This window comes from Chroicocephalus ridibundus, chromosome 8 (assembly GCF_963924245.1).
Source record: "Chroicocephalus ridibundus chromosome 8, bChrRid1.1, whole genome shotgun sequence".
In the NCBI taxonomy this organism is placed as follows: Eukaryota; Metazoa; Chordata; class Aves; order Charadriiformes; family Laridae; genus Chroicocephalus; species Chroicocephalus ridibundus.
The window spans coordinates 56,368,127-56,510,646 of NC_086291.1; the positions used below are offsets into that span (position 1 = coordinate 56,368,127).

The 142,520-nt window shown below is 48.8% G+C and overlaps 2 protein-coding genes and 1 long non-coding RNA gene across 5 annotated transcripts; 1 reads left to right on the forward strand and 2 right to left on the reverse strand.

Annotated features, from left to right (window-relative positions):
- Positions 1 to 10,853: 10,853 nt before the first annotated feature.
- Positions 10,854 to 24,032, reverse strand: FOXL3 (forkhead box L3). 2 transcript variants are annotated; one of them, XM_063343934.1, is made up of 4 exons: positions 23,868 to 24,032; positions 14,803 to 14,931; positions 13,923 to 13,989; positions 10,854 to 13,570 (listed from the first exon to the last, which is right to left on the reverse strand). In XM_063343934.1, exons 2-4 carry the CDS (start codon positions 14,907 to 14,909, stop codon positions 13,091 to 13,093), a joined length of 654 nt encoding a protein of 217 aa, XP_063200004.1. In that variant the 5' UTR covers positions 14,910 to 14,931; positions 23,868 to 24,032; the 3' UTR covers positions 10,854 to 13,090. The 2 variants fall into 2 exon arrangements, with proteins under 2 accessions (XP_063200004.1, XP_063200003.1); XM_063343933.1 differs by having other exon boundaries at positions 13,923 to 14,091.
- Positions 21,977 to 26,505, forward strand: LOC134519567 (uncharacterized). Its single transcript, XR_010072256.1, has 3 exons — positions 21,977 to 22,159; positions 22,346 to 22,470; positions 26,090 to 26,505. It is a non-coding gene; the product is annotated as an uncharacterized LOC134519567 (long non-coding RNA).
- A 17,806-nt stretch (positions 26,506 to 44,311) lies between these two features.
- FAM20C (FAM20C golgi associated secretory pathway kinase) lies at positions 44,312 to 105,878 on the reverse strand. 2 transcript variants are annotated; one of them, XM_063343167.1, is made up of 11 exons: positions 105,263 to 105,878; positions 104,254 to 104,917; positions 102,178 to 102,350; positions 93,014 to 93,092; positions 59,099 to 59,191; positions 57,271 to 57,386; positions 48,738 to 48,918; positions 48,025 to 48,134; positions 46,379 to 46,460; positions 46,230 to 46,289; positions 44,312 to 45,453 (listed from the first exon to the last, which is right to left on the reverse strand). In XM_063343167.1, the coding sequence occupies exons 2-11, from the start codon at positions 104,772 to 104,774 to the stop codon at positions 45,201 to 45,203; spliced, it is 1,668 nt and encodes a 555-aa protein (XP_063199237.1). In that variant the 5' UTR covers positions 104,775 to 104,917; positions 105,263 to 105,878; the 3' UTR covers positions 44,312 to 45,200. The 2 variants fall into 2 exon arrangements, with proteins under 2 accessions (XP_063199237.1, XP_063199236.1); XM_063343166.1 differs by having other exon boundaries at positions 104,254 to 105,878.
- Positions 105,879 to 142,520: the final 36,642 nt, after the last annotated feature.

Consider the following 142,520-nt stretch of genomic DNA (forward strand, 5'->3'; position numbering starts at 1 on the left):
AAATACCCACTTGCCTTTGCCAAGCTCCCAAGAGTCCCGTTACAGTGGAATGAAGAACTTTTGGGGCATTTTTAAATTGACCGAGTCTTGTGTCCTTATACATCTTAATCTCACTAGAAGCATTCTAGATGCCTGTTTGGATTGATGCCCTTCAGGAATTCGGGGGAAAGCATTCACGCTGTTGGCTCTGCTCAATTAAGCAGAAGAAAATGATTGTGATCTTCTACCTGACTGCCTTTAAAATATTACTCCCACGGACTTTGTGCAGCGATTATCCTATTAAACTGTATCATTTGTGATTCTCTCTAAGAAAGACATGTGATGTAAAGATTGAGCCATGGACTCCGCAGTGTTTGGAAGCTTTGGCAGCTCCAGCACCCTGCCCACCCAGGTGACAGCCAGGGAAAAAGCCCGGTGGCTTCCATTTCTGGCTAACAGTGACCTGGGAGTGATGCTCCTGTTCTTGAGGACTTTCTTCTGCAGTTTCCTTGGGTCTATGCAGCTCAAAAGGTTGGTGGTGTTTGTTTATACTCTGAGGCCTGCTGACCTGATTCTCCTCTGCACCGAGTGAAGAATTCCCTGGCCTCACATTTCTTTCATGAAAAGTAGTGGAAAGAAACGTTTCCATGAGCCACCGTAATGATCTTTGCCTTGCTGTTTTGGCGTCAGTTACTGCGTTCCATTCTGATCTAATTTGTGGCATTTCCCCCTCATATTTGTTGTTTTATATTACATATTTAAATATGAGGTATCCATAATATAGAAAATATGTTGTATACTTCTGAGCACATCTATACAAAGGCTAATTCTTAGGCTGTAATTTGAAAAACATGAATCAAAACCAAAAATTAAAAGGAACGACTGCCTTACGCGTATTTAAGGCAATGGCATACTTTCAGGAAACACAACAGCATATTCATTTTCATACCAAGTCAAACGTACCCTGGAAGAAGATCTGGGTATTAATATTCACTTATTTTAAAATCGGTGATGTGTCGTAACTTAAACAGAATGAAGTAATCAATCTTCATATGGTTATATAAATAAAACAAACTACTTAATTTGTTTTAAGTTACAAAGACCAGGACTCCTAACGGGAATTGAGTGCATTTGTGAATTTATGTAACAAACATATCACTACCAACACCAAATTACATCTCAATCAATGTTAAAAGGCATCTGACATTTCCCTTTGATTTATGGATTAACCTTTACAGTTAATACAGTCTAGCATTTATTGTTTTCATCAGTTCGGGGTTTGGTAGCAACCCCAGAGCTCATTGCAGGGAACTGACTAAATTAATAGCTTTTCCCACCATGATCAAACAACTAATGAAAAAGGTCTATTTGGCACAGCTGGTGGATGCTAATATTTAAACAAACAAAACAAACCTTTATGAAGGACAAATGAGTCTTGGGTCCTGATTCTGCTCAGTAAAGTTATTTATCTTGGGAAACCAAGGTGCACCTATTGACTGGGTTAAACCTGGCTAAAATGTAATGTATTAAAAGCAAAGTGACGTGAAAGCAATCCCAAAGGGGCAGCCAGAGGAATACATTTTATTTCAGGATCAGTTTGCAGGCAAAAAATAGCAAGTTTGCATACCTCGTTGTCCGAGATGTCCTCTCTTTGGCATGGAAAAGATTGGGAAAAAAATATTACAGGTAGTTTTGCCAAGTTCTGCTCCCATTAATACCATTCAGATGCTGAGGGATTATGTATTAGAATGACAAAGCATTAAGCAATTATCTGCATCACTTTGTGGAAATAATTCAAATACAAAAGAGCTTTCTTGAAGAAAGCATCACACTGCCTTAAAATAACCCAGCCAGTCCTTCAAGTTACCCTGACTGAGGACTAATTATTTTAACAAGAAAAACATTATGCGACTTACACTGATTTTACTGATGAAAAGTCAGTTAATCGGGGACTTCTCGTTTCAAGCATCATTTTACACGCATTTAATCAACATGAAATTCCCATTAACTTTTGTATTGCAAGCAAAAAGGGATTAGCACCTGGTTGGGTATAACACAGTCTGGCTCCACACAAGCCATGGAGAAGGTATGACAGGCTTGTCCAAGGGCCAGGTACGCTCCTCTTCCAGTTCGTCGTGAGCAAAGATAGACTGAGCTTAAGAGCTTTGAGAAAACTGACAGATTTGGTTACATTCGTACAACTCTTCTGATTTTCTCTTCTATTTGTCCTAAACACCTCATGGCAGTGGTGAAATTTCCACTCTGTCCCATCAGGAGGAAGGAAAAGTTCACCAAGAAAAGTCACTCTCATCGTATTTTGGTGTGTCTGCTTCCTCGCTCTCTTAATTATTCAGTTTTCTTAAGGTTCACGGAAGGTTTCCAAGCCTTAAAAGTCAGGGTTCGTTATAGCTAAGCTTTCGTTTGAATTCCAAACACCTGGGCACTGCGAAGAGACAGAAAGTCCTACGCTGCATCTTCGTTACAGCTCCTAGTGGCCCCAACAGATGCTACGGTACGCCTTCAGCAGCGCTCGCATGCGGAGGATTGCTGTAATTACGCTTCAGTTTTATCTGGTTTACTCACGCTCACAGCTAGTTTTTGCCGCGGCTTAGTCATACAGGCAATGCCCCAGGGGCTTCTGAAGGACAGAGGAGGGCAGAGCTCGTGAGTAAAAGCTCTTTTCTCACAACTCACACAGGCAAGTAAAAAAAAAAAACAACCAACAACAAAACAAAAAAAAAACCCCACCAGTCAACTTTCCCACTTCTGCTGAACTTTCCTTCTGAAAAGGTTGGCCTGTCGAGAAGCCACGATCCGTGACAATCCACTTTTTCTCAGCCTCTGCGTAACGGATGGCCATGGATCATTACTTCAGGATGGCACCCAGGCTGGGTTGGTAGCAAATGCAAGTGACGAGCTTGTTTTGCCCTGGGAAATTTCTCTGAAGGAAAAAATCAAAACTCTCTTCTTGTCAAGCCTGTATAATTGGGATATTGGATACTCCCCCCTCTTATTCACAGGGCTGGGAATATCGCAAGAGCTAGGCTGGATTCGCCAGGAGGTTTTGCATCCAGGTAGCATCCACTGTGGCAAACTAGTTTTAAGGTCCTGCAGGGACTCCTTGGGTTTGAACAAACGCCCTGGGAGTAGAGCGACCCTTTGGAGAGCGTGGTTCAATAGCCCGTTGCAATACCGTTGTCGCCAGCGCTAGAGACTCCTCTTGAAATTACCGAAATTGTGTGCTCATTTTTACTGCACGAGTTTGTTTTGGGCACCTTTTTGGAAACAACCGGGTGTAAAATGCTTCCACTTGCTCTACTGGCACGAGGTTTGCTAATGCCGCTGGCAGGGTGAGTTAACAGGCGGCGCAAGTTGGAAAGTTCCTTTCATTCAGCTGGAGACATGGGCAGGCGTTACCTCATCACGAAAACGAGGGGCAAGAAGGTTATTTTTAAAAAAGTAACATCACTTCCAAGCCTTGTGACCAGATCCCAGTTATCTTTGTATTTTTTTTATGTTTCCTAAAACTCCCGCTCCTGGAGTCAAGTGAAAGTGGGAGAGCTGGTAGTTTTTACACAATTATGCATAACTCAGTCCTCTGCAAAACTCATCTGTGGCTACTGGCCAGTCCCAGGGTGGAGGACATGTCCAAGCCCTAGAGAAGATTAAAGCGGAGCCAGGAAAGGTGACAGCAAATGAAGAGAATGTAGGTGGTCAACAACATAAGTTTGCTGATATTGCATATTCCTAACAAAATGCTTTCCAAAGGTGAACTCCCTCCGCTGCCTTGCAAACGGGGATGTGGAGGCACAGAGACATAAAATGACTCGGCCCAAGGCATTGCCCACATTGGAGACAAAATAGACCCAAATCTCCAGAGCCAGAAGGTTTTCTTCTTAGGCTATTCCAGAGAAAAGGCTGAAACACGGAATCAAACAAAAATGTTTTCTTGGCTGTGGTTTAAAAAAGAAATATATAATTTCCTGCTATCTCGCACGAGTGCATTATAATCAGCGTATGGTTAAATCTAATACAGGAGTCCATGTGCCACCACCAGCAATGCTCCTTTTGTAATTGCCTCCAGCTATTGCTACTAGTAGTTCAGATTGCAATTTCCTTGTACCGTATGTCAATATTACTGGATCACAAGCGAGGGAACAGGAAGCCTGATAATCAATTTCGGTAGCTCTGCACTCATTTAGCTTGTGAGTTCGGCAGTTGGAAAAATTTTAAACTTCAGTTCCAGTAATTGCAACCCGGAATTAAGAGAGAGATATCCATTTCATATGTGCTGTACACGTGCCCACGTGCCTGTAGAGCCCAGTACACAGAAAACTCACTGGCTAATGGGAATTTTACTTACAGGAATAAATTGCAGTTGGGTTTGCAGCTCTCCAAATTCAGTTTATGCTGTTGTCTTGGTGTAAGTGATTCAGATTCAGCCAGGCTTGGGAGTAAAGAAAAAAGTTCCTACACATTAAGGTATATTCATTTCTTCTCTCTGCAACGAATGTCTGGTGTAGGGTAGTAAGCTACAGCTTTACGATGCTGTAGCACAGACCTGCCGTGGTTATTCATTTTGCGTTACAAAACATCCGCTAACCGGAGAACGGAGCCTCCTCTCAACTAAACATCTGCCAAACAAGGAGTGTTTCAGGTGAGGGCACTTCATCACTGAACCTCCTCTGCCAGTCACTGGCAGCGGACACGCTGGTGGCACCCACACGAGCTCCGCCGCCTGTCCCCACCACGGGAGGGGACGGGGCATGGATACACAGCACGTGGGCAGAAAACATCCCAGGAGGAGGAGATCCTACACTGCTTTCAACCATGCCACATGTGCTACCAGTTTTTCCCCGAGGAACTCAGACACAGGCACAAATCAGGTGGTGGTCTCCGGAGAGGAGGCGGTCTGCTCCTCACGTGTCTTCCCCAGCAGCCCCGTGTCCCTTCTGCTGTCACCTGATGGGGAGGGACATGGGAGAGAGCAGGCTGCTGGGAGCGGGGATTGCCTAGGAGCGGCTCATCTGGCTTGTCCCTCCATCCACCCCTGGGAGACAAGTCAGGTGAGACGGGGCTAAGGGATGGTCTTTGGGGTATACATGTCCTGGGTGGCAAAGATCATCCCAGGTGTCTTTATAAAACAGCACAGGAGACCATGGCTGTGGAAAATATGCGTTTCCCATCCCAGATATGAAGTTCCCTTAAAGGCAAGGGGGACCTTTTCTAGAAAATGGCGCCACCTCTGCCATGTCAAGTAAGCGTGCATCGGCAGAGGACAGAGATACTCTGCTATCAGTCCTTCCTTCGTGTAGCTGAGGTTGGAAATCCCCGAGCGACCAGCTGCCGCGGGGGCTCCTCGCCCTCCCGCCGTGGCCAGCCCTGATTCCAGCTCTTCCCCAGATGCTCCCCCAAGCGCAGGCAAGGACCAGCCCCGAGGAACCACTGGAAGAAGGACCGAATCGGGCCCCTCTCTCTTCACCTGACCCTCCCGTCCCGGCCTGGCGCGGGACCAGGCTGCAACTGCCTTTGGGTCGGTTCTTCTCTGGTTGACCAGAAATGTGTCTTCTCTTCTCCCACCTCGGCAAACCTGTCCAGGAGCGCGTGCCTGGCGGGGTGCTCTCCGTCCGGCCCGGGCTCGTCTCCGTTTCACACATCGGGAAGCAGAAAGAGCCCAGCTTCCTCTTGACTTCAGGACCGGCACCTAAACCGGATTAAAGTGTTGCTGCTTGAATTTTAAAATGTTGTTTTCCATGACATGATTATGTGACCTACCTTTGTTTATTATAAATCTAATACCACAAGTTACAGTTCAATGAATTCACATTTTATTTGAAATTTTTGTCTGAAGTAGCCTAAAGCTCTTCCAGAAACAATTGCACAAAACCATATGAGAGCTGCTAATTTATAATCTGCAGCATCACAGCACAACTAGCTTTTCATTTGGTTAAAAGGAAATGGTTACTTAGAACAACAAAGCAAACCATGTGTCCAGAGTTTATATTAAATGCCCTTGGTATTTATTAGGGATACACAATGTATCATCTTGAAAATATTTATTTTCCTGTAATTTCAACAACAGCAAAACAAAATAGAAAGTAATTCAGTGTCATCCCTTTGCCAAACTGTAGCAGATCTCGGGACGGTTTCCTGTTGAAAGAAAATGTGAGATCCCAAGTCCGGGTATTAGCTCAGCGTAACTCATTTATTTGAGTGTGTACACCAGCCCCAGAAGAGAGGTGCTCTCAAAGAACACACAAACATCTTTGCACCAGGAATCTCACCCCGGATGCCAACATCTGGTTCTGCTGCGTTTGCTGTGTTCAGCCCTTGGGCTTTGGGGAACTTCTTCCCTATTTGGACACGTTTCCCATTGAATCCAGGAAGTATTTTGTCTGGCTGAAAGACAGAGCCAAAGAAACCTGTGGAAACAAGCTGCTATTTTGTCTCAAGAAGACACCAAATAACTGCTAGAAGGTATTTAATTTTCTCTGCGGTCCACATGGCCTTTAATCTGATTAATCTCTGGTCCTGGCAACAGAAGGTGAAGTTTTGGTCCCTTGAACCCAATGGCAAAGCTCCCATTCATTTCAAGAGAGTCAGGATTCAACCCATGGAGCCGGTCCCAGATGCTCCAACGCAGAACAATGTTATGGGCTGATTCGTACTGAAATGCCTCCCAGGGCTTGGTAATTGCTCATAGAGCCCTCAGCCTCGGAAAAGGATTAATCACAAAACGCAGCTCATTGCACCTGTTATTTTCCACATTCCATCCACTTTTATGGAAAGAGCTGGTTCTTTTCCCCACCCTCAGAGAAGCCATGCTGGAAGGAGAGGATGGCAGCCGGGGAGGCTGGCTGCAGTCAATATTAGCACAGCGTAACGCCTCCGGGCAAAGAGGGGAAGACGGGGAGCAATTTTGACGTAGGAATAAATATATGTGGCATGAAACCTCAAAAAGGATTTTCAGCTAGAGCAGATCTTGCTTGGGACAGATGGCTAATGGTCAGCGGAGCCTTTGGGCTCTAGAGGGAAGTTGATTCTATCCGAAATTTTTCCCGGACAAAAGAAAACGTGGCAGTGTTTCACCATTAGCAGCTATGGAAACTGCAGCTTCTGGGGGACAGTCAGAATCGTGCGCATGGGGCTGTAAGGCCGAGTGCTAGTGCTAGCAAAAGGTTTTAATGACCCAGGGAAAGAGTAGCATTGTTGTAGCTCTGCAAATTTCAGGATGTCTAATTTTTTTAACTAGAGCCACTGATATCAGTATGAAAGTTGAACAAACTTGCAAGCCTATTAAGTCTTCATCATGTCTTCAACAAAGACCTAATAGGGAGCCGCTTTTGTGCAGAACAATTATTTTTTGGAGCCGTAGCAACAAGAAAGCTGCGCTGAGCTGCGCCATCCAGGCTGACGAGTCAAAGAGCATTTTGGTACCTTATCTCCAACCTGCCCAGAGCAAGACAGGACAGTATGTGCCCAAGGTAAACGCTGATGATGGAGAACGACAGCTCAATCTTGAAGTGCAAAACTTTTTTCTGAAATACTCCAGCTGAACGACAACCCCCAAAAGATGAAAGGTTGTTCCCGTTGCTGCACGCTGCCGACCCCTGCTGTGAAGTGACAATGAACACACAGGGAAAGGCTCGTGACAAAAAGAGAGTTGGTGGGGCTCACTGCAACTTCTACTTTTCTTCTCTGATGGTACTCTGCAAGTGCTTATTTTCAGTTTCATAGTTATGGTGAGAAACATGGTGTGTTTTGATTCCTAATTTAGCCTGTTTATCCTGAGGGATTCCAGGATCTTCATTTGAAAGATAAATTCAAACCTTGTTTTTCCTTTGCAGCGCACATTCCATAACAAAAACATTGCATGCCATACTTCGTTACAGGGCTTGGAAGACCTTCATGACCATAAATTTAGGAACTTGTGGAACACAATGGACTTCAGGATGGAAACAAGCCAGTTGGCCTATCTGGTCAGGTCCATCCCTTCTGTTTGAATTAACAGCTGGATTTCACAGTGGGAGAAATCCGGCAGTTCTTTCTCAGGCAAAATTCTCACAGTTGGATTTGCCTCCAACCGTTGTAGCTAGGGTGGGAGGGAGCACAACTTACTTTGTTATTTTATGTTAGCTCTCTGGGTAAAAAAATTCCAGTGCAAGTTCCATAGGACTTGGACCTACCCTGGTCTTTAATTTCATGACCCTAAGTGCCATAAGAAAGACACTCCCAGTAAAACAGAGACAGAGGGTATGTACTAGGTTCTTTGTGCATTGCAGTGCATATGGTACCCACGTTCTGGAGAAAGCAATTAGAAGTTGGATGCCGAGGCAAAATGGAAAGGCGGGACCTTTTGTTGCTGTGAGAATGCTACCTAGGAGATGAGTTGCTGGCACCGTTTGGCAGACTGTGTGAGTAGAGGCGTTGGGTATAATACGTGGAGTTCAGTTTCACACGTGCTATTTCAATTCCAAAAGCAATTGTACCAAAGTTAATGGATTTGCAAGGATTTACACCCCCACAGCTGGGAGGAGAACACGCCCCGGAGGAGCCCGAGAGGGGAGAGGCCAGATGGAATGAGCAGCGCAGGATTTCCACCTCTTGGGTTTGGGATCTGAAGTGCTGATCACGGACAGGGATTTGTGTTAATGCTGCCAGAGGCGAAGATTAAGGACCTGATTGCTTAGGGGCATGTGGGCTAGGTTCCCACTTCCTACCGAGCTTGAGTGTGGTGGGACGCTGGGGAGATGTCGCCCTCGATGTATGCTACAGAGACTTGATACACAGCCCCAGGGGCCCAAGGACCCATTCACAGAGTCCCAACCAGCTCTCTACTACTAGAAGACGTGTAGCAGAGCTTTTTCCCCAAGGTTTGTCCCTCCGACCCCCTTCTCCTCCCGCTGTGTCCCCTCTATCAGTAGAGAGTGGAGAAGACACATAAGATTTGGACTGGAACAGGCAATTGCTACCCAAAAGGAAAACCCCCTGTGACCAGAAAATGGTGCAAAAATCTCGATTTTGCTTCAAGGGAGCATGCAGATTGCTCTGCAAGGCAGCAGGACCAACCTGCCGTGTGGTTGAGGAAGGTTCTGGCAGCCCAAGCAAAAAGATGGAGCACAAGAAAGCAAAGGGGTGGGCAGAGTCAGCTCCCCAGTGTGGGTTGACCTCCAAATGCTCCTTGAACGCAGCTTCTGTTTAGATGGGTAGTTAATGGGTCTCAAGTAATAAGATCTATCTGATTGGCAGAAAAACAGGGGAACTTGGCTTTACTGACAAAGAAAAGGTTTGTTTTCGTCTATCCTGATTCGCATTAACGCTCCCATAATGAGGAGGGGGTTCTGCTGAGGGAGGGTTCCCGTGGTGAGGTCAGCCACTGGCCTGCATCGGGTGTTATCAGAGGCAGAGCACCGTCTTGCTGTGCAAAACCCACTCCTGCGACACCAATGGCAAAACCCGAAGAAATTAAATCATTAGACGTAAAATCGCTGCAGAATAACCTGGCGTAGCTCCATCCAAATCTTTGCTTTATCACGGGAAGCCTTCCTTTAAAAGGATAAACAAACAAAGCACCCCAGGGTCCCTCGGTGAGGCCGGGTCTAGCTTCTCCCCAGAAAGAAACCTTTCATCTTTCCTTTGCAAAAGTATTTATGGCTCTAACAGGAGAGGACAAAAGGCTCGCTGTCCCCTGGCCGCTGGACGGGCCGCGTCAGGCCCCCGAGGACGCAACTCTTTTGGGGTTGGGAAACCCATGGCTGGTTCTGGGTGTCACCTCGCAGTCAGGAAGACCCTCGAGGTGAGGAATTGAGCCAAACACCAGTACCTTTTCTGGCTTCGGGTGCTGTGCACAGCCCGGTGTGGCGCCGGTGGGCGCAGAGCCCTGCCCTGCCTTCAGCTCAGCCTTCCACCCGGGACCAAACCAGCCACGTCGGGAGAACACTCACCTGCTTCACCACAGGGCAGAGAGGGTGCTCCTGTGAGATTCTCCTTTTTGCTTTCCTTACGGCTCTATGTGAGCGGCTGACAGGCTGTGATGGAGCTGAAGAAATAGCTCCTGACTCAAAGTGCAGGGATAAAAGGAAAAAAACACAGACTTTTTCCCCCCTTCCCTGAGAAAAGGTAATTTACGTAAATTTATCCACGACCAGCATACGGCAATAGCTCACAACTTTGTTAATGGAAACCTGGTGATCCATAACACTTGTGTGGGAGACATTTGCTCGGGGGTAATACAATATTAATGTTAATATCAATGATCGATCAGAGGATTTGCAAGAAAGGCATAAAGTATTTAATTATAATTACATTGGGAATGGCTTTGTAATGGCTACGACATTTGAATAAGGTCACGTCTAGCCCTCACCCCTGTTATGTTGTTCTATATTAAATGCCATTCACTTTAAGTGCTGGAAACCTTTCTGGAGTCGTCAGAATATAATATACTGGGTAAATTGAAATATGTCCCTTCATTTTTTGAAATATGATTGATATCCTTTGCAAAACAAATGTTAACACCTATTTGTACACAAATTTCTTTGATTATATGGTAGGAAAGCTCAAGTATGACAGTCTCTCCCAGCAGGCACTTTACTGTGAGCAAAGGACATGGCTATTTGTGAATATTAATTCCTCTCACTGAAAATGGTTTGGGATCTCTGCTGTAAATCCACCTGGGTGTATTTCTGCCTTTCCTAATACATTAATCCTATATCGCTTAGTAGCCATAACTGTATCTCCGCTGGTCTCGGCAGCCCGCCGTGGTCACCCGGGTAAGGGGTTCCTTAGGAGGAACTTTTGCTGTCACTGAGTTACCTTTTTGCTAACAGCATTAACGAAGAACACACAGTAAGAATCATATTCGCACATTTCACGGCAAAATATATATATATTTCAAATATACTGCAGATGGGGACAATAGCTATCAGCCTAACAGCAGCATTGCCATGTTTAAAACAATCACGAAAAGAATCCGCGTATAAAGCATGAATATATAAATGCAGGCAGGACGCTGGAGGGGCACACATCCCAACCCACCAGGGAGCGCATGCACACATCGAAGGACTAAATGAGGACATGCCCTTCCCACATCTATGTACTACCATAAATACTAAAGGAGCAAATTCTCGTCCCTCTTCAAATGAGAATCCCTCTGCCCAGTGACCCCAGAGGTTTTTCTGACGTCAATGTAAACAGCAGATGAATCAGGTCTAAAGAGCCAAATTTTGCTTTCAGATTGTCGCCCAGAGTAACCACGGATTCACAGAAAGCTCCCGTCTGACGGCAGAATCCGGTCACAAGAAATCATACCTTCAAAGTTTGGAAGACATGCAGCCATGTAACTGAGGGGATTTTCCATTTTTGTCTTTTCTGAAGAAGAAGCGCCGAGTTTTGCATGCTGTGGAAATGCCCGAAGATAGCAAGTTTTATAGTTTTCCAAAAAATGAGCATTTATTACCAATCAGTGTGAAATACCACTGATGGTAAATTTTAAGCATATGGCAGGAGTTTCAGCATCGTGACAACATACATCATGCAGTTTTACAACATATAAGTGCAGTGATATTGCTCCCTTTCTCAATAACATTATATAAGAATATATAGTATAAATGTACAGTATATATTAGACACAACGTAAAATAACTTAGTGAAATGTCAAAGCTTCTGCATAAAAATTCAAGTCATGCCTGAGCAATACCTCTAGCACAATTTTGCTTAGTCTTATCTCGTATACCTTCATTTACCTTTAGTTCATGTTGCAAAGATAATTTTATCTCTCTGTATATAATTGCTTAAAACCACCAGGATCCTTGTCTGTCTTCCTTTCATCCGCACGAGGCGAAGATTGTAGCTGCCAAGCCGAACCCAAGGCTTTGCGGAGTCTTTTCTAATGCTGCCGTTAGGTGCTGGGAAGCAATTCATCCTGAACGAGTTGTGTAAAAGCAAGTTCTTAAATGCTGGTTACAGTTCATCATTGTCCGTCAGGTTCCGTTCTGGAATACCACGGAAATGGTGACGAAATGAAAAGGCTTTCTACAGAAACGGGGCTCATGGTGTAACATCGCTGCCTGGAAATGATAAACCTCAGCAGCTTTGCTGCAATCGTATCAAGTATCACTTTGGTAAGTGCTTGCAAGAAGGATCAGTAAAGATCTATTGAACAGGAACATACAACTTGTCTCAAAGCCGGGAGCTGGAATTTTAGCTTTGGCCAACACTGGATCCAGCTTCCTGCAAAGCCCGGTCTGCCCTCACGCTTGCTGAACGAAACACGTTCAGGGGCTTCCCTGCAGCATCTCAGGGAGCTTTACGGTAGCACAAGGGGAGAAGTTGGGGGTGTTTGTGTAAAGCCAAGGCAGGAGAAGCCCTACGCCTCTGTCACGTTTCCCACCCAAGTCTCCCCGAGTTCAGCAGCCCTGCAATTAGCTTTCTTGGCGTTATTTTGAGTACGGCTTCACTTCAACAGTTTAAACAACTCTGCCCCGAATAGCAACAAAAATATACTTTAAACACTTATTAACAACTATGTTTTCTAATTAATGATGAATTAAAGCTGCAAAACTGTTTGAAATATGATGTTAAAATAAAAAATAAGGGAAGACAGTGATTTTCTGTGATTCCTTTTAAGAAAACAAAGCCCCCCCCCCCCCTTACATTCTCAGCCAGTGTAAATCGACAGAATTACACTGCTTTAGATCAGCTTAAGTTCTGACCTATATACTTCAGCGGAATTAATCCTAATTTCCACCAGTGAAAGTGGAATCAAATTCACTTTGTCTTTAACAAAGCAAGGGGTGATAAGTAAGTCTCTTTTCTGTCGGATTCTGCTTGAGAGAGGAAATTTCTTGTGGTGTTAAACGATGTCCACGACAGTTCAGCAAACAGAGCTAGAATTTCATGAAGTTCAGCGTAGTGAAAACCGATATTGGTAACTGTTATTTACGCTTCAATCTTGGCACAGTTCTTTGGGTACCGGCAGGGAACGAGCCGGAGAGTGGGTAACCCCTTCCGGGGGCTGCGTGGGGAGGAAGGGGGGAGGCAGGCGGCTGGTGTCGGTGGCGTGAGGCTGCTGAACACGCTGCGACTCGGGCTTCGGCACCACCACCAAATACCATCACATTGTCCAGAACTGGAGATTAATTTGCTGAGCCTCCAGTAGGTGATATTTATTTTCTTGCACATTATACTGAGATCTCAGGACAGGCAAAGGGTCGGGGGCTGAAAGGATGTAATCGATGCTGAATTTGATTTCGGAATCCGATTTTGCTAAGGAGGAATTGCTCAGGCTCTGCCTGGGGGTCACGCTGCTCGGAGCAAACCCACGAGGCTCCAGTAGTCTCGGGCCCGACTCGATTCTTTCGTGTTTACTTTCAGAAGAGGAAATGTTCAAAGCAGAGTCCACAGAAGGCAGATCGGGGGATGAAGGACTTTTCCCTCTGCTTGGTCTCTGCTCCTTATGTTCCCTTTTCACGTTCCTCCTCCTCCGCCTTCGCCTGTAATTCCCATTTTCAAAGAGATCCAGCATGGATTCGCATCCCGTCGCAAAGCTCCAGTAGTTTCCTTTCCCCTTCTCATTCCCTTCTGTTCTGGGAACCTGCATTTATTTAAAGGCAGTTCAGTATTTGTATGTGTTACAGATGCTGCTGCTTCACATCTGCATTCATTTACATTCAGGAATGGTGTAAACACATATGACAAGACTTTTAAGCCTATTCTCTTTCATTATACGAATAGGATGTAAACTCCATCCTCTTCGATTTGCTATCTATTAGCACGCATCACACAAGGAGACACTCTTTATCTCTGTAATTGACAACTCAGAGAGATTTTAAGTGATTCCCAGCTCAGCTGTTTGTTTCCCTTCTTTCCTGGTGATGACATTATTCCTGCATACATTTTTTTAGCCATGCACAGTCTGTATGTAAATATACAGTTACTGATCTTACCTTTACAAAACAACTGTTAAGCGATAAGTTATGTCGGATGGAGTTCTGCCAGGCTCTTTGATTTGATCTGTAGTAAGGAAATTTCTTCATTATAAAGTCATAAATGCCAGAGAGGGTGACTTTATTTGAAGGACTTTGCTGGATGGCCATTGCAATTAAGGCAATGTAGCTGAAAAAAGGAAAACTTGCTGTTACACCGCCGCTTTACTCACATACTCGGTTTTTAGGACCACATGGGTACACGTGTGCCTGTACCCTGCTTCCGAAAGTTCTGCCGGTGGATCTGTGCCCTGACCCGAGACGTCCCAGGGACAACCCCGAGCCCCGGGGCCCCTCGGGGGCATTAGGTCCAGGCAAAGGAGCCCCGACCCGGCTGCTTGTCCCGGCAGAGGGCTTAGATCCAGGGTTACAGAACCGTCACCCACCTCTCGAACCCCACCAGGAAAGTTTCCCTGAGCTGGAAGGCTGCAGTGAGACAGACCAGGGTCAGAGGCGCTGTCACTGTCACTGCCTGCTCGTGGAGAGGACCTTAGTTGCCCCTGAGAACACCTACACCGCACGTCTCCCACCACCCCGGGACCGTCTGCATCCCCTTCGCCCATCGGCACGCTGCACATTTAATTCCACGTCTCCCGGGGCTCCTGGAGGTCGGAGGAGACCATCTGAGACCTGGTGGCTCAACAGCACGCCAGAGTTGCTGTGACCCCGCACGGGAGGGAACAAATCCCAAACTCTTCAAACGATCGGGGGGGGGGGGACCTGCCCGCCGCGGTGGGCACACCTGGGAGAGGTGCCCCGCTCCCCGAGAGCTGTCATCCCGCCAGCCCAGAGCTCTGCCGCCTCCCCAGGGATGGGGGGACTTGGAAAAACTTCATCTTACCTGTACGCCGGTCTGGTGAATTTTTTCTCTTCGTCAGAACTACAGGTAGGATAATCGTCCCCATCGTAATTGAAGCAGTTATAGGGGTACTGCGTGTTGTCAAACATCGTCCTGCTCCTTGCTCAGCTCCTGTGGAGTGAGAGAGAGATGGAGTGATGTTCCTCAGCGCTTGGACTCCCTCCTCCCTTCTTCCCTCCCCTCTGTCTGTCTCGATCCTCTCTGCCCCCTCCTCACGCTCCCTCTCCTCCCCGCACACCCTCGCCGTGATGGGGTGGGGACTGGTTTTGCAATTCTCGCATCCCAGACAGCCCGTCTGTTAGGATATTATTTTTTCTTTGGGGGGGGAGGGGGGTGTTGGTGGTGTTATTGTTGTTATTCCTCTTGGCTCGGACGGGGTGGGGGAGCCGGGGACGGAGGGAGGAGGAGAACTGGGGGTGAAGCCGTGGAGCGGGGTGTGCGCCGCCGGTAGCCGCGCTGCCTCGCTGGGTGGTCCGGGCTGGAGAGGGGCCAACGCTTCCCCCGCCACATCCACAACGTGACAAAAGCAAACAGCGTGATGTTAATAAATCATGCGGCAAGGTCTCTGCTTGGAAATTAAACTTCGAGAACAGAGCGCGGCTCCCCCCAGCCCCCGAGTCCTCCCCCTTCTTATTTTTCTCTCCCCAGCGAAGCCGGGTGGCTTTCTTATTTATTTATTTTTAGAAACCCGACGTACAATAAACAGACGTTCCAGGCAGTAATGCACGCTTGTCCTGATCTGCAATCTATAATACGGTATAATAGACATAAATTATATTTCCATGACTAAAGGAAAATGTGTACGTTCAAAGAAAGTAGAACAGAGGGATATGAGGGACTACTGTCAAGCAGGAAAGTAAAAGGAAAATAGCTGTAGGCAGGAGAGCTGCCTGTGTGGGCTTTGATCTGAAGGATGAATTAGACTAATAGCCCTGTGTGTTGGCATCCAATACTGTAACAATTTAATAGTTTTTCAATGCTTTGGAGTGTTTTCCAACAAGTGATGCAAACCAAAGGCATCGCGCGCCATTTCAGGGGGGACTAAAAAGGTGTATGCCACATGATAATTAAATTATTTGAAGACAGCTCTGTCCTGGGAGCTAGCCCCAGGAGGAAACGGGTATTGGAGAAGAGAAAGCAAATTGGTGTGCAGGGAGATACCTGCACGGAAACACAAAAGCAGAACCACTAGCAGCGCAACTTCTGTTTTCTACAGCATCTTTCATACAAAGCGTGTCCCCAAACCCCTTTTGGAGTTAAAGGATACAATTAGGGGAAAATTCCTCCGAGTGATAAAGAGCCCTTTAAAGTGACGCTTAAGTGGCTCCTAGAGTTTTGACAAAGATGGACATTTGGAAGCTTTTTCGGTGGAATATAGCAATACATTATAGCAGGGAGCAGGGGGAAATACGTGGCACAAAACAAAAAATAGATACAAGAGGTGTTTTCTTGGGAATATGGAGCCAGAGCAGACACCCAAAATAAAACATCGTCTCCGCTCTAAAATCCATCAGTAGGCACGTGCGTGAGGCACCCACGGCAGAGGAGGTCTTAACGGGAAGGGTCGGCTACTGCTGCCTACGGCGTTACCAGGGCTTTAGTATTGAGGGAGACAGAGCAGGATCCGTGGCGGAGAGCGAAATAGATAATGCCTGATCTTCACTCACGCTCTGTCCAGCTGCACCGAGGAAGTTAAAAGTAAAGACAAAGCTGGGCCACAGACTTGGGAAGATTTTTCCCTCGCTAAAACCCACGATCCTTGAGACACGAGTAAAGGTCCACTTTGATTTTTAGCCGCGGTTCCTCTCTTTGGAGGTGTTTTACCTCACTGAAATTGCGGTAATTCAAAGAGTCTTCCTTCTGATTTATAACAATTTTTAAAAAGCAGAAGTGGGTTAGTGGACTCAGACTTTACACAATCTGTTCGTGCCTTTTTTACGGTTCTTCATACTCTATGAAAATTGCCTTGCTAAGGAAGGCAGACAATAGACTTTGACCAAAATCTTTACATATTTACTGACAGTATATAATAGGTAAAGTTTTCTGTAACGGGAATTAGAGCAGATGATTGTAGCGGCATAGTTTTGGCAAGGTGATTTCCCTCAGTTCCTGTATTTTCCTGCAGCGGGGAGTGCAATCAGCTCGCCCGTGTCCAGCACGTGTGTTCGGGCTGGTGGCCAGCTCTGCTCTCTGTGCTCGTGGCCGCTCTCTTCCGCGCCCGTTTCCGTGGAAAGCGACACTTAGATTCAATTCCCGCCTCAGCGGCTGGTTTGTGAGACTAAACCCAGCAAGAGGAGGTGGGTCATGACAACCAGCGCGGCTGTCCTTGAGCAAAACCTCAGGGGCGAGCGGGACCATGGGTGGGAGCAGGGGCGGCTTGGCATGACGCATAGGAAACGCCTGCCACTGCCACTTGTGTCACACGTAATCTGTGCATAAATATTATTATTTCCTGATAGCCAGCAGTGGGCTGGAGGATTTAGTTTCCGGCTCTGTAAATATCACTAAAATAAATATCACCTGCTAGAAATTCATACAGACCATAAGGAGAACGCAGGCCAGTTTTGAGTCCTACAGGATCAGAAACAAATGATATATTGTCTCTCGTAAACTCGCTTCTGAAATCCAGATATGCAAAACTAGCAGGTATTTTTTAAAGCCTGCACACTGATATTTTATCCCCAAGTGAATGTTTATGGTCCAATTATAATCCTTGAAAATAATATTCATAAAGCAAAGCTAACATGCTCTTACACGTACCGTGGTGGAGCCAGCAGGTGCCACGCTTACGGTGGCAAAACATGGTGTACAATAGCTTTTTCCCAGCATCTGTGCAGCCGTTATAGTTTAACTAGAGTAACTATAACTCATCCCTGTCATTACCATAAAAGCATAATTTTGCCAGGCTAGTGTTTTCTTACGTTGTATATTTTCAGAACACAGAGTTGTAAACCATTTCATTTGAGATTGTAAATAGGCCATAAAAATGCTGTGAAAGATTTGCCTACTTTTTTAACATTGATATTAAAAAGTTATTTGCAATTTTTGTAATTATGACACAGATTATGAAAATTGTGCATGAAATTCAGACCAGCCATAAATCCAGACAGGGCTGAGTGACTCATTGTTACAGTTCCTCAGAACAATGGCGGGTACCTCGGTGTGTGGGACTGCACGCTGACGTCCCCGTCCTCTCACTGGTGTTTCCCAGCAGCACGGCTTCTCCTGCTCTCCCACTGACTTGGGAGCCAGAGCTGGTTGCAGTTTAGGACTTTATCCCAAAACTTTTACATTTATCATAGAACAGTTTGGGTTGTAGGGGACCTTGTAAAGATCATGCAGTCCAAATTCTGTCCCTTGCCCTGGGCAGGGACACCTCCCACCAGCCCAGGTCGCTTAATGCCTCATCCAACCTGGCCTTGAACACCTCCAGGGATGGGGCAGCCACAGTTTCACAGCAACGTGTTCCAGTGTCGCGCTACCCTCATCATAAAGAACTTCTTCCTTGTATTCAATCTAAACCTGCCCTCCTTCAGTCTGAATCAGCGGAAACAAGCGGTGACCTTCAGCAGGCTTTGGGTCACTCAACAGTAGTCTATACCGCCAGTAAACGACTTTATTTTTAGTACAAGATCTGTAGCTTTGGCAAACAAAGAAGAAGGTGGGGAAATCAAGGTGGTGGCAATCACTCTCCCAGTTGCTCTGGTATGAGAGAAGGAGAAGGAGAGTTCCCCAGACCTGGCTGGGTGCTTGGCTGCGATGGCACCTGATACCCGTATAAGAGACCTTCTGACATTCGACTCAGGGACCCTCATTTCTATGAAAGCGATGAGTCTTGCTACACTCTCCACCTCCATTTCATCCGAAATTGCTCTCTGCTTCACCCATGGCCACCCGTTGAATTGCTTTCCCTTCCGCTTTTCTTATGTGTTCATACATAGAACTTCACAGAAATACAATTTGCACCACAATTTGTGGTTTTCTGCTGCAGCTTAGTGAGAATTGTTTATAGTTCCTAGCAAGGGGGTTGTTTGGAGAGGCATTCCTCATCTGCATGCCTTCTAGCTGCAGTAGTGTAGAACTCATGCATAAAACACAGAACGGGTTTGTACCGAAACAGGAACGTGAATAAGAAACCTTCAATAACAATTCATCACATTAGAGGTGGTAATAAGAGAGCAACTACAGAAACTAGCTCAGATATATTATCCCTGCCCTAGCAAGATACGGAGATTCACAAGGCATATGTGAAAATCCATGTCTAGAGATGCTCGGTGTGTTTTGGTAGTGATAAATGGGAAAAGAAAGGTTTTCAGGGTGAAAAGCCATTTCTCCTACCTCCTCCTGGGACATGACTATCGGCCAAAAAAATGGTTTTGTCAGAAATTCCAGGCGGCCAAGCTGAGGGCTTTCCACACTCCTGTGAAGCCCTAGGGCCGTTTGAGGGTTGACTGTGAGTAATATCACACGACTCAGCACTACGATATATTATTTCTCCTTTGCTCCCATGGGGTCGTGGCTTCAAAGACAGTGGAGGGAGAACACGGGCAGGTCTCTAGCTTTTAGACATTTATTAAGCAAAATTCTTGGTTTTTTTTTTTTACTCATTTTTCTACTTAAAACTAAAAATGCTGGAAAGACAATTAAAAAGCTTTGCAAAGAATTAAAAAAAAAATAAATCAGTTTAGGTTGGACAAAAAGGATTTCCAAAATTTTGCACTCTGTCCTTGGTTTGCCCAGCACCTTTCTGCAGGCGGGACGCCGGCAGGTAAAAAGCCACATCCCAGTTTCTCTGTTTGGCACAGATGCATGGGGCGGAGGTTCAGAGTTTGCCTGCTCGTGATTCGGTATTTTTCTCCTTCTCAGTGGCACAAAATTAAATCCTCCTCTTTGACTTCGCGAACAGATGGGATGAAACACAGCAGGGATGCACAAGGTTGCACAGGAGACCTGGCCTTTGTGTTGGTGGGATTGTTCCTCCCCCAGCTGTGAAAGTGTCCGGAATCACTGATCCGCGAGGCTTTTGGAGACAAGTAGGAAGAGCCAGAGGGTTTGAAGAGGGGATAAATCGAGACGTGATGTCTGTTCTTTGCCACATAGTGGCACCCCTTGGACCAGCACAACAACCGTGCCTTGACTCAGTCCACACTTGTTTACCAAAATCGGCCATTATCCTGGCACAGCTGCCGTACCTCATCCATCTTTGGTCATTTCTCATTTCAGCTATGTACAAAATCATTTGGCTATAGGCCTCACTTCATACATTGTTTGAATTCTGCACCAGACACAGCTAATAGCTCAGGCCAGGAAACTTGTTCCAGATGTTAATTAACTCCCTCTGCATTAACTGGAATCACACAATTAAGGCCTGATTATTTATAAAACCATTTTGTCGAGAGAATTAAGAGAATGAACACAAACATCCTGGCTCACACTTTCACACAAATGCCCATGTGCTGTTAAATTGTGGAAACTGGCAGGAGTTGTCCCACACATTTATTTTCAGCCATCATAATTATTCCAGAGGAGAAAGGACAACAGTCAGCCAGGCGTGGAGGAGCAGCGCCGAAGGAGAGAAGCGAACTCCCAGCTGAGCTAAGGTCTACCATTGTGGCACCAACAGGCCTCAGAGACGCCTATCAAATATCCCACAGGCAACGTGGCTCTCCTACCGCCGTAAATCCAAACGACGGAGCGGCCTCATTTTACCCAGTCCCAAACTGCAGTATTTAGGAGTTTGGTAGCTACGCGGGGGCTGGAGGACCTGGCTGGTGTCTGTGGTGCTGTGTCTGCTCTCTAACCACACGTGTCTCGGTTTAAGGGACTTTTGGGGGGGGTCACACAAGCACTCGACAGATGCACGGCCCAGCAAATCCAAACCTGTCTCTCCCGTCTGCCTCGCACACAGCTCACAGTCAGCGAGTCGAGGACTTTTTACTATCTGATATGGCAAAATGGACAATTGCAAGGCAAGCAAATACAACGTGCAAGCAAGCTTTGCCCGGGCTGACCCCACACAAGTGGTCCCGTAAGGGCAAAGGGGATCACCCCATGGCGATGCAGGTCACTGGCTCCTTGGTGGACGAGGGGGTGGGCTCCGAGCTGCAGGAGCACACGCACAGCTTGTCTATGCCAACGGCGTCTCCAGCCACCAGCGACGGTCACCGTTAGAAGCCGTGACACCTCCAGGGACTGCGTGAATGCAGGACCCACAGCGGTGGGCGCAGGCAGGCTGAGCAGCTGAGGGCTCGCTCTGTGGTACGAAGATTGGTGCACCCTGAGCACCACAAATCCTGCGCCTCGGGGGAGCGGAGGGATAGGGAGAGGCAGCACTGTTATGTTTTGCTGATTTTATTTTCATTTGAAAGTAATAATTCATTCCAGTTCACTTACTCATAACTCACCCACGCAGAAGTTTTCTGGGAGCTGCATGAACAATCTCAAAACAGCGCGGATCAAACGGGCAGGACAACTGGGAACTGGGCTCTAAGTGAAGTGAGGAAGAGGATGGTAGGCAGGGACCCCCTGCTCCTCCCCAACCGAGCTGCAGGATTGGTCTCTGCAGGTCCTCCATCTACTGCTTTCCTTTCTGATTTCTCCATAAGGTGCAACTTGTGGCTGCGTTAACCTCCTAGGATATTCCAGCTTTCCGCAACACCCACCTTTAAAACAGGATCGCGCTTTGTAAGACGTTTCCTGCCTCTTAGTTACCAAATGGTAATAATATTTCGCCATTACCAGTATGATTTCGTTTTCCCACAACGCCCCGCTCCTAACTCATAGATCTGACTTGATGTATTTCTCCCAGTAAGCGAGTTCTATTGTCGAGGCTTTTTGTCATTCTGAAAAAAAATGTCATATTTTGATAACGCCGGTTAAACTACTTGACTTCATTCCAGGATAAACGCTTGATGGTTAATGTGTCAGGGACATCTGATGACATTTTCCTCAATGCCAGACGTAAGCCTTCTTCTCTTCCTCTGAATTAGAATAATCATTCACAGCTCATCATTTATCATCCTTCAAGTATTTGGCTATCTATCACATGAAAGCAACTCAGCAGAGGAGGGTCAGCTAACGTCGTATTTTGAGATTTCTGAGCAAACTCCCTTCTTGCTTTTCCATCCTTTTCATCTCGGGAGAGGCTTCCCGACGCACGCAGCAGAGTCTGAAGGGGAATTAGCTTTGATCTCTGCCACCTGAAGCGCAGGCTCACCATTAGCAGTTTCAGGTGGACGTGTCTGTAGTGTAATGCAGGTCCCCGGTTCCGCTGTCTTTAGGAAGGCTGGGAGCTTCGCTGCGTCTCTGTTTGTGGAGCCCTGTTTTCTGTTTGAACTGGGTAAGTGTGATAAAGAGAACCTATATAAAAATATAAACCAGCTTTTTCTCTGCTTCCTCCCATTAAGTTTTGACCTCGGATTATTTTCTTCACCAGCGTTGCTGTTTGAAATGTCTTTGGGGTGTCTTTTAAAGTGTCTAAAGCCAAATTGTAGTGCTAAAAGTTTCTCTCTTTCCTCATGCTCAGCGTGTAGCTGCTCTCCTTCAGACAGCGGAATTTAGCACAGTGAAACCTTTCGGAAACTGAGGATTTTAATGGAAGTTCAGCTTCTTCCCGCTTGTCTGGTGCACGGTGCTTTCAGATTGATATAGGTGAGTTTTCAGTAAGCTGCATATTTTGATTAAGGGTTAAGATTTCTGTATTTGAGAGCCGAAGCCCGTGTATTTACCGTCTAAGCTATTTCTGCAGCAGCCCGTCAGGCTGTGTGCGGGCACAGGGGTGGTTCCTTACAGGCGCACCTCGGTTGATGAGTATTCGTGAGAGCAGTTTATTTTTCTTTAGTATATTCCTTATTTACTGAGTTGTTCGTTAATTCCTATGAATAATTCTCAGGACTTTAGAATTTAGAAATATGGGTCCTAATTCTTGAGCTCTGGGTAAACACTTTTGGGGAAATAAGAGAAGATGACTTACACGTACGTAACGGCTGGTGTGAATTTCTAGGCAAACAGCAATCTATGAAACTCGAAGGATTGAGGGACTCTGGTTTTGGCCGTGTGCTCAAAAGCTAACAAATAGGATCTCGGATGTCACAGGGGAGCAAAGTCAGCGCTTTTACCATGCAAAAGATATTCCTAAATCCGACTGTCTATGTGCCCATCTGCTCCGACAGTGGTGAACAGTCCCCAAAGTGCACACAGCACAACCCCTCTCCTCGGAGCCGCAGCCCAGCCGCGCGGTGAAAATGGTGTTATATGGGGTATTTTGCGGCGTGAAGCTTCGCGGGGAGCAGGGCTGGGCTGGTGCCCGCACCCCCGTCCCCAGCCAGGACTGCAAGGCCACCCCAGCAGCCAACCTCCTCCTCGTGAAACGGAGCCACCAGCAAAGGGCCCGGGTCAGTCGGCAGCTGCTGGGGTGACGGGAGGAGGAGGAGGAGTGTGGGTGGTGACAAAGGCAGTGATGTGACCCCGGAAACAACAAGGGATGCATCTATATTTAACTGCGGATCCTGCTGTTAACGACAGTCTCGAGTAGGAGCCTCAGTGTTACCATCTGTAGACTGGCCCGTGGAGGGGCGGTCAGTGGGTGGAGGTGAGACGCAGGGATCATTTCAACTCTTCTTCCTTTATAGCTGCCTTGGAGTCTTGGCAAATTGGGGTATTTTTGCTTTTTGTTCCTTCAATATCCAAAAAAAGATAAGCGCAATCACAAAAAGGAATTTTAAATTCTCTGAGACTACCACGGCGTGTGCTGACCCTCCAAATCACGTACTGCTACTGCCCTACACACAGCATCGATCTGAAAGGAAGCGACAATACGAGGCAGTCCTGGGTATTTTGCTTCATGTCCCCAGCGTTAACCCAGCCGAGCAACACCCGGCACGTGCCAGAATGAGCCGCAGAAGCAGCCCCGGGTGCGAGCCGCCTTTTCCAGCGCGGTGTGCGACTGCAGGACAGCAGGCACAGCGCTTTACTGGCTTAGCCGGGCCCGGTGGCTCCTGCTCGGGTTTATTCAGCATAATTGGGAAAGGCTTGGAGCAGCCTCTTACCTGCCATCGCGCCCTGCGCTGCCGAAGGCGATTCGTACTGCAGATGCAGCCTACGAACAGAAACAACCTCTCAAATGGCTGAGGTGTGGAGAGATGCGTCGGTATTGACAAAGGACGTTGGGGTGGAAGTAGGATTTCTAGGAAGCAGGATGCGAAGCAGCCGAATTATCCCTTAAAATAAGCAGGGAATCCTGTTCTGGCACAGGCTGCGGAGATGTCTGCTGGCAGCCGAGGAAACTGGAGCATGGGAGTTTTGTGGGTCATACAATGTGCTTTGGAATTATTCTGCAGTAACTGAGCTTGGGCAGAGAACACTTCTTTCCGTTCGTTTTATTTAATAAGTTAAAATCGGACACCGGGATGAGAGGATCATGGAAGGGCTGTCTGAACCATGAACTCTTATTTGCATTTTGAAGCAGAACGCAATAGAAATCTTGGATCCAAATATCTCTAAATTTGGAGCATGCAGAATTCATCTCAGCCTTTTTGTGGTTAAGGGTCTCTGCATCCCTTGCTAGCTTTTGTGGGGAAAACTTCTAAAAAAAGGCATCGCAGCGATTTATGTTTGTTTGATACGGGGTTGAACAGCATCAAGTAGAGAGCCAGAGATGTATTTAGATCCATTCCCCTGGAATATGGGTGGGGATGGACATGTTCTTGATTAAAACTTGGAGTTTAGGAGATTGTTTCCCAAGGTTATTTTTGGTTGCTGGAGTCTGGGTCTGGAGCTTGTCGCCTGGCTCCAACCCCGATGCATTCGTATCTGATTTGGGCAATTTAGAGCTTAATCTTTATTTGGAAGTCAAGGAGAGCAACCATTCACAGATTTCAAGGGATGTCCCCAGTTTTCCTTAGGACAGGGTAAAACTGAGCAATCCCAGTCCTACAAATGCATCCGTCTCGCAGCTCGTCGATGTATTTTGTGACCAGATGAGGGGTGGGTAGGGAAACCTCTGAGTGTCCTTGGGGCGTCTAAGGGAAGGACAACACCTTCGCGTAAGAGTACCCCTCTGAAAAGCCTTCTCATCCCGTCACCTGGCGCTGGCGTCGGCTCTCCCGTGCAAAGGTGCTCGATGGCATGAGCTGTGCCGTGACGGGAGAAGTGATGGGGGGGAAACGGTGACATGTTGGAACAGGAACGAGGGCTCACGGGGACGGATCCGGCAGCTTCACAAGAAGCAGCTCCTGCTGGCCTCCATCTGCAACGGGAAAGGCAATCCACAGGTCCTGCAGAAGGCGAGATGTGACATTTATGAAGGATTAGCCGTTCAAGGGTTATTTCACATGAAATCATTGTAAGACCTGTGTTACACGAGGTTATCAACAGCAATTTGACTTCAAGTTGTGCTATCAAAGTGCATTCAGAAACTGGCAGTGTTGCGATGCGGGAGCAGGTTGTCACCACGGTAATGTCCCCTGAACGGGTTTGGCTGTATCCCAGCCCACGGCATCGGGATGCTGCCGGTGGAGCACCGGGATCTGGCAGGACACGGGGACCTGGCGGGGAAGCACCGCTGCGGCAGTGCCACTGCCCTCTGCCTCCCTGCCAGCTCTGTCACCCGCGCTTGTCGGGGGGACCCCAACAGCCTCATCCAAGTGTGAGTAAGGGGAGAGCACCGGGCATGGCGGGGAGAGCAGGAGTGGGGGCTCCCGCGCCGTATATTCCTTCAGGGTCAGCTGCTGTTCACTGCTCGGGGTCAAACCCCCCTTAATCCCTTGGAGGGAAAGACCCCCGACGCTGCCTGCTTGGTTTCATTACGCCCTAAACCATTAGAGAGACCATTTCCAAGCACAGCTGCCTCAAAAACTTCACGGTCCATATTCACGCCTTTTCTCCCCCGGAGAGCCAAGCGGCAAGGACTTTTTGTGCAAAACACATTTAAAGACTTAACTCGGCTTCTGTGCTGCGCTCCCCGGGGAGAGGAGGAGGGTCAAGGTCCTGCAAAGGTGAGCGTGATGCTAAAAGTCATTAAACTGCAAAATGGGGGCGGCCCTCACTGTTCTGGCCCTGTAGGTTGTACATTTTCTTCCTACTTGCCCAACCTCTTGCCGTTGGGCTGGTCGCATTAGAAATAACGCGGAGACGTTGTCTATGTGCAGGTATTTGTACATCAGCCAGTTTCTTGCCTCAGTCTCTAGGCTTATTTCAAACAATTTTGTAGTAGTCCAGGATTTTTACTTCATTAATTTCATTAATGATTTATTTATTATCCGATGGGAAGGCTGAGCCTGGACTCATCTCTTGCCAGATGCCTGAGACATCACGTGGACCTGCGCTTTGGAGGCAGAAATCGGTGGCTCTGCCAAGCTCCTCCGCTCCCTGAGTCATCCCCTGCCACTGGCAGCAGCGTCCCAGTGCTCCCCCAGCTGCGCAGCACCCGACGGCCATCGGCTGGTAACGCAACAAGTCAATAAGAGAATTATTTTCCCACTCTCCCACTAGATGCCCGCCTTTCTAGCAAAGTGGTCCACAGACTGGGAATGGATTTTTTCCTCTTTGAAAGATAAACATTCTCCAGCTGTCACGGTGTTTAAGAGCGGGGTTTGCTTCATGGCTGACCAGCGCTAGCTAAGATTTCATGAATCACTACGTACCCTGGCAAAAACATTCACCCTCCTCTGAACAGTGCATCGATTAATACAGTAGTATGTGCTAATAACCTAATGAGAAACTGATTAATGGTTTGATCAGTCAGTTGTCACAAAGCAAGCCAGGAAATATTTGCCCGGCTGAATAAGAGGTCGCTCTCAAGCTTAATGTCAATTTAGTAAGAGCCCACGTGCAACCGCTGGCTCCAGGTGGTGGTCTGCCCGGCTACAGCCCTGCGTGATGGCAGTCGGCTTTCATGCAGAGAGGGGGAGGATATGCGTTTAAAAAAAAAAAAAAAAAAAATAAATATGTAAGCAGAAGAAATGAGAGAGGTCTGCATACATCGTACCGTGGAAAGGCTGATTGCCGCTGACCCCGATAACAACGGCTCGAAGGAAGAGCCTGGTGCCAAGGGGTGGGAAGCGTCGACCTCTCGGGTTACGGCTCTGGAAGGCTTCCCCCCCCCCCGGGACACGCAGCCCCTCGCTTTGGGCACCTCCACAGCAGTTCGCCCAGAGCCAGGGAAATCTTGCCCACAGCGCGGGTTCCTGCGGAGCCCCCGGCCGCGGCGAGGGGGCGGGGGGGAGGCGGGAGCGTTTCCCGCGGGGCGGGAGCAGAACGGCCTCGGCCGCGCCGTGCCCCGGGCTGGGAGCTGGCGATGCCGCCGCCGCCCTCTAGATGGCGCGCTCTGATAACGCATTGGAGCGCGGGCCGGAATTCGCTGCCATCGGGGTTTCTCCCTTTTTCTGGGCAGAGATTTTTTCCTTAACGGCGTTTCCAGGGGGGCAGGTTGCCACCGGCGGGGAGCTGGAGCAGCGCGCTGCTGGCACGTCCCTCCGGTGTTGGGAGGAGAGCCGGATCCAATACGGTACATGCACATTTCCTAAAACCCGGTGCACCCTACCGTATTGTACCTTGAGCTATTTATTTGCACATTAAGTTTCTAACTAAACCATTCTATTTGATTTTTAATTTTTTATTTTTTTTTTTAACCCAGGCGTCTGTGTCAGGGAATGCACAGCGCTTTCGGGGTCGGGCCGGGGAATATCGCGGAGCTGAGGAGGAGACCTCGTTGGATGGTTGTGGGTATTTAGAGCTCAGAACCCCAGGTTGATGACTAAAAATTTTTAGCAAACAAAACCAGCCACGTATACGCCGTGCTGCAAAGGAGATATTTCACAAAGAGGATCGCTGTCAAGTGGAACCGATTCAAAAAAGAAAAAAAAGGAGGAAAGAAAATGGGAGTAAAAACCTGCCAATTCTTAAAATGTGAAAACTCCACTTGAGGCAGAAGGCAGCAATCTGAGGTGAAAGCCCACTTTTGAGTCACTGATGAAACAAATGCTCCATCCAGAATGAAAAAAGCAGCACACCCCACCTGAGGAGGAGTGTGTGTGGGAATGGGCAGCAGCCGACACAAACTGGGGCTCATTTGGTCCAGAAAATGACTGTGAGGGGGAGATATAGATCCAAAAATCCCAAACAGGAAGGAAAATAAAAAAGATGTTTGGTTTTAAGCAAAAACATATCCTAGCAACATCACAGGCCTACTCTTAGGTGGAGACACTGAAGCTGACACAGCCATGGGAAAGGGAGAGGTATCCAACAGATCCCTTCTGGATTTGGGAAGCTCTCTTCTCACATGAGCTTGGCTGGCACCTCCTGGTCCACCACCTGGGACGATGTTAGGCATCATCTGCTAATGAAAAAATCAGACTTAATTATTCTCGCCACTAAGCATCCCAGAAGAATCGGCCAAGGAAGTCTCCTGCCCGTGAGAATTCATTTTTGGGCAGCTTGAATGTGGTAAAATCCAGGACTAGAAGGATGGTACTGCTACATCGGCGTTTGGATGGGGCCAGACATTCCCGCTGGTGGGACGTCACAGGGACCAAGAGGTGGATAGTGAATCCTATGAAGGTAAAATGCATGGACATGACTATAATTAAAGCTAAACAAATAGAAAACGGATTTTCTAGATAAGGTCTAAGTTATAAAGTTGATATTTGCCTAGATGTGGTCTGATTGCTGGACCGGAGAGTAGGTAGGTGGGAGAAGGTTGTTTTGGTTCTGCTCAAGCACCCGTGGTGCCAGTGACGGCTGTTCAGGTGTTGGAGGGTTTGGGAGTGCTGATGGGAGCTCAGAAGAGACTGGCGCTGCCGAAGGGAAAGAGCTTAGCTGAAGGGAAGGCTGCAAGGGAACGCGACTGCAGGATATATATAATATGGTGAAAAAGGGCAGAGCAAAGTGAGACGCTCAGACTGGAGAGAAGGCGCCCACGCTAAGTGGAGGGCGTCAGGAGAAGCTGGCAAGTGAAGCACGTCGCACTTCCTCGTGGCTTCAAATCACCTGTAGCTGCCTTTCAGGTAACTGCTTCGGTCAGACAATTCCTGGGCTCAGGCCGGGGATACTGGCGAAACGCTGACGTACGGAAGATCAGGTTGAGATCAGGTCTAAGGTTCCCTTCTGGCCTTTAACTCCGAAGTAATGAGAATTGTCTCTGGACAAGCGCCGGCAGAGCCAGTGCGTGAGAGGGAAGGACAAGCCGGGGGTTCTCTTCTCCCCCTTTCTCCACCTCACTTAAATTCAGTGGCGTCTTATCTCAAACTTGGTAGGTCTCTTACTCTGCAGAAGAAAATAAGAATGTTTGCAAAGCAGAGCCCTGAGACATTTTTTAGGCCACTCAGCACCCGTGAGTATTTGAGGACCTCCAGCGCTGGCACCGACCCAGCCACCGCCTGGGTCCACGCAGCTGTGTTGGCACAACCTCGCCCTGGGCTCCGAACCGCACCGAAAGGATCCTTCCCACACATTGCAGCAGCTCACCCTGTCCTCCGAGGGAACGCGTGTCCCCCAGCACCCCTCCAACAGGTCACCGTGCCACCGCTGGGCATGGGGACGTCAAACCTGCGGCGGTGCCCGGCTCTGGGGAGCTGGAGAGACGCCTGTGGACATCCCTTAGTGGGGCTGGGCACGGCCACACCAGCGCCCACCCTGCCCCGCAAAGCGTCACGATAAGAGCTCTGGTGCTGGAAATCCGTCTGTGTGAATTTTTGTGCTGTTGGTTTTTGGGTTTTGGTTTTTTTTTAATTTATTTTTTAATCTTTACATTTCCTTCCCGGTGTATAATGGCTACTTACAGTGAATTCCTCCTCTCCTGCCCTTTGACGTGGCCTTGCTCAGCCCTGCTGGCCTCTCCTCCGGGCTGCAGGGGAGACGGCACGACCGGAGCAGCTGGGAGCTCCTCGGAGCGGGGAGCGCGGTGGTGACGATACGGCTGGTCTTCGCGATAGACTGTAAGCTCCAGTCCAGTGGGTTTTTTAAAGCATTATCAGAAGTGAAAGGCTACACTTAAAAATGTATAAGCAGGGACTTTCAGCACTGCATGCCTTCATTCATAATTCACCAGTGCTCATTTCTAAAGAAGATTTGATATTTTTACAAGGTAAATGTACTTTAAAACCTTTCTTTACTTTGCAGTGAATGCGCGATTAAGTGAACTTACTGAAAAGGAGGAGAGGGGAGCAAGGTTTGGAATAGGTCGCCCAGACAGCCATGAATTGAGTGTAATTTTCTTCTAATTCAGCTGTGATTGGGAAATGTTGTTGCATTCCTGTTCGTAGCACAGCCGTGGGTTTGGTGCTGGTAGAGTGACTTTTCTGAAAAGACCTCCAGATTCGTGGCTGGTGACTAGTCATATCTGCGTCTTTATGCCCGAAGCCAAGGAGCTGCCTGGTGGCCGGGATGTCATTCTCATCTCTCCCTGATGTGCCAGGGACCCACATGGCTGAAACCAGTTCAGCAGACTGGTCTGGCCTGAAAGTCACCCCAGGGTGTCCTAACACCCAAACCAGCCCCAAAGACCTGTTGATACATAGGTGGGAGAGAGAGCTCTGCTGATGCTAAACTAGAACTGGCGTGAAGCAAATTGTCCACTGAGTATAAGGCCATTTTCTCAGCAGACCGAACCAAAAGGTGAATCTGGGTCCCTGCCTCCTGCTCACCACCATGAGGTCCCACTTTGCCCAGCTGTGGTGGTGTGTGCTCAGCCGGGGCTTGCTGAGTCCTGCAGGCTGAGGGAGAGGAACTTGTGCTGCTCCCTTTCCTCCCGTGGAGCCAGGATGCAGGCTGAAGTTGCCCGAGTTTGAAGTGATCTTCCAATGCCTTCCCTTGGAAGTAAAGACAAGGTTTCCCTGTAACTCGCTGGGAAAGAGTTATGGCACATCGCAGGTCCCTGTAAGCCAGAAGCTGAGCAGACAAGCTCTTGAGAAGTTGGGGCATCAAGGCACAGCAGGTGAGTTGTGCAATGCAGCTGTTCATGCTTCAGCTGAGCTACCCCAAGACACAAGTATGTGAGTACGGTTTAGCTCTGCTGCAGACACACTAAAGGGGCTTGTCCAAAGTCTCTGTCTGTGGCAGGATAGGGAATGGGACTGCAGTTCAGCCGCAAGCTGGGTCTGAAGTGACATGTTCTAAGTGCTAATGCGTTACACCAACACGTAGAGCTCTCTGTAGCTCCAGGAAGGCTTGTGCTTGGCACGACAGATGCTGCCATACCTTGAGGATCAGCTCCAAAAAAGCTGGACTCTGGTCCATGAAGGCAGAAAGACTCTGGTGCAGGGCATGAGGTCCCCTGCGGTGAGAACGCTCAGCGCTGATGGCAGCACACAACTTTCCTCAAGTCCACGGTGCTCAGGCTCCTGCTGGCCCCAGCCAGCTGTACCTGCCGTGCTTCCTCCCGCGCGGTGTGGTCTGCTCGCCCCGGCCAGCCCTGGCGCTTGCATAGACCTCGGCTGGGAGAAGGACAGGGAAGATGTTTACTGTAACGAGAGAGACCCACCGTTTCAGTCTCCACAGTAATTAGGAGCAAAGCGCTTTTAAAGCACCTTCCCCGCACCTATTATATAGGCACAGTGTGAGGCGCAGCCATTAATCAGACACGCTGCTGGAGATAACCGCTAATTGAGAGCAGGCTGGCTCCCTGAAGCTTCCCTCCCTCTTCCTACCCGTGCTGAAATAGGGAATCTCTCCGGTAGGCTGGTGTTCCAGAGCAGGCTGTGGCAGGTTGGGGTTTGTCACTTCCACTCCGCGGGAGACTGCAGGAGGGGATAAACGGTGTTTATACAATAATAAAGTGTGTGCGCTACGTCTCTGCCACGGTGTGGATGCTGCCTGTTCATATTCCAGACCTGCGGGAAGAGGTAAGAGCGGGGTGGCTGACAGGAAGCAATTGGAGAATCTCCATGGACATCTGGCTTTGAATGTCCGCATCAGTGTCCACCGGCTCCCCAAAGCATGATCTTCTCCCTCCCCATCAAGATCACGCACAAAGGGCGCCGTTAAAAACTGCAGTAACTCAGAATAAACCGTGGAAGACTTCCGACGTGGCGTACCCCCCTTAGGCACTCGTGTCCCTCCTCTGCTGCTGGCTCCGGTGGGTGGCGAGAGGCACCAGCGACGTGGGCTCCTCTGTACAAAGGGGAGGGGACAGTGACCGTCCCCCGTGTGGGGTGGGAACCGTCGCTGGTCGGACCCAAGACAACTCTTTGGCTGGGGTGTTCCTGCTTGGTTTTGTCCCCAGCACAGTTTTATTATCCAAAGGGAAGTCTTCCTGGGGAAAATGTAAGGTAAAAAGCCTCTCTCCCTGGCAAGGCCATTTGGGGACAGTCTCTGCTAAGCTTGTTCCCGTGTAATCCGCAACTGGATCTGCCTCTTTTTCTTTTCCCCTTTGCTGCTCAGTTCTTCATCCTTTAGGAGTTGCCTAGGACTTAGCGATGAAAGCCTGCCTCCTTCCCTCAAAGGATCAAACCCATTTGGCCTGTTTTCCAGCCTGATTGATGTTTATATCTATTAATTGTTTTCCCTCTTATTTTCTGATTTCCTACTGATATCACAGAAAGCCCTGAAGAAAACAATCTTTGATGGAGAATAACATATTTCAGAAGACAACTTCCCACCTCCAATGTTTGTGGATAATTAGAAGATTGAGTATAAATGACTTGCAAAGCTGCTCATTAATGTATTTTTCCTTCCATTACCTAAAATAGTTCATTTCTCTGTGCATTTTAGACATCCCGGGCTCTTTTCCATGGAAAAGGCGGAGGTGACCTGCTCTACTCCTGTTGTCCGTGTCCTGCCAACTTTGATTTTAAGCAATATCAGATTTTTCACACCTACTGCGACATGGCTCCTGCCGTTTACGTACTGCTTTGTCTTCCACAGGCATTAGCAGGCGAGAACGCGCGCGCCTCCCGAGGCAGACAGGTCCTGCGAGTTTCCATAGATGGAAAAATCGAGGTGGAAAAATGCAGCAATGTCAGGGCATCACAGGAGGAATCAAGACGAATTCTGGAACTGGAGATTTTCCTACCCGGTAACTTTTGGCTCTGGATGAAGGTACACATTAGTCACGGGATGTGACCTGATCTGGGGCAGGTTAAGGTTTTCAACTTTTAACGAAGCCAGAGCTGGGAATTCAGGGAAGAAGCCTTTTGAGTCACAATGTATGGCAAACTCCTATTCAGGACAGATGGTATTTTCTAAAAGTAGCTGTTTACTCCTAGAATTACTCTCCTTCCTTCCTGTGGCATTTCTTCCTCATTCTGTGGTGCTTCTGCCCACAAACTTGTCTTTTTCAGCATATTTCTGGTGGCAATTTTAACGATCTTTAAAAAAAAAAAAAAAAAAGCTATAAAAAAACCCTCTCTCCCTGTCTTTGTCTTCTTACCTTCATGTTCCACTCTGGCGATATCCTGTCCTAATTATGGATAAAGGTACAATATTTAGTTACTTTGGAAAACGTCTTTTGTCTTCGTACGGGAGGTATAATTAGCAGCTTAGTTCATCTTGCTTTTTTCTTCAGCTAAATGTCACCCTCCCTATTTGTGTTGTTGCCTTTGTTTCCGTCTGAGGAAGGACAGCAAGAATAGACAGCCCGGGGAAATCTATCTTGTGTAGTTTTCTCTTAGAAAGCGGCTCTCAGCCGCGCTCTGCTCCTGTCCCCGGGGCAGAGGAGGGCCGGCTGCTCCGGCGCCTGCCGCCGTGACCTCTCCCGGCTGACAGACCCCTCCGCTCCCTCCGCCCCTGCGGACCAGGGCAGGTGGGATTTGGCCCAGCAGACCCAAGGGGAGCCCCACGCGGGGCTTGGCCCCGATCCTTAGATCCCTTATGGGGCAGGACCAGGCCCAATTCACTGCCGTGAAGGTGCCGCTCCGTGTCAGCCTCGTAGCCCTGTGACAAGACTCGGCTTTTGTATTCCTCAGTCACAATCTTGAACATTAGATTTTTTTGCGATTTAAGCCGTGTTTTCTTTCAGCTCGGACAACGATGACTTTCCACTGGCACCGTACTCATTAAACTGCCTCTAAGCCCGTAGCAGGATTCGGAAGTGTTGCTCATTAAACCGTGGAAGGCAGACAACCTTTCCTCTTGTAGGTTGGAGAGAATGAAAGCACTTGCAAAATTCCTCCTTATAGACATAAAAATAGTCCCAGAAGCACAGCATTTTTTTTTCTCTTACTATTCCGCACAGGTTGCTCTGCTAATGATGGCAATTATGGTATTTCTGGTTATATTTACGATAACCCTAGAATAATTTAACAGGGATTCTTCTCTTCATATAATTAACTGGCATTCTTGCTCTGGTGTCTGACTGGTGCCTATCACCCTGGATTCAACGCTCATTTCGGAAATCAAACTGGAGCCGCAGATGCTGGGTTTTGCACTCTTCACAATGCTGAATTCTGCTTTGTCCGCTTTCACGTTTTAACTCTACGCTTGTTAGAAAATTAAAGATAGTCCAACTCTCAAATTATGAAGTTTCACTTATTTTAGGGATAGTGGAACGGCAAATGTAGTTATTAACTTGTTTGCGCACGAGAGAGAGGAAAAAAATTAGAGAATTATTGTTGGTACTGCAAAAGAAATATGGGAAAAGCGCTGCCTTTGGATGAGACGTAGTACGTGTCTGAAAAAAACGGAGCCAAGTGGGAACCTGCAGTGCCAAACTGTTTGCGATTAATCCCGGCTCACCAAAGCTTGAAAAGCGGATTTTCAGCTGGTATCTATTACATAGCGCCCTGGAACGGGCGGGCAGCGCCTCCCTTCCTCCGGCACAAGCAGTCTGGAAGCGAAGAGCTCCTCTGCGCGGGAGCCAGAGGCTGCTCCCAGGCTCCGGGCCCCGCTCCTGCGGGACACGCGGCTGCGGGAACCCCCCGCTCCGCTTCCACCCCGGCCTGGAATTGCGGCTTCTCAGGCTCTGCCTTCTCCGGGAGTCACAGTGATGGGACCAGATAAATAGGGGAAAAAAAAAAAAAAAACTAGACAAAATACATACGGCCACTTTTTAGGAAATAGTTGTGTTTATGAACATTTTCAGCATTTTCTTCTTGTTCTTGTTAATTTTCCCCGGCGAAAGAAAACCTCTTTTCCTTCCTATTCATTTGACTTTTGGTCTCTGGAGCGCTATTTTTTCATAACTACTTTGTTTAATTTTTCAAAAATGGTTATGCTTTCCCAGGTGGTGCAGGGGTTGGGATTTCGGGAGAACACAAATCCCACTTTTACTGTGAATTAAAAGGAATTTTGTATATATTGTAGGATACTCCTGCTGCTGAATTTCCAGTGGAAGACTTGGTCCATCGTCCTGGCCTGGGTGGGACCATTCTCCAGGTCTCTTCCCAGTGTCCCAGTCCTTGTTTGGGGATAGTCTTATATCTCCACCTGTATTTTATGTTCCTGAAGTGAAAGCGGATAAATTCTCTGTGGAAGTAGTGGCCTTGGACTCAGCCAGGTTTTCACCACCGCAGCCGTTAATAACCCTGGGCATGTAGAACTCCGACAGTCTTTAACGCTGCTTTAAGGACAGGAGAGAGCGGCTCCTCGCATTCGCAAGCACCAAGCACGTTACCGAGGCACAGACCGATGGTCTCATGAGCAACGCTTATTTCCACTATTGTTCATGCTCATGCCAAAGATTAATCTCTTAGCCCGCAGCAGCCTGCTCGTCTGATTTATTTCCCTCTCTGAAAGGGACCCTACCCAGGGCTCTGGCTCTGCGCAGTCGTTGCAAGGACATCCAATTATCAGTTCATCATTTTAGGTTGATTAAGTGATAGTTATGATGAACAGCCCCACTTGTGTTGTGTCCTCTGCTCGTTTGTGTGGCCGTTAACACACGCTCAGCACCGGCTGCACCAGAGACGGGCGCTTGCCTGGATGCAAAACCAGCTGCACTCAAAGAGGGCCTTTTTAGGGCCTTCGGGGACCCTGGGTGCAGCCTCTGCGGTGGCGTGTCGTAGGCTGGGAGTCAGAATAATTTGCTTTTTCAGTCACAGGAAACTCCACGCTTCTAGATACAACCAGCTCAAACAAATACATATTCAAAGGAGAGCGCACCATAGGTGGGAAGATAAATATAATTGCACCCAATTTTGCACTTGCACTTGTCCTCTAGGAGCTAAAATGAGATTTTTAATATACTTATTATGAATATGTGCATCTGCTCTGCCATTTTTGCATAATGAGCACATTCCTGATACTTAAAGAATTAGCTTCCCCTCTCTCTAAGAGATAGGCAAAACGAGGCATGCTGTTATTCACGTATATATTTATTCATTCATTATTTTTTTTGCCTGAAGCATACTGGGCAATCCATCTTGTTCGCAGGAAAGCCCCGGGGGCAGGCTCAGCATCCGGCTCTGAACTCAATTATCACAGATCTCATCCTATAAATTCGACCATGTTGCAGAGAAGGAATAAAACGCGGCTCCCCGCGGTACGTTCCCTGAAAGGCAGAGAGAGAGAGAAAAATGCTTTCGGACGGTTGCCTTGAGAAAGGCCGGGGAGGGGGTTTTCCAGCCTCCCCCCATCCGCGCTGCGGGAAGTCAAGGGGCTGCCAGCTCTACTCCAAAACACGTTTTGCCGCATCACGGTTTCATTCGCTGAGCAAAGACTGAGGCGGCGGCAATGAACGTGGACAACATACATCGAGTATCTGGAACTCGGACGTGATCCTTCCCTGGAAGGAAAGCAACTTCTCTTGCTCGAGCGAATCACGTCGTGAGCTTTTATTTCCCCCTCCGATGACTCAGAGGATAGTTCTAAAAATACATTCTTTTCCACAGCAATTCGGAGGCTGGGCAGCCCTCAGGAGATGCACCCGTAGCGGTTCAGGTGCTGGGCGGCCCTCAGGAGATGCACCTCTGGGTGTACCCCGGCAGAATGGCTCACGTCCGTCGTTAAGTGACACGTATTCCTTCCTCAGTCTGCCGAGACCTGCTCCACAGCGGCACGATGTGCCCCAGCACCTCCGACCGCTGCAAGGAGTCCAGCTTCCCAGGAAATATCACCGGCTCGGGGGTTTGGAAATGTTTGGCGGCACCAAAGTCCCCACTTGTTCACAGGTCGATAGAGCCGATATTTTCCTCCAAGCGGTGTTCGAAAGCAGACGTGATTCGTACCCAGGGTGGTGGTTGTAGTCCTTGTAATGGCATCGTTTACGGCAGAAGCTAGACCCCGCTCCTGCCTGGGAAGAGGGAACAGGGTGCGCGGGTTGTGCCGATGCAGCACAAAAGCTGTGGGAGCAGGAGCTGCTCTCCAAAACTAACTGATAGCGGTGCATTGCCAAGCTCTTACCGACTTCGCTTTATTTAAATAGTGGTCCTATTTAAGCGTGTTTCCTTGTTTTATATAACTTTTTAAACTTATTTGGGTCCTGACTTAATCTGGACAACTGCAATGGTCCGTATTGCAGAGAGAGACCCCTGGTCCCGGTGCCTCCGCAGCTTTGCAATGAACGAGGGAGCTCAGGTGCCCAAATAGCACGGCAAAGCCACCGCTCCGTGTTGTGCTGGTGTAGGTGTGTAGGTCTGAAGGCTGAGGAATGGCGAAGCAGCTGGTGGCCTGGCTGAAGTGGTGCCTGACCGCTCGGTTCACCCCCACCTCTGGCAGCAGCGGCTGCGAGGGACCTGCCAGTCGCCCGCGCTCCACGGCTGAGCCAGCCACTCTGGGTGCCAAGGGTGCCCGCCTGGAAAAGGAGGGTCTGAACCTCTTGAAATGCTAATTGGGCATGGCAGGCTTGAGGTAGGATGCTCTGGTAGGAGTGAGGACGTGTCTTATGAAGAAAGGCTGAGGGATTTGGGTCTCTTCACTCTGGAAAAAAGGGCTGAGGGGGGACCTTATCAACACTTGTAAATACTGAAAGGGTGGGTGTCAGGAGGATGGGGCCGGGCTCTTTTCAGTGGTGGCCAGTGACAGGACAAGGGGTAACGGGCACAAACTTGCCCATGGGAAGTTCCATCTCAACACGAGGAGCAACTTCTTTGCTGTGAGGGTGGCAGAGCCCTGGCACAGGCTGCCCAGAGAGGTGGGGGAGTCTCCGTCTCTGGAGACATTCCAAACCCGCCTGGACGCGTTCCTGTGCCACCTGCTCTGGGTGACCCTGCTCTGGCAGGGGGTTGGAGGAGATGATCTCCAGAGGGCCCTTCCCACCCCTGCCAGCCTGTGACTCTGTGAGATGCTCTCGTGCAGCGTTCTGCCAGCTGGTCTGTACCCTCTCGGCAGCCTGCGCAGGGCTGCACAGTCCCTACATTTTTCTTGCGGTTTCTCAGCCTCCCTCCTTGGTGGGGAGCATTTCTTTTCACCTGTTACAAAACTGAGCCCCGTGTAAATAGCGGAGGGGTTACTGTTTAACCAGGAGCCGCGGGTACCACCACCAAGTCAAATAAAACACCGGTACAACCACTAAGGTCTTTTAATTTTTAACATCCTTATTTCCACGGTGTTTCTCAGAAGCCGTGGCGGGCAGCTCTGCCCCTCTGCGGCTGCTCTGGGCTGGACGCAAAGAATCTTCAAAACACTGGGGAGGTTTCCATTAACTTCATGAGACGAGGTCCTCCAACAGGAACACTCTGATCATTTCTGGTGAGCGTGGAGGCGTCGTGGGGCGGCTCTGCCGTCGCCTATTTAAGAGGTGAAAAAAATCCGCCCTGGGGACCACACGTCCCGAGCACTGCAAAAACTGTTTTTCTATTGGAGCTACGGTTCAAACACCTGAGTCGTGACACAGGTTTCTCTAACCTTACTTTGGCTTCCTCAGAGAGAAGAGCTTCCGTCCACTTCTTGCACCGAGCCTGGAGAAAGCACCAGGCCCCTCGTGCTCGCCCTGCCCCGAGCAGCTGCCTTTGGGACAGGCAGCAATCAGGGGGACTCAGCCCAATTTCTAGTTGCTTTGTTCACTTCGGCTGTTGACAACACGTGGAGGAAAAAGGCGTAACAGGTACCATGGCAGAACCACCCCCGCCAAACCCCTTGGTGTTGGAGCAACGCTGAAGGACGAAACCCCAGGTTCAGTGCCTCTTTCAGGGTAACAGCTGAAGCCGGGGGGATCTGTAGGTGCCGAATCAACAAGAATTGGGGTTTTCCTACACCAGACAAGTGGGTTGCTTGTCCCGACACCACTTGCAGTCCCTCCTGATGAAGAAAGGAAGGGGGTTGCTATACGGAAGGTAAGGAGCAAAGTTCAGCAAGGCTTGTCTACATGTAGTGAGGCAGGTCTTCATCTGCGCGGGTACAGAGACGTCCTCAAATACAGCCCTCAGAGGGACGACGAGGGTAAAGCACTTGGTCAGGCCCTTGTGAATGGGCTCGGGAGGAATGAGTGATTTCCCAGGAATTATTGCACAAGCTCCTATAGACGCCTGGCAGGTGTGTGACGAAGGGAGGGCCCTGCAGGGATGGCCAGCGTAAGGGAACATGCTGCAAACGGTTGCGTCCAAAGGCCAGTGCCAGCATCGAAACGAAGCTCCAATTACAATGCGAAGACTTGGCTATAGATGCCTCAATTTATAAATAATTAATTCAGGGGTTTATTCAGGCTAAAAAAACACCCATTGAAAATGGAAATCCAGTGCAAATCAGTGAAGCAGACAGATAGAAATACACAGAAAAGATAAACAATGATAATAAATTATTCAAGCTTATAGCTAAGAAAGCCATGAGAAAGCCAGGGAGGCTCTTCATCTGTAAACGGGGCAGTGAGAGAAGATAACGGCCCTACATTCTGCTTCTGTAAAACTCCCACTGACTTCCCTGGTTAGGAAGGAGATGCTCAAAGATCAGCAGAGAGGGTTCCGATTTGGTCTGGAAAACGATGCGAACGTCCCTCAGTGGGCGAACCAGAAAAGCCTTTTAGCGTCACTGTCGATGGAGTGCTGCCTGCGGCAAAGGTTCCCGGTGCTTCTCTAGGAGGTTACGCAAATCGCTGTGGTGCAGGGCTAAGGTGGACGTGCCAGGAGGAAAGCTGCTTGTGATTCTGGACAGCCTGATTTTCCTAGTTTACAAACCAGAAGAGCATTCGCCCTCCATTTCCAAAGCTCGGCCTGAGCTCCGAGCAGCAAGTGCTGCTCCTGGCGTGTGTCTCGGTGTCCGCGAGAAAGGATTTCACCATCGGCTTCCCTTTGACATTCTGGGTTTGTTTTTTGGCCCCGCTTGGGCTTCTTCAGCTGCATTGCCTGCATTTTGCTGACAGCTTTAACTTTCCTTTGTTGTCTGGCTGCGCACGAGGGTTCAGGAGATGCCTGTAGATCACAGTCCTCGCCTGGTTCATGGCCCTCCTGCAGGCACCCAGGTGCCCCAGCGACGTACAGGGATCCCTGTGTTTCCTCAGGCTCCAGCAGCACCTCTGGAGGAACCACGGCCAGGGTCAGTCCAGCAGCGGCAGTTGGAGGGCGGAGGGTTTAAATTGTCCGTCTTTGGGGTAGGATCTATCTTAAGTCACCCTGGGATGTGTTTTGAAGCGATGCCAGGGTCGCCCGGAGCCTGCAGGTGGCTTTGTAGGTATGTCTGTCAACCAGAGAGCCCCTCGCTAGAAGAAGCGGCAGAGGGATTTAGGTGGGGGTCCCGAGGTCACTCATTGCGGTGGCCGGGGCACGGCGCGACCCAGATTCCCGCGGTCGCAGACGTGGCGAGTGCTCTGGCCCGACACCCCCCGGTCGCAGCTGCTCTGCTGTGGCCCCAGCTGCCAGCTCCATCCGCTGCTGGGGCTGGGCCCGTGTCTCAGCAAGGTCCAAGGCGTAACACGCGCTGCTTCCGAGGGGGACAGGCGCTGGTAAACCAGCGGCCAGCACGGATTCCAGCAGCTCGGAGACAATCTCTAGACACAGACTTTTGCTCTGACCTTTGCATTAGGGGAGGAGGTTCTGGTACCGCCAAACCCATACCCTCCTTTGCGCTTATTCCTCGTTCCCACCCATGACCAGCCCCGCTCTGACCTCGGTTCTCAGGTCTTTTCACCCACCAAATTGAAGCGCTTTTAATTTTTTTCTAGACAGCCCCCAAAAGCGTTGGATTGGTACTTCCCTGATGCAAATGTAGAAGCAGCAGATAATTCAGTTTGATCTGGTCACAGACTGAGTTATGGCTGGAGGCTACCTATGAATCACTTTTAGCATAAAAAAATATTCTCAAGAAATCCTGCAGCTTCTGACTGGTAATAACTTGAAATTCCGTGTGAAAACTCGTCCCAGGCAACTCAACATTTCCCTCGAACACTCAATTTACAGTTTAAAAAGAATCTTCCTCTTGCATGTTCATCTCTGCATATTAAGCTGCAAATCTTTTTGTAAACAACCACAGGCAAGAAAGTCCGTAGAAACACCCAATACCTGGAATAATTTCTGGAAAATGAATTTTGGGGTCCTACATTCAGTACTAGAAGAACGTTTGCTCCATCAGGATGCAAATCACCAAGGCCCTGGTACAGGTCCAGCCCCAGGCTGGGAACTCAACGGCGGAGGCTGGGGCCACAGAAGCCTTGGCAGAGCCTGCGGGTGGAGTTTGGGTGGTTAAGGGGACGATGCAGTTCTGCGGTAGCGGCGCGCAGGGCGTCCCCTCAGAGCTGTGGGTGCTGCCTACAGACCCGGCAGCAGGAACCAGGACGCCCTTTGGACACTCCTCCCTTGTCCGCCCCATAGGACCAGTTCGTCTCCAGTTCAGCGCCCGGAGGCGCCGGCCAGGCTGAAATCCCAGGTCCCTCCCGCGCGACGCTTCTCGCTGTTGCTTCCATCATGATCTCCTTCAAGCTTATACAGCCACCACGGCTCTGCCCGGAGCCGCTGATCACGGCACCGGTACCTAATCCAAACAATGAGAGCTTTTTTTTATTATTATTATTATTTTTTAGTTTGTGTGAATTCCCTTTGATGCTTAAATAACAGAAAAACAGCAAAACAAAATGAGGCGCTCATCTGAATCACTCAGGAGAATACAGTAAGCTATTCTAGGCTGTCAGATACAGTTGTAATTAGGTCTTTTGGAAGTATACTATTTTTATCTGTTATTTATTGTGCATGCTATATTTACTGTGCTGAACACGGTATGCCCTGGTAGACGACTGCCGATTTCTCGGTACATTATTGCCTAGGTGCTGTTGCTACACCGATTTTTGGAGATAGACAGACAACGCGATGAGATTCTGCCGTTTATTTATCTTCTTAGAGCGAATCTTTCCGTCTGTTAGGTTTGTAGGGCTCCTAAAGAGATGTTCCAGCGTGCCAGGCCAATCCTCCGTTCCTCATGGATTACTGACCTAACGCGCAGTGACAGCCCTTCCAGAGCCGCCGTCGCGCACCGCGGCGAGCAGCTGGACGCGTGCGTGCCGAAGAGCGGGACCAATCCCAACCGCCCCCCAGCCCCACGCTCTCCTCCCCACCAGAGACCCCAGAACAGGCTGGCCCTGCGCAAAGACACCCTCCAGTCGTCCCCGCGAGGCTCGGTGCCTGCAGAAGGATGGGTTTCCCCCCGGGAGAGCAACACCCATTCCCTAAAGGCCCTCAAAGCCCACGAGGGTTTGGGGAGAAGACGCTCAGTCCGGCTGCGAGCCCTGCCCTGGGCGATGCGGACGCACCCCCAGAGCAGAGCTTTGCCCCCCCCCGGGCCGTACAGAGCTGTTCTCGAGGCTGCATTAGCCCAGGAGCCGAAGGGCAGAGCCGCAGGTTGGCTCCCGGCACGTTTTCCGTCTGCGGTGCCCGCTGCCCCCCGCCCATGGAGAAAAGAGCTATCGGAACAAGGCAATAATTCTTTTCCCTTCCCAAACCTGTAGAAAATGGAATACGAGTCAAAGCTCTGGCAGCGGGAAGGCAAACAGGGCAGGGCGTCCTGGGAGATACCGAGACACAGCCCCGCCGCTTCTTTAATTCATCAGCCCTTCCACTTGTTGAAATTACCCCCCGATCGGGCCCGTGCCCCCCGCTGTCCCGGCCACACCGAGGGCCTGAACCCAGCTCTCGCCATTCCCTGCCCGAGCGCCCGGCCCCCGATTTGGGATCCCACTGCTCAGCGGGGGTGAATCCACCCCCGTTTCTCATCGGAGGCCAGAGGAAAGGAAACCTTGCCCAGTTCTTAGCTGCCATCTCCCTCCTCCCAAGGAGCTGGCATCTCTCATCCCAAAGAAAAGCCTCCCCTTCAGCATTTCTGCGTGTCTAATTGAGGACTGGAGAGAAGAATTTTTAGGCCTAGAAAGCTGCAGCACAGAGCGCGTGAGGGGAGGCACCAAAGCTCAGGAAAGGAACGAAACCAGAGACCCTCCATATGGCGAGGAGTGACCTCTGGTTAATTATTCCAGAGAAACACCACTAATCCTGCGTATAGAAATCCAGAATCGGGTTCGTAACAGTGAGTTTATATCCCCGCAGCCCCAGGCAGCCTTCTGCAGAGCCCCCCCAGCTGGAGCCACCCTGCCGGCAGCTCCCCACGCACCCCCGGCGTCCCCGGAGCAGAGCCCCGCGCTGTCCCTGCCCCGCTCTCAGCCCAGCGCCGAGCGCCGCCACCGGGGCAGGCTCAGCCCCAGCGCCCCCAGGGTGATTTTATGGCCCCTGCCTGGACCCCGGCACAGTCTCCTCGTGAGGAAAGGCTGCACCCGCAGGAAAACCCCAGCCGGGCACTAAGGACAAGGCAAGGATAATAACACCCATTTCTTCACCTTTTAATAATCCTAAGTTTTGGGGTTTTTGGCTAACAGAGAGCGAGCTGCGGTGCAAAAGCGCTGCGTTAGAGACAACACCCTCGCTACCACGCGTGGGGCTCGGAAAGGGAAAAAAAAAAAAACCCAAGAAATTTTCCAAGGTCATGGACATCTGTATCATCTGAGGTGTTCTCTTGTCTTTGTGTGCCGTGTATGTGAGAGCCATGGGAGTTTGAAAGGGGCGGTGAAACAGTCAAAGACGTATGGTTTTTAGTGGTAACGCACCACCTACGACGTGTATGAGACCATAGAGCAGCTCCTTCTCTCATTCCCAATTTCAATATGCTCAAATGCCTACATTTAGTCTATCTGGCTACAAGCTTTTAAAGTATATGTTTATAAATCCCTGAGAAGACAGACATGAAATGAAACAAATGACAGATGTGAATTATAGTTGTGATGAATATTGTCATAATAAACTCTCTCCTCACCCAAAAGAGCGATGAGGGATTCCTTCGGCACCACACCATGTTTTCGCAAGTCAAAACCAGCCACTTTTTCAATTTATAGCTTGCTTTTGGGCTGAAAGTCTCCACACACATTACATGAACTCAGCGGAACGTGATTCAAAACTTTTTGGTGAAGAATAGGACGTTTCCAGACAATTTAGGCTGGGATTTTGTGGGTTGTGCAAGGGCTTTTGCTACCCCGGTCAGAGGAGCTGCTGGATCTACAGCGCGCGGAGGGTGCGTTAACCCCCGCTCCCCGACCCCAGCTCCACTGGCTGTTGGTACACCCGGGAGAACAGCCTGAACAGCTCTGCCCGGAGCGCGTGGCCCGTGTGCCCAGTTTCACACTTTCCAGTGAAAAACGAATCCGCTGAGACGCGACGGCTACACATTTTGCCATATCTTTATTGCACTTTTACCACGTTGCAAACAATTCCACAAAAATGCTGCAAAAGTAAGCCTAGAGCTGCTGAAAGCAGCTTTTTACCCATATATGTATATATTTACACAAAACTATCAAAAGCAAAGTTGAAAAGTAGCAGCTCAGCTATGAGAGTCTAGAAAGGTAAGAGCCGCCACCTCCTTATGGACAAATAGTACAACCTGGCATTTTACATCACTTTGTAAAACCAACATTCAAGTATTCCTGTCAATGCACAATTAGTGAAATTCCCTTCCGGCAACCACTGCTTATTATTATAATAATTATTATTTTTTGCCTTTAAAAGTTCATAATGCCTTAACCCTTTAAATGCTGAGTAGCTGGGGGAAAAAAAGCATTCAATTTAAATAAGATACAGTGGATTAGAGCACTTAAAGGGTTAACACAAAATACTAAGTGGACTGTCACCACAAATAAAGTGTGAGTCACAAAACTATGCCGTCCCTCTTAGTTAAATTTGGTAGGTAGGTCTGGGGTTTCATAGATATACCATATATAAATACAAAATATTAAGTAAAGGCCTCCTTTCTATACAAAAAGGACAGGAGGTGTTTGCTGTAAGACTGTTGTCTGTCAATGATCTGAGTATTTTCTGCATCTTCTCATAATCTCTCTTTAGGAACTAATGAAAAGCATCACATTATTTTTCTTAATGAACTAAGCCTTTGCAGAGTCTACACTTTACCTACTTTGGGAACAATTATATCTCATTTCTGAATTCACTGAATTCACAAAGTGGCGTATACAGTCTTTTGCAAGACTTTTTTTTTCTTTTTTTTCCTTTTTTGAATCTTCTTTACTTGGCTGGTAAAAACGTAGTCTTGCGATTTCACTACCTCTCGGTCGTACCAGTGTTAACATCAGGGTTAAAGTCATTTTCAACCACGTTGTCATAACCATCCTTTTCTATGCAGTCACTGACAGCCTTGAGGACGATCCGCAGCCGCCTGTCCATCGCCTCCAAGTGAGGCTGGTAGAGAACGGGAGCTATTTTATCTTTTAGTAAAGATTCCTTCATCAAGAGACTGAGTTTGTATTCCTCCTTGGCTAACAACTGTAATCGCAGATAGGTAGACTTCCTTATTCTACGAGAAAAAGGAGAAAACCCATGCAAATCAGTATTTTCACCACTACTGGTCTCGACAGGGCTAAAAGGCTTGTAGCCAGCATGGCGAGAACAGCGTAAAAACCTCGTGCTCTGAAAGGCTGAGAAGCAGCGACTGCCACGGTGCGACGGAGCATCGTCCCCTGGCCGGCCTTTGGGAAGGGGGAGGGTTCGGAGCCCCGAGCAGCTGCCCCTGCTCCCGCTGCGGTGGGACCCGCTGCAGCTGGCGGGGGTGACACGCGTCCCGGTTGCAGCTGGCGGGGGTGACACGCGTCCCGGTGCCAGCACGCGCGGGACAGGGGCCTGAGCTGGGCGAGGGCGGCAGCGGCGGTGGCCCCTGCTGGCTCAGACGCCCAGAGCCTGGCAGACACGGAGCTGGCTCCGGGTCCCAGCCGGGCAAAGCTGAACCTCTACATGTCACCTGTCCTCTGAAAATCCTGGGCCACGGGCACCCTGGCAAGCCCCTGTGAAGCACCCCAAGGAGCTGGGGACAGTTTTCCACTTGACTTGAGTGGGACATTTATATTGTCCTAATAAAGCCTCTCCCACAGCAGCCCCCAGCCACGTTCCTGCAGGGTCCTGATCCCACCAAAGCACCAGCCGGGCAGTGCCAGCGCTCGGGGCTCGCTGGGGTCGGGCTCGCCGGGCAGGATCCCAAACCTCCTCCTCTCACGTGCAATAAAAGATTCCCTTGAGCACGGCAGTCCTATTAATGGAAACAGCTGTATAAAATGGGAAACAACTCTGGAAACATACCTGCAGCACTGGTTTAAAGGCACCAATATGGAAAGTTCGTCATGGGAATATTTTCCAAACCTGTTAAAAGATAAAAGCGAGAACATGGCAAAGGCTGTCATAAAGACTAACTTCCCCCCCCGCCCCGAAAGATTATTAAAGGTATTTACCCTCTTCCATTATCTAAGTGGATAATAAATGTTTCATTTCCAAACTTCTCAAAGGTTTCGTAGTGATGTCGATCCATGTTACCTAAGGAATAAAGAGAAAAAAAGCCTGTTCTTGCCCTGGCTCGGTGCTGAGCCTGCGGGGCAGGGCGAGAGAAAAGCCACGGCTCAGCCAGGAGCCCAGCGCTGCCCAAACACGATGGCCACGCAGGGCAGAGAAAGCAACGGGTCCGCTGGGCTAGTTTGCTTCTGCTGCGGGAAGCCCAGCGTGGGGATGCTGGAAGGTGGGCTGTTACGCCACTGGGAGCTTCCCACGCTCTCTGTAGCTTTTATACTTGAGCTCTAGGGGACCCATCGGGAGACAAAATGAGCCTTCCCCCCTTCCAGCAACCCCCTCCTGGGGTACGCCAAGGAAATCCCTCCCAGTACGATGGCATCTCAACTGCTTCAGGAGCCTGGTCATCCGTGAGGTAGCCACATCCTGAGCCAGCAGAGCTTCACCAGCGCGAACGAGCGCTGCTGCTCCAGCCCGGGTCAGCACGGCGTGTGAAGCAGCCAAGGGACACGTGCCGGGTGCGAGGGAGGGGAAAATGCATCCTCCAAGCAGCGATTTTAATCCACACGACTTTGCTAATATCATACTAAACTTTTTGAACCACAACCAAACATCCTGTTTTAGCTCAATTAAGAACTTTGTCCAAATTTTCTGGCTGCCTGGGAAGCCAAAGCGGTATCAGGGCTATCAGGGCTCTCGGATGGGGATGCTGAGGATGCTACTGCAGCCCTGCAGCTGAGCAGCTCTCCTTGGCCACCCGCCGCAGGCAGAGGCGTGATCTGCTCCTCAAGGTCAACGTGCAGAGCGTTGGTGCCAAGCTATGAATTTTGACTTCATGGCAGGGGTCTTGAGCCACTTAGAGATGCCACATACGGCCCCGGAGCTGTGACGCGGCCTTTCCTGCTGCAGCCTACTGCAGAAATCTCAGCAGTGGCAATGGCAGAGCATATGTCCGTGCTGGCACGTGTCCCAGCATCGAGTATGTGGATCCTTACAGGTATATCGGCTGCAGCAGAACAGGTTTCACCTGCGGACATCTCAGTGGTAGCCACTGAGTGGGCTTGGAATCGGTCACTACTACCTGCCTGTTAGCAATTGTTTTATTCCAAACAGGTTACATCAACAGAAAAAACTTCCGATACATACCACAGCTGCCTTTGTGACAAAGCAACACCTCTTTTTCCCCCCTCTGACGGTTTTTGGAGCAAGCAGCAGTGAGCACCACTGCAGGCTGAACGCAGCGTGCCGGTGATGAGCAGTCCCTGGCTGGGCGTGCAGGAGCCAGGGGCTGCAAGGGGGAGGCACCCACTAAAGCCAGCTGTGAAGCCCTTGGCCGCTGTGGAGGAGACCAGCCTGACCTGCATCCGTCACCGCTCTGCATCTCTCAGCATCCCTGTTCCTTTAATCTGCGCTGATGGAAATACGTAACCATGTAAATCTGCATTTTCTCATCATCATCCAGAACGGCACATACAGTAAATGCAGCTTCATCCACGCTTTAGCAAACTGCTGAGCTATGCAGAGCGGTGTAGAAAGGAACGGTTCTTATTCTAATCAAATGTTGCATTTAATTTTTGAAAGAGATGAAACATACCCATTAGGAAATCAAAAACTGTCATATCCATTATATCCAGAATTCTGGTCCCACTGTCATATGGAGGTGTTTGTTTAACCTCTTCACAATAATCTGGATCAACTTCCCATCTGGAAAAAACAATATTTTGATATTTTATGTGACGTACAAAGCTTGCTGAGTATTAAAAATAATAATGTTATTTTGCAAAGATCTAGTTGTATCATGTTTGATTGAGGGCAGGGTCAAGGTAGAGGCAGCAAATTCTTCCGGCTGCTTCCAGCAATGCAGGAACCCATAAAGATTGTGACTGATGAAGGAGGAAGAAAATGACAAGATTGAAAACTATCTGGCTAATAGCTCCAAGATTTAGGGGACCAGCTGCACCATCAGTCATACGACGAAAACATGCGAGACTCGCTGAGGGCTGCTGATGGCAGCGGATCTCTGCCTTCGACAGGACTCAGCCAGGTCGCCTTCCATCCTGTCAAAACCACCGGAGGTTCCTGTCCCACGAGGGAATTACGCCACTGAAGGTCCTTTCAGGTTCAGGACCATAAGCTGGAGCCCCTCAAAAGTGCTCTGTCCCCTCCCAGGAGCCGGCCCCGCTGAAGACAGGCAGATGCTCTCCTGAGCCTCAGTGCTCTACGTCAGGCCAGGGCAGTGACTCCAGCACCGTCCCGTCTTCCCTTCGCCCTTCGCAGCTGGCGAACCCTTCGCTCACCACTACTCACTCTGCTTTCTTGCGCTTGTGGTAGGAACGTCTCCAAGGGTTTCTCCAGGTTTTCCTTTTAGCTAAAGACAAATCAGGCAGGAAAGCGGCCAGAGACCCCTCGATCTGATCTGGTTTCCCACAGAGGGCGTGCTCTGTTGAGCAGTAGTAGGAGCATTCCCCATAGAAGCAGATGTTGTTGGCTGGCAAATAAAGGAAAAGAGTTTTACAGCCTACCCTTAAATTAGTGTTCAAGAATTCGTAAAAGCACTGATGTATGCATGAGCAGAAATAAATCTCAGACCCAAACCCCCATAACCACACATAGTTTTCTTCCACTGAAACCACTCGAAAGACATTCATTTCAGCGGCTGGGATCACGCCCTGTGCTGGGCCCTCTGTGACTATTTCCAGTCTATTTATATTCAAAAAAAACAAATTAATTTTTGTTTTTAATCCTTTCCCTTCTCCTTTCATTTTGCCAGACTGATACAACCTTTGGGATCTATTTGTTGCCCCAGGCCGGAACCCCAAATCCCACAGCTGAACAAGTGGCATATGCCCCAAATTAAGTCACCTTTCAAAATCTTGGCTCGTTTCTTTAAGAACAGACAACATTTCATTCATTCATTTACTTGCTGGTAGGAGAAGAACTGGCAGTTTTCCTAAGGAGAGTTATTTACCACGCAGACTGCTGTGGGGGTGTGCGGAAGGTGGAAACGGCGCAGATGTAACCCTGTCAGCACACACCCCGAGCACAAATTTCTTCCTCCACACATCACGTTACTCCAACAGCCACAGAGAAAGAACCCGCAGGTGGTTTTGGAGCGTGCGTTACCTTAAAACCTCCCCAAAGCTGCCACCACGTATTTCTGTGCCAAGCGGAGCAGCCGGCTCTTTACCAGCACCCCCTTCCCAGGCGGATTCCCTGGAGGTGGGAGGGAGCAGCTCACCCCCAGCCCCCACCGGCGCTGGACTATGAACGGCAGCACAGTGCTCATCTTGTCAGCGTGCTACAACTCTTCCGACATTGCTTTATGCCCATAAAATGTCATTAGAGGAAGACTGTGCCCTTTCCTTATGGTAATGCACGAAGGTGAGAAGTCACATTGCCTCCTAATTCCCCACAAGGCCTCTAAATTCAAATCTTGCTGCTGAGCTCCTCTCCCTCTGGGCAGGATGAGGAGAAAGGAGGCAGGAAGCGCTGGGGAACAGGGGAGGTGATTTTCTGCCCGCCACAGAAGAGCGCGAGGCTGGGAAAGGTAAGCCGGTGGGTTTTCACGGCAGCGATGCCCCGCAGCACGCCGCCCCCACGTCACCCATCACCGCGACGTGCCCCCGGTCCAGACCCGGCCTATGGCCGGCAAAGCGCCCGGCGGAGATGGCTCACTGCGGGTGGGCCACGGCAGGGAGACGGGGAGCCAAGAGCCCAGGCAGCAATACGGGTCCTGGAGACACCAGGAGGGAGGGAGAAGGAGAGCAAGGGGCTGTGACCGGGGAAGGAGGAGTGGGGGAACGTGGAAGGGCAATAAGGTCTTGTGATGTTTTTGATTGTAGAAATTAACCATATTATCCGAGACCAACTGCTAACCTTGGAATTACAGCACACCATGGGACTAAAAGGCTGGTGTGTTACTACTTGACAGTGTCTCAGCTCTTCATTTCCAAGCCTCTATTGATGGCCACCAGGCTTGTCCATTAAGTCGTGGTTATTTCACTCTGGACACAGCCTTTTCGATGCCCTCTGCTGTGACTCCTCAGGGCCACCCATCTATCTGTGCTCAGGAACAACTCCAGCCCGAACTGCGTCTTTACATTCGCAGGGTTGTCTCATACCAGTTAAATACACCCTGACTCGGTCCAGAAATATTTACCCTGTGGTCAAAACCCTCATTGACAATTACTGAAAGAAAAGTACTTCAGGGAACAGACAACGAAGAACAGAAATACAAAAGGAAGGAAGGCAGCACTCAGCAAGTCTATACCTTTAATTTTGTAATTTAAAGTGTCTTATCATGCCGAACGGTAAAATTTTCCTTTCTTAAAAATTATTTTAAAAGCTTTTTCTTAGATACAAGGCATACTTAGTCCCTTAACATTTTAATTAAAGGAACAGTAATTTGGGGACTTCCCACAAGCTAAGAAGTGACGATGTCCTTGGCCACTAAGCCGCTCAACTTGGCTATTTCCTATGAACCCCAGCACAAACTTTGGTGCTGCTCATCACACAATATGTCTATTAACTTCTAAACGGAAACCCCACTCATTTTTCCTTCTAAGCAACTCAGTATTTATGGCTCAGATCTCTCAGAATGAAGTTTTGAAAACCTTTTTACAAATTGCAGGTGAAAAGAGCCATCACGGTTAGGGACACTTGGCTTGGAAGGGTCTCTGGAGGCCTCTCGTCCAAGCTCCACCTCCAGGCCAGCACTAACAGAAGAGCCAGAGCAGCGTTGCCTTCTCTTGTCCAGGTTAAACAAACCTGAAGCCCTCAGCTTCTCCTTGTACACCAGACGCACCAGCTCAGCGGCCCTCCTTTGGACTCACTCCTTTCATTAGTCTAAAATCAAGCGTGAAGTCAACATCCAAACAAACCCAACCTAAGGCAAGCCCCGGGCGCGCTGCCCCGCAGCCTGTAACCTCTCACCAGTTTCCTCTTCAAAAATGCTATTGCGGCGTGGACTTGGCATAGCTTTTGCAGGGCTAACACAGGTGCCCCAACTTCGCCTTTGATCATCCCGGCAAAACCAGGAGGCCTTCATGCCTTCCATAATTCGGGCTGCAGGGGAAGAGTTGTCCAAGCAGCTGGGGGCAGTGCTGCCCGCTGCAGACAGCCTGCAAAGGGGGGGAACATACTGGGCCGTTGGGAAGGTTGGGATATTCTCGGCCAAGAAAAAACGGGGAAAAACGGCTGCGATTTATACCCTTAAAAAGAAATTACTGCAGACAAAATATTTCAAGGGGTTCCAAGCTGCCACAAGGGGTGATTTACAAGGAATCCTGTACGGATGCAGCTCGCTGCAGGGGAGCACAGAGCGTTGGGAGATGGAAAGAGCTCCCTTCTTCCCCGCGCCTGGGTGGGAAGGCAGAGCTCTCCCAGGCCACGGCCGGGGCTGGGAGCTGCCCTGCTCCCCTTCGGCCGGGTCAGCATCTCCTGCTCCTCCCTGGAGGCAGGGAGCCCAGGCGGGTTCCCCTTCATCGCCTCAGACAATTTACCTTCGCGGGTCTCTATGACCTGACCTCCAGCTGGCCCTGGGACGCCGATGCCAGGGTATCTGCCTCCGGAACGGTTCTGTACGGAGCAAAGGGCCCAGCTGCTGCTGCGTGAGATGTAAATCCAACCTTTCCAAAAAGGAACCATATTAAACACAGCATTTTGCATGGTGGGAAGATAAATACCGTGTTTAATCGTTTGCTTCTGAATTTAACTGCGGGAACAATGAAGCCCTGCTCCGTATTGCCAACGAGAGCAACTGGGACTAATCCTGTGCCAGTAATCGCACATTGGTACCCAGATAAACCCACAGGGAAGCCTGGGGGCGGTGGCAGCGGTGGCATTCGCTGCAGCCGCTCGCCGGCCGCTGGCCCCGCTCCTCCCCAGCTCCTCCCCATCGCCATCCTCCCACCGAGCCCCATCGCCCGCCCCGGCAGCCCGTCCTCCCCGCGACCGCAGGACGCCTCTGGCATTCAGACAGCAAACTTGTGCTAAACCCACAAGCGTGTTTCTTGGTGAGAAGTGACTTTCAACAGCAAAGCTTCTTCTGTGGTACTTAATCTCCACGGCTCCTGTCTGAATTTTGGGGGTAGCGGAGGTGAAAGGATGCTGTATCTCAAATTACTATTAAAGAAATTAGCTGCTTTGATGGATACAGAACAGCCATCCCGATATGTCTACCCTAGTTCTTACACAGAAGTGAGATGAGCTCTTATTACAGGCGGTGAAATGAAGCAGCCCGAATTCTCTGGGGAAGCATTCATTTTTAAGGTTTCTTAAAAATGAAGAACAAAAAGAGGTATCCAATATAGAAAAAGACAGTTCTCATTTAAGACTTCAAGGTGCGGTAGGAAGCCTCTTTGAAACCTAAGTAGGTGACCCACATTCTGCACAGCGGGCTGGGGGGGAATTTCACGTGAGAGACACGAGCCCCATGCTTCGCCCACAATCCCAGGTGCAGAGCAGGGTTTGGCCTTCCAAAGGCAAAAACCAGCGGGAAAGGGGAGAGGAAGTCCAACTGGAGTGTGTCCTTCTCCTCCCATTGAAACCGGCCAGCCCACAGGTCCCTCTCTGGCAAACCGGGAGGGGAGGGACGTTCATCCGCGCCGAAATGTTCACACGCTGAGCATTTGCAACACGCAAACTCCCCCTTCATTAAAAACCCCAATTTTTTCCCCAAAGCACTAGAGGCAAGAGAATCCCGGGCGGTGTCGCAAATGTCGGATTTTCACTATCCGAGGATGAACAGCCACAATTCGTAGTAAAATCCATGCAAAAATCATGGTCTGGTGATCGAAACTCCAACTAATTACAACAATTAAGAACCAGAGTGCCTGTGTGCTCATCTGCACATTCCCCGTGCGTCATCCCGAGAGCTGAACAATAATTCTTCTCAGGAAGAAAAGGAACAAGTGGAGATACCTTAAAGCAAATTGCTTGGCAGAGCAATTCTTTTATTGAGATTTGCATGACTGTTAATAGAGGACATTTAGCAAGCCTCTGCAATTGGAGTACTGGAAAGAATCCTGAATATTTACTAAAGCAATGCATGAAAAGATCTTTCTTTTACCTGCTCAAAATAATAGCTAATTCAGAATTGCTATTGTTTGCTGAGAGGGGAAAAAAAATCCATAATCCCTTGGAACTGGTTAATATGAACAAAACCATAATGCTTACTAGCTGTGTAACATTGATTTCTTTAAGCTGCTGCCTCAATTACTTCCAAAACGAAGGCTGACATCATTAATATGTCTCTTTTTTCCTAGCAAATTACCATTCATTTGTAAGAGTAGCAGGGCTACTGCAGTCTGCCCTGCTGCAAAGGATGTAAAATTAATTTAAATAATTACTGACCTAATTCCATTTCTCATGTTTAGTCCAAACTGCCTGGAAGTGCACTTCTCTGCAATCGGCTTTCTCTCTGAAGGCAGGGTAATGCAGGGGCTGACCTGTCTGCCTGCAGCCATCTCCCCTTCCCGATGGAAAAGGGACACTGCTCTGCAGCCTGCTCTGAGCCTGCATCTGCCCACAGCTTCCTGGCAGTAAGAATCATGGAATCCCAGAATGGTTTGGGTGGGAAGGGACCTCAAAGCCCACCCAGTGCCACCCCCTGCCCTGGGCAGGGACACCTCCCACCAGCCCAGGTTGCTCCAAGCCCCGTCCAACCTGGCCTTGAACCCCTCCAGGGATGGGGCAGCCACAGCTTCTCTGGGCAACCTGGGCCAGGGGCTCACCACCCTCAGAGGGAAAAATTTCATCCTGAGATCTCATCTAAATCTCCCCTCTTCCAGTTTGAAGCCATCACCCCTCGCCTTATCACTCCATGCCCTTGTGAAAACAAGGTGAGACACTTGTGAAAACTTGCTGAGACGCTGGCACAGGTGGCCCAGAGAGGTGGTGGGAGCCCCATCCCTGGAAGTTTGTAAGGCCAGGCTGGACGGGGCTCTGAGCAACCTCATCTAGCGGGTGATGTCCCTGCCCAGGGCAGGGGGGTTGGAACTAGATGACCATTAAGGTCCCTTCCAACCCTGACAATTCTGTGATTCTATGAAAAGAAGCCCTGATTTCCATGGGACAGGTGAGATGGGCCAGGCGTGGAGATGCAGTGAGGTTACTTCTGACCCATCCCCGCACCGTTCCAGGGAATAACACGGTGCATTGATGAGCATCATCAACGTTTACCCCCTGAGGGTTTCCGCTGCAGACAGTGGTCTCCCAGCCCGAAGAGAAGAGCTGTGAATGAGATCAGTTACGTTTAGCACTCATTTAATTTTCAGAGATGTCTGTGGGTGCACGGGGAGGGATGCACTGCTCACAGCCACCACGTGTCCCCGTGCCCCTCGTCGCCGAGCACGGCTGGGAGGGAGATGCAGAGACACAGGCGCCTCGACAGCGGAACGCGGGCACAGGGACTGGCTCTTCAGGTACCCATATGGCACACCTCCATTTCTCACCTTTCTAACCCATTCTCCTGCAAAACCAAGCGGCTTTGGTGTCCCTCAGCTGCCAGAGGGGACAAGTCAGCCTCTGCCAGCCCTCCCCAGGCTCCCGGTCCCTCCCCAGGCTCAGCACCCTCCGCTTTTCCCTCTCCTGCCCTCAATCTGCTGCTCGAGCTGCCCGCTAGGTTTGTGAATTCGTTTCCAAATGCTTAATTTAGGACCTTTATTACTTTTTCATTAAGCATTAATTAATGCCTGCCTCTTAAGGTCAGTATGAAATACAAGACAGAGGCTGGGCGTATGTTAATGAGAATCCGACTAATTAAACTGGGGACTTGCGGGGAAGAACTCTGACAAGTAACCAACATGTTTTAAGCAAAGTATATTGATTTAGGAAATGTAAAATTGAAAGAAAAATTAATTGCTTAAGCATTTTATTCTCCAGAAAAGCCTGATTCATAGTTAATCAAATATTTTAATTGAATTTATCTGAGGCCTCTAAATAAATTTGAATAAAGGATTATGCTTGGATCATCCCTTGGATGTCTGGAATTTCATAATGACAAGATAAAGATCTTCATCCGAACCGGCAGGAAGCCTTAACTCTGCCTCGCCGTGCTCTGCCTGCTGTAAGCTGCTCAGGACTTGAGTACGGTTTTGTAATTCTCAGAAATCACTCGAGTTCGCCCCTAAGCCCTGACACACAACCTGGGACGACTGAAAAGCAAGCAAACCTACTAATCCGCATCTTACTTGCAAAAATGGGAATCAAACGGCTCATATTTCAAACGAGCCCAAGCACCTTGTGCACATAAACAGTCACAAGATGTTTTTGCCATCTTTTGGGTGTGATTGCTTGCCTACCAAAAAGTCAAGTAAAGAAAAGATGTAGCGAGAGAGAGCCAGAGGGCGAGAGGGCGCGCGAGCGGCCGAGGCAGCAGGGTCCAGCGCGCAGCAGTGTCTGCACATCAGCTCTGCCCAACGCTCCCGCCACGGACCGTCCCCACTGTCCCCACCACCGCACGTGTAACACCGCAGCGCTCATCACACGGGGTACGGTGAAACCTCCTGTAATCATGTCACGCATTTTACACGCGAAGTCACTGGAATAAATAACCGTCCGCTCAGCTGTGTGTCCTGCAGAGCTGAACACAAACATGAAGCTAAAAATAACAGCCATAATAATGACTTTACTGGTGATCGCAAAAGTGCGATAAACATTTTAAGAGAGAAAGCTCTGCAATGACAGGGCTCTGCTTTCTAGCTAACAGCAACAAATTACGGTTACGTCAGGAGAAACGGTAATTAAGTCTTCGGATCTTGACTTTAGGGATCCGGGATAAACAGCTTGTGGCCAATCACACCCCGAGCAAGGGCGAGCTCTCCGGAGATTTCTGCTCCAGATTGCCTGTTACACAAGGCACAGCCCGGCTTCAGCACAGCACATTTGCACACAGACGAAATCATACCAGTTAAACTCGCTGGAACACAGCTACATGCTTTACATTGAACGTTTCCCTACATATTCTTTCTCTTAAGAACAAACTTAAGCATGTATTTTTGTGCCTTAACTCGGAGCCTTAATTTCTCCATCTCAGACGCCCAGATGCTAAACAGGGATGACGCCGCTTTCTCCCACCCTTTGCCCATCTCCACCTCTTCCAGGCGTATGTTCTGGGGAGCAGGGCATGGGTTTACTCTGTGTTTGTAAAATTCCCACCCTGTGGAGCTCCGTCCTTGGCTGGAGCCACCAGACGTTGCGAAAGAGCGAAGAGTAATGGAAACAGAGAGTGGTATGGGCTCCCGGGGTCAGCCCTCAAAGCAAGAACAAGGGCCGGGGACAATTCAGGGCACTTCTGCTCTGGCCTCTGCCCGGGGGAGAACTGGAGCTGGAAGCAGGATGTGTTACACGTCTATCTGCTTGATTTTTTTTCAGACTCCTGTTGTAGCAAAAACTGAGGTTCACGACTCTGAGAAAATTAGGTTTTGGTCCTCCAGTCAAAACCGAGAAATAAATGCATCTGACCAACAGAAGTGACGGATCACACTGCAGCAGGAAAAAAAGTCTAAATAACTAATGGGCTAAGTAATAAGGTTTTCGGTAAACTGAGAGCAACAGAAGAAATTGCTTTAGAAATTGCTCTACATAAAACATTTGTTGAATACGTTGCTTTTGTGATCATAAAAGCCTGTCTCTGCGGATAATTTGTCAAGGGGAAAAGGCACTCAATTCAAAACAATAAAGTCTTCTTTGTAGGCTATGTCTCCACATTTATTTTTATTCAAAGGTCTGGAAGACAGTTCTATTAGAAATATCTGAGCAATTAAGCAATCTACACATTGTTCCCTTAAGTACGTGTTCGGCGGGATAGAAAAGAATACAGTGTTATTTCCAAGACTACCTGGTGAGATGAAAAACGTTCTCCACAGCTTCTTGTCACGAGTAACGTCTCGTATTTCTCGCGTCATGTTAACCAGTCTGCCCGCAACCGGCGGCACACGACGGAAATCCAGGATCCTGGAAGAGAAAGAAAAGAGATAGTTTATGTAAAGGATTAAAATATAATGATAGTGGTAGGTTTTAGGTAGGTTCATTACACTCTGAAGGCACATTTATCTGTGGTCTTTAAGGAGTAAAAAGCCCATCAACTTTAAACTGGATAATCCTTCATATAATGTATTACAAAATACGTCCTGAATATGATCAGCTCTGACTCGCCTACATAGTGTGGCACAGATGCAAAATACAGAAGAGTACGGAGACACATTGTTCCACGAAAAAATGAGGATAGGTAGAATTCCAGAAATAAGAGACAGTAGAAACTTATTTTTGACTCTGTGCTACCTCAGGCCTGTTATACCATGCATTTTGCTCACCAATTCTTTAAGCGACTTGAGGAATGGGATTTCAGCCTCTGCCTTCCATAAACACCATCTAATAGTAATTTTTTTTCTGACAGTCTTAGCATTTGTTTCATTTCTTTGCCTCTGCTCCTCTCTGTTTTAATACCCTTGCACCAACCTAAACAGTCTCCCTGAGACTAAAAGTTTTCCCACGGGCAAAGGCTGGCTGAGGAGCCTTTCTCTGCCCCCACCCCCCCACCTTAGTAGATCATTAGAAACTCCCTATGAAGCACCGCTATTAGGTACAGCAGACGAGCAAAGTCCCCATAGAAAGCCTCCCCATAGGTGGAGGTTTCATGTCCGCTGGCTGCTGATAAGCTTTTCTACATTGGGTAGCAACTGCTTTTTCTGCTTAGTGTGTGGATATTTAACACGTCTCCCTGCAGGAACTCCATTCATGTTTTTTCCTACAGCACCATCTGCTTAAAACGGCAATATAAAATATAAAGCAGAAGGGATTGACACCAAGGTCAACAACAACAAAATATAGAAGGTCCTTGAAGGATCTGAGCAGGACGGCTCTTAATGGCAAATCTACCCCGTGCCCCTCGCTGGTACGTTCCCTCATCCCAACCATCAACCAGAAGGCAGCAATACCACCCGTACCCCAGGAATTTGTGGCCCCAAAGCTTCAAGCGTTTGAAAGGCTGTTCTGTGGCACTTCGGGGTGTGAAAGACGCTTCAGTTCTAACTCAGCCTGCGAAAAGCCATGGTTTCTAGCCACACTGTTAATAATTCATCACTAATTGCTAACTCCCGCTCCTAATCTGGGCAGGCTGAGAGGGCTGCAGTCCCTTCCCAGTCCCGAGTATCCACCGTACCCCACACCAGCTCTGCCTGGGGGGACATTTTCAGCTCTGAGGAGCAGGGGACGGCCACCACTGCCCTCTCCTCCCCACCTCGGTGACTCCTCTCTGAATGCTCACGCCATTCCCCACCTCTCCTTTGATTTGCGTGCCCTGGAGCTAATTGGGGTGAGCCAGACTGCCATCACACTTGTGCGACACATTCCCTTCCCGGGAGAGGGCCCTCTCCATACGCACTTCAGGATCACGGGGGAAGTTCATTTCTCAGCTTCCCTTCGATAACATTTCTCTTTCTTTTTGAGAATTACTTATTGCCAGGTTTCTCATTCCCAGGGCAAGTCACATTTCCTAATTATTAATCTACCCTTTCATCACCTGCCGTTTCATTTATTCATGGCCTTTGCCCACCTTTGTTCCATTTTCCCCCTTTTTAAAAGTAATTCAGTTACAGGGCTGGCCAAGTGCAGCAACTTATCACAATATTTCCACTTTTCTTTTACTGCAAATCCATTTTACTTGCCTGTCCAAATGAAATGCTGCTATTTCTGCATTATGTCTTTCATAGTCTGAGAAATAAAAAAAGTCAGGCGGGGTTTCTTGTTCTCTGGTTTGTCTGCAAAGAAAAACAAGGAAAGTGTTTTAATGAAGGGTTAGCATTTCTAAAGAGCAGTACTCAGTCACCAGCATGTTATTCAGGAGTTCAGTATTGTTTGCTTAACGGCAGGCCTTTAAATACTTCATGTGTGCCTTATTTGCCAGGCAGCCTTCATTTTGTCTTCTTTTTTAAACTACTGTAACAAAAGAAATAGGAATTGGAGACTTGTGCATGCAGGCTGCTGTCACAAAGTTACTCCACTCAAGACTCTCGCTCTATTTAACAGGACCTGTTTTATCACTCCCAAACATTTCATTAGTGATAGCGGTGAAGACAATGCCACTTCATTAAATGATCATTAACTGTAATTATGAAATTTCCAAAAGTAATAACATTTTTCTTTCATCTCCAGCAGCCATGCAGCTCCTATCTAAAATACGACTCTCCCTTTGTATTACTTAGAGCCCAAAGTGACATGTTTTTCTCATTTCAGAAGAAATGGGATCATTGCAGTTTGACGGCCACGACACATGTCATGTTTCAAAGAACATTAACAAGACTGTGCTCCAGAGAGGATGCAGAATTTGTTGTTTCTTCAGTTTAAGAACCAATAAAAAATGTCATTCTGATGGAAATAGAAAGGCTAAAGCTTCAACATCGAACTCCATGGAAAATAGAAAGCTCTCTGTAACAGAGGAGCAAATCTTGGTCCCGCTTTAGGCAATTTCCAGGCCCGATGGCTTTTGGATGGAGCACAACACAGGCAGTTGACCAGTACAATGTCCGGGCCCCACCTCAACCTGCCTCATGCCCAATTTTGAAGCCTTACACGGGAGATAAGCACGACAAAGCTGTTCTGCAGAGCATCTGCAAGGGAGGACAGTTCCCCAGAAGAGGAAAACAAAGCTCCTTCTCGTTCCCCGCTGTCACAGGTGGCCAGCTGACAGCTCGTGCGTCACCCATGCTACACACTGCAATTAAAATACAGCTTCTCCACTGGCACCCTGTCGCATGAAAGGCTTCGGGGTGGTGCTGGTGTGGAGCTCAAACCTCCAGAGAATTTGCAGCGAGTCCTAATTATGGGGCTTGTTGGGATGCCAAAGCCGTGCCCACCCACGCTCATTCCCACAAAGACCACCACGACTATCAGGACGGGTATCTGCTCGCGAGCCCGCCCGTATCCCGTTATCTTGACTGGGCAAACCAGATGAGTCTCCTGTTCTTTGACTGTATGAAGACTTCGCTCTGCAGCCAGCAGGCTCTGAAAGGCTGACATCCTTTCTCAGACATTCTTCTTTATATCAACATCTCGGTAAGTTACTGTCTCGCCCTAAATGATGAACTACTGCCATCATAGAGACAACATCAAGATATTTGAGTCGTGTCCAACCTAACTCAAGGTCAGAGGGGCCTCCAGCACCCCAGTGATGCTCTGGCCAAAACAGCACTGACCACTGTCACAGCAGTGGTCACGGAGGTGGCCAACACTTAGCAGAAGTCCTGCTAGGGTGCTGCTCTGGCTGCAAAGGCTTCCCAAGGAGACAAGTGAGCCTGACATAAAATAAAAAAATAATATTTTGCGTTGTCTCCATAATAAATGCAAAAGGGGAAGGAGCACACCCCCAAAGAGGAATACGGGAGCGCCAGAAACCTATGGCAGGTCACACAATAGCCCATGCCATCAAGACAAGAGCCAGGAGAGCTGCAACCTCGTTGTGCATATTCCTCTCCAAAATGAAGAAATGAGCCCTGAGCATAAATTCAAAGGAAAAGATTAACATATTTCTGTTGGGCAGAAAATGACACATTTGTACATAACTTTCCCTCCTCTCCAGATTTTAAAATAGTCCATTTCTTCAACAAATCAAAGAGAGAAAGATTCATCCCAAGCTTTTGCAAACTCCACACATATCAGCACAGCTGATAAGTTGCAGAAAATATTACTAATTAGCTAATCAATGCCATCTGCTTTTTATCTCCCAAAGACTTTCAACAAATCACGGCTGTTCCTTTACAAGAAAATCCTGCTCCAGCAAATCAGACTTAAATAGGGGCTAGATCTCAATCTTGCCGTACCCGCAGCCAGCTCCTGGGCGCTGCCTGCGCCACACGGGCGGTCAGCACATCACCGCCGGGATGCTCCGGTCTCTCTAATTTCACTTTTCTCTTTGCTCCCTGCCACCCCCGGCAACGGCTGGGGATATTATTCACTTGTAAGTAAGTATAGCTGTCCTGCAGGCTTCGACTTGTTTGTACATATTTCTCTCCTGTCATAACGTATTACTAAGTGGCAGCGCACCCTCCTAGAAGATCATGAACTTACTTGTCCTAAAACCTTCAAAATTGGACACCAAACCCACACTGCAATCTAGACAATGGAAACACCGGTATGTTTTGAACCTGACTATATATCATGAAACAAACTCCCAAGTTTTTTCGGTGCTTCGGGTGCTTCCCTCTACTTATCTACAGAAAAACGCTCTCCAGCCACAGTCGCCATGCTCCATGCCCATGTCACACAAGTGTGGTACCCACTTCTCTGTCTCTTGGAAATACTGGGTTGTTCTGGAAGACTGGAAGGTAGTCTACTGGGTAGACTGGAAGGTGGATTTATCAAACCCACAAGCTGCTTTACATTCCTTATGTTCCTCTGCAAAGCTCTGCAGAACGAAGATGCAGCAGATCCAAATGTGAAACCCCCTCCTGAAATAACCTTCAAAAATCCTTTCTGATTACTTGTTCCAGTATCCCATAGACCGAACAGGAACCTTGTTCCTTGGGTCTGACTTTAGCTGGCAAGCTTTTTATTCAAACACACGTTTACTGTGCACCTGAAGAGATTCACTGGTAACTCCTCAGCCGCAGCCAGCTGCCGTAGCACCAGCAAACGCCACCAGGCGTGATGGCCGTGCCTGCGGTACACAGCCGAGTTTAAAAAGCCACACGAGCCTAACACCGCTTTGAACGACTGCAATCAATGGACTGTCACGGGAAGGGCTTTAACAGTGTTAAAAGGGCACCTCCATTATAATCTATATTTTTTACTTTATCCAAGTGTGTTTATACGTGCTTTTATTTTATCCACATTAAACAAGTTGCTATTTTTTAGTGGGCACAATCCAATCAGTGCGTTGCCTGGTTTGGTGCTAATTCTTCTAACGATCTGTCCTGATGTATGTAGGGAGTGGTGGAAGATTGAACTCTGCTCTCCGCCAGGTGGATGTGCGGTCAGCAAGTCCCAGCAGTTCCCCCGGCTCCGGACGGTGGTAACTGGCCCTTGGTCTGTGACAGGCTGGGAAAGGGCACACACCCCGAGCGAAGTATCTTAAAAACCAACACTGGAACCGATCCGTCCTGCACCATGCTTTAAATCAGAATTGTATCTGAAGGGGGGAAAAAAACAACCCTCAAGTTTTTTTGGGTTTTTTTTTTACCTGATGGCTATTGAAGGTTATTTTCAAATACAATGTCAGCGATAACGAGGTATGTGAGCAAACAGACCAATGTGCCGAACCCTGCGCAAAGGGCAGGCTTCTGAGGGCCGGTAACGGAGAGCACCGGGCAGAGCTGCTGGGTGCCAGTGGCACCGGCTCCCGGGGTGCGGGACACGGGCGCTGCACAGGCTGCGGACGGGGGAGAGGATTCTGGCGGCGGCTCTTATTTTGCAAACAGTTGGAATCTGGTGATCCTCTCTTTGGAGAAGGATTTGGCAGATATTTATGCCGGCAGGCTGGGAAGCTCTGGAGGAGAGACAGATGGAGGTCTGTTGATACTGCACACAGTTAAAAATTACACAGTGGCACCAGCCCAATTACAGCACGCGGAAGAGACAAATCAGCACGGTAACGCTCGTAGAGGAGAAACAAGAACGAAGGGGAAATCGAAGCCCATGAAAATTTCCCCACTGTGACACACCTCGGAGAAAACACGGGAAGCAAAGAATGAGTTCAAACAGGCCGGGGCCGTGTTTGCGTTGACACAAGACGGGATGAGATGGGAACTTGTGGCTAGAAAAGCCAGACATGCTCGCGAAGAGAAGAGCTAAAGCTGCTCTGATGAATGAGGAGCCGTGAATAGATCTGGTGAGTCAGCTCCACGCCAGCGATGGTCGGGACCTGTTTTGGTGTTCAGTAGTATTTGGATAAACCAATGTAGTGATTTGTGTGCAGAAATAATTACAAAGCCTCAAGCTTTTCTTACATGTTTCTGTAAACATTTTTTTGCCAATTACTTGATCCCCCAAACCCAAGATTAATGCTTTCTTGTTTTTTTTTTTTTTCTGCCGTTCATGAACCTCATCACCACAGCGCGACTGCAGACGCTCTGCCATTTCAGAAAATGCCATTTTAGAAACTAAATCTTTAACAGGTAAACCTATATTTAGTTTCCAGGACCCCTTGCATACACCTGCCTTAATTACAAGGGTTAATACCCACCAGGGCCATGTGTTACTCGAAAGAATCCTGCCTCGATGCCAGACTTCCTCCGCTCTGGAGGGGTCCTATTATCTGTACAGCAGCCAAAAAGCTAGAAAATAGGGCAAACAGCCCAATCTGAGTCAAGTGTTACCCTGACAGACACACGCCGGCTTCCTGTGCCGCAGCCCAGAGCCATTTCAGAGCCACCCTGTGTGCCGGACCCGCCTGCCTCGACTAGGGCAAGGACGTGCCGCTGACTGGTCCATGCCGCACTCCTGCCCCCCCGCAGTCGGGGGAATTGGGGATTAGGGACGATTACGGAGCCCAGCAGCGAGCTGTGCCGCAGCAGGCAGCGGGGCTGCGGGGCTTTGAGCATTTCGCAGACCCTGACCCTCCTCTGGCCGGGGAAATTCGGCAGCGGCAAAATCACTTAAGAGACAACAGCCCAACGGGGCACGGTAATCGCATTGGCAGGGACACCGCTAACATTGATAAGAGAGGAATTTGGCTATCGGAACAGATAACTGGAGACTATCTGGGTCCACCCACAGCTATAGGTCACTCTTCTTCTCCTCTGGAAAGCAGCTTTCCTCTTGTCCCGTGTCCTGGAGCCGGGGTGCAGGCTCAACAGTTAACATACATACAGTGTTACCTAAATGATAAAATACAGTTAATACGAGACTAACAGGCTGCCGCTCAGCAGTCTGCTGCTGTTTCAATTACTTTGTGGCCTGGGAGGGATGTGGGGACCTTTTGCACTTGGAAGGCCCACGGTGGGGCTCTGCTGGCAGCCCCTGGCTCTGGCGAGCCCCTGTGGCGTGGATGCTCCACCGAGCCCGAGAGCCTTTCCTCCAGCACAGACAGGCGCTAAAATACCTCCCCAGCCCTCGCCGTCAACTTCTGCTCTGTGCTAGTGGAAAACTCGAAGTCCGGTGTCTGCTCGCAGGATTTTCTCCCTCCCCACCCCGGAACCCTTCTGTCAAATTGGATTGTGCAGCAGTGGGATGTAGAGTGCCCTGAGATAATCTAAAGCTTATTATTCTAAGTGAAGGAGGCAGCCCGTGGAAAAAAACCCCGTCTCTGCGGCAGCTGCAGTCCTTCGGAGGGTACTTAGGTTTTGCATACAGAGTCCTATCATCCGGGAGGGCTTTCCAGGCGTTTGGCACCAGTTAGAACAGGTGGAAAAAATGCCACTTAATTTTATAACACATTTTAGTGGCTTAGTAAGTCCTTAGAAAGATAAACGATATTGCTAATGCGGCTACATCTACAGTAGCGAAGATATCTGGTGGCTGTTCCTGACTCCTTATGGAGCCTTGGCAGCCGATGGCTTTGGCTTTATCGCAGCGTTCTGCTACAAAGAGCACTCCCAGGAACGACACGAGCTGTTTACAGGAGCAGAATCCAGTCCAGAAAATGAGCGGCCGATCCAGGAATGCAAAGACATGCAATTTAAGTGGTACAGAAAGGATGCTTGGCCCATTTTATCGCTGTCATCCGAATGACAATATGGGCCTCTGCAGGATATTCAGGCTTCTCCCGTTTAACTAGCAGTTCTGCAGATAGAAAATATGGGAGACTATTTACTGTGGCAGAAAGACAGAAATTCGCACAGGGATGTGATAGCAATAGGAATAATTAGCAAACTGCCAAAAGGATAAATACCGAGATCATGCTATTGCACGCCAGCCCCGGAGTGCTTTTCTCCGGAGCAGATGAAGAGAGCTTGACAAGAGCACATGCTCAAGGACCAGTTAGCTTAATATAAATCATAAACTTCTGATGCAGAGAATGACAATAAGCTTCCCAAAGAGCATTTGTATATATAAATATCTTGTCACCTGGCACAGGAGGATAGTGGGGGGAAGAGGGAGAGAAAATCCACAGGGAAACAGTACATTAAGGTGGGTTTTCTTTCCATTTCCAGTTGCGGAGTCAAACAAAAAAGGCTCCGGAGGTCACCTCGCCCATCCCCTGGCCCCGGGCGAGATCAGCTGGAACTTAACCATTCTTGACAGACGTCGCTATAACGTGATCTTCAAAGCGTCCTTTCGCAATCCCACGGCTACAGCCCTCTCCTCCTTGTCCCCATGTGCCGGCCGTACTCCTCGGCTGATTCCCAGTCCGGCGTTTCCTCCTGGCCACGGGATGAAGGCAAGCGCGGCAGGGCAGGGCTCGCAGCAGCCGGTCCTCTCCCAGGGTGAACGCCCGCGGGACGTTCACCTCCCCAGGCCAGGACCTGGGAATTAAGCCTTAACGCCTTTGGACTGCAGATTCCTCAGCTCTGAGGCCCTTCCTTTACAGAGCACAATTCATTTTTTTTTAAATTGGTTAAAATCCCAACCAACCCAAAGCCCCGAGAGCCTGCCTTAGGCTTTCCCCTTCAAACCACCACCTTTTCTAGGAGACAATGAAGCAACCTCTGGCTCCTCTACATAGACCGGAGGGTTTGCGAAAAGGTGGTGCAAAACCAGTCCCTTGCTCGGAGCAGCACCAGTTACGGGTTCCTGCCATCCCCCACACAAGATGCAGATATATATATACACACACACACACACAAAAGCGGATTTTCACCTGAGCAAAACATGAGTTACCACTCCTGACTACACAAGCAGATAGGATATGAAGTGATGAATAATCAGGGTAACTAATACGATCCGAGAATATGAAAGATTCATTTTATTCTCCACTAAAATACAATAATAATAATAAAACCAGACATTTTCCTTTTCTTTGGGGCTTTTCTGTTCCTTCTAGTGATCCGGATTCGATATTAGTATCTCAGAATGCACCCTCTCTATACCGTTGCCTTCACTGACATTGTGCTGACAGTAAAGTCAAGGCATAATCTCACCAATCATCATTTCATTGTCTACCAGCACAGAAGAACAGCTCTTTTTTTTCATTCATTCTTTTGTGCTTTCAGATACATAAGACATGAAGAGAATCTTTGATCAGCACAAAACACATAAGAGTTTGATCAACTGGGAAAATTTCCTTCAGCAATTCGGAATATTACTTCCAGCTCTGCCTAGTAAGTAGCTGCCTGTCACCATGGGAAAAGCAAATGGAAAAAAAAAATATTAGCGTAAGCACATTTGTCAGGATGTCTTCCCCCCCCGCGCTCGTCGGTGCGACAGCCGGCGCTCCCGGGGAACGCGGAGAAAAAGAGGGGGTCCCTGTGCGGGGGCTGCACCCCCCGCCCGGCCAGACAGCAGAGTCACAGCCTCTTTGTTATTATTATCATACACAGATTCACAGGTTCTTTTATTATTATCACTATCATCATCATCATCACCACTACGATTACTATTACTATTTAGAAGATGGCTGAAAAGGCGGCAGAAGGAACTGCTGTTACAAAGCAGGTGAGCCACACGAAACCAGAGCGCCGAACTCCAGTGGTACCAAGCCCTAGAAGGATGTACGTGGGAGCACCTCAGGTACAGCCCAACAGCTCCATCAGTAGCTAATCCCGCCTGCCGCGGTACCCGCCATGACGCGACCGCACAAGTAGGATCATTCTTCATAGTATTCTCCTGTAGATCCCCTGCATCGCAAAACCATCTCAAATTCACGAGGCAGGCACAGCGTTAGAGAGCCAGCAAGTTTAAAATCCTGTAGGTGAGGTGAGTGTTCCCAACGCTCCGGCACAGAGGCTGATCTCGGTTATTTCTGAAAAGCAGCACCACCGGCTGCTGGGGGCAGAGAAATAAAGCTGCTTTTCACCACCACTTTCGCAAGCCGCGGACGGGGCTGCTTCTGCTGTAAGTAACGACACGCACGGCTGCTTTCTGGTCAGTAGTGGGGATTGAAGGGTGTATTTCCCAAATGAGAAGCTCAGGGCTTCATACCTTGATGTGAAGGAGCCTGCCCCCTGCGCAGGAGCGCGGCGGGGGGATACAATCCCTGCTGCCTGTGTGGGAGGCAGCACACGCACCCAGATGCTGCCGCCGGTGCGCGCACGTGCGGGACGCGCTGCACATTCACCTTCGTCTCCCTCTCTCGGGCTGCCGGTGGGACGGAGAGGAGATGAACACTGACGCCACGGTGGCTAACTGGCAGGGCCTGTTGGCTAGGATTTTTTTTCCATCCTCCAGGAAAAGCAGGGCTTGTACAGAAAAACAAATGAGTCACGGTGCGAAGAGAAAGGCAAGCTCTGGGAAGCTCCTGCCACTAATTTACTTTGCAGATAAAAGAATTCTTAACCCAGAAATAAGGCTTGGTTCATCTCTGAGATAGAAACCTGACTTGACATACAGGGGTTGAAAGACGAAGAGGGACTTGACAGCACAACAAAAGAGTTCCCAGTGCCAAGGTTATATGGCCAATGCTGTTGCCAGGGCAAGAACAAAAAAAGCCTCACAGCAATTAAACAAGGAGGAGACATCACTAATGAGGTGCTACAATGATATTTTGTGCCTTTCTTTAAGGCATCTTCAGTAAGAAACTGTATCACTATCAACATTTTCTGCCCCCGTATGGCTTGGATTCCTTCGTGCTCCGAAACAAGCGGTGTGAGCGTTTCTGCCATGCCGAGCCCACGCTCCCTGCCGTCCTTCCCCGCCATGTATCCCTCCCAGGCTCTGGTGTACATTGTCCGCTGGCCACAAATTGCAAACGTGAAAAATGATACAGCTGCAAAAACTATTTTTGAAAAGCAGGCAGTGCAAAGCAGAGCTCCGTGTGAGCCCAGGTACCTTCAGCCTTTCTTCGGGAAAAAGACTGCAAAATATTTTCTACAGAGGCTTTTGAACATATATAACGTTTGTAGAGCTCTGAGAGCACAGGAGGAAAAGTACGTGCAAAATTAGAAGTCTGAACATTTCTTCAGCCCTAAGAACGTTATTTAATATGTCTGGGGTCATTAAGGGTCGGGATTTAAAGGAACAATAACATTAAACATATTAGAAGCATAGCAGAGCTCAAATTTCTTTCGGCTTTCGGATCTTTTCTTTTCACTGTACGTGACGTATGTGCCATTGAAATTCAAGGGTTCACAATAGGTTCCAGTTCAAAATAGGTTGGAAAAAGTAATTACTGTGAATCTGATGTATTGATACATAACTTCTTCCTTTTTATTCATGAGTTTCCTTGCCATTATTATGAGGACCGTGAATGCTAGTAAGCCTGTCCTCAAAATGTCCCAGGAAGCAGGAAAAAATTAGCCCCGTTTTTCAGCAAAAGCTGCAAAACATGGAGCTATTAAGGATTCAGCTCTGCCCTAAGCGAAGCACTTGAGCCTCATTAAGCACATGCTTTACTTTGGGCACACATATAGCCAGTGAACTATGCGTGTCCTTGACAGTCAAGCATAGACTGAATACCTCCTCCCAGCTCTTTTGTGCTCGGCGCTTTGCAAGAACAAGCCAGGGAGAAGCACCAGACCCCGCAGCAGCTCCAGCCGCTTGCCCCGGCTGCTTCCAGACTCACAGTTGGGTTTTTTTAATTCTTCTTCCACCCATGACAACAACTACATCGGGGAAAAAATGTGTCATTCTGCCAAAAGTCCAAGTCAGTTTGGCCATGGGCTTTGGTAGAGCCCAGGTGTCACCTTTCAGGTTGACACCTGCAGGTCCTAGGGGTGCTCAAGGCTCCTTGGACCCCATCACGCAAAGCACTGCAATGCCTCCAAACAAAAAAATTATTACTTTTCTTACTTGTCTCGCCAGAATAACCAGAAATAAGGCTCAAATTCAACGTGTCTCCTGCTCCACACAGGGAAAATCCCCACACAGGGATGGGGCTTTGAGCAACCTCTTCTAGTGGCAGGTGTCCCTGCCCACAGCAGGGGCTTAGAACTGGATGGGCGTTAAGGTCCCTTCCAACACTAACCATTCTGTGATTCTATAAATACAAATGGGTCTAGTAAAGCTCAGACAACTTTTATGGGCTCGCATGTTCCAGAAAAGCCGTTTGAGCTGTACCAGGTAGGGGCTGAAGGGCCACGGCGGTACGTGTGAGTGGTAGAGACCCAACGGCTTCCTCTCCAGCCCGAGGGGAAGCAGTGTCTGGACTGAATATTGACACAACTGGAAGCACCGCAGCGTTTGCTCTCTGGTACCGCCTCCCTCCTGCAGTTTGCAGTTCAGAGTCTGCATTTCTCCTCTCTCTCTCTCAAACGAAATGTTCGCAGTTCTTAAGATCGCATAATAGGGATAAAGCCTAATACAATCCCACCTCTCTATTAGCCATACAATGACGCTGTCATTTTATCGTGGCTTGGAAGAATAAGTAAAAGGATGCTCAGCCTCCAGCTATGGAAGTGGAAAATCCTTTGAAATGTCACTGTTTTGTACCATGGGTGACCTATTTCTGTGTTTGTACAGGGGAGCTCCACTCTCCCAAGGACCCCCGAAGGAGAAACCATGCAAACTTTTGGCACGCTCCCTCCTCCCTTCCCACCTACCCATGCAGCAATCAAACACTTTTGGCTATTTACGGTTTACCACTCAACAGCTACTGGATACGGAATTACACTGAGTTAAGTGCCCGGGACTTTGCAGATAAATAATTATTGTCAAAGTCATTAATAGGCCAGCGCCTACATGGTATGCATGTGTAGACCGATACACAAAAAAAGAGCATGAAATTCTCATTTGAGCAGTGAGCTGCTTTTCTCGGCGCTGGATCTCAAAGCCTGGATACTGTTCTCCCATCCAGCACAGAAAGAGAAAGAGGGGGTCAGAAGAGCGAAGCACCTCGTGCGCTTTCCTCCTTCAAACCCTAGATCTTCTCCTGCGTGCCAAGAGACGGCCACCACACACCAGTGTCCCCACACGGGGGGCCGGGGGACGCACTGGTGCCCAGTCCTCGGGCAGGTCACAGAACTGCCAGTTTTGCTTTTCAAGCTTGTTTCCATCCCAAATCCTGAGAATCTTCCCTCATTATGCCACTGAGGACCGCCGGCATGTCGTTACTGGGAGATGATCGCTGCCCAGGGCTGTGTTTCTGATCCCCGAGGTGTGGTGATTTCCCAGTAAAGCCCTTGCACCCCTGGCCCCGCCGTGCCACCACTATTAACGATCCCTAATGAGTGGCAAAGGGCAGCGTGCCTCTCTGAGCTGGAAAGAAGAAGTAATTGCCTGTTTCAGACTACTTTGTGCTTACAAAAGAAATGAGAATTGCTTTGATATGGTGTGGTATTTTATTGCTCTAATAAAGCAAACTACACAACCTCTCCCTTTTTTCATTTATTTTAGTTTTACTCCTGTCTCTTTACTACTCCTGTCAGCAACACGGTCTCCATGAGGGGTGTCTAATTTATTCTTTGCCCTAAGGTGGTGACATGGTTCATGGGTAAACTTCCATTTTAGATAATCATAGACTCATAGAATCGCCTGGGTTGGACGGGACCTTTCAGATCATTGAGTCCAACCACAAAGCTAACTCTGACAAAAACCACCACCACCCCATGTCCCTCAGCACCACGTCTGCCCGGCTTTTAAATACCTCCAGGGACGGTGACTCCACCACGTCCTTGGGCAGCCTGTTCCAATGTTTGATAACCCTTTCAGTGTAGAAATTGTTCCTAATATCCAATATAAACCTCCCCTGGCGCAACTTGAGGACATTTCCTCTTGGCCTATTGCCTGTCACTTGGGAGAAGAGACAGACCCCCATCCCTCTACACCCTCCTTTCAGGCAGTTGTAGAGCGAGAATGTCTCCCCTCAGCCTCCTCTTCTCCACGCTGAACAACCCCAGACACATTTTTACCCCCAACACATTTTTAATGTGTTTTCTTCCCAAGCAGAGTTTTGCCTGAGGAAGGACTAGAGGACAGCCCTTGGCTGCTGGCTGTCCCTTGGTGTGCACGGCTGGCTCCAAAACCCACTGGCCCATCAGCCCAGCTTGGAAGCTGACGTTCCCTCATGTCCCACCTGGGTTGTTCCCATCCCCAAAGCCGTACACGTTTGGGAATGTGCTGACATGGCCACTTTGCCATTTTGAGCATTTCTCGGGCAGTTCCTTGCTGCCTGCAGCTGCCAAGGTGGCTGACAAGCACCGATACTCCAGGGTGCCCCCGAACCCTCGAGCACCAGGGAACCGCCTTTCTCAGCCTCGGCTGGAAGATGCCCGAACTTCTCAAGAAGAAAGAAAATCCATGGATCGTCTTAGTACTAACCCCAACGTTTCACTCCCTGGCTAAATTTGAATTAACTAACCGTATCCTTCTCAACCCTGGTTGTTCATTTATTGCATGAGTAAGAGTGCACTGGCTTGGGAGCCCTTTTTTTTGTAGACATTTCACAGATTAATTGTGCTGCCTTACAAAACTATAAAAAAACTTCTCTTTCTCTCTAAACTTCTCCTCTTCCAGGCTGGAAACCCCCACTGCTAATCCGCGCTTTATATGAAGGGCACCACAGGAGTCACAAATTACACTGGGAATTACACATCAGGGTCCTTTTAGCTTGCAAGCACCTGGCTGAAGGGTGGGTTAACGCTCCACAGCCCACGGGGCGTCACTGTGCTACCCCCAGGGACGAATCAAGCCCCATTAGCGTCTCTTCCCTCTTCGACATCTCCACCGAGGAGGAGGATTTTAACCTCCCTGCCTCCAAACGGGCCCTACTGCAGGGGCTCTCTGCAGAGCATCATCCCTCTCCTCCTTCAATCCTAAAGACACAGCACTTTAGGAAAATACTGGGGGTGAAGGTTTTGAGGAGCATCACTTACAAGGACAGTAGATGCAGGATTTCAAAAGGACTCCATATTGGCCTAATCTGCTCCTCTTAAGTAAAAAAAACCTAGTGAAATCTCTGAAGAATACCCGATATGGAAGAATGAAGAGCAGGAGGTGGTCAGGGGAGCGGCTGCGCAGCACTGCAAGGGCAGGAGGGCTCTGGCCGGCCGGGCTGCTCGGGGCAATCGCTGCTTTATTTAAACAGCCCCCGTTGAGTGCAATGCGGTGGGTGAACTCCCGTGCTCGAGGTGCAGAGAAACATTCACGCTCCGTGGATCCCCAAAACGCACCCGCCCAACGCTGGGGTCTTCGCTGTGAACCTGCTGTGCTCCTCTAGGCAAGACGTAGAAATTAGTTTCGGCTAATTTAAACTTAAAAGCCTACCTATGTTGGGGTTGCTTGGTAAGATAAGGGGAGATTAAAATAAAGTATGCAAGGGTTGATAATAAAAGCAGAGCTTAGAAAAAACAGCCCAAGAAAAAAGAGACAAGAGCAGAGGACAAGAGAAGGGAGGACAAATCTGCAAAGGATGTGCAGTAAAACCTTTAGTGAAATGATATTGTTGCCAAATTTTTTTTTTTATGGAGCTGATTTATGACATGCAGCTGCTTTTCCCTAACAGTGCATGTCTGGCCACTTCGCCTTGAATTTTTAACTGCGTTTAAATGTCTACAAAATATGAAGCTTATCTATTGTGCAGCGCGATAGATGTGTGTGCGTAGCCCACAGGAGTCCTGGGGGAGTCTGGTTTCAAAGAGGGGACTGTGTTTTTCCTAAAGCCAAGGACGCTTGTACCTCGGTTTCCTACCTTTTAATAGGAACTGTGAGGACAAGTATATGGCGGAGCAAAGCGATCGTGTGATTTAAACTTTGAACGTCACCCTCCCACTCCTCCAGCACTTACTGTTTTTCTCTGGGTCTGATCCAACCTTCCTTCTACTCGGGGAAAGGTCTCCCATTGAGTTCAAGGTGAACTGGATCAGGAAGGACAGAACCAGTTCATAAACTGGGACCAGACCTGCCCCTACCCAAACTCAGAGAACCAGGGAAGTCATGGGAAAAGCCTCCCGTTGCCTTCAGTGGAGTGTGGAGCAGAAGCGGATTAAAGTGAGGGACTAAATGAGCCACCCGTGACAGCAAACACCCCGTTCTTCTCCATGCCTGGATGTGGGGGACAGAAGCCATACCCTCTGGTTTCAGTGTTTAGTTTAAATACGTCCATGACATCTTCCACAGCTCTTGCAAATATCAAGGCAGATATTGCAGGATTAAGAAAGAGCAGGAGTAGAAGGGTCTTAAATTAATATTGGAATGTCATCTCTGTCCAAAGCACACTGTGTGTCCGACACTTTCAGGACTGAGATCTTGGATAATAAGGAATACACAAGCCATCTTCTGGTGTTTTATTACAGGTCCCTCGAATTCCCTCCTTAGCAATCTCCAGTAGGCTGCTATTACAAATGCCTGAGTAAATTCCAATAAAGTTGAGTGAAGATCTTCATTTTATCACAAATATTGGTAAGAATGAAACCTGTGGGGGTTTTTTTCCTGGGCACTGTTTTCCAGGCAGCTCACAGGCAATGGCCGTATTGACAGAAATGCTCAACAGCACTATGAATGTCAAGGAAGCATTATAGGATTAGTTACAGAGAGCCAGACTATTTCTGACTGAATCGGCTTATTGGTTGAAACAGGTAGGAGAGGAAAACAAAGGAAACAAATAAAGTGGGTTCACTGCTCGCCTACAGGAATACCTGAAAAATGACCCAAAGGTGCAAAGCAGGGTTAAATTTGCCATTGCGGATTTTACATGTAAGATAGATTTTTTTTTAGGCAAATCTTTAAAAATATTAGGGCTGGAGCCCCTCTGCTGTGGGGACAGGCTGGGAGAGCTGGGGGGGTTCAGCCTGGAGGAGAGAAGGCTCCGGGGAGACCTTCCAGCCCCTGCCAGTTCCTAAAGGGGCTCCGGGAAAGCTGGGAGGGGGGACTCTGGAGCAGGGAGGGGAGCCATGGGACGAGGGGGAAGGGTTTTACACTGAAAGAGGGGAGATTTAGATTGGGTATCAGGAAGAAATTCTTTGCTGTGAGGGCGGTGAGCCCCTGGCCCAGGTTGCCCAGAGAAGCTGTGGCTGCCCCATCCCTGGAGGGGTTCAAGGCCAGGTTGGACGGGGCTTGGAGCAACCTGGGCTGGTGGGAGGTGTCCCTGCCCAGGGCAGGGGGTGGCACTGGGTGGGCCTTAAGGTCCCTTCCCACCCAAACCACTCTGTGATTCCATGACTAGGTTCACCCTTTGATTTCCAGCCTTGCATAGAGTGGTTCCACACCATCACATCAATCACATTCTGTAAATGAAGGATTTCACCTACATAACGACTGTGCAGTCTGACAGCGGGAGAACTGCCCTGGGAATCTCGGGGCATGGCCACCTCCTGCGCCCCCCACCCGGCTCCGGTCCACCTCCACTAACAGGGCGCAGAGGACAGAGCAGCGCGAACATCAAAAACAAAAAAAAACCTTTAGTAAAGTCCTGGGAAAATTAAACACTCAATTGTTCTTAATCTTTTGCACCCTGAGGAGAGAAGAAGAGGAGAAGCAGACATTATTCTCTGGCTCAGTGCTACTGGAAGGCCCCGGAGCCCTGCGCAGGCTGGACTGGGCAGTCCCGGGGGGCTGGGGAACCCGGGCTCGCGGGGGAGGACGGGGAGCCGTGGGGCCAGTCGGTCTCCAGGAAATCGCATTCAGCACAGGCTAAATTCGCATTCTTCCCCACTTTAAAGTGCACCAGGTGAGCGCATTCATCCCCACTAAAAACCCACTTCATCCCCACCTCACGCTCCTCATAGGACACTGCCTGTGAAGTCAAGTTTTTTCAGCTATCTTTCCAGATACACCTTTTCCTCCCCCAACACACAGTAAGCCTGTAAACTACACCCTAAAGGCGACTGCCCTTGCAGCAGGCCAGTAACACTGTGGCCAAAGAGCGGATCTATTCTTGGTATGTCCTTAATAGTTAAATCCTGCCATTAGGGACATGCACACCGCTCCCGGGGACATAGCAGGACTTCCCTCGCGTCCTCCACTGCTGGTTTTGCTAATGATTAATGATCGGTTTTGTAAGTTTAATGAAGACATTGTTTCCACTGATCTACAGGTCAGATGGCAATTGCAAAACAACTTACTTGCTCGATGGCTGCGGATTCCTTGCCGATACGTCTGATTATTTATGCACAATGTGCATTTCCAAGTAGATGACCATATTAAATTATCTGCTTCTGCCTTATTATTTCATGAGTTTTAATGGTTTTCCATTCCTTTTTTATTAGAAAGAAGGAACAGTCTCTCATGCTAATGGCGTGCTGTAGATACAGTTTTTTGCATCTCTGAAGTTATTGGAACTTCTTTCTAAAGGCGTATCAAAGAGCAACTGCCTGAAATTGTTGATTTTTATCATGAAAATAAAGAAAAGAAAGTGGATTGAGGCTTTCTTTTTTTCAAATACAGTGCGACGTTTCGGCTTTTTGAACGATCCAGCCAAGACTTCCCGCGCAGGAGCCTGGTGCCCAGCCGAACCCCTCCCGCACAAAGTCCCTTTGCACCGCTGCAGCCAACTCCCGCCCTGGAAACAGACCTCTTCCGAGAGCCCCGGGCGAACACATGCATTCCCACGGGTGCCACCTCGGAGGGATGGGAAACCTCTGCTGGGATGCCAGGGAGCAGCCGTGGTCCCTTCCAGCCCACAGCGGTGTCTCCCCGCGCGGGACACAGCCCCGTGGCCGCACAGCCCCGCTCCGCGGCAGCTCCACGTCCTCCCATCCGCAGCAATTCCGGGCGGCCCCACGGCATCAGGGACGCAGCTCCTGCCCCGGGGACAGCCAGCGCAGCCACGGGAAGGTTTGAAATCAAACCCAGCAGCAGGAAAGCTCTGCGAATTGCAGGAGAAACTTCTTGCTTCTTTACAAACGCAACTACTACCACAGCGTTATTTCACTAAAAATAACCACGTCAGTTCCAGCTCCAAATGGGATCAGCCCATAAATAGTTAGATAAACTCCTTCCAGGCACATCCTGTACTTGATTTCCATTTGCAACACGTACTAAAGCTCTGCTTATGCATAAGTAATGCCAACGAACGGGGGACGGTAAATTTTTCCTCTTAAACATACAAAACACTCCCACCTTCCCCAGCAAAGGGGCACGACTGTGCTGGTACGCACCGCCGATCTCTGCGCCTCAACGCTGCAAGAGCCACCGCTATTTTTTGCAGGAGAGATATTTTAACACCGGAATCGCAGATTTCAAATAGCAACATGCACACTCGAACAAAAACCAATCTCCGAAGAATTTTGTCGGGACCTTTTACTTCCAAAACTGCTCAAAGGAAGCTTCATTTTCATTGGGGTTAGGGACTGTGCGTGTCTGGGGTGCTCCAGAGCTCTTCGCTTCACCTTATTTTCACCTTAACCCCGGGTTACGAGCTCAGAGCCCACTTTGATGGATGGTAGTTTGACTGCCGTGATGTTAAGTTAAACAACAGTCTCCCTCCACGCTATAATTACTGCAAACAATTTCCCCGGCCGCGGTGTGCGTTGCGGGGTTATGTATTCGCTGATGCTGCTTCTGTCACTGTTCCTCCCATGAATATTCTCTTTACCTGCTGTGTCTGTGTGTGCCTGAAAGAACTGTGGCATTTTTAATGGCATAATTTTCTGGGATGAACTGAAAAGCAGCACAGCATGGGCTGCATTATTTATACACCGAGTCCTACAAATGGCAAGGAAAATACTGTAGATTTCCTGGAAATAAATATATTCATTATACTGAAGCCTTGTGCACAATAGACTGCGTGTCACTGAAAGAATTTAATTACTACCTCAAACGTACCTTCATTTTGCTAGATTTGTAAGAAAAACAGAGTGTCTAGACACATTTTAATTCAAAGACAAAAGACTCCTTACCCACTCAAAATACCCCATGTTGATAAACCTAGAAACATGCCCTAATGTTGCTGCTAATCAGTAGAAAATTCTAAGCATTTTTACAGCATGAAATAAATAGTAGATCGAGCCCATTGGGAATACTAATGAAAAAAGCCATAAAATATTTTGTAACATCAATTAGGACTGAAGGAAAAGGACTTGCACCACAGATCAGCAGAATACCTTACAACCGTGCTTTCTGGGAGCTGATTTGCCGGGAAGGATGCTGGGGAATCTGTAACGTGCAGCTCCGCCACGGTGGTGCTCCGGCAGCTCCACCTGGCTGGAGGACGCGGGGCCATCGGTCCTACCTGAGAAACCTCCTGGCCCGAGCCGAGTCCTCCAAATCATACCGGGATCAATAACAAATAACCCGATTTGGGATAAAACATTAAAATGGTAGGTTAGGTTCTGTCCAGACCTAAAAAGTGAACTGAGAACTAACAAAATCCTCTTTTAAAGCTTAGATTTGTTTTTACATGTTCCTTATTGCTGTGCACAGACCACCCCCCTGACCACGCTCAACAGTCAGATTCCGGGGAAATGCCTATTTTTGCCTTCTGCCACGCAGGATTATCGGAGGAGGCCACTACTTTCTGCTTTACAAACCATTATATACAGTAAAATTAATTTCAAGTCCTCATTGTAATTTCACCATCTTGTTTTTAAAAACGTGCTTACGATGGGTCCTTCAACCCTGCCGGAATTGCCGCTTTAAAACTAGAGGATAACAAGAGGAATAAACCGAAACGGGGCTGTGACAAGGGGAAAAGTTACAGGGAAGAAAGCAAAATCCAAGCTTGTATTTCCTTCCCTTCCCTCTTCCCCATCACACAAAATTTATCCCCTTGCCCCCAGATAAAGAAATCAGTGGATTCTGAAACAACCTATTTGAAAAAGCCCGTTTTTATCCTGATGGCGAACACACTTCCAATAGCTTTACACCCCGGGAAAATCATTTCCCACCCAGACACGGCTCGTATTCCCCCCAGGAGACGTGCTGCAGCTCCCCACTGAAGACAGGCAACGCTTGGTCACAAGGTGGTTAAATCAAACCTCGCCTCGCCACAGAGGAGTTAGCCATGTTCAGCCTACAGTGTTCCAGCCAAATAATGCTTCGCTAATGATGTCTGCAGTTAGATGACAAATCAGGCTATTTAAATTGCTTCGGCACATCCATCCTTTACAGGCAGGGTATCCAGGTAACCAGTCGAGCGGGGCTGCGAGGTGGGAGGGAGAAAGCAATAGCTAATTTCTTCAGCTAGGTGGAAAATTAATCCTGAAGAGATTGGTCTGGATTGTTATGGTCAATTTGAAGAAAAACAATTTAAAAATAATTATTTTTAAATGTATTTTAAAATGCGTAGTTATGCAAGAAAGGACAAAATAATTGTCCTTCAAAAACACAGTAATGGCTAGGTTTATTTCTGAAAATAATTAAAAATATTTTGAAGCCCTCACTAGGAAGGTTTTCTGTACTTTAATACAGGGTAGCATCAAAATACTTCAAACAACATGAAATTATCAGTTCGGAGTTTCAGGTGCCGCCACCAAGCACCTTTTTTTAAATTTAATGCTAACTAAAATATCAAAAACTCGATTGTCTTTTTTTTCCTCCCTAAAACAAGCTCAATAATCATTTTAAAATCTGGCTAAGGAAATGCTGCTGCTGACCAGTACGGGATGCTATTGTGGCTCCACTTGTGATGCCTGCCGTGTCCTTGAGAGCCGGGGGACAGGTTTAGCTCTGTTGGGATGGGGGTTTGGGGGAGATGGGGATGTGGGGCCGTTCTCCTGCCCTGGCCGGGCCGAGGCTTGTTCAGGGTCTCAGAAAGGGGGTGTCTGGCGAGGAGCCCCATGGGGCGGCGGGGATGGGACACTGCCCAGCTCCTCTGCGGTCCCCTCTTTGGGGGCCCTCAATTTCTCCTTGTCTGTGATTGCTCCTCAGGCACCCTCGGGTCAGGGGATTCCTCCAGCTGACCACAAACAACTGCTGAGACAGGACAAGGCCAGGTGTGGTTCCTTCTGAACCGATCCTTTCCACAGTGCCCACCAAGCCCTGAGAGCCCCCGACCACCACGAAGCCTCGTGTCCCCAGTTACCGTCCCCGGGGGGGAGAGCCCCCTGCTCTGCCCACCAGCCTGCCCAGGACGGCACACACAGGGACTCTGACACCCTACATCCCAGCGAGATGCCGGTCTCCATCCCTGCAGCAGCCCAAGGCCAGCCACAGCATCCCACCAGGGGACAGCGAGGGGACCCTCGCCGCCTGCCCGTCCCTGGGGTACAGTCCCCCTCCACTGGTGCCCCTCTTGCCACGCAGAGGATTTTCAAGTATTCCCCACATCTATTAAACAGGAAAATACAAACAACTTCTGATATCCCTTTCCTTAAAAACTATTTTGGAAAATGTGACTCATTTACTTCTCTACTGAACAGAAGTAATATTTTCCAGCACTCCCTGAGGCTGCATTTAACCAGAAGCTAAGCCAGATGTAGAAACGTTTGCAGAGGTTTTCGTTCCTTTCATAAAAAGAAGAGAAAAAAAGAAAAAAGAAAACTGTAAAGCAAGAGACAAGGTATTATTGGGTTTTAAAGCACTGTTGGCCTTTTGATTACCCCCAAAATCAGATCAGATCACAGAGAAAACACAGCATATCACCAGCTAGAGAAGGTCACATTGCAAAAGAATGCAGGTGGTCTCATTTTTTAACAGCTAGCGCAATAGAAGCACAAATCTTCCAGCCACCAAAGAGCCTCCCCTGGTTTGGCAATTGCCACGTATAATATCTGATGAACTCCGGTGTCTCACCGCTCAAGGATAAAATCCCAGCAGGCAGGGGCTGGAGGAACAGCAACACAGGCAGAGGGAAAAAATCTCGTATTATTACAGCAGCCACGTATTTTATTTGCCAGAATTAAAACCTCTTCACAGATAAAAGTGGGGATTTTTTTCCGTCCCACAAAGCAATTTTAGATTTCTATAGAATCATTCAAAAGCAATTAAAATCCTGCTCCCGTTGATGGATTTGTATTCGTTGCTCGCAGTGATGTCAGGCTTTGAAACTCAGGGCTGTTGAGGGTAATTCTTTGGGGCTTTGGAGTCATTGCTGAGCGCCAGAAAATACCTTCCCTAAGTTCACAGATATTAAATGTCTTTGGTAACACCAAAACAGTTTCAAGGCCTGTAGCTATTAAAATCTAGAAGATATTGCAATAAAGAATGGGTGCAATATCAGGCAATCCAATACACCGCAATTTCACCCTTTATAGGGAGTGAATTTTTAGGGGAAGGGAGAGGAGAGAGAATCCAATAATCTAATAACAGTGCAGTTAGGTAAGAGGGACCAGGGAGCTTTTCCAAACTGTCCTACTGCAACCAGAGTGATAGACTTACACTGCCAGGGAAATTAAAAAAAAAGAACAAAATCCTTCACAAAGAAGCAAGTAAACAACCCACAACCAGCATCTGCACAGAAACGATTCATAGCCCTCGTCCACTTAAAGGTCTGTGTTATTTAAACCAGAAAGTGAGCCTCCAATACCACTGTTTGTTTTGGCTTGGTTTTATATAACAAAGGAAATTGTTGTTAAAAATGTAATTCAGATGTCAGCAACGCGAGGCCGCTCCCAAGTGCAGAGATGCAGAGTGGCAGGATTATACCGCTGAGCCTGAAATGGCACGGGAGGGAGCAACCCTGGGACACGGCGCCCAACAGAAGGAGCGAGCCGTGCCAAAGAGAATGGCTGTTCGGCACCTGCTGCGACACAGGCCCCGTTCTCGTCCCTGAGAAGGTCCTTCCCCTGCCAAAAGATGCAGCACATAATAGGAAAAGCATAGGTCAACAATATTGGACACAAAACCTTGCCAAACCATCAGCAAAACACTGATCAGTGATTAGGACTATTGGCTTATCAGCACCACTGAAGTCTTATCGAGACTGGCATCACCCCAAGAATCTGGTGTTTGTGGATAAACAGGACAACTTCTTTTCTTAGGCCACATTTAGTCTACAGAATTGCTGCATTGTTGCTCCTTGAAAGGCATATGCAGACAAAAGAAGATAAATAAAGCTATAATCATGCTGCTGCCTGACACGGGAGATTGTTAGAGGCCACCAGGCAGAACTGGCAGAAGACATGGGCTGCCTCAAAATGGTTAGAGCAAAATAAAGTCTTCAAGGACACCAGCAAAGCCCAGCTGAAGTCAGCACGGGAAGAGTTTGTCCCTTTTGCTGTTGCTCTGGGCGCAGCTCGGCACTTGAGCACGGCCTGGGTGATGCAGTGCAGCGGGGAGGTCGTCACGCTGGAGCTCAAAGAGAGGCAAGAATGGCTTTCTGTCCTCACTTGGGGCTTTGTGACACGGCCAGCCTAAAAGGGGTGCGTGACCATCCAAAGAATCATAGAATCATAGAATGGTTAGAGTTGGAAGGAAGCTTAGTTCCAACCCCCCTGCCCTGGGCAGGGACACCTCCCACCAGCCCAGGTTGCTCCAAGTCCCGTCCAACCTGGCCTTGAACCCCTCCAGGGATGGGGCAGCCACAGCTTCTCTGGGCAACCTGGGCCAGGGGCTCACCGCCCTCACAGCCAAGAGTTTCTTCCTAATATCTAACCTAAATCTCCCCTCTTTCAGTGTAAAACCCTTCCCCCTCGTCCCGTGGCTCCCCTCCCTGCTCCAGAGTCCCTCCCCAGCTTTCCTGGAGCCCCTTTAGGGACTGGCAGGGGCTGGAAGGTCTCCCCGGAGCCTTCTCTCCTCCAGGCTGAACCCCCCCAGCTCTCTCAGCCTGTCCTCCCAGCAGAGGGGCTCCAGCCCTCCCAGCAGCTCCGGGGCCTCCTCTGGCCCCGCTCCAACAGCTCCAAAGAAAGTACCCAGTAACCAGCTGCCCACGCTGCTGGGGATGCAGCCCGGGCTGCGGGGGGGTTCTGGGCTGCCGGCGCACATTGACAGCTCGTGTTGAGCTTCTCATCCACCAACACCCCCAAGTGCTTCTCCTCAGGGCTGCTCTCCAGCCGTTCCCTGCCCAGCCTGGATTTGTCTCTGCACGTACCCACACGCAGGGCCAGCGACACCTCACAGACAGATCCCGTATCCTTCCCACCATCCTGTCCTACACAGCCGGCAACGAGGGGAGGCTGAAAGGCAGCAACCGATTTTAGTTTTTTTCACATTTCTTTTCCTCTAAACTCAGAGTAACAGCTACAAACGGTCTCGCTCCTGCAAACCATGCTTGAGCTGTGGCTGTCAGGAAATGAAGGCAGTCGAAGCGGGGCTGTAAAAGGCTGCTCATTAGTCCTGCCTTCGTCAGGAGCTTCTTCGGTCCCAAAGACAGACGGGTCTGGGAGTGCCGCAGAGCAGGGGACTCTGTGCTCAAAGAAATGATGGGATCCAGGCCTGCAAGGAATTCCTCCCCCCATCCCTTCAGATTATGGGGTTAATTAATAACAGTTAATTAACGATGTGTCAATCATCATGAAATGCATGCCTATGTGAGAAAAGCTGCCCCTCGGGGCGCTAAGAATTGAGGCCTTCCCTGGAGGGATGTTTTAAAGAAAGCCCTTGCGACAATTTCTGCGAAGCCTGGAAGAGGATGGTTTAATCCTTTTATCTCAGGATTCACTCCTGGCAAGAGCCAGCCCCTCCCAGGGACCAGCCCAGCAGAGGCAGCTCAAAAAGAGAATCCCTGCACTACTGCCTTCCCGGTGCCTCTCTGGAGGACACGTGTCCCCAGACGAACGGGGAGCTGGGGCTGAACGCAGCTCAGAAACTACCGTGTCCTCGGTCAGAAACTACCGTGCACTCGGTGATGGGGCAGCAGGAGCCAGGGGGAGGATGTGGGGGCACCACCTCTGCTGTGAAACACCTCCAGACAAACCAGCCACCCCGTCGCCGTGCCCGCTCTCCCCATGGTGGCTTCAGGAGGGACGGGCACTGGGACACCAGCACCGAGGAGCACTGCTCTCCCGCCCCTCTGCCAGATGATCATCCCCGGCTCTTGGCTGCCGGGACACTCAGCCCCATCTGCTCGCATGGCACCGTGCCCGCTCACAAGTTGTCAGACAATTTCACGGGTGCCAAAAGAGCCTGGATTTGAATAGGTGGCCTGGATATACTGCAAAAACCCATCTCTTCTGCATGGCCTGGCCGATCACTAACGGAGCAGGACCCGTCTGCGCTCACACTGCTCACACTGCCCCGGGTACCGCAGCACGGGAGCCGAGGCACCGGGCGAAGCGTTAGTGCCCTGGGTGCTACAGAGGCACAGAAAAAGCAGCTTCTGTACCAAAATACCCAGTGCACGCCAAGGTAACTTCAAGGGACGGAGACAGGATCAGCAGCACGGACGCCCAACTCCCCAGAGCAGAGGCACGGGAGGAGCAGGAGCCCCGCGGCTCCCACGGGCAGCCACATGCAGGGCGGGCGCAGCAAAAATGGGCATGTTTGGGGTCAAATTCCCAGTTACTCAGCACTTGTACCTGGGGTCAGGAGGCTGCTATAAAAAGGCGGTGGGGAAAGCAGGCTCTGCCATGCTTGGGCACCCCGTTTGCAGGTGTCAGAGCCCAGAGACCTCAGGTTGCTGCTGCTGTGGGTGGGGGCACACGCGGTGACACTGGGTCCATGCCAAAGGGGACAGCTGCCGTCCCCACCTTGCCCAGGGCTGGCACGAGCCCTCCCTATTGCACCCCATCCTTCTCCACCTCATGGAGGAAAAACAAGGTTTTGCTGGAAGCCGTGTGTGCCACGGCCAGCCCCTGGCGGCAGAGCTGCCGTTCCAACCGCAGCACCGCTCTCCCGCCTCCCGGCTGAGCATCACTCAGGGCCCTGACACAGAACCTTGCGACATGAAAGGCTCAAAAACCTCTGGGTTTTACGCCCCAGGAATCACATTTTCTGCTTAATAAACCCCTAAAGAATCAGATGCAAAAGAGGTTTGTTTGAAAATTTTGGCTGCATTATCATATCATGGCGATTCAAGCAAGCACAAAACACAGGGAAACACAAACATGCTGGGTCAAAATTCTCTTCTTGTGTGTCAGGAGATAGAATCAAACAAAATACAAGTCAGACATACTGAAAACTAAAGAAAATAATAACAATCATTGCTAGATTTCCCCCTAAATCTACAGATTAATTTAACGCTTTCATTGCGTTTGCTGCTTCATGCCAGCTCATGAAAGCAGCTCAAAATCCACGTACAGACTGTGTATCTGCAGCTTACGGGCAATATTCCTGGGAACTACCAGAGGTCTCCGTGCACGGCCACGGCGTTGTTTGGCCTCTGGCTGGGAGCACCCCTGCAGGAAGAACCCGGACCCCCGATTAGCAAGGTTTACCAAAGGGCTGGAAGCACTAACAGGATCAGCTGGATGCTGCTGCCGAGAACAGGATCTGGCTTACGTGCTGGCTTGGGGTGTTTTATTATCCGCAGCGCATAATCCAGCACTTTAAATCGCTTCTATTTACAACAGTTTCGCTGTCCCCCCGACTCCCCAGCTCCCACACATTTGCAGACACTATTGACTCTGGGTTTTTGCTACTTCTTCACATGCAAATGAGCCTTTCAGGCTTTCTCCCTTCTATTTACCCACACGCAGAACCTTACAGCAGGGTGGAAAATTGTAAGTTAACAAGAAAAGTACAAACACTATTGATCCAGACACTGAAAATGAAAAAAAAAGTCAGAGATGTCCAGCGTGTCCTAAAGCTGTGTTATTAACAGCTATTATAGCTATTTTAAACACACTTTTTTTTTGTTTGTTTACAGCAGTGAGTCACCAATAGCACCGTGCCAAGGGCGTCATTTGGACGCTCTCTCAGCTCTGCCAAAACCTTCCTGCCTCGACCTGCCAGACGCTGTCACTTTGGTTGCGGGTCCCTCCCCAGTGCCACCCCACTTTCCCACCGTCACTGACCACAGGACCGCGTCGCCTGGACCGGTGACCTCTGGCAAAGTTGGATGTGGGTCCTCAGCCACAAGCCGCTCCATCAGACCCACTTCCCTGCTTCCCTTTCAGCAGCCCTGACTCCAGAAGCCTGCAGGAATGCTGAGGAGCATCTGATGCAGCTGGAACGCTGGGGGCTCAAATGAGCTGGATGGTAGAAGAGCAAACGCTTCAAACAAACCTTGGCACGAGCAGCCAAACCCCCACCTGCATCCTTGAAAGCGGTGGGGATCCCCAGAGCTAACCCTGCATGAGATACGGACCAGGGGCAGAGGGGGAGCAATTTACCTCCATAAAACCTCCAAAAATATCTCGTCCCAGTGGGGGAGATGAGCACGGCGCAACTTGTCTCCAGGATAAAGCCGTCCATGCGGCTCCAGAGAGAAAACGGCTTCAGCCTCTGCTTTACGCCACAAGTCTCGCACAAATCATTTTCCCTCCCTGAATTTCAGTCTCTTGAGCCTAGTTTAAGGATTATAAACTGTAGAGAAATGGAGACAAATTCCCGTGAAATATTCCTTGGTAGCAATATCTGCATATCGCACCGAAACCATTTTGGACAGATTTTTTTTGCTTAGATTTACTAAGGACATCTGAGCCCACTGCTCCACCACCGAGTGCCCCGTGTGCCAGGCCCTGGCACTTGGCAGTCAATTACAGGTTACGCATTTCATGCCAGCTCTTCCCTCGATAACGTTTCCTGCTTTTCCGCACTGCTGATACAGGGCAGAACGTGTGAAATGAGAAACTGAGGAACTGAAAGTGGGCGTCTGATTAAAAGACAAATCCACAGGACCGCATTTCTCGGTATGCAGAAAATTAAAATGAAGAAGTAGCTTGATTAAAATCAGACACTGAAGATGTTTCTTTCCTAATACACTGTGGTAACATGTAGAAAAAAATGTCAGCTGCTGCAATAACTGGCTTTTAAAGAAAAAACACCAGCATGTCTTTGTTCCCAAAGACTAATTAGCAAGATTCTCTAAGCACTTAGATCGAAGGCGGCTAATCAAGCAGAGACACTTCACTAGTGTAACATATGACTGCCCACTCGGCTCCCCCTCAAAACAGCACAAAGGGGCAGGTACAGTCAGTACCTGTGGCCTTTTGTGGCCGTGCAAGGCAAGAACAAAAATAGATATTGAGCATCACGTTATCATCTGCCAGAGAAACCCCAGCAAATGAGCTGGATTAAAAAGCAAGGCTTGAATTTGTACAAAAAGCCCCAGGCGCAGAGACCGTGGGGCTGATGTTCCTGTGAGCTGTGGAGCGGAGTCTTCCCCTCCTGCCAGGAGCTGGAGATGCCACGGGGAAGTCAGGGGAGAGGGGTTTTGGAGAGGACTCGGCCGTGGTGGTGGGTGGCAGCTTCCCAGGGCCAGGGAGCGGGATGGCGCTGAGCCCACAGACACGGTGATGTCCAGCAGAACAGCCCTGCTTTGCTGGAGGAAGGTCTGCTCCCCCCTCACAGGGACTCACACCGTTCCGTCCCAGCTCCGAGCAGCTCCTGCCCAGCTCCAGGGGCAAAAACCTGGGGAGAACCTGGGGATAACGCAGGGCAGCTTGGCTTGGGGCAGAGAGAGAGGGAAAGAGGTTTGTCTTCCCCTTGCTGGCTGCCAGCATGGTGAGACGCTGCTACCATGTGTCCCTGCAGATCCCAACGGGGATGGACAACCTTTGAGCTACCCGGACTTTGCAGACTTTGACTGGTGTCACTTCACAAACATGCTTGCAGAATTTGAGAACAAATTTCTCCTGGTGAACATCTCAGCCAGCAGCTGCTGAGCTGTGGCAGAGGGAAGCGCTGCGCTCAGTGACAGGGAGAAGGTTTCAGCCCGGGTTCCATCCCTGTCCCGGGCCAGCAGCCAGCTTCCGCCTGCATCCACAAATCACTGCAGATCTTCCAATCTGCGTAAAAAGATTTGGACCAGAGACACTGCTGAGTGCTAAAACACGATTTGCACTGAGGTACTGAAGAAGTATGATCTGAACAGGATTAGTTATAAATGAGAAAAACAGTTCATGCGTGATATATCAGAAATTAAAGAACTAAAATACTACATGGCAACCTCTACTGTCTTTATGTGAGTCCACATTCAGATCTCACATACTTTAAATATCAAGTGACACAATTCATGCAGTTTACTCTAGATTTATTCCTGATGTAAGTACAACCAAACGCGCCTGTCAGTCTCACTCAGGCAAATGTTTCAGCAGGGATCTGGCAGGTAAGGATTGGGATGCCCTTAAAAAGCCCAAAACGCCATGGATCAGGTCCACAGATTATCCAATTACTGACTGTTTTGTCCAGCAGCGAAGAAAGCATTTCTTCTTCATGAGGTAAGCACTCCTTGCAATTTTTAAATACACCTATATAAAGTGAATGCTGGGATTACCAGCTTCAACCTTTCAGGCCAGTTTATTCAGCATTAGGTCTCCAGGATCATCCCTCGCGCAGTGCCAGGGTTCTCCGGGGTCCGGGCAGCACTGGGTTCGGTCGCACATTCCATCCTGCCAGAGTGTTAATCCCGGAGGGATTCTGCCCAGCAGCCGCTGTGTGCGGATCCCACTGCTCTAGCTGCTCAGAGAAAACATCGCAATTTGATTTAATTGCTATGTTGACTTATAACAGTATGTTTATACTGGATGTCTGCCAGCTGAAATGCAACAGGTTTGCAAAATGTATTTCCTCAAAACAGCATGAGATATGCCGTGTAATAAGGAAAGCAATCTCCCAGTGGCCCCGATTCTGAAGTTCACTTCGACTCCTCTGACTTGGAAGCAATGCTAGCAGTTCAGAAGAATTACACCAGCCTAATTGGTATGATAATCAGGCCTGGAGGCTGCCTTTCGCAGGTACAACACTCACGCTGCAGCTTCAGGAAGGGAATATTACTGTAGGAAATGAAAGCGATTAACAGTTGTTTGTGTTACGGGGATTGTTTGGTCTGTTTAATATCCCTACCAAAAGATGCATTATTTGTTGAGCAACCCAAAAAGGAAATCAAAGAGAAACTTAAAGAACACTGCTAATCCTTTGTCACTATAAGTATGACATTTAAAAGCCACCAAAAAACTGCGCTTTGCCAATCGAAACAAAAATATTCTCTTCCCTGTGACCCTGGCTGCTCGATTTCAGCCCAGCTGACAGCGCCTACATCTCCGAGCCCAAAGACACGCTACAGGAACCCTGCAGAGCACGACAGACAGGTGTGCTGGTTTTAACCCTGCAGAGCACCAGCTCTGCACCAGAGCGTGGCCACCAGCCGACCCGGTGGCCGGCTGCGCGCTGGGCCGTGTCCCCAGGGCTGCAGGACCAGGAGATGCTCCCCATGGGCACCATCACTTCTGCAGCAGCGAGCGTCAGGAGGGACAGCAGGGGAAGAGCGACAGACAGCATGGTCACCAGTGTTTGACCAGTTAATCACAGAATTGTCTAGACTGGAAGGGACCTTTAAGGTCACCGAGTCCAACCATTAACGCAACGCTGCCGAAGCCACCACTAACCCATGTCCCTCAGCACCACATCTGCCCAGCTATTAAATACCTCCAGGGACGGTGACTCAACCAAGGAACAGGATTTCACGAGATGATCGCCTGTGATTCACGGAGACTGGATTTTGCGACCCCAAAAGTCTCTTCTGGCCTGGTATCACCCTGACGCTAATTGGTTCTGCTTTATTAAAAACTTTAACCACAAACTTCAGCTGCTGAAAGAAACAGCCACGCGGCTCTTACCAACCCTCTGCTGTGACTTGTAAAAACAGAAGAAAAGAAAAAAGATGTTAAAAATATCAAGAAAATCTAAAGCTGGAAGAGAACGGGCTTTTATCTGTTTCAGTCAAAAGTGAGTTCACTAGATACAGAGTACTTCTTTGAATGGAACAAATAAACCTCAAAGATTTTATAATGAATACCCTTTCTACACATTTCTACAAAGCACCCCATAAAACTGGGAATGAGAGATGTCACTCTTAAACACATACCACAGGACACTTTTCTCACGACTCCAATAACAAGGTATCATTTTCTATTCGATCCTATTCGGCTTTCCCATAAGGAACTATAAAAACCTCTCTCAAAATCCTGGCACCAGCGTATGCGATAGGAATCCCAACACTGACTCTGCTGGAGCAGAATCTCCCCCTTCAAGAATAAAGCCTTGGGAGGAAAAAAAAACAGTGTGTTGGTTTTGTTGCTGAGCCAGCTATTTAACTCCACCAGCTAGCAGAAACAAAGGGAAAACAAATAAAACTATAAAGCGCATGTTCCTTTTGGACAAATAAGCCAAAACCCTTTGAAATTTATGGCTCTACACCATCCCTACCTGATAAGTCATATAGAAAGCTGCAACCGCAGATATCAGCGATCACGTAAATAAATTTTATTATGCTGTACAATACTAGTACAGTTAGACACACTAATCATGGGAGAAGGGGAGGTTGCTATTTTTTTCCTGTCCCATATGGTAATAATTTTGTATGATTGAACTGTTATGAGCTAAATAAAACTACACATTAACTGTAAGATACATTGCAAAAACATTAAATCTTCCCTGGAGTTTCAGCAAATACTTGCTTTTTCTATGATGCATTTGGAATTAGCAAAGGAATCTACATTGGGCCATAGGATTTATAAATAGATTTGGCTCCCTCTGCAATACTTTATGGGCAATTATTTCAGAAATGAAGATGCAGAGCCACAAATAAATAAAATAATTGCAGCTGATCAGGCTTTATTTACGGCTATCACGTTTCCCTGACTGTCAAGCTTCCCTCCTCTCGTCTGCTCCGCTGGCCTGAACCAACGGCCAGGTAAAGTGTCATCAGTTAATGTCAAACACCGAGCACAAAAGGTGCCAGAGGCAGATTCTGGTTTCCCCATCTCCAAATCCCACCTGGGCCTGCCTGGAGCTGGCTTGTGCCCTGGATAAATTCCACATGGAACTGGGAGGCTGGGAAAAGGCAGAGAAGTCCAACGGTTCTGCAGGGTTCCAGCAGTGTGCCTGGAAGTCCCTGCCAAGCTCTGGAGACCTCCTCTTCCCCTTGCAAATGCCCGGCTGCATCAGGGGAGGGTTTGCATGGTCTCCCCCATCTGCCACAATCCTGCCCAAACAGGCAGGAATTAAGTTTGGAAGATGCCAACTACAGCTATGTACAGCAAAACCAGCTTTCCAGGTAGTTCAACTGAACCAAACCCGATCAGAGACTGGCCTCACACCTACATCTCACCCGCCATGGACCTCACACCATTTCGCTTCAGTACTTCGAATCCCAGAAAGGGTAGGAAACTCAGGATGACCAATGTTCCTTTCTGCTGCTTTGAAAAGCCATGGAGCCGGGAACACAGTAACAACTGAAACACACAGGATGCACCACATGGACATGTCCTGACTGTCCACCAAGGGCCTCCTTCAATGAAGTGATCTCAAAAGTAGCCACCACGATGATATTTTATGGTCCTCAAATTAAACTATTTAGAAAAAAAATGTCCCTTACACTGCCGGTTCTGATGACCAGCGATGTCTGCCCCTGATCTGCGAGCTCCCAGAACTCTCCCAACCTGGGAAGGCATAGCCAGCTTTGTGAAGCCTGGATCAGAAGGGTACCCTGCAAAAAAGAGGGAGCACCAGAAACAGCCTGGAGGGTGCCTAGGGCCTGAAGAAGGTCCTAGAAGAAGAAATTTAAAAGCCTTTTCTTGGCTTTTTCTGTAGTTCCAGGCTGCTTATTTTTGTATAAAGCAACATATAAAGATGCTGCAAACCTCTCCAAGAACTTCATCATCAACAGTCCACGAGCTAGTGAGAGAGGCCAGTGGGACCAGATGCCAAAAGAACTAGGAAGATTTACATGAGCCGAGCATCTGTCTCCCTGCTCACTGTTATCAGAATGAAGACAAATGCTTGCAAACATCCTTATTCAAAATCACTAATGTGTTCGGCGATGCTCAGCAGCCACATTGCTCCTGTAAGGCGTGGTGCCTGGGAACACAGTGCTGAACGCTCTAACGCTGCTTATTCCAGGGGCGTATGTAACGCCGCGAGAAAATAGGGTGCTGCTGCCCTTGAAATCAAGCAAAGGGAATGATTAAGACATCATCATTTTCTGTTATTGTTCTAGTGGATGCTAGTAATTGCCTCTACACAGGAACGTGGCTACACCTCTGCTGTCATCCATCATCTTGCCAAGGCTGTGTATGTACAGTAGGAACGGTAAACTTTTGATTTGCCCTCATTAGCATTCCCAGAATTACAATGTCACACCAATGATAAAGACTGAGATTATCTGCGTCTCAGCAAATGGGGAAGAAACAAACCACACACCACGTGAAAAGCCAAGAGCACAACCATGATTCCGCTGAACAGTTAAAGGCGGCTCGAACCTGCCTGGTTCTTGATTTTGCATGTGGGACAGGACTCAATTAAGAATTGTGCCTATATGTATCGAACTTGCAGATACAGGGGATGGACCCATGCATTGACGACCTGATGACCTGAGCATTCGGGGAGAGAGCAGAGAGGGGAAGGGAAGCTGTTGGAGCAGGTGCTCTCTGAGACCGCCTTCCCTCTGCCTTGCCACTATTATCTGTGCTTCCTCTCACCGCTCCCAGGCAACCAGTGATCCACCAGAAACAGGCAGAAATTTGTGTGCAATTTGGGAAACAACACAGAGGCATTTGGCCTTAGCACAAATGCCATGGGCTGCCTGGAAGCTGATAGGATTTCCTTGTGATTCCCAGGACAAATGCACACAGGGAGGGTTCCCGCTCAAACGGGACTTGAAGGAAAGTGGGAGCCTTCTGGCAGGCAAATAAGATCAAGTCAAATCCATGCTTGTCTGAGGCCAGTCTATAGCAAAATCTAGAGCAAAACAGGGAATTTCTCTGTCTCCAGCTCACCCCTGAGCTGTGCTCCCCGCTACGGCTGTAACACAATGCCAACACGTACTCCACGCCACTTGTTCTCGGTTACTTTAGCCTTTTATGGACCATCTTAGAGGAAATTAACCGAACTTCCCTACAGTGGGAACAAAAGAAGGAAAATAATTTATTATTCCAGCGGTGCCCTTGACACAGATACTGAGTAGCTTCATTAAACATTTTGCAGCCCCGAGTGTCTTTGCTAAACCTTCTACGACAGGCGCAAAGCCATTTTCACTATTACAACACAAACATACAGGTCAGGATTCAGACCTCATTTACATCTGCTTTGTATCTGAATAACTTCCCTCATCTCAATGGGATCCGGGCAGGCACAAACCAAGGCTGCACCATCCCAGTCCTTCCCTTTCTCTCTAGATTCATTACCTTGCAGGACCACTCTCGGATAAACTCATTTTCACAGAGTCAGCATAGTCGCAGCCAAATGACTAATACAACCCTTTAATACAAACAACAATAAATCAACGGATTAAATTATAATTTATCAGACAAACACTATTTAGCTCTTCCCGAAGCTGTTCTGAAGGATCTCTCCTGTCTGGCCATATTCCAGAGGAGCACTGACACTAGATAAAGCTCAGACCTGGGGAGTAAGTTTACATACGAAAGAAATGCTGAAAACATCCTGTATTTATGAAGGGAGATCTCACAGGGATCAGACTGAATAACATTCCTGAGAAGCCTGTAATGTATCTGAAGCCCTCAGCGTCCCTACCAAAGCCCACAAGTCTTCAACAGCCCCGAAGCTCCACCTTCAGCAGCAGCCTGGGGAATCAGGCACTCGAACCTCGAGAGACACTGCACCAAACTTTTAACCGCTTCAAAAATGGCAACAGACTATTCCACCACAATTTCACTCTACAACAGACTTCTTGTACTTACTTCATGGGTTTGAACAATGCTTGTCCATAGTTCTGGAACGTCATGATCAGCTTCAGCTGGGTGCCTCCTGATTTCATCGCTGTGGGGAAAAAACAAAACCGCTTTAAAACGCTGCATGTGGATCTACTTACATTCAGCTTGCTCGAAACAAAATCATTTATCTTTTGCTCTGTATTAGATTCAGCACTGCGGTACCTGAGCAGCAAGCAGGGTAATCCTAACTGGACAACAGATCTTTCAGCGTGGGCAGAGCACCGGGGAGGGCTTTGGGCTGCCGACCAGGACTGGAGAGGGACTGTATCCCTGATGTGTCTTTGTCTCCTTCAATTGGCCACAGGCAGGACCAGTATGGGCTCCATAAACACCCAACTGAGCAGCATGTATAGGAACAGACCCTTGCCATCCTGGTTTCTCCATCTTCAATCACTTCTGGAGTTCTGTTAACAGGGACCCACATTGGGAAGGCAGATGGGGTGCTTTGGAAGACAACTGTGGCTGGGATGTACAGTCCAACACACAGCAGACATCTCCTTAGTTAAAAGTATGAGCAGATACCATAGCCATCTCTGATCTCTGCTGTGCGTTTAATACTTGCTGCTGAGCAGTAGGAATGTGCAAGTTCACCTCCTCTATGCCCAACAGACATACAGCCAAGCCCACCCATTCACTTGCAGGGACCCCGGTGGCCCGTGCAGGAGAGCAGAGCTGGCCCTGCCGGGGGGGCAGGACTGGGGTCCCCGCTGCGCACCCGGGGACAGCTCTGCCCAGACATCGAACACGCTCACTTCCCAGCTGAGAGCTGATGGGAATCCAAGACGGACCTTCACTCATATCAGTCTGAACAATTTGGACAGTATCATGTTAACAGCCAGATTATAGCCATTCTAAAGTCAAAGAGAACTTTTTTTTATATAAGAATTCAGAAAAAATGCATTTTACTTGATGATAAGGTTACTTAAAAAGAGATAAATATATACCTTGGCAAACCAGCTGCTTTTCTCTATCAAAAGTGCTCTCGGTCAGTGAAATGACCTACACCCTGACTCCTTAATTCCCTGCTGTGTTCGAGGAGGCAGGCCACGGCAGTCGTGTCTGTGTGGATGAGTCAGTTCTTTAAAAATGCTTCCTAGGAATGATCAGATAATCAATCCCTTTCTCTACAGTTCTGACAAAACCCGTGTCAACTGGAGAACTACATAAATGTCAAGTTACCTTGCTCTGTAAATTTTGGCTTAGAGCTGCCCTCGTTCCACCTATATAGCTTGTACATTTTTTTCTCTAACCAATGCCATTAGCTGCACACCCTTTTAATTACTCATCTCTGTGCCTTATTACTGATAGGTCATCAGCTCTCTTTCAGCGCTTGTAATCTATATTTTTGCAACAAAATGCTATGCAAATCTGGTCAGTGTAATTACACTTCCCCTAGAATAAAATCCCTCCTGCCTTGCTGTTTTGCTGACCCCAGCCTTCTCTTGCATTTGCAGTTTATCCCAAAGGAACAAACAAATAATTAGAAATTAGAGGGCATTAAACAGCTTGCACTGAACAGGTAAAGCAGAAGCACGTGGCTTTCACAAATTAAACTCCCCCCCTGGTGCAGAACGGTCCGGAAGAACGGGAAGAAGGAGCAGTAGGAGCTTCCATCGCTCGCCCAGAGCCTGAAGGCCAGGAGAAGCAGCAACCCTCCAGCCAAAGGCCCACGTGTGCTTCCCTGGGACCCCCACAGCCTGGGGACCCCCACGGCCTGGCTCTGTGCTGGGGACCCTGGTTAGTCTGGCCACCAGCCCGGGACGCATGGCCACCAGCCCCGCCGCCTGCCCTGCCCCGATGCAGCCTGGGGCGTGGGGGTTGCCCGGCTCGTTAAGGCCTGGCCTGTGATTTGCCCGGGCTGTCTCCGTACAGCTCAGTGACACCAGCCTCGGCAGGGCAAAACTGCCCCCGTCCTCTCAGGAATAACTCTCTCCAGCCCAGCAACCTCAACACAGCTGGTTCCAGACTGCTTTTCTCTAAACTTTCTCTAAAATTTATGTAATTTATGCTGCTTCATTCAATTCTGAGGAATTCAGGGCTTAGCGATTGGCTCCCTCTCCTCCGTGACACATGTACGTCCAAAATATAGCCAAGATCCCGTAAACCCGTCAGAGAAAAGGGAAGGATAGAGTTTATTTTGAGGTCCGGCTGGGAAGCCAAGCGTTTGGGAAATCACATCAATGCAAAGAAGAAGAAAAAAACATATTCCTGCATGCCCTTTTCTAGGCATGAAGCTTCAGATACACTAAGAGGCCTGGCTTCTCAACAAATTGAAGCCACTCGACAGATAATGATTTTGTTAGCAGCCGAACTCAACAATGAGTGTGTCATCACCAAGCAGGGAAATGTATGAAGAAGATTAACAATTCAGAATAATTCTTCCATGAGACACAAAGGCCTGGTTTCCTGTCAGAAGGAATTGAGCTGAAGTAAGACAAAAGCATCTCCCTGGTCTTTTTAGATCCATCTTATTGTATTGCCTTAATTGGTTGCAATAGGAGTCTCAACCAAACACAAGTTTTGCTGGCACATTGTCCCCCCACTGCTATTGGGAGAAAAGTTTGGACACTGGTGGGAAGGGTGTCCCATGGTGCCTTACGGCAGGGCACGCTGGAAGCTACGTGCGTGGTGGATGGCAGCCTGTGCCCAAGCTCCATGTTGGTGTCCCCCCACATCACCCGGGCCCACGAGCAGACATGCCCGCTGTGGCTGCTCGCCCAGTGCCGCAGAGGAGCCGGCCAGGTGGGATGGGATTCAAAGCCACCCTCCAAGCCCACACTAGGTAGAGTCTAACACCATAATCCCTGCAGAGGGGGAAACACTCGAGCTTAGACTGTCCTTTCGGACTCAACAAAACCCTCCGTGCGCCTCTAAACTAGGCAGACTTGGGAGCAGCCCGGGGTGCCCAAGTCTTGGGGGTGGCAATTCCAGAAAAGAGCAGGCCCCACTGGAGATGATTCCCTCAGAGCTCGAGGTCAGACTGCTTCCCTTGGCCTAACTTAGCGTTACATCTGCCTACTGGCTTCCCTCTCATTTTCTGAGCTGTATTCCTCCAGGAGCTTCCTCTTTCGCTCAAACCTCCACTAAACACGTCCCTCAGGCCATTATGGCCAAAGAGTGGGAGCCCCATCATCTTCCAGGAGCTTATCCTCAACAAACATCGTTTGCTTATCTGGATGTGCCCTTGTCCCTTCACCCACTGCCCACAGGAACCTTTCTCAAGAATTTCTAATACTCAGAAGCAGCATATACAATTTTCCAAGAAAGTGGAGAATGCTACACCATTGTAGTCTGTCACGATCAGCAGGCTGAGGGATTTTTAAGAAGGCCTTGCAGCCTAAGGCTGCACTGACTCCAAGGGAAACTCTGGTCGCACTCTGAATTCACCTTTTTTTTAAGCTTTCTGAATATACTGTAACATCAGAGGTCATGAACAGCTCTGTAAAAGGCTTTATAAACCTGCTAGCTCCCAGCAGGTACCTCAAATCAAGTCTCATACAGCTTCTGGACGTACTGGCACAGTGTTAAAAACAAATCCCAACACAATCATTACTTTTTATCTTCAGGCAACTCAAAGTCTCTCTTTTACCCCTGAAATAGAAGGGAACGAAAAGCAGCGTTAACCTTCCCTGTTAACCCAGTGCAGAGGCTTTCGGGCATGAACAGAATCTTCCTAATTTTAGGCGGCTTTGCAAAAAATTCCCTGAGATGTCCTTTAGCTTGAGTGTCTGTGGGATTAGAGTCTTGTCTAAAAACCAGTGAAACTGGTGGGATTCCTTCTGTTTTCTCTGATGGACTTTGGACCAAGCCTCCAAAGATCCCTGCTCCACCTCCACCAGGGAGCCTGCTGTCAGGACCACGTGCCATGTCTGCTACGTCCCCACCTTGTCCCCTCACCAATACAAGACATGAATTTCCCCCCGATCCACAGACACCATCCAATACAAAGGATGCGCTACCTGTCATCTCTCAATCATCATTTTAGAACTGCGTTCTGCAGGATTTCTGACTCTCTCTTCTAAAGCCTCTGGTACCAACCACTCCTAGAGAGCCAATGTTGCCCAAAGGGCTTTGACCCAGAAAAATTTGGAATGTGAACTGGTCTGGCTTTCCAGATCCTCTGTTTTGCTACCCTCATCCTACTGGCCTGTCTGGACTGTGTGGTCTTCTGATGGAGAGCGAGAGTCCCAACAGGACCTCTGAACCTGGCTTTCGGTCAGAATCCAACAAACATTTTAAAATGTCTTTAATTATGCAAAGCTAATGCCTGAGAAGTGAGATCCAGTCAAAGCCTGGGATGCAGCAACATCTGAAACAGAGGATGTTCAGATCCATTTTGGATTCCTATTTATAGATCAAGCTTAAATCTAACATAAACATGTTGATTGGCTTTAACTAGTAATACTCTGCCCCAGGCTAGAAACATGGCCCTGTTCAAGTCGTAAAGAACAAATTTCAAAACAAATTCAAGGCCTCATCATCTCTTAATTTGTTCTTGTTCAGCCAATTCTGCTAACTTGTTTTTAAAGGCCTTTCTTAGTTTAGCCAAGAGAGTAAAAGACCTGTGGAGGGGAAGAGATCTGTGAAATCATTCAGAGGCTTTGTTGTACATTTTAAGTCCCCTCCTTTCATCTGGAATTGCAAATCAATCTGTTGACTCTTGGCAGATTCATTGTTTTCTTATACAGTAAATCAATGATGCTGCATTTCATTATGTTTTTCACACGTTCCCAACAGCACATTTTCCCTTCCTTTGGATGAGATTTTTATAATATCCTTTAGCACCAGAATTTAGGTTCAATATTAGGCGTCTTGTCTTTTTCTTTTTTTTTTCCTGACTTGAAGCAGAGCCCACCTGAGTTAATTGCAGCATTTATTCACTGCGTGAGTAATCTTGCGTGCTTGCTTTCTAATTACTGCCTGTACAAACTGAAGGCATCGCAGGTTCCAAAATGAACTCAGTCAGGTAATGTTTCCAAACCTTTCCAATGAAAGAATTTAAAGAATCAAAAAATAAACCGCAACTAAAGACAGGACTCGGAAAGCCCCCAGCACAGCCCCTCGGACAGCAGGACGAGCAGGATCGAGCCCACGCTGCCTCGACAACCCACCGGGCCATATTTGTCGTTAAACTGCTGACAGTGCTGCCGCAATTATGCACAGACGTCCTGTAAATATGCAAGAAAACAGCTAACTATGGTTATTTATGCATGCAATAAACAGTTATGAAAGGCAAAGGAAATGTGCAATTGCCTGTGCATGTGCTGCTTGTGAAAACTGGGTTTCAGTGCTCAGTGGAAAAACAATTCTCTCTAGGCTCCTATTTATGGCAAGAGGAAATTTTCAGTGAATTAAATCAAATTAAGAGCTATCCCTTTATGCTGAACAAAACGAATAGGTGATACATACATTGATGCAGGGCAGAGAACACACCCTCAGCTCGAAAGCCCTGGCCAACGCTGCCCTTTTCAAGGCCAGCTCTAGGTGTCACTGTGGGAGCTGAGTGTGACGCTCCTTCCCGTCCCTGGATTTGTTCCATTTAAACTTTAACATCAAGAAAATGTCACCTTGGTGCTCTCTGCTCTGGGGAATTGCTTCTGTCACCGTTTTCATTTTAAAATAACACTGCACGTTAGAGAGTCGTGTGAGCGGGTCTGATAGATGGCGAGGATCAGGCTGGTCACCGCTCTCCCCCATAAATAATGCAGGCTGTGAACAGAAATTACAGCGGGGCTAAGAAAGCTGTTTAGCTGCAGTTTGGGTCTAATTACTGTAGGTATCGAGAACCCACACAGCAAATCACCTAATTCTATTAGAGCCAAAGCAAATCTGAATGCTGGGAAGAAACTGGATAAAGCAATATCCCATTTCATCTAATGCATGTAAGCCTGTGTATTTGATTGTCCTGCTTGCAAAAAGAAGCCTGAAGATCGGGCATTATGAAGGTTTCCATTTATTTTATACTTCTAACCTGACATCTTTGCAGCAACAAAATGCAAAAGAACAAAAAATGACCATAAGGAAAAAAAACCCCAGACAAATTAGAAGATATGCATGAATATGCAAAAGAATGGAACAGCCCTATAAATGTCCTTTGGTCAAATCTATTGCTCTTTATTAATCAGCTTACGCGCTTTTGAATCTCTGCTGCTGCTCTGCAGCAAAGCTGAAAACTGGCAGGTATTATTTTAACGCATATATTTTTAAACATCCAAAGAATATGGAACATAAAATTAGAGATGCTGCACTGTGTGATTAAAAAAAAAAAGTATATTGTTTTTACTTTTATTTATGTAATTATTGTTAATACAATATGCTCTTTCTTGCTTTGCAACCTGACAAAGCTCCTGAATCCCATCAGGGGCGGGCAGCGGAAGTTACCAGCAAAATTCAGATCCTGGCATCTCTACGCTGCCGAAAGCCCCCTTCCATTTCCATACGCTTGATTTTAGATTGGGATTTATGTGTAGGAATCATTCCCTGTCAGCTCCCGCAGCGACTGATACCAATATCAAATGCACCTCATGTTTTAATTGATGGGAATTATCCTGAACCATCACTAGAACCCATGGCTCTGTTTTCGTTAGGGGCAAAAGGGGCCCTACCGTGCTCTGAAGAGCCTTGTTCAAACATTAACAGAGAGACAATCCCGTAGGAAATCGCTAATAACAACCATAAATCTTCCTCCGTGGTCCTGTGGCCCTTTTCCCCCATCGATCTGAAAGCTCTATCAAAACCATAATTAATGGAAACCTCACTACACATGTATATGACACATTAGGTGAAATCATGGCCCCAGGGAAGTAAATGGCAAAACTTCGACTTACGTCACCAGGATCAGGATTTCACTCCTATTTTTCATGATAACCACTTTGCTGCTAGGTTAACTGCAGCATAGAGAGGTTAAGCAACATGCCCAGAAGCACAAGTGAAGATCAAGACCAGAAGATCAAGTGAAGAGTGAGTACTCAGCTACTATTTCTCATTCCTGCTTCCCTCCTTCTTCCACCCTCTTCTACGTCCCTACATCAACCTTAACCATCCCACTGCTCTGCAGAAGTGACAGATGTCACGGCTCGAATGCTGCCGAGTTTGCTGCAAACCCTGCTCTCCTCCTGCATAGACAACACGGCTGAGCTCGAAAGTGTTGAAGAGGCCAGTATCACAGAGTGGTCTGGGTTGGAAGGGATCTTAAAGCCCATCTGGTTGCACCCCCCTGCCCTGGGCAGGGACACTTCCCACCAGCCCAGGTTGCTCCAAGCCCCGTCCAACCTGGCCTTGAACCCCTCCAGGGATGGGGCAGCCACAGCTGCTCTGGGAAGCCTGGACCAGGGGCTCGCCACCCGCACAGTATCAATGCACCCAGCAGCCATGCGCTACAAAACGCCACTGCGGCCAAGGCATTTTGTGTAAACCTCAGCAGATGAGCCAGGAGATGGTTTGGTTGAGCACCATCCCTGCACAGAGCTGGGGACAGCGTGGGCACTGCCTGGGGCACCGCCGCTCTGTGAGGACAGGGAAGGGCTACTCGAGGAGATGATCAGCTGGGCCATGTCCCTTGTCACCCTCCAGCGCAGACCAGAGGAGCATGGGCAGAGCCTGCTGCTACCTGCGGTGTCACCGCTGAGCCAGAGAAGGGACAATACATAGAATCATAGAATGTCAAGGTTGGAAATGACCTTTAAGATCATGGAGACCAACCATCAGCCTAACTCTGACAAAATCACCAGTACCCCATGTCCCTCAGCACCATGTCTGCCCAGCTTTTAAATACCTCCAGGGATGGTGACTCCACCACGTCCCTGGGCAGCCTGTTCCAATGCTTGATAACCCTTTCAGTGAAGAAAACTTTCCTAATATCCAATCGAAACTTCCCTTTCACAACTTGAGGCTTAATTGTCAAACCCAAGCTCCTTAATGAATCACTCCTATCCAGAGTTTTAGGGACAGAAAACCCAGGTTAATAAACAAGCTCACGTTTGTCGTCTTTCAGGAGCTAGGTCTCTGCTGGACCCTGGGATCCATCACGTGGGATGGTGCCCCGGTACCACACACTGCTACACCCCGAGGCCACCCCAGAGCAGAACTGTGTGCCCAGTACAGCACCGGCAGCTCCATCCCTGCAGGAGCAGCTCTCCTCTGGCATCCTGATTTCCCACCCACTCCATCCCATCAGCCACATCATTGAGGAGAGACCCACTCTCCTCATTCCTGCTCAGCAGCCGCTGTGATTCACACGACGGACAACGGGAACCTCGGGGCTGCTCGTGCTGTTCCCGCAGCCCGTTTCCTGCTGAAGCCAGAGGAATTTTTGCCTCGCGGGGTTAAAACCCTGCTGAGCTCATCCTGCGGTGCCAGCACACCATCGGCACTTGTACACAGCTCTGGCTACTCCAGCCCTCGGAAACCACCTTAGCAAGTGTGTGGTCAGCGCAAATAACTCCATTTTCTGTGCGGCCGGCAGAATCAGCTGGCTGTGCTGCAGCTCCCGGGCTCTGAGACCCCGCGGTGCATTGGCTCAGAGTCCCAGGGCTTTCCCCAGGGGTTGTGGGTTTTTTCCCCTGCGCAGATAAATTCAAGGAGACACACGTTGCCATCAAATGGCCCTGGGGAAAAGCCCCAAACTGTGTCACCTTGTTTAAGCACAGCCACAGGCCAAGACGGCGCATCCTGTGGAGGATTCCCAAGCGGAACAGTGGGAGCCGCGCTCTGCCCGGGGCTCCCTGCGCAACACCGGGAGCTGCAGCTCCGCAGAGCCCGGCACTGCCTTTAAATAATCATCAGCCACTAACACAAATCCAGCTCGAGCAAGATGCTATCTGCTTTTTGCCATCCTTTTTTTTAATTATAGTATTTACTTTAAAGAACCAAATAGGGCACTTTCAGCCTGACCATGACTAAAATATCTCCAAAACGACTGGAGCTTGCCTTGCTGGCAGACTTTTCAATTATTCAGGTAATACAGAGCCGGCAATATCTCTTTAACAGGGAAAACGAGTGCGGAAGTTGGGAAGCAATGTTGTAGGCACACAGGGGAGAAGCCATGCAAAATATTCATTAATAATCAAACAGCAATGAAATCCTGAACAATGGGCAAATAATCATAAAAAATGAGATATATCCAAACATACCAACACTGGTTATCTTTTGGGTGACCAGGTCTTGTAGTAAAGCCTCAATTGCAGGATTATGTCTGGAGTACAGCTCGTACCGATTAATGCCAATGTGGAATTTTAACCAGTTTGGATAGGAGTCTATGGAGGTCTCTCCAGTTGGCAAAAATTCTTCATTATCTTCATTTTGCCTATAACGAAAGAAAAAAAAAAGAACACAACAAAACCCAAAAATGAGGGGAAGGAAATAATGGCACAGTTTGTAACAGGCATCAAGACAGAGGGGCTTCGGAATGTGACACTGTGGAGAGGCAGGACCGAGGAGGGAGAAGTTCCCACTTGTCCCGGCACCCACCTGGGCCCAGGGGAGCTGCATTCCCCCCTCCACTCGTCACGCTGGATTTAAAGCCCCTGGAAGTCGGGAGCCAAACCCAGCGTGACATCTGCGAGTGTCAGCAGGGGCCCTTACAGAGCAGAACCACCAGCTGCATGCTTTGTGTGGTTTTTAGGCTGAATTATGTCGCACACATCTTTGACCCAAGGGACAGCATCACCCTGCACCTTCATCTACGGGGTCCTGGGGCTGGGAGCCCAGCGGTCCCCTGTCCCCTGTGCCAAACGTCCCACTCTCGGGTTTAAATCGAGAGGATGAGAAGAACCTGGGTCACACTGAACTGGCTGCTGAAGACTCGCTCTGGGTGGGTTTGCCTTTTCTCTAGCAGTAGGATAAGAGAAAAATTGTTAAAATGACGTTTAACTGCTAAATTTCATGTTAGTTCAGTGAACTTTGGCTGCAGCCACTCAGGAAAATACCTACAAGAGGCAGCTGCACTGTGGGCAACGGTGGTGATTTCACTCTTCACCTACTGAATACGCTATCACAGATCTTCGATCCCAAAGTCCTCCGTGCTTTTAGTCACCTCCACATGTCCACACATTTGTGACTCCTTTTTTCTCTTTTTTTTTTTTTTCCCTCTCAGAGAAACTAGAACTTTTTCAGGTTATTTCACTCAACAGTTCTGACTGTTAGATGGAAGGGGCCTGGAAAATTCACATGCTCGAGGGGCGGAAATCAGAAATATTTATCCCCTCTTTCTAGAGGTTTAGATCACGCTGGCAGCTCTGCGGCTCGACAGAGCCCTTGCTCGGTACAATGCAGCTGTTTAAACATCACCGTGTCAGTGTTGGGAAGAGGGTGCTGTTGGATTAGACAAGCCTTTTGATTTTTCAGCAGTGCAATTTCTCAGCATTTCGTACAAGCCGCGAGGGCAGAGGATTCGCAGGGGCGACTGCTGCTCCGATGGCCGCAGAGGTGCGAGGGTGCAGGGATTAATTGAGGGTGCCAAATGCAGCCCAGCACAGATCCCGACGGCAGAAATCCCTGCGGGGATGAATGCCCCTGGGACACCAGACCCTGCTTTTGAGGGAAGTTAACGCCTAACTGGGTGCCCGCTCAGTCCCTGCGCCCTGCGGTTGGCTGGGAGCGCGGGGGGCTCGCCCTGCGCTGGCCACCTCTGGCACCCCTCTTCTGGTGGCACACGCTTCTGGCTGCGGCCAGAGAGGGGACATTTGCCCTCGGGACTCTGGCCTTCTCGCCCTCCTGTGCTTATTCTGTATTTCATGGCTTTTTTTTAATTTTTTTTGAAGGAACACAACCAGCCAGACCTGTGTCCCCGATTCCTCTTTTCCCCGGTGACACCCAATCGCTGGGTTTCACCCTCTGCCAGCCCCAAGCCAGCCGTGACGCCCATTCCCGGGGGGAAACCCACATTACCAGACGGAAGACGGAAGGCAGCGACCCGGGGTGCCACGTTTCCACCCCCCCAACGCTCCCCGGGGGCCACACCACGACGGGTCCCCGTTTCCTGTGTCCCCCCCCAGGGCCACACCGGGCCGGGTCCCCACTACCGGGCCGAGTCCCCGGGCCTCCCCCACCGGAGCCACACCGGGCCGGGTCCCCGCGTGTCCCACACCGGGGCCACACCGAGCCCCCGTGTCCCCCCCGCCACCGGCGCCACATCGGGCCGGGTCCCCGGCTCCCCCCGCCCCCGGGGCCACCCCGGGCCGTGTCCCCGCGTCCCCCCCGTCACTCACCACTCGGGCTGCTCGGCCGCCCGGGGGTTGAACCTGATGTCGCTGTTGACATTGAAGAGCCGGTCGCCGTCGGCCAGCGGTGGCCGCGCGGCGCGGTAGAGCGGGTGCTGGAAGAGGGCGGCCAGCGGGGCGGCGGCGGCGGGGGGCGGCGGGCGCGGTGGCCCGGGGGCGATCAGCCGCCTCCCCCGCCCCGCCGCCGCCCCCCCGCCGCCGCCGTCCCCCCCGCCGCCGCCGCCGCCGCCCGCCGCCCGCTCCGCCGCCTCCCGCGACTGGGAGGAGAGGTTGGAGGCCGGCTCGGCGCTGAAGTCCTGCAGGATGCGCAGGGTGTGCTTGCCCGGCCAGCGCGGCGCCGAGCGCGGCGGCGCGGCGGCGGGCGGCGGGCAGGAGCAGCCCGGGCGGGGGGCGGGCGGCCCCCGCCGCTCCAGCCGCGGCAGCAGGTCGATCATGATGTGCATGGTGCAGGCGACGAGGAAGACCATCAGGATGAGCACCCGGAACTTGCGGACCAGCAGCATTTTCATGGCCGGGGCGGGCGGTCAGCGGGGGAGGGGGCGGGCGGGGGTCTGGCTGCCCCCCCCCGGGGGCTCGGCGCTCTGCCTCCGCGGCGGGCAGCGGGCGGTCAAGTCCGTAAAGTTATCTCCATAGGCGCCGAGAAACACACGGGCTAGAAACAATAGGTCCTCATGCCTCAGTACCATCAAGAACTCAGGAGGGGGAGGGAAAAAAATAAATTAAAAAAAAAAGGGGGAAAAAAAAAACAACAACAAAAAGAGCACCGGACCGAGCCTTTAAAATCAGTAGGAAAACAACGCCAGCGGCACGGCAGCGTATAAAGCCATCTGCTCACGGCTTCTCCCTGGTTGTGTTGCAGGGATCACAACAAACAGGGGAAGAGGGTTCTTGAAGAGAAACCGGCATCAGAGGCAAGCTCTGATTAAATAAAATTAAAAACCAAAAAAGCACAAAAAAATACGGGGGGGGGCGGGGGAGAGAATAATATTAGGAAAACCTGTACGGAAAGGCGACAGAAGAAAAAAAATCATCCACAATATTTGGCTGTGCTGGAAACGCTGACTCCCTTCCTTCGGGTCTGGGCAGTGATGCAGCAGAAGCTCCGCGCCCGCTCGCGCTCCCTCTCTTCTCTCAGGCCGCTCGAGAACATGGGCTGGAAAATCATTTTCTTAGAGCGGTTGCAGTTTCTTCATCCATCGCGTCCAGTGCTTGCGGGAGATTAATACGTTCAACTGAGATCAAGTCTGGGTGGCTGCTGTATCCGAGCTGGGCTTTCGCTTTGGCTTGGCTTGGGGTTTTTTTGGCTGCAAAACTGTCTGATGGCACAACTGCAACATAAAGGTTAAATATGGCACAGAAAAAAAAAGGAGGGGGGGGGAGAAGGATTAGAGGAAAGAAACTAATATAAATCAGTAGAGGTTCTTTTTAGCAAAGAGGTCCCGTCTTTGATCTCTGCTGGGTCTTACAGATCTGCCTTTTAGAGGGAGAGAGGAAGGAGGAGAGAGGGGGGAGAGCAGGGGAGGGGGGGGAGAGATCTTTGGCAGGTGCAGAGTGAAAACCTCTTTCAGCTACGCTGAATTCGGGAGACTGGTTGGACTAGTAGCTCTGCAGCTCCAGCTTTCAGTGGGTGTGTTAAATATTATGAGCGAGCCATGATTCCTGCCTTCCTCACGTCATAGTTAGGAGATTGGCTAAATAAACGCTACAGTGATAGTAACAGGAAAACCTCAACCAAAAGCGTTTTTTTTTTCCCCTCCTCTCCTCCCTCCCTCCTTCCCACCCCCCTTTTCATTCTACTGCAGCTCCAACTGGGGCAAGGAGAGGGCGTCTGTTCCACAAAGGTTTGCAAAATAAAAAAAGGAAAAAAAAAAAAACAAAAAAATAATAAAGTGGCAGTGGAGAGGGGAATCTGCGCTAATAGCGTTGCAACGCCTGAGCGCGGTCGGTGTGCCAGGCTGGGAGCAGCGATTCTGCCCTGTCATTGGTGTGCCTGGCCGGGAAGCAGCTGGCCACTGGCCACCGGCTGCCCCTCGTCCCCCGGCTGGAGCAAGGTCAGGAGGGAGAGCTGTGTGCTCCGCTTCCTCCTGAGGAACAGGCTTTGGTTTTAATCCGAGATCCTGTGGGCTGTGATAATCCGGGAGTGTGCTGGGGGGTAATCTGCCCTCCCTTCTGCTGCCCTTGGCTGCGCAGGTGGCTCTGCGGCAGGGTGGCCTAATGGCTAATGCAGCTGGTGGTCCAGGGGCCGGGGTCTAAGGTTGAGGGCAGTCTGGAGGAAGGGACAAGCCACCCCAGTGGTCTTCAGGCGATGAGGCAGGGATGCTCTGGGCTGCTGATTTTGTCTCTGGGCAGGGGGTCCCTGGTCCTCAGCGGGGCTCAGGCAGCCCTGGAGCGGGGCTTGCAGCAGAAGCAGGACGGGCAACGTGCTGAGGTGGTCCAAGGCCAGGGAAGGCTGCCATATGAGGAAAGGCTGAGAGAACCGCATTTGTTCAGCCTTGAGAAAAGAAGGCTTCGGGGAGACCTTATCACCACATTCCAGTATTTAAAGGGTGGCTACAAAGAAGATGGAAACTCCCTTTTTACAAGGAGTCACACAGAAAAGACGAGGGGTGATGGGTACAAGTTACTCCTGGGGAGATTCCTATTGGACACAAGAGGAAAAATTTTCATAGTGAGAACAATCAGCCATTGGAATAATCTCCCCAGGGAAGTGGTGGATTCCCCAGCACTGGACACTTTTAAGATTTGGCTGGACAGGGTGCTGGGCCGTCTTGTCCAGACCGTGCTTTTGCCAGGAAAGGTTGGACCAGCTGATCCTTGAGCTCCCTTCCAACCGGGGATTCTATAATTCAGTGGTTCTGCCTACCACCACCACCACCACCTTTCCACGGACTTATCTCAATGGTGACGGTGCTGTCCCATTTTTCCCTGGATTAAGCAACATTAAAGTATTTGCTTCCCCAAAAAAGTACTTTTTCCCCTAGGTTCCACCCGGCGCTGTTCCTTTGCTGGGCGCTTTTGCAGGGCCATGTGCTCTGCACTCCCCTGAAGCACGTCCATGCCCTCTTACAGTGTCACCACGTTTTGTACAAGGGAGGTCACTGCTTTTCCAACGGGAAAAAAAGATTGATGAAGAAAAATAGCTGACAGGGCCATGATCCTATGGACTGCTCTGCACATTTATGGAGGAGCAAGACTTGCCGCCCTCGGGGGACCTCTTAGTGCCAGGGTCCAGAGGTACAGCTCACTGTAGATGCAGCACTTTGATTCCCATGGAAGCCATTGTATCACCCTGGATCCTTCAAGTTCAGGGGTACTTAGTCATAGCAAAACATTGTGCTATGGAGCCAGGCTTTCCATCTCTTTCTGCTTTTTCAGCAAGATCAGCTCAGTCAAAGGATGTCTGGTCAGCTGGCTGCAAGGACAGGAGCTCCGGCTCCTCATCTGCCATTGCCTCCCACCACTGCTCAACAGCAGGTCTGTGTGGTTCTGCTTGGGAAATTGAGTTCGGTTCATAAGTAAACTCTCTCTCTGTGCAGTGAGATAAACTTCAGCTTAATTTAACCTAGTTTAGCAAGTTGGCATTTTAGGTCCATCAGGAAGAGCCTTGCAGTTTTGGTTCAGCTGGGGAACCCACCACTGCTGGAAGGGGAGATGGTATGGGACAGGGTGGAGCACCAATGGCATGCGGAAGACTATCTGTTTGGGTCTGGATGCCTTTTTTATTGCCTGCCTGTGGCTGCAGCCTTTCCCCTGCTGAGCTTCTGGCGCTGCCTCTCGGGGCATCAGCTGGGCTGGATTAGCCATCAAGGCCGAGGAGACAAAAGGAGGCAGGTGGGAGCTGGAGTCTGTGCCCCAGGGAGTGGCTGAAGCGGGAGAGTGGTTGAAGCTGGTGCTCCAGGAGGGGTGAGTGTAGGGTACACAGTTCCAGGGGTGTCACTTCTGTTCCCTTTGCTGTGGCTTTTTTAAGGGGTTCCAAGTGAGCTGCTTGTAGCACTTCATGTGAGGGTAGGTAAGATGAGGCATTACCTGGTTTAGTGCGCCACAACCGGGTTTGTAGCTTACAGCTTGTAGCTACAGGGTTGGTTTTTTCTTGGTGTCTGACCTGCTAAAGCTGAAAGCTACAAGGGGGTGAGCCTTAATGGCTATGATGGTGAGGCAGTTGAAAGCTACTTAAATGTGTTCTTTAAGTTAAAGTTGTTTGAATATACCTACTACTTCAGTGACAGAACATTGTGTCAAACGTGCTGTACCTGCAAGAGTTACCTAATGAAAGTGGGATTAGCTTTGAAATGTAACGTAAGCAACTAAATGTAATGAATTGTGTGGCTTTCAAAAGGTGAAATAGCAGTAGCATGAAGAAGTAACTGGTTCCTTGAAACTGCATTTTTTTGGTTCTCATCAGTATGACCTTTGGTGCATTTTGGCTATCCGGTTAAGTGTGGTTTTGTCTAAGTTGTGCCTGCCTGTGAGCGGAATCTCCCTGACTCTCTTCCATGAGCTCTTTGTTGCTTGATCCTTTCTAATGTTTGAGTTCTGTCTGGAGGTGGGAGACTGGGGGATGTACCCTGTTGCCCTCTGTAACTGACCTCTGTGGACAAGTTGTGCTAGGAGCAAAGTTCCTTAGAGATGTTGTTGGAGAGCTGCCTTCCCGCACTTTCCTTCTTTTCTGTGGGATTCAGAAGAATCACAGAATCTTCATGGTTGGAAAGGACCCTTAAGATCGTTGAGTCCAACCAAACAACCTCTAGTCTCTGCCCTTCAGAGCATGCCCTGAAGTGCCAAATCTAGACATTTCTTAAACACCTCTAGGGATGGTGACTCAGCCCCCTCCCTGGGCAGGCTGTTCCAGTGCCTGACCACTCTGTCAGTAAAGTAATTCTTCCTAATATCTAATCTCAACCTCCCCTGCCGCAGCTTCAGACCATTTCCTCTGGTCCTGCCATTATTCACTTGGGAGAAGAGGCCAACACCCACCTCTCTCCACGCTCCTTTCAGGGAGTTGTGGAGGGCAATGAGGTCTCCCCTCAGCCTCCTCTTCTCCAAGCTGAACATGCCCAGCTCCCTCAGCCTCTCCTCGTATGCCCTGGTCTCCAGACCCCTCACCAGCCTGGTAGCTCTGCTCTGGACACGCTCCAGCACCTCAGTGTCCCTCTTGTACAGAGGGGCCCAGAACTGGACACAGCACTCGAGGTGAGGCCTCGCCAGTGCCAAGTACAGAGGCGTCTCACGTTTGAAACTTTTTCACTTTGAAACTTTGATATCACGTTTGATACTTGCTACTTTAGGGGAGCTTTTCTGTAGTGCAAAGAGCACCTGTATGCTAGCGAAGTCAAGGTGTTGAAACAGCACGTGTCCCTAGCTGGAGAACCTGCTGTGATGATGTGGAGTTAGGGCTCTACTGGCCTGCAGCTAACTGCTTTGAGGTGCCCACCAAGGGCAAGTCCCTCACCCTGGTTTCCTAAATAAGCAGTAACACCTGCTTTTAGCAAGTCTGATTGAAAAAAAAAAAAAAAGACCCATGGGGTCCTTCAATGCACTGTTCTCAAGTACCCCTCATCCTCCTGTGATTTAGGATGAAGAGTGATGGTAACCCAGATGTGGGCAGCTCCTGCTGGGATCCTCCCTTCTACCCGCTCTGTGTCACTTGGGCTGGTGCCGTTCTTGCATGGAGCAGAGGATGTCTCTCAGCTCTGGTCCCAGCCCCCTCAAAGTCTTGGGAAATATCTTACAAACTGGTTAATTTGGGCTGCCTTCAGTGTGAAGTTCTCTGTTCCTGTTGACAGTCTGCAGGTATGTTTTTCCTTAAATTGCCTGATATCTTTCAGGCTTCAGCCTTTCCCAGCAGGGATGAGCAGATGCTGTTACTTGAATCAGGGTTTTCTTTTGTCTTCTTATTCAATGCAGTAAAACAAGCTTTAAAGGAAAATAACATCAGATAATTCTTTGCTTCTCAACTTCGGTATCTACAAATGCCTTTGACCATCGATGTGGTCATCTGTGAAATAAGATGCACTGTCTCCGTGGCAAACGCTAGCAGAGAGCGAGCTTGCGGCTTTGCTTTGCTTTGGACGAAGGGGCAATGTGTAATTCTCTGTTTCCTGAGCCTTTCTTCCTCCATCCTGGAGACTGTCTGTTAGTGATCAGCACCAGCAGTATCTTACAGCCCCTCTGTGCCTCTAAGCTGTGCTGATGGGTGAAACAAGGGAATGAAGCCAAGACATGTTTAGCTTCCCCCTCCTGTGTGGGCTCCATCTCTAGCATGTCTCCGCACAAGGAGGATGCCAGCCTCCCTGCTTTCCCATTGATTTTTCCCATGAATAGGTGCAAGAATGCACCCCCGCTCTTGTTTTGGAGCTGCTGTGCCTTGAGTGTGAGTGAAGGGGCTGCTCCTGCCTCTTTAATCATCTGTTTGGGACCACAGAGTAAGTGACGTTCTTGCGTTTGCATTCCTGTTGGTGGCCCCATGGGCTGGCAGGGAGCCTGGGGCTTGGGCCGGCTGGAGGTGGGAAGCCTGAATATCTGCTGGGTTGGGAGGGCTGAGGTGGCTTGTGGTCAGGAAGCCACAGATTGTAGGTGTCCGAAGCCATTGAGATAAATCAGGAGCTGCAGGTCAGGATAGCCTGGAAATTGGGCAGTGGGTACAAAATCGGGAGCAGGCAGGGCAGGCAGGCTGCAGGACCAGATCTAAGGGCTGCCGAAGCTAGTGCAGCCTCCCAGGACAACCCCTCGCTGACTCTGGGCAGCGTGAGCCTGGTGCAGGAGAGCTCTTGTGCTGGGACCTGGGCTGTGTGTGGCCCACCCCCAGTAAGGAATGGGTGGAAATGGGGATACGTGTCCAACCAGCTGGGATTCGAACACTTGCCTTCAAGGTGTGGGGTTGATGGGAAAAGAAAAATGTTGGTAACTGCTGACTGTCGTTCAGCTCTTTCTTAGCACAAGCTTTTAACCGCGGAACTGGTGTGCAGAGAGCCGTGGGGTCTCTGTAATAATGCCTGATTTGGGTAGTTTCAGAAGTTAGTTGTTTATTATTTTACTTTCCAAGGTCTTGAGCTCAGTAAGAAAAATGTAAATATTTCTCCTTATCTAAACTCTGTCTTCATATGGAATTCCAGTACGTGGCCAACAGCTTTTAATTTCTGCTGTGCTGTGTGTTGGACCAACGTTACCCCTGTAATTGCTAGCATTATGTAAACAAGGGAATAATAAGTTCTTAATGGAATATTTTGACACTAATAAGTTATTGCGTACAGCTCATTTCAATGATTTCACTGAAATCAAGTCCCTTACATCAACTCTATTTTGTTCTTTGGCCCCTGAATTAAAACATCTTTTCTCTGTTTTCTTGGAAGTATTTGAATGTTATTGGAAATTTCACATTGAATTACTACAATCACAAGCCAAGATTGCTTTGGATCTAACAGGCTTTTTAATTTGATATTGCGAACTAACACTAAGCACTCTTTTTTGCATGGGCCTTTGCTTTTATTTAATAATACAATCAAGAATTCAGGAGTGGTTATTGTCGTATATCCTGGCATTTCTTCATTGTTCTGTGCGTGAATTAATAGCTTATCTGCTGGTGAAATCTGTGCAGAGGTTTATTTTCCCCATTTTTGTCTGCTTGCCTCGCTGAGCAGTGACAATGGTCAGTGTACGTGATAATGTATTCAGGTAAATAAATGAAGCATGGTTTTGGGTGAGTAAACATACCCAGCTATTATTTTCTGTTATAACGGTTTACAGCCTTCTGATGGAAAGCCTGAATGCAGCGGGGCAAACTGTAAGTCAGGCCTGATTGCACACTTTCAATCAACATAATATTTTTATTGTTACTTCTAATGGAAAAATGGATTTTCCTTTCTGAGGAGCGCGCTCTCTGATGCTAGAAGTCCCGAGGGCACCACATGCTGTGCCTGGCCCTGCGGCGGTGCTGCCCGGGGTGCCCTGCTCTCCCCTTTCCTCCCTCTGCGAAGATTCGTGTGCTGACCCAATTTATTGCTGCTTTGCCTTAAACACAGATCTCGCCGGCCACCTGATGGGTACTGCATGGGAACCTCCCACACTCTGAAAATCACCTTTATTGCGAAGGAATACGCTTGGCACCGAACAGAAGGCAGTTCCATAAGCTTGGCTTCATAGTCAGCTTCTTGTTGATGTATGAAGGATCAGCGATACCTGCTTAAAGTAGTGTGTTAATATATGTTTTTAAAAAAAAGGCAAACCAAAGTTGTCTTGGTTACCTTCCAGCCCAGGATTTTGTTAGCTGTGTGATATTTTTTGCATCAGTTTTGACCAAATCTCCTCCCCCAAACCAAAGAGGTGGCGTGCCCAGCCTGTAGAGGTTTTGCTAAGGTTGACTGGAGGGGTCTCTCAGCTGCGGGCCTGAGCTACGCAGTGGTGACAGGAGGGACCTGCGGTTGGCTTCCCCTGTCACCAGCAGAGCTGGCTGGAACTGTCACACCATCACTGCTGGGCAAAGGGCAGCTCAGCCTGGAAACTCGTCACCAGCCTCAACCGATCCCGCGAAGCGAAAGCTTCCAGCTTCAGCCTTTTGCTTTGAGTCTTCCAGTCTTTAATTTGGGGTACAATATTCTGGGTGATCCAGAAGCCCAGGGATTGCTTCAGAAACCTGTTGAGAGCAGAGAACTCATTATTATATTAAGGCAATGAAACAGGAGGCTTCTCCCTGCCTGTTTATTACTCCTCAGCTGTTGCTGCTGCAGATCAAGGGTGAGCTCCTCAGCTGGTATCAGCTGGCCTCGATGGCAATGAAATGCCATCTAATTATATCAGCTGAGGATCTGGACCACAATGCTCAATTCTTCCATTGGCCGGAACAAAGAACCGCCTGGCAATGCAAGAACAAACCCTGTCATTGTTGCCGCTGGAGCCATGGGATTGGCCTGTGGAGGGATCGCATTCGCTTTAGTCATTCAAGCGGAGTAGGAATCTTGCGTATAGCGACATTACACAGGGCTGAAAAATTGCCTTCTTAAGTGGTAGGATGTCATAAAGAAAATTAGCTGTTGGGAGGTTGCGTTCTTATCTAAAAGTGATTATTTAAACTAAGTCAAAACAAATTATCTTGATGTGCATGACATAAGAGCATGTGCTACTTGAGTTATTGTAATTTCATCTTCCTATAATAACTGATTCCTTTAAAAAGAATTGTGATCAAATAACCAGGATTCCTTGTGGACTTCCTGAGTTCAGGTAATAGTGCATGAATCTTTTTAAAGTGTATTAAAAAAATGGCTTGCTAAATTACACATAAAATCGCTTTGCAGATTCATTGTAATCGATGGAGCTACATGATTTATGCCTGGAGAAAATGTGTCCTGATGCTTAAACACGCTGGAGTCCCACATGCGCGCAGGAGGCTTCACGCTGCAGTGGGCAGTCATGCACAGAGCACTGGGTGCGTGTGGAGACGTGAATGGATGCACACATGAACAGTTTAATTGTACACTGAAGAAGCTCTTCTGGGAATTCTTTTTTTGTTGCCTTCTAATTTTGATGTGTATGGATGTTTTGACTTCTTCACTTGAGCTTTTTTTCCTCTTGGCTGGCTAAATTTTCAATCAGATAATTTAAAAAAAAAAAAAAAACAAACCTGAGGAAGTAAGAGCAAACCACAAAGACATTTTAAGCATGCCACAGCCTGAAATAGGAATTAAAATACTAATAAAAAAACCCCTCATGGGAGCATCTTACAACTAGGCAGTGTAACCTAAGAGGCCGCGAACGGCTGTGCCCCCAGGAGACACCAGGGCTCTCCCCAGCTTGGACGCTCCCTGGCTGCGCGCTGCTGGGAGGCTGCTTCAGTGCTGTTTCCTCATCTGGTAGGAAGGATACCCTAGAGCATTTTGAGATCTATTAATAAAAGGCACTACAGGAGAGAGAAAATGATGATATTTTAGGTCTCGCTTTTTTGGAGAATAAGTCATACCCCAGAAGGAACTCAAACTCTTAAGCATGTTCTATATAGGAAGGTCTGAAGCGCCGCGACTTCAGGTGGGTCCGGAGTCACAAAACCCCGCAAACATAGTTGCATCCTCGGGGACATGCGACTGCTGATGCCCATAAGGACAGCACAATGTGACTGGAAGTGCAAGGCACAGTGGTCTCTCTAAGGAGAGGGGGGCTTGGGAGACCCCCCCCTTGCACCTCCTTGTTTCCCCGCACCCTGTCCTTAAAGTGTTTTCCTGAGCACTGTTTGGACCCAATCTTGGATCCACTTCTGGTGATTTGAGATTAAAAACACTGAAAACTTTGACCGTGGAGGATTCCTGTACAATAGTTGTCACTTAAAGAAAATTAAATCCCTCTGTTCCCAACAGTTGATGCTTTTGTTGTCTAACCAAGCCTTGCCACAAAACTCGCCGCAGGCTCGGAGAGAAGCGTGGAAAAGCAGGCGCTTACAAAGGGTGCTTGAGCTTCCAGCAGCCCTTCTGCTTTCCCACCTCATGAATTGTTGCTCGGTAGGTCGTAGTGAAAACATAATTTTGTGAAAATTTGAACTTAAAAAATGTATCCTCTCTGTGTTCCTAGTCCCTAACAAATATGTGTATTTTTAAAAATTTCATGGCTTAGTGTGAGATTCCTTTGTAATGAACTGCCGCTTGCCGCGTGGTTTTCCTGGTGCCGCTGTGGCCGTGCGGATCCCAGCCGGCCCAGTCCCTGCTGCACACCCTTGATGAGAACGGAACCGTTCCAGCCTGAGCTGAGGTGGCCCCAGGGCTGACGCGGCCTCTCCCCGATGGAGCTGTGGGGACCCCGCTGGTGGCTTGCCCAGGGCAGTGGTGAGGGTCTCGGTGCCTCTCCCTCCCTCCCCATCGGCAGGATGGGGTTTCCTGGAACCGTTTTGTTGTTGTCAGTGACTTCCACTCTTTTGGTTCTAAATTTGTCTTTGTTTCCCTGAGGGTTTTTCACGCTGTCTCACTTCCTTGGGTGGTTCTATTGATATGTTCAATAGTAAACTCTAGCGAGTAGCTGGGGTTATTTTGCATTTGCTGTGGAAGGTGGGAGGATGTGTGTCGCCCTCGTGGTAAAGCATCCGTGCCGTTACGAGGGAGGGATGATCTATGAGTATGGAAGTGGGTGAGGGTGCTGGGGGCAGGTTTGTTTTCTGGCTCTCTTATTTCTTGTCAGGTCTTGGGCTTCTTCAAGGGATGGGCTCAAACACTTGAGGCAGCTTAGGGACCTGAGCTGGAAGCACAACTGCCACAGACTCCCTTGCAAGTCAGACCTAATTGCCTTTGGGGTTGTCACTTAGTTGAGAGAGACCAACGCGGCTTTCCACGTGTAGGCTGGAGTAATAAAACTTGATTTATCTGCTCTGTCTTTTCAGAGGGGGAATGCTTTGAGGCAGGGCCCATCCTTTATTCTGTGTTTGTACAGCGCCTACAGCAAGAGCGCGGTGTCCTCGGATGGAAGGCAGGTTCGAAGGAGGATGGGGATAAGATACACGCACGGTGCCTGTAATCCAGTGGTGAAAGCAGTTGCTCACTTACCTTCTCTGCTGGAAGATAAAAACTTTGGGCAGTCGCCAAGAAATGTGTCAAGGTTATAACTTTCGGGTGGGCTGCAAGCACCAACGTCAGGCACGCAAAGCGAAAGTGGTTTGGAGTGCAGGCTTTTTCCTTCTCTGCTGCTTTGAAGATTGAGGTAACTTAAAAAGGTGGAGAGGGAAAAAAAAGGTTTCCATGGAAATTTTTGAAACCAAAGGAGTGAATATTAGTGTGTGCTTTGTTCTGTGTTCTTCACAGCTGATGGAAGTCGCAGTGTAAATGGACCTAACTGCTGAGTGACCTTTGACAAAACCAGATAGGAAGTCTTTGTTGTTGTTGTCAGTGATGGTGATTTCTTTTTTTTTTTTTTCAAGGTAAGAAGTCTTTTTCAGTGAAGCGATTCACTGGTTTTAACTGAAACTTTGAGATGGGGACATGGTGACAAGGTAGAGATTGCGGTGAGTAACGAGGCTCAGTCAATTATTGACTAGCCCATCTCGGCACCTTTGTTTTCTTTGCTGACAAAATATCGTGACCCTTGTGTACAGAGCTGAGCCTGCAGGAGCCAAGCATTGACCGTTCTGGGTGTCGCTGTGAGAAATGAATGTTTTTCTTGTTATAAAGTGAATTGAATTCTCTCCTTGCAAAGCTTTTCCTATTATCTTTTAGATTAGTGTTCTGTACATGGCTGTCTGCTCCGATTTCTGTCCTTTCTCATAGGAAAACATGCAGAATAGGTGCAAGCCTGTGCAGTAGCTGTTGTCTTGTAAAATATTTCAGAAACGCAAGTACCGCTGGCTAGCGCAGGGCTCGTGCGGCCCCCGCCTCAGCTGGGGCCCCTTAGACAAGGCTGTCGTATGTACGAATGCTGATGTGGTGACTCATAGAAACATGGATTCTTCTTCAAATGGCATATCTGCTATTTCTGCTGGAGTTAATAGTTTCAAGAGCGTAAGGGGGTTGTAGTAAGTGGCTGCAGAGATCTGCTGCGCTCACGTTTTGCTGCGTGAAGGTATGCAGCTCCCTCTCCTTTCCAGCTGCCTTCAAATATAGACCGTGCCCTTCTGTCAGGGTTAGTCAGGGCACGGGGACTGGACTTCTCTGCCTTTTGCATAGTTGTTGCTCCTTCCAGCACTGAAGTAGCCAGAAAACTCTGAAAATGGCCCAATACTTGAGATCCCCACAGAGGCAGTGCTGTGCCCCTGGAGCTCCTTGCCTTGAAGTGACGAGGAAGAGGCTGTTGCAGTTGGATCAGGTTCCCTCAGCTCGAGCTGGCAGCAAAAGCTGGCTGTCCTCATGGCTTGCTGGAGCCAAGAGAAGCTCTGATCGTGGATCTGCAGCTTGGTGTTCGAGGGCTGAACAGATTGAATTGAAAGGCTGGTGAAGCCCTTGGGCATTGCAACATCACCGGGAGTAGAGGTCCTGCTCAGCTTGTGGTGGAGACCTTGTGCGTAACACCAATGTGAGCAGAGGGCCTGCTCAGCTCGCTGATGGTCAACGCTTTGCCCAACGAGGTTCTGCAAGGCCCACATTTAAATTATTGAAGACCTTCATATAATGTAAGGCCAGAAAGGTTTTTTGCCTTTTATCCATAAGGTCCACTTTAGAATTCCAGTCTACAAACGGAAATGAGGTAGGTAAGTCAAGTGCTAGCGGTAATAAAGTGAAAATTAAACTTAATATTTGTATTTAGTTAAAGATGTGGAGTGATGCAATAAGGTTCCCAGTATCTGATTGCTTCGGTGCCAATGCACATAACAAATAAGCCAGCAAGAAAAATAAAAATTGCATGAAGAGCGAAGAAGTAGCAAATCTGAAAATGCTTCAAAGACAGCGCATTGAAACTGGTAGAGTTTAAAAAAACAAAAAGCTTTTGGAAAGAAACATTAAAAGGATAAACATCAAAGGAAGAACGAAAGGAAATAGGGACAAATAAACTAAAGAACAAAATTATGAAGCAAAAGAACAAAATGTCTTATATGGAAGGACTGAAAATGAAGGACATGAAGTAATGAAACAAGGGAATAAAGAAGAGCATGAGATGCAGCTTTGAGTATCACTTGTGTAGGTGCTCGCACTCCAATATGAACACTAGTTTTATACTTCCTATTTTTTCTTCCATTTGCTTTATTGTTCCTTAAGCCAGAGAAGATAATTATAGGTTCCTTCTAATAATAATTATGGGTAGGCTGTGCCTCCTACCTCTGGTCCTGGGGACAGCACAGGATGCAGTGTGGTGGTCGGGAGCCGTATGGATGCTTTCTCTGTACCCCGGGCAGGGGGCTGCAAAGGGCACGAGGGTGTGCTCGGGTTTGGGCACACACTCGGGTGTGTGTAACGGTGGGGTGGAGGCTGCTTTCCCTGGGGAGCCTTCAGTGGAGGTCTGACAACGTGTGACTTGTCCCATCTGCCACCTACGGAGAGGTGCAGAAGACGACACCAGCTGGGGCTGCTGATGCACTCCATAGGGTCAGCTTCTGCGCTAAGGAGGGTGCTGTTTCCCAGATTCTTGGCGTGTAGCTGTTCCTGGAAAACTGGCTGTGGAGATCAGCATATAAATTGGGGCCACCAGGTCCTGCTGTGCAGCTGCTCCGTTGCCCGAGGCAGAGGGACGCGAGCCCTGGGGCGAGGGCTGGGGCCGGCTGCGGGTGCACAGCAGATGCCCAAGCACACTCCGGGGTGAACCCATTACAGAGGCAGCACAGAAGTCACAGAACTTAATCGCTCTATTTCCCACCTGGTTTTGTGTTATAAACCTGTGGCAAAATGGGAGTGAAATGGGCAATGGATCTCCTGAGCCCGGCCAGACCCAAACTGCTTCCCTCATAAAGGACTTCAAAGAACCCAGCTGCACCCCCGCCGTACCTGCTCTGGCATCTTGGTTTATGCTCGGAACGGAGACGTCGGCATCGCTGTGAAATGGTTCAGGAGGAGTAGGGATGCTGGGAGGCACTGAAATACAAATGGCCTTACCCCGGCGGGAAATATTGGCGGTTTGTGTGCCCCTGTAGCCTCTTCTCTGCCATTAAATTTATAGAAGCTGTGTTCCGATGCAGCAGCGCTTTCTCATCTGCTCCTTCACTGCAGTGGCAGCAAGAGATGGGTGACGACTGCAGACGCGCTCCTGTTTGTACCCTGCAGTAAGTGCCATCTGAAGTAATTTAGTTCTTCGCTTGCTGGCCCCTGACAGCCGGGAGGGCCGAGAGACAGACAGCAGAGAAGGAGTGCGAGGAGGAAAAAGGACGGAGGCATGGAGAGGTGAGAGACGCAGCAGTGGCAATCGCTTCTCAAGTCTTTTAATAGAAAGGTCTGTGGAAAATGATTTATTTTTTTTCCTTTTCTTTGCTCTGGAGACCCCAGCGCTGGAAGGGCAGGCGACGACTCCGACGGCTGCCAGCCCCATCCTCCAGGAGTGCTGCTCTTTCGACCTGGGTCTGGCTAATGCCGGTAGTGGGAAAACTTGCCCTGGGTGCTGAATATGCACATTTGCATTCTTGAAACCCAAGCTGAACTTTTATTCAGTCTTTCTGAGTCATGATTCAAAAAAAAAAAAAAAAAAATGCAGGAATCACAGTTGTGGACAAAAGCAGCAGAAACATCTTTCTGGCACAAACATATGCAAGCCATATTTCTCCAACAATCATTTCCCATGGAAGTTTAACCTCTCAAGGACACTGAAGTTAAACTGAACTGTAGGTTTTGTAACATAAGATGGTATTGTCAGCCTGACAGTCACAGAGCAGTAACGCAATACGAAGGAAATGGTACACCCATATTTAGGGCAAAAACCAAGGAGCTTCCCAGAGTCGGCATTAATGCTGCCGTGCCCGTGTGACTACGGCCATGTCATCTAATTTCATTGCATCATCTGAAAATGGGTGTGAAATTCGTACCATATGCAGCCGGCGTATAAAGGCCAGGGGAATAAATCATAGTGAGAGAAGATCACATTGTCCCTCAAGAGGAAGAACTTGAGACTCTGCACATCTGAAACAACTGTACTTTCTGATCTGCCTGGTGAGTGGGGTGGGCGCTTGCTCTGCTTGGGGTGAGGGGACCCGGTGGCATCTCTGTAGCATCTGCCACAGAAGGCGGATGAGCCTCCTTGCTCGCCCTGTTGAAGACTGTCCCCGATGGCAGTGGGCTGGGACCGACACGTGCTGGGGGCTGTGGCGGGGCTGGGCTGGCCAGATGTGCCTCTGCTAATAACAACGGGAATTGCCTTTCGAGCAAAGCTCCATCTGGGCCGCTTGCGTAAGCCGCGGGGTATCGGCTCCTCTCCTCCTGGACAGGTTGTGTAATCGCATCAGGAATCAAACACACAATTTGGATTTCACCTTTTTCTGAACATCTGGCTGTTAGCGTTCTAGGCCCGCTGATTTTATAAGGGTCCTGGTTAGAAATAGGTCTCTGCACAAGTGGGCATGGAAAAAAACATGCTGAAAGATTGCCGAGACAATGACCTTGGAATTCATTTTCAAATGAATATCACTATATTTTTCTCCACTCAGCTCAAAGTTTCAGTAAGAGCAGTGCTGTGGGGTGTTGACCTCTCTAGCCCTAATTCGGCGCCTATTTGAAGGGGTGACTCTTTGTGCCCTCAGCAGAGAGGAGGCACTGGAGCCCTGCAAGGAGCTGGGACGTCACCTGGAGCTGCTGGCATCTGCAGAAAGAGGCCAGTTGACTTCAGGGAGCTGGTAAAAGGCTGCTGGCAAGGCACTCTGGTGCCCTTGCAGCACTTTAATTTCCTCCCTTTGCTGGTCTCAGGCGGTCTGAACCCCCTGACCGTCGGTGCATGCTGATCTGCTGCCGGTTTTCACCGGGGAACCAAAACCCAGGACAAGTTTTGCTGGAGAATTGTCAGAGAAGTGATTGCAGCTTTTAATTTGCTCGGCTTGCTGGCCCAGGTCCATCTTGGCAGATAGTTCGGTAGCTCGTTACTGTCGGAGGCTTTTCTTGACGTGTGTTCTTTAAAGCGATGTTGAAAGTACCTGGTGGAGCCTGGTCGGTCCCTGCTGCAGCCAGCTCACGAGCCCCTTCCCAGGGAAGCGAAGTCAATGGGATGTAAACATAAAGAAGGGTTTCATGGTCTTGTTCTTAATGTTTTTAAGCCCAGGGACTTCGAGGAAATGAGAAGATAAGTATGATAGTCTGTTCCTTCAAAGCCCCCCCCCTTTTTAACTGCGTTTCTAATTATCATAGCAGATAATAAATACAATACATGCACCCGTGCACAAAAAACAGCATTATTTTGTGCTTAGTCCGTGTGTTTCATGCAGCAATCTGGATGAGAGCCAGATCAGTAAATGACTCTGATTTTTAATGGAAATCAAAACCACAACAGATGTACTGTATACTGAAAAGAGTTAAAAATAACTGTTTGCAGTCTCTGTGCTTGCCTTTAAACAAAATACATGACATACAGAGCAGTGGTTGTTTAGCATATGGAGACTTTAACGTTAAGAATTGCCTCCACTGTTTCTGGGAGTTTGCCAGGTTTATGCGGGGGGGCCTTGAAGTTAACGACAAGTTTCAGAGACAGGATTTCTGCTAACATTTTAAGCACTCTCTCCATGTTCAAACCCTCCGACTGCTATGGGCTGTGAAAATCTTTATGACTACTTGCATGTTACAGTAACTGTTGTGAAAAGATGGACAAATGCCTAATAGAAGCTATTTCCCATCCCTGCCCTGCTGGGGAACGGGATGGTTTTATTTGGTTTGTATCTGGGCACAGCAAGAACTTAATTCTGGGTCACAGAACAAACTTTTTTAATGCTGGTGCATCTTTCTTATGACCGGTACCAGTTCTTTCTCATTACAAATTAGAATAACTAGTTCAGCATTACATGGAGGATTGGCTGCATCTGGCAAAACTGGATTAATTCCAAGCTGCTGCATAGCTCCAGCCTGACTGCAATCCTTGGGAGAAAAGGATTTGTCTCCAAGAGTCAATTTAAGTGCTATCCCAACCTGTACATCTTTCAGCGTGCTTGGCCTCATGGCAGCTGTCAAATGACTGGGGAGCCTTTATGTAAATCACTTTGACAGTACACATTTGTGAGCTGGTGTAAAGAAAACATATTCTTCCTTTATGAATGTTATGTAGTGGAGGAGCTTCATCTCCACATCACGCTTATGCTTTAATGCACAGCAGTTTTAAATAGTGTCCGTGTAAGATAGCCTGTGTAGACTCAGAAATAAGCTTTAGGGAACCAAACTGCCTCGAAGGCTGACTTTTTTTAAAGAGAAACTTTACCTATTTCTGCCATCTTCCATACAGTACATTTTTGATTCAATATGTTGCTCTTATTTTAAAAAAAAAACCAACCTTGTTTACTTAGTGTGCTAAAAAAAGACCTTTGAAACACCATGAGGCTATAGTGATGAGTTATGCTGGAGAAACCAATATTATCTCTTTCATCATTTGTCTGGTGTCCTTGCCAAACTTCTAATTTAGCAGCGCACAGTAGTGCACCGAAGTGAGTCATGAATTCTTCAGTATAATTACCACGCAGTGCAAAACCCAGGCTACAGAAGTCTGAACCTTTTCCTGTCTGTCCTTTTTCCCTTCTACTTGTGTTTCAAATACCATATGCTTAGCAGGAAAGCTGTGCATTGCATCACAGCTTCAACCCTGTTCTGAGCAGATATGATTAAAAGCTGCATTTTGAGTTAATAAGTAAAAGCCCTTTTCTGTGGGACAGGCACAAAAGAGAAAAATGTGTTTGGACTTCTCTTTTTTTTTTTTTTTTTTTTTTTTTTTGCAGCTAGAATGTGTGTTTTAGGGGAAAAGCCCTGGTAGAAACAGCTACTGTAGAGTTGTAGGACTTTATGAGATCTGAGAAAAGGCTGAGAGATTCTTGTTGATGTTTAAAAATTAATTTTTCCTTGAATTCATATTTTTTTTTAATCCTCCTATTTGTCTTGCCCATGCGTTTTTTGGGAATTGATCCTTTCGCAAAGGGCAGTTGGGAAGCTCGTGCACTCACTCAGGGTCCGACCCCATGAATAACTTGATCGCAGAAGCTCCCAGTGCCTGTGTGTATTATCGGTGAGGTGTGATGTGCACCTGCAAGCTGGAGCTTCAAAATGGCTACGGTAGCCAAATTCACGCGCCTTTAAGTGTGTCCATCAAGAATCCCTAATTTTTACCTGTTTTGTAAGTACATACGAGGCCTCGAATTCTAAAAGGTCATTACAAAAGACAAAATTCTTTACAGAGTTGCTGACAAGCGAGGTCTGTCTTCAGAAAGAGCTGTTCCAAGTTGGTTTTGAAGTTTCACATCTCCCAAGTTGCTGCACACGACTGTTACTTCCAACAGGAGTCTGGAGCGGGCAGGAGCATCGAAGTTCAACTTCTGCAAAACAGGGGAGACTGGGGTTTCTTCAGGCTGTGCAAGAAGCTGAATCCTGTTTGCAAACATGCCAACTTAAGTGTGTTAATATGCCAAGTATTACCTCTGTATTTGAACTATTGCTGCCTCCCCGTCTGCGTTACGGGACGAGAGCAGCACAGGTACTGCCAGGGCACAAGGAGGTGGGATGTTACAGCTCTGGGGGTCTCAGTTCCTTCAGCGGCTGTGGGGGTGGCCAACGCTCAGTGGCACGTTTTGTTTCTAGGTGTTGTGAAAAACGGCTTCCCGAGCTCGTAACGGAACAAATTCGCTTCCTGCAGAAGACGCAGGAAAATGTGGTTGCCTTGCTGAAGGCACAGTTACATTTCAGAGCTACTGCAGAAATACTGCCACTGCCAGGTCCAACTGCGTGACCCTCCCCACCTCCTCCGTCATATTTCCCTGTTTGGTAGGGAAATGTGCCCTTTGGACACTGGTCTAATCAGCAGCTATAGATGAAAGGTGATTATTTTCTGTCTGTGACCATGGGAAAATACAACGACAAAAGACATTACAAACTGCACTTGTGTTTCTGGAAACTTCTTCCCCTCTTTCCCGGTCGCTGTTTTGGTTGCCATGTCTTGATTCTGGGCTGTGGCTCAGCCCCGCTCGAGGTCTGTGCCTGGGTAAAGGCAACTGAAGCGAAGGGCTCGCTCATGTGCGCGGGGTCGTATACCGCTGCAGGAACGCTTGCGCTTTGCTGTCACCGCGCTCTGCTACCAGAGCCCTCCACCACCCTTTCTCAGTAACTGCACTGACTAAGCTCAACAGTCTGACAAACCCCCAGATGTGTCACTTCTTGCCCTTTCATCACTGTGTTTCTAGGAATACGCTGTGGTGAGAAGTTAGTTCCACATCCATGCTGTGTTAGATGTTTTGGGGTTTTTTGCTGAAACAGGCCGTCTCAAAACTGCGGTGTTGCTGTTGTAGGAGCTTACACAGAGGTGAGACTGCCTGAGCTAATGGGTCGTTACGTACACACTATTCCTTTGCTTGGAAGTTGAATAATAAGGTAGATAGCTAAGGAGTATTGTTCTTCAGGTTATGGGGATGTTAGGCTTGTCCACTGTGCCATCTGCTCTCTGCCGTCGCTCCAGCATCAATAGTGTTCCTCCCAGTTAATTTCTTTGTAGTCTCACAGATGCGTGAAGAGTTTCAAAGCACAAGTAGAAACACTTTCTAAAAGAGTCCACAGCCCAAGCCTGAGCGTAGGTCTAGAGGAGATAACAGCAAATGATAGATCATACTGACTATGAAAGACAACTTAATTATGTGAGAGGCTAGCGTAATCATCTGGGGTGGGTAGCAATCAGTTGTTTTGATGAGAGCATGTTGGATGGGAAACTTAGACGAGAGTTTCTGAGAAAGGGCTTATACCAGAGACGAGGCCTGGTCGATCACATCCAGGAGGACGCTTCAGGCGCTGGGACAGCACAGACAGACCCTCTCCTGCTCGCTGTGCACAATAAAAATAGTCCACGTAGTAATAGCTGCCTTGGAGAGGGGCTCAGGCTGAATGCTGCAGTACTTTGATTTTTGTCAATTAAAGTCTGATGCAATTAGTTGAAGCCCTCGCTCTGCGTACTTGACACTGCAAGATGCTGAGGGGGCTGGCCCTGATCCAACAAAGCACTTAAGTGATTCCATTAGCCTAAATGGCACTACCTGCATGCTTAAAATTAAGCATGCACTTAAGTGCTTTGCTGGGCCGATGCCAGCGTGTGCGATGGGTGGCGAGATGAGAGTCGTGGTGATCACCAGAGTCTTACTTTGGCTCTTGCATGCAGGAGGGTTCATTTATTGCCTCTTCAGACCCACTCTTCAAGTTGTGGTTTTGATCAAAATAAGTGGGGATGCTAAATAAATCGCCCCTCTGAAAGTGCTTCTCTCCCAGAATTTTTACAGTGCGGGCTATCAGACAGTGCTCACCCGGAGTAATGGCAAACGGAGCCCTTCCAGGTACCGCTGAAGTGCTGGAGGCAGTTCAGGACCGGCCGATGCCTCCCAACCTCTGAACGCTCTTTGGGAGCAGCTGAAGGATGGTATTTGAAACGGCTGATTGAAGGCCGCATAGCCAGATGCCTAATGACATTCTTGGATTAAATGGAGCTGTAGTCTGTGTGTAATTGTGGTAAAACTGTATCATAAAATACTATAATTATTATTTCTTCGTTTATATACTGTTCTTAAAAAACCCAAAGGCACTGTTAGTTCAGAAGTAGGCACATCCACTAAGTCTGGAAAGTTAGAGGTCGTACAGGTGCAAGAGTCTATGGAGAAATTTGAAATGATTTAACCTAAATTAAAGAAAATGGGCTTGGAAGGGACCTCAGGAGGTCATTTAGTTCATCTGTCTCTTTAAACCACCAGCACCATATATTCCCCAGTCTCCCTGAGCTATCTGTTCCTGGGGCATAACAGTCTTTACCATTAGAAAGTATTTCCTGATGTCCGAATTGAATTTCCCTAGCTGTAATTTTATCTCCTTGTTTCTTGTCTAACCTACCACGCACAGGAAGACTAGACTATTCCCTTCCCATTGCAGCATCCTCTTACAGCGGTCTCAGGGCAGCGCTGAGCTACTGGTGCTCCCCGTGCGTCTCCCTTACTGCCTATTTCTTGTGAATTTTCACACTTCCCTCATTTCCATCCCTCTGGGATCTTGCTCCAGACAACCACCTGCGAGGGACTAAGGAGGGAGCGGGGACCACGCTCCCAGGGTTTGGGGCAACAAGAAAGGCTGGTGGGTGGTAGAAATTCTGCGTCTCTGCCTTCCGTATCTCATCCCAGGGTGTCAGAGTGCCCGGTCCCAGTACAGCAGCCTGTGCGTGTGACTTCATCGAGATGGGGTTTTGTATTAAAGAAACACTTAATTCTCAAACTGCTGATTTCTTTTACTCAGCAGTGAGCGACAGAGGAGAGAAAGCTGTGGTCAGACGGGGCTGTTGCTGGCGGGTCTGTGCGTTCCCAGGCGGTGACGGCCGTCCCTGCTCCGTGCGTGTGGCTCAGTCCTGGTGCCGAGGGTCGGGTCTGTTGGGCGGCAGACAAAAGGCTGGTGCGTTTCGCGAGCCACACTGTGATTTCTGCAGGCCTTGGCTGCGCAGCCCTTCAGGAGAGACCCGAAAGCTTGAGAGGGGTATGAAACAGAAGAGGAGAAGGAGAAGGGAGGTGGCTGGTGAAGTCCTCTGCACTGCTTCGGATCAAATCCATGACACAGCCCATTTCGGGCTTGGGATCCTTTCACTTACATTCCAGTGGCTGATTTTTATTTTTCTATTAAAGATCAGTTTTTTAACAGCTTGGCACGCTTGACAGCCCTGTCTCAGTGTCTGGGCACGCTTTAGGTGCAGAGTTTTCCGCAACCAGCTCTACCAGTATTATTAATATATTAAAAAGAACCTTTTTCCAGAATATCCCTCAGGAGAGCCTGGGGAAGATCAGGGATTGGGAGGGCGGTCCTTGCATGTTCATCCATGTGCCTGTGCTCCCTGTTATCCCGAAGGACCTCGGGAGGCTGCGCGATGCGTCCCTGTCTCCCCGCGGCGCTGGTGACGCTCCGTCCCGACAGGTGACACCCCCGGCGTGGGGCTGGCTCCGGTTACCCCCCCCCCCCGCCCAGAGGCTCCGTCCAGTTGTCACCACTTGTCACTGGTCAGGACCCAGCAGTTCGCGGGCGGCACGAAGGTATCTGCGTGATACAGAATTTGGCATGTTTAGAAGGGAACTGGGTGACTGCGATTATTAAGGTGAAATCAAATGCATTAAGGCAACTATTTCCTTCACCGTTCGTAATGAGGAACCTGGCAATATAATCTTCCCTTCATTCTCCTGTTTCACTGCTGTGCTGAGACATGAAATGAAAGCTATCAGGAGCTCCAGGAGCCTTTTTGCACCATGTATTTTTGTTGTCATAAAAATCATGAAATAAGTACTTCTGTCATGTAATTTTAGTTAAAAATTTTCCTGGAGAAAATCTTTCCTTTATCAGAGCTGCTAAGTGTTCCCATAAATGAGAATTAGGCTCTTAATTCATCAAGGTGCTTTGAGAACTCGCCCTGAAACCTCTCATGCAATACGTACGTTTCCTTCTCAGGTAGGCTGCTTCCCTTTCACTTTCCTATACGGTCTATTTATTTGTTTACTAAAGCTCATATAATTTATTTTAAATCCTCCCAAAGAGCTAAGGGATTAGGAAATTATGGGTTATAGCAAAAAGTTTAGATCATATTTAATATCTTAAATACTTTCCCACTACAGCAGGTTAAATAGTCACCAGCCTTTACCTTATAAAGCCTCATCTAAGCCTAATGCTCAAAGATAAATGTTGTAGAAATTACCGTTTAACGCTTTTGTTTGACATGGGCTTACGCTGTTTTCTCAGCTGAGGAAAACGAGGAAAACCGAGTTGAAACGGTTGAATTCCATTATCTGTGATTCTGCTCTTTTTTAAAAACTGATGATCTTTTCACAGTTTGTCTAATGACTCCCTTGAGTTTGTTAACCTTTGTAATTATACCATTTAATTTTTCATCTATCTCTTAAATCAATTTATATAGTAGATTCTAGACAATTTTTTCATATTCCAGATGAAGCTCCCTGTTCCCATTAGAACCTGGAAGTTCTAATTAAACCTCCAAGGTTGAGGTCTTCTGCCGTGCTTTGCCAACGCTGGTCCTAGACCGATTTAACTGCGATAACCCCAACTGGCAATGTCCGCTGGGACACTTCAGAGGTAAACTGGGGGATCTCAAAGGTAGTTTGGTCAAGCAGAAGTGTACTTTTGTTCTCACTTTCCAAAGAGAGAAGTGAATGAAAGGGAGGTGAAGTGACTTGGGTGAGATAACAGGGGCGATGCAGAAGTCTCCTTGTGAATGGTGGGACCTCATTCACTTCAGGGGTTTTGGAGCTCATCTTCTGAGTCAGGGCAAACGCGGCTCGGTGGCTGTATCTCCAGCGCCGGCGGAGGATGTGTACGAGCCTTTTCTCTAGCTTAGTTTGCCCGCTCTTCACACCGCTTGTGTGCATGCAGGTGCTCGGCCAGGCGAGGTGAGCCTGCTCCAAGGGGAGACCCACCTTCTGTGTCCTGGGGGAATGAGATCCGAGTTTTGCCTCTACTTCTCCAGTTGGTTAGAAATGGAAGAATGAAAAGAAACCTGGAGCTGTGAGGTGTCCTGGGGTTTGACCTCTGAAACAACTAATCCGATGAACCATAGCTGAAAATGAGGGAATAAGAGCTTTATGGTTGAGAAACCTGGGAGGAAAATTCAGGTGATCAAGTGAATGACAGTTTCTTCAAGTCAGACTTTTCACTGACTTCAGTGAAATCCCGCACTGGGGCTGCAGAATGAGGTATTTTCAAAAACAGATCTCAAATGGCTTTGTCAGGAATTGGACACGCACGTGACACCACCATCTCTCTCCACTTCGTGTCACAAGGCAACTGTGAAATCCGGTTCTACAAACAAGTCTAAAATAAGGTATTTTCCTAATTGTGTGGAGTGCTATAATACGTGAAGCCTGGATTAAGACAACCTTGTGCTACACCACTAGGGACGTGGGTGATTTTGCTAAATCACTTCATGGTGTTTACTATCAGAGTAGTTGCATCTACGCTGTTATTAAAGGAGCTTCACTTCCAGCGGGGAAGTGTCTTCAGAAACATGAGTGGGACACGAAAGGATTCTCATGGGAATAAAATCTGAGTTCACTAAGTGGTAGAGACGTTAAATCTCCTAGCTTTTGAGTCCCGTTTTTTCTGCGAGCTCGCGTGCCCTGGCAGAGCAATGCAGCACCCGGGTGCCCCAATGGGTTGGTGCCGGATCCTCCGCTGGTGTCCCAGCCCCTGCCCGGCTCCGGCTCTGGCAGCAGACGGCCTTCCCCCGGCTGCGGCGGCGCAAGCACAGGGCAAAAGAAGTTGTATAGCACCTGCTTTTTTGACAGTTATTTCTCAATTGCCTTTGAGTAAATGTAGAAACAGTGGAAAGAGCTGGAAAAAGGTGGAGTATGGAAACATTGTTGCGTTGTGGGTTTTGTTTATTTTTTTTAGAGACTGATGAAGTGATCTCTGGTTAAGGCGGCTGAACTGGTCCCCGGGGTGAATACACAAAGCTAGGTTTGCGCTGGGCTTGTTAATGCTGTGAGGAAAACTGCTGTAAAAGATGCTTTTTGGCTGAATGAGGAAAGTCCTTGAGATACAACCAGGCCGCTACTGCTGTGCTGCTTTAGCCCGCTTTGCGCCCGCCCCGGCAAGGATTTCTCATGGCGCCTCTGCCAAAGCGAAGGCTTGTAACCCTCAGGAACACGCTCTGTATTGCAGTGCTTTTATGGGCTCTCAGTTCATCCGTTTCTCTTCTCATCTGGCGAGGTGAGAGCGTGGTTTTCACTCCTCCAACGGGCGCATCCCGCCTGTGTGCGCAGCACGCAATATGCTAAAGCCCTTTATTCAAGGACAAGCCAGTGTCTTTCCTGCGGCGCGTTGCTTTGGACCTGCATGCCGAGAGTCCCCAAAGCTGCCAGCATCTCTTTGATGAAATGCCGAGCTCCTGTTAGCCTGGGGAAGAGCCCTGACTTCTCTCACTAATCCCTCCTGAGGTGATGCCACGCTCAAAAAGAAACACATGGAAATAGGGCTGTTCCCAGCAGCTCCCTTGCTGCTGCCTTTCTGCTGGTGCCAGGTTCAGTGGCGGGGAGACCTTGCTCATCTGCCCGCCGCCATCTCCTGTGTCTGTGGAGCTGTCAGTGTGGCTCCTCCAAGCAAATCATCTGTGTTTCCAGAGACAGATCCAGCTTCACTCTTGGAAACGAGTTGGCTGGTCCTTGAGATGATGAAGTCCCTCCACGTGTGATGCGCAGGGGCTGGGGATGCATTTGCCCCCAGCTCCCAGGGGTCACGTCACCGCAGAGCTGTCACTCCTCGCGTGGTTTTCTGTCCCTCCGGAGTTGAGAGAAGCTGCCCCATGTTTCCTCTCCAGTCCTTCCCGGGGCAGTGCTTTCCATCTTCCCGGCCAGACCAGTATCGCCCTCGTCTCTCCTGTTTTGCACCTCACCTCTGCTATGGCTGACCCCACTTGCCTGCCCACGGGCCCTTGGAGCTGCTCCAGAGGCAGGGTGGGAATTGCAAAGGGAATTTTTTTTTTTTGGCAGAAGGCATCCTAACTGTGCCCTACAACAGAAGCAGAAAGTAATGTAGGCTCCAAGTCCATATCGCTTGATCCCTGCCTTTGGTTCCCAGCGCAGGGAAGAGCTTTCTCAGGGCCAGGACTGTCCTGTGCCGTCAGCGGTGCCTGGAGGGCTGTACAGGAGTCGCGGCCGCCTCCTCTTGGTGCTGGACTAGGCAATGGGCTTTGCCCAGACTTTTTCTGCTTTACTCTTCTCCCCAAAACCCAAATTGCCAGCTCTGCTTCTGGAAGGAGAGCAAAAGAAAGGTGCTTTTAATTAATTGTTGCATAAAAAATCAGCAGCAGCGCTGCTAGGACGAATTTATCTTCCAGCTCTTCAGCCTGTACTTTAGTCATACTTTGTCAACCAGACAAAGCTCATCACTTATATATAAAACCCTTCTAGAGAATATACAAGTAAGGAGAATACGTGTATAATGAAATAACAAGTCTTGGCATTTCCTACAGAAGCAGCCAAACATTCAGCTGTGATCAGTTTTATTAAGAGGAGAAACTGCTAGAAACAATAGTGGCCCAAATAATTGATGAGAGAAGAATCTGATCTCTGGCTGGTGGCTGTAATAAATTTCTCTTGTCAGCTCAGCTCATTTTCTGCAGGTAGAAGCCCTGTGCAGTGATTAAAGAAGCAAAATATTTTAGGCACAACAGACTGTAACAATTCTCCCCGAGAACTGGACAAAAATAGCTGGGTGGGTAGATAAATGGAAGAGGAGGTGCTTTTATTTGAAGTCCATATTATATCAGGGAGCAGTTATTTTTATTCCTCACCCCTTGCAGGTGACAGTGAAGCAAAATGATATTTCTGGGACTTTTGCCTTGTAGAGAATATGTCCAGCCTTTTCATTAGCACCTCGGGAAGTGAGGCAGGGGAATGGAGACGCCTCTCCTTGGTGCAATCACCGCGTGGGGAGGTGATTTGGGGCAGGAGGAGAGGGAAGGCCGGGCACTGCGGCAGAGGAGGGCGGGGAGAGCTCACGAACGCTCCTGTCCTGGTTTGCTTTAACTACGGGTGGGCTTGGTGGCCTGGATCTCCTCCTCCTCCCAGCGCACGGGGCTGAAGGGCAGAGACGGGGACCAGGCAGGGCACGGGAGGACCCTGCCCAGGGAGGGGTCGGGTGCCCGCGCGGCCCCGAACCTTGCGTGCCCTCCTCGAGCGCTTGAGGGCCTGTCGTCCCTGCCCGGGGGCTTGGAGCTCGGTGGTCCCCCAGGTCCCTTCCAACTCTAACCGCTCGATATCAGTGCTCTGTTTTAGATGCGAAGCTGCGTTTTGTGAGGGCGTTTGGGTGGCCTGGGCAGGAGCCACAGATTTTAATGAGTATTAGACCCGGGCAGAGAAAGCCCCCTTGCTTTTCATCAGGGAGATAAAAGACCAGCGAGCACCATCGGGCCTACAGACAGCCGCACTTGTGAATAACTCATTTAATCTGTGCAAGAAAATGAGTAAATAACAACACTGTCCTAAGAAAGAGTTATGTTTAATGTTTCATTAACGCTTCATGAATGCTGATGATTTTTTTTAATATAATCTGGCATGCTGGGCTCTTCCATCCCTGGAGTTCTTTCCAGATGGGATAGCGAGCAGGAAGGAAAACCATCGTGGCCATCAGCGCGTCGTTAGTGTTAATGCAGGAGTTGTCAAATGATGTCTGTTTGCTGCCGAAAAGCTCGGTATTGGCACGAGGCTGCAAAACTGTAACATTTATCACCAGCGAGTATTATTTGAAAAGATCACTTAGTATCTGTCAGAGCTGCTGTAATATTTTTTTTGCCCAAAGAATTTAAGTAGGAAGATGTGTGTGCGCGCGCCTGCACTTCTGATTAATTGTAATTGTAATCTCACATAATGCACTCCTCAGCTTGACATTTTTAAAGTAAGGGTAGGTTGGTTGATTCCTGAAATTAATTATAATTCAGATTTTGAGAGTGTGAAACAGATAGAGAGCTTTCTGTAAACCCTTTAGACACAGCTAGAATTTGGACTGATTTATTATGCGCTTCTATGCTCTGCTGCTCGTGTCATGAAATCTTTAGGAATTTATTGCAAGAAAATGGCTCCTTTTCACAAACTTGATGCAAGAAGAAGATGGAATCGGTATTTTAATTACATTTTGATAAAGGAAAACAAAGCCAGCATGTGCTGTGGCCCTCGGTACACCTGATGAACTGATTCTCCGGTGTCCCTAATTCGGAAAGCGTAAGAAAAAACTTACATCTGCATGAATCCATGTGTGAAACTTCTAAAAAGCTAAGATATGCCGGGGCAGCTTACTTGCCTTCCCTTGCAGGAATACATTAGCAAAGTCAAAATACTTCCTAGCGCTTCATCAGGAATAGTCTTTCAGTGGTGGTTCTTTAGGTGTTAAATGTATCGATGCGTTTCTTTGGAAAGATTAAATTGTCTCCAAGTTCTCCTGAAACTGTGGCAGCAGAGATACTAACTTCCAAATTGGACGAATGCCCCACGTAAAGGTCTTGCCGTGGAGAGGATGTTCTGGAATGACAGCTGGCTGCACAAGGAGTTCCCGAGAAACAGCCAGGGCAGCGCGGGGGCTGCTGTCTGAATCGCAGTCACCTCTCACGTGTAAACACGGTGGACTTCGTCGTGCTTAACAATCCTCAAAATTAGCGAAGAAACTTTCCAGCTAAGGATTACAGCATAGTAATACCTGCGTGCTCAGAGGCCCCAAAGATGGAGGAAAACCATAGTGAAATGCTGTCTGGGCTCTTTAGAGTAACTCGGGTGTGTGATACGGATCTAAGAAACGTTTGTAGCCCTGTGATGGGTATCAGTGTATCTCCGTCGGGTGTCTCTATCTCTGTCCCTCGCTGGGAGCTGCAAGCAGATTGTTACAGAAGAACAATAGGATTTTTTTCATTAAGCTCTTCCCTGTTGGCTAAGAAAGATAAGGAAGCCTCCTCCCCTACTTGACTCATGCAGTAGATAAGATAAAGATCTCTATAAATAAGATAAAACTTAAGTGCAGCAGAACTTGGAAGTGCCATTTTCTGGGAGACAAACCTTAGCAGGCGTCAGTTTGAAAAAGAAAATAGACATTGATTTATACTGTGTTATAGAGGAATTATGTTTCTGGTAGTAAAAGCAAATCCCAGTTGTTGGCTCCAGATGTACTTTCTGTCGGAGACTGCGGGCCGTAACAAAGGCATCGTCTGCAGGTTGTAATTCTCCCCTCGGAGGCTGGGGAAGTTTGGTGGCTTGCTCTGAGATAGCCTTCGTGCCGTGTTAACATGCGTGGCAATCATTCGCAAAAATTGCTGACCTTAGCAGGCTGCGAGGCTTGTGTCTTACGTGGGTGAGCATTTCTTGAATTTCTGCTTTGTGGTGAGGACAAAAAGACCTTTTGCAGATTTATTGTTCTTCAGCCTTACCAAATCACTGTATTGACGACATCCCCAGTCGTTAGGGTAACCCAAAACCCGGCAGGAGGGTTTTCTTTTCTTGGAACGCTCCTTCAAAACAGTGACAGAGCAAGAGAGATTGTCCGTTTTTCTCCCTCGCTGAACTTATCTGCCTTTTCCTCTTCATTATCTGCATTGCTGGTCTCTGTGTATTATCTACCTCGCTTGCTCTCGTGAATGTAGATTCTAGGGATTGTGTAACACATTTCCCTTGCCTTCAGAAATCCCATTGGTGCTGTGTGTAATATGGGTCAGATCGCATCCTGAGTTCGCGTGATGAGCCCTGACTGAAGTCTCGAGGGACAAATAAGCCAAATCTAGGCCCATATTCCTCTAGGAACTTGGTTGTAATACACTGCTCATTACGTGACTGCTTGAGTAACCTATACTTTCATGGTTAATGTTATGCAAAATATAATTCAGGTGTTCCACTGTCTGCTGTATCAGGGAATATTTCCCTTCTAGGTGAATAAATTCTTTTGTCTCTAACTTGAGTAATGCAGTTGCAATTTTCGCATTATCCAAATTCTTGGAGGTTTCTCCACCACCCTCCCCTTCATTTAGGCACTCTGCAGATTCTCTAGAGAATGAGAATTGCACCCTGAAACCCAGAGCAAGTTTCAGAGGAAAAGCACGTTAATATTAACTAGACTTAATCAGAATATGGAAACACATACAAAACTCTCTATTAAGCAGCCATATATTGAGACCTTGTCAAAAAATGCCCAAAGAGCCTTTAATGGAGAGGAGGAGATGAACCGAAGGGGCCTTGTATGCAGTGCAATGCTTGACCGAGGTGGAGACTGGGGTAGGAAAGGCGTTTGCTCTTGGTGGGATGGGGTGGGATGCGCCGCGCTGCAGAGGTGTCACCACGCTGGAGCCCCCACGGTGGCAGAGCCGGGCTGGGGGCAGCTGTTGGGGCCATCCCTTCGTGGGAAATGGGACACGCGCCCTCCTCGTGCGCTCAGAGCAGAGAATTAATCAGAAAGGAAAGGTGCTCAGGTACGGTCATCAGGTATCTCCCCAAACGGGTTGTAATAGCAAGTGGCAGAATATGCTGGCAACAAAATCCAGAGATAAGTGCGTTCATTTTATCAATTAACATTGATTGGTGGAATCAAAGGCCCTGTATTGGTTGCAACTAATGCAGACTTTAAAGCGTTTTATCACTGGTAATTAAAAAATTGGCTAGATTTCCTATTTCAAATCTGTCCTGTATTTGTAATAAGCATTATAAATAATAAAATAATAGTAGTAGGAGTTAATATTTATCACCCATCTTTCTTAGTTGCTTGGGTAAAATTGTACCGTACTTAAACAGGAGTTTTCCTCTCTAATTCTAAATAGCCAGTTTCTACCACCTTTTTGCGACCGCTCTTTAAAACTGTTTCATAACAGTATCCACCCACGACTTCTTTCAATGAAGTGAAAAATGATCAGGATTATATAGGTTTCCTTCTAAAAAAAAAAAAAAGGTTTTCTCAAATGCTGACCCTCACTTTACTTCTCCAGAGAAACACAAAAAACTCCACGTTTTTTTAATTTTGGAGAAAAGCCTTAATGGAGACACATTTATTTATACAGCAACAACATCCTTTGCTGTAACGGCTTGTTTGCTCCGAGAACCAACTGAAGCTATCCTGACAAATGAACTCTTTTATGGGCGTGAGCTGTATTTCCCTTAGGGGTGTGTGTGGCTGAGTCGTACCAGCTCATCCTTCCCAACGCAGACCAGTCCCGCGCTGGGAGGTTCTGCTGGTGCGAGGGCTGGGCGGCGGGGGGCTGCTGCCGGCTCCAAGGATGCCTCACGGTGAGCGGCTCCCTCCTCTCCTCAACGCCCCGTGAAAGCATTTCCCATCTTTCTGGCCGTATCAAATAAGAAAAGTTTGGGTCGCAGAGAAAGACGTTTTCAAATGACTCTTGGCTTTCAAACCTGGGCACCACCCTGTTCCAAGGGCACTGATTTAAATGCAAATACGAAATTGTACTGGATGCAGCTGAAAAAATACGGGTGGCTTCTCAGCTGGAGCAAACCTGCACCAGCAGTGCTCCCCGCAGGCCTCTTCCCCTTGCCGCCTCCAAGGGGCAAATGTTTCTGCTCCTGAGTGTTGTTTGTTCCCGGCCCACAAATGTATGGTGGACACGATGACCTCAAAGGTCCTTTCCAACCATGAAGATTCTATGATTCTGTGTGGAAAAAGCAGCTGCTTTTTCCTGCGCGTTGGCTGGGAAGGACTGTTCAACGCCTGGGTCCCCAAAGAATCGCTCTGAGATGGGCTGGTACCACTTGTCCCCCGATGTGCCACGTGCTGAGGTGACGCTCTGGTCTCTGCCAAAACGAACTGGACCAGGAAAGGAGCTAATCGTTGTACAGCCTCCACCTTGCCCACGGAGAAAGCAGCAGTGCTGCACGATACCTTATTTTCTGAGCTCTTCACATACAATTTTTGTTTTTTATGTAGGTGTTGTCTTTTTGCATTTGCTGTTTCCTTGGGTCCTGATACTCTGAGGGTAGGAATCTGCCTCCCGCCTTTGACTGCTGGGTGGCACCGGCGGAGCTTTACCCTCAGCCGGTGCGTCCAGCAGAAGCCACCGTGGAAATCAAGCTGTCAGCCGCAGAGCACGGCGCGGCCAGAACTGCGGCCCTGGCTTTTTTCTCTCTGGTGTTGAGAGTTGAGCACTCGGTCTCGCAGCCTGCTCGGAGGAAAGTTTGCTGAGGTTGAGCACCCAAACCACAGGAACCTGGCTCCTGTCTTCCATAACGCAGCATCGTGCCTGACAAGTTGCAGACCATCACTGTGAGATTGTGAGAGAAGCTATTCTCCCCCTTTCTGCAAAAAAAATAATCCATAAAACAAAGTTTCCTCCACCCACCCAAACTGATAAAACAACAAACCACAAAAACTTGTAAATAAAACATGAGGCAGAGGAATTTTCGATGGCTTTGGGGGAAGGAAGAGACAATAGCAAAATATGTGGCAGCCTACAGCAAAACACCACATGGGCAGCAACGCGGACTTGATGCACAGCAGCAATTAAAATCCCCAAGGCGGCTCGTGAGTTCTGTGAAACCCCGCTGCAGGGCGGAGGTAACAATTTTGACGGGCCTTTCTTCCTAAAGAGCTTTCTTCTGCTCCTCTCCAAACAGTCAATTTAAACTATGTCTGCTTCGTGTTACAGCAGATACTTCTCGTTCTCCACCTGAGACGCCCAGCACTTCTAGGATCCTGCTGAGCCGCAGCTCGACCGACTCAGGCCTTACGTCCACCTCTGATATGGAAAACGCAGGAAAGCTGTGTTGATGGAGATGGAAGGGAAAAAAAAAACAGATGGGGGAGAGAGGCAGTGGTCCGGCAGCACCCCGCACTTGGGCAGCACACGCATCGGCAGCCACAAGGCAGAGCAGAACCTGCCTGTTCAGCTGCGGCCGTTCCATTGAGCGGTACCTCCGACAACACGCCAGAGCTGCTCATGGGGATGCTCACTGAGTGTCTTTCCATCAGGGACCGAATTCCATCAGAATCAAAACTATTTGTGAAATCATGGTGTTTAGTCAAGCTGGTTTCTTGGTGCGGGGAGAGAAGGGGAAATAGACAAGAAAACGACAGCAGCGTCAAAATGGTCCATGTCTGCAGTAGTAAAACAAGAAACTTCAATTACCCCTTGGAGAATTTAAAATTATATTTTTCCTTCTGCCATAGAAACTGTCAAAAATGAAAATAAGTAATTCATGCAGAAGCCAAATGTTTTGATAAATCCAAAGCAACTATTTCCTCCAAAATTTCTGTTGCAAGGAATTTTGAAATGTTGATGTTTTGTGTTGACGTGGAGCAGAAATTCACCTGAACGTATCCTCCATGAAACAAGGTGTCCACTTGTGACCCAGGGCTGCAATGAAATGGTCTTACAGATAAAATTTGAGTGGTCTGAGCACTATTGAGGATTTGGTGGGTATCACTTTAAGTCTTTTCATTAACACAGACTTTCTTATATTGAAGTAGTTCAGTCTTTCTGCAGCTCATTTATCTATGCAGAAATGACCAGGACTATGTAGATCATAGAGCTCTAGATGAAAATCCGGAGAGGATCTAAAGATTTCAGGTAGAGTTGAATTACAAGAGAAGTAATTCTATAAAAGCAGGGTGAAATCTCGGTTCTGGGAAGCAAGGCTAGACATGGGCGTTTGGGTGGTTTTTCTGGGGGGCGGTCATGGTTCAGCACAGGTAGAAAAAGTCTCAATAGTTGGGTGGGCGTCTTTATCTTAACTGTAAAAAGTGGGGAGAGGGAAAATCCAAGGCATTAAGAAAGGCTCATGTGTCTAAAACATGCACTGGATAAAATCCTAATCTGTCTTGTTGATGGGTATGAACACGTTCTCTCATTTTCCTCTTTCGTCTGTGTTGAAAAAAGATGTGTCCTTCTACCTTTCAAGAAGCACATACAGTAATCGGGATTATGTTGTTTTCATGCAAACATGGAAATGAAACGAAGTATTCCTCCTCTTTGTCCTGTTTCTGCAAGAAAGACAAAGCACATTGTGCTGTAGCGTCCTCCTTGTAGTACCTGCCGCGTGCAAGCGCAGCCCGGGGGTGTGTGAACGTCTCTGCATACCCTCCACCGACAGGGACAGTCCTGGGTGCGTGTTCTCTGACCGACCGCGGTGCACCGCTGACCCTTCGTGTGGTCTCCAGGCCTACAACTAGACTCCGAATCTCATCCCACCGAAGTCGATGGGATGGCAGGCTTTGCTGGGAATTACCTTCATTTCCCAGACCGGTATTTCTGAGCATCTCGGTGCTTCTCTCAGGCAGCACCTTGGACCGGGGAAGCTGCGTACAGGAGCGGGGTGCAGTTGGGGTGTCCATGGGCATGTCCCACCAGCTGGGTATGGCTGGCAGACGCCCCGGAGGAGCCCAGCACTGACTCGATTCCTTTCTTTCCCCTAAGTGTCATCTTGAAAAGGGGCAGGTGTCTTACGCTTGGGGTCTCTCAACTTTAAGCTGCCCCCTCTCGTGGTGTTTTTCCACAGCAAATAGCAAATCCTAGTAAGATGGAGAGAATATTTAACCAGATTGTTCCAGACTTGATTACGACGTGATCTATTCTGGGAACAACGACCATCATTTTAGTACATATTTATGAGGATGGCGAGGGGCCCAACAGGAAGCATGACGTGATTCCCAAAAGCAGGGCAGCCCTCCAACTTAGTTTATATTAACTCACGTACAGCGTGGAGAGGAATGGGGCGGTCGGAGTGAATGGATACACGTGGGAGAGAGGTAATTTTCCACTCCCACTGCTGCGTCCCTTCTGGCTCCAGGCTGGAGCTCGGCAGCCCTGTTTGTCCAGACACGTCCCAGGTCGGGTGTTTGAGGATGAGCAGCAGCAGGGCGACCGTCCCCGCTGGCAGGGCTGCCCGCACGCAGCGCACCTCGGTGCCGGCAGCTCCGGGGATGCGCTGCCCGAGTCCCCGCGGGGGTTTGTCTGATGCTGATCCCTTGGGCAGATTGTGGCTGTGCTCTGTGCTCTAACCTGCTTGTGTGCTCTACCCAAAAAGTCTGATTTCCGCCCCCCCCCCAAAAAATGCTGGGTAGAAATATCATAGAATCACAGAACGGTTTGGGTTGGGAGAGACCTTAAAGGTGGCTGCTGCGTGCGAGGTAGGGACGGGAGAGCGCTCGGCCGCTCCATCTCCCCGGCGAATGCAAGCGGGGCCGCGGTCCCGAAGGACACGTCAAGGCCTGCAGCGAGAGCGCTGGTCTGCGTCCTGCCCGAAACCAGGCTCTGGACCTTGCTCAGAGAAGCTGTTGTTTATGAGGACTGTGTTTTATAAACACAGTGTTTAGAAAATCTGTGGCAAATTTAAGAAGAACGTGGAGATGTTTGCCAATATTTGTGAAATGTCAGAGTTTCAGGGGCAGTTTAAGACTTTCAATATTGTTTTTATCGCATTTTATAGTAAAAGCAGGGTTACCGTGTCACCTTATAAAATAAGTAGAGGCATCAGTAGACATTAAACAAAGAAGGAGTGCTTTTACTGGCGCAGGTAAGTCTCGAATCTCAAATAGGAAACAACACTCATTCTCAGTGCAATAAACAAGCAAGCAATAGAATGAGTGCAAAGTTGCACCTATTTTTTTCAAGTACCGGCCCGTTCTTTTAAAGGCAGTTCCAGGCAAACACAACCTGGGAATTCCCACATGCCTAAAGTAAGAGAGAATGGTGTTAAGTGTGGTGAAGATGTGGGAAACAGCCTAAGGCCCAATTGAAAAGAAGAAACCGCACGCTACGGTTATCGTCTGTCCTGGGATGTTCTGCTCTTTTCTCTGCTGCGATATCCAAATGAAAGCATTTGCTCGTAACCTGCAGCACTGCGCGTCTGACTCTGCTTTCGCTCGTGTCTGCGGCAAGAGTGCATTAACAAAATTTGGCTCCTCTCCATTGATCGGATCCTCCAAGCACTCACCTCCCCGAAAGGCAGGGAAAAGCAGAGTAGCCTCGTAGGCTCCGGTGACCCCTCTCCAGCAGAAAGCCTAATGCAATTAGTCTGCACCGGTGGCTGTTACAGTGAAGTCTTCCTGCCAATACAGTGCTCCGAATGGACGGGAGCCAGCGGGGATGCCTGGCTTGCCCTGCTGTCTCGGAGAGGACAAGTGGTGCTTAGGATACGTCTGTACTGTGGGTTAACGTAGCCCGGGCAAACAGAAGTGGCTTTAAGGTAATGAAGTTGGCTACTACAGTCACAGGGATGGCTCCGAGTAGTTTTCGAGGACTTTGCCAACAGCACATCCAGCACGGCTGGTCTCGGATAGCCCTTCCTCGCGCGACAGGAGGCGGGCGGCAGCCGGGGCACGGCGTGGTGCTGAGCTCCCGCCTCTGCCGGCACCAGCGGCGCTCGGGGAGGCGCCCAGACCAGGCGGGGAGGCTGGAAGGGACGAGGGTCTCTGTCAGCCACGCACACGTTTCCCCACGGCTCTCAGATGCTTTTCTGATCCTCCCCAGATCTTCCTTCGTGCTCCCAAATCCCACCGATGCCACTGGAGGAAGACGAGTCCCCGGGAAAGGCCTCCAACAGCGGCACAAATTATGCAAGGACTCAGACAAGTCCTAACCTGACATTTTTCAAAGTGAAATGCAAGACCCGCTGCTTGCTGATTGCTTTTGCCCTGTAACAGCAACTGAAGCGCAAACACCACCATTTGCCAGGGATGACGACAAGGAGAGAAATAGAGGGATGGGGAAGGAGTGAGAAAAAAGAAGTACTGAATCACATTATGGAGGAAAACAAGCTTCTCCATAGGCAATTTTGATGAAACTATTAATTTTGTGTGTAGTGCTTAGAAATTAGCATGATCTATCCACTGTCCGTGCCAGAGCTAGAGAGCTAATTACATGAGATACAGAGGAAGATGTAATTATCTCCCCCTCCTCAGCAGGGCTGGTGGCTGCCACCAGCGCAGGACAACGTGAGGGCCTCCGGCAGCCCACGGCAACGGAGGAGGCCGACAGGAGCCCCCGGGATGCTCCAGGCTGGGATGCTCGGGGCTGTCTCCCGCGGAGAGGTTTGGGCAAACGGGGTTCAGTTTATATAGCCCATCGAGGACTTTTCCCCCCCTTCCCCCAGCGGGCTCTGGAAGGTTATTCCTGGTGAGACTGAACCTGCAATTAGGTGAGGGTTTCTCACAGAGGTGACGCACCTCCAAGCATCACCCAAACCTTGCAAAATTAACTTCTGCAGAAAAGCTGTAAGAGTAGAGAGAGGGGGGGAAACCCCCCAAGATTGCATTCCAATGGAGCCGAAGACCATGGCCTCTTTAAATGTTATTAAGTCAATAATTAAGTGAATTTGGAGTGTGAACTGTGTATCCACTTTAAATGGATTAATGATATGAGAATTCATACAAAATTGCTGTGTTGATTTTATGTTAATGGCTGTTTGAATATAAGCTGAACTATTAACCAAGGATAAGTGGAACTAATGTGCCAGCATTACTATAGAAATATAATTGAAAGGATGGTCTGCAATTTGCCGAGGGCCTCGTTTCTCTGGAGTGGGTCGGGGGAACAAAGGCTCCCTTGGACAGACTGGAAGGGTGGCAGTTAGGGCGGGAGGGCCATGAAGGGAGGGATGCTTAAAGGAAGGCTGAATGGCTTAAATAAAAGCTCGAGGGAGGGGTATAATTCATCTGTCAATAGCGACACGGGAGACACCCAGCAGGGCGGGGGATCTCGTTAAAATCACCAGTTGGTGCTTTAAACCTCTCCGGACATTCCCAAGACTGCTGTGTTTTATGCCAGCAGCCGAGGAGCAAATATTCCCAAGATCTTGGAGATAAATTTGTGCTTAAAGCTGCATTTCACATGAGGCGACCTTTCCCCTCGCTCCGTCCCGCCCCCAGTGCAGCACGGCAGGGACAGGGAAGCTGCTCCAAAAGCGCAGGAGAAGTTGCGCTGGTTGGTAGAAGGAGGCACGGCAAGGAGGAATGGCATGAAAATGAGCAGAAGGAAACGTAAGCTGGCTGGCAGCGTGTTTTTCCAAACAGCAAAGTCTGGTCGATCGTGGAATCCCCATTACTCGAATCATTTAAATATAAGCTGGATAAAAGCCCTCAAGAAAATACTCCGGAGCGTATTCCTGCTTTGGCAGGCGGTTGACTAGGATGACCTCATAAGTCTTTCCAGCTCTTCGTTCTTGGGGGCTGCAGTTAAAATAAAGATAGGATTGAAACAGCTGCTGAATGACCTGCTTTGTT

Excerpts from the sequence above, each read along its gene's own strand:
- FAM20C (XM_063343167.1), bottom strand. The coding sequence starts at position 104,774 with ATGAAAATGCTGCTGGTCCGCAAGTTCCGGGTGCTCATCCTGATGGTC. Across the intron at positions 57,387-59,098 it reads GCAGCATTTCATTTGGACAG|GATCCTGGATTTCCGTCGTG; the intron begins GCAAGTAAAATG and ends TTTCTCTTCCAG. Across the intron at positions 48,919-57,270 it reads AACGTTTTTCATCTCACCAG|CCAACAACATCTGCTTCTAT; the intron begins GTAGTCTTGGAA and ends TTTATTTGCCAG.
- FOXL3 (XM_063343933.1), bottom strand. The coding sequence starts at position 14,909 with ATGTTTGACAACACGCAGTACCCCTATAACTGCTTCAATTACGATGGG. Across the intron at positions 14,092-14,802 it reads TTCACCAGACCGGCGTACAG|CTACATTGCCTTAATTGCAA; the intron begins GTAAGATGAAGT and ends TCCTTTTTTCAG. Across the intron at positions 13,571-13,922 it reads TTAACAGTTGTTTTGTAAAG|GTTCCCAGAACAGAAGGGAA; the intron begins GTAAGATCAGTA and ends AAATAAATGCAG.